General features: G+C 43.9%; 3 protein-coding genes and 1 long non-coding RNA gene across 4 annotated transcripts; 1 reads left to right on the forward strand and 3 right to left on the reverse strand.

Annotated features, from left to right (window-relative positions):
- Nucleotides 1-10,588: 10,588 nt before the first annotated feature.
- On the reverse strand, nt 10,589-88,643 carry LOC140588418 (uncharacterized). The gene is made up of 2 exons (XM_072710406.1): nt 88,312-88,643; nt 10,589-11,367 (listed from the first exon to the last, which is right to left on the reverse strand). Exons 1-2 carry the CDS (start codon nt 88,322-88,324, stop codon nt 10,592-10,594), a joined length of 789 nt encoding a protein of 262 aa, XP_072566507.1. The 5' UTR covers nt 88,325-88,643; the 3' UTR covers nt 10,589-10,591.
- LOC140588416 (uncharacterized) lies at nt 13,018-14,569 on the reverse strand. The gene is made up of 2 exons (XM_072710404.1): nt 14,407-14,569; nt 13,018-13,809 (listed from the first exon to the last, which is right to left on the reverse strand). Exons 1-2 carry the CDS (start codon nt 14,498-14,500, stop codon nt 13,034-13,036), a joined length of 870 nt encoding a protein of 289 aa, XP_072566505.1. The 5' UTR covers nt 14,501-14,569; the 3' UTR covers nt 13,018-13,033.
- Nucleotides 31,848-34,866, forward strand: LOC140588417 (uncharacterized). The gene is made up of 2 exons (XM_072710405.1): nt 31,848-32,186; nt 32,845-34,866. Exons 1-2 carry the CDS (start codon nt 32,179-32,181, stop codon nt 33,611-33,613), a joined length of 777 nt encoding a protein of 258 aa, XP_072566506.1. The 5' UTR covers nt 31,848-32,178; the 3' UTR covers nt 33,614-34,866.
- Nucleotides 42,985-49,656, reverse strand: LOC140588337 (uncharacterized). Its single transcript, XR_011989701.1, has 2 exons — nt 46,264-49,656; nt 42,985-44,092 (listed from the first exon to the last, which is right to left on the reverse strand). It is a non-coding gene; the product is annotated as an uncharacterized lncRNA (long non-coding RNA).
- Nucleotides 88,644-144,179: the final 55,536 nt, after the last annotated feature.

Below are 144,179 nucleotides of genomic sequence, written 5' to 3' on the forward strand. Positions count from 1 at the left end.
TGCGCAATTTCTCAAAATTACCACACAGTGGAGAATTAATGCCGGCAGGATCTTACTGTCTACAAAGCAAGTTCAATGCAAGTATAACCTTCACAAGTAAGACGAAGCATGGCGGCGGAAAAGAACAACATTTTTATTTTACAATTACTTCAAAATTAGGAACAAAAATACGACCAAAAAATCTTTAGTTTGACATGTGATCAAAATACAGAGTAAACTAATACATGATAGCATGCATGCAAAAGATCAACGGCAGAACAGGGACTTTTAACGTTGTCTGCATTAAAAAGGAATTAACCATCCCTCTCAATATAAAATTGGGATAATTTTTTTCTCTTCAGAGGCCTCCATAGAATAGTGCATCCATCCCCTCACTCATGTGTATAGAGACGTATCCTAAGGCTCTGTCAGCAACATTCAGATCAACAACAGCATCAACAATTTCACAGCTAGTTTTAAAACTTGCTTAAACGCACAGTGATTGCAGAAAATGATAAACAAATTAGGTAATATTAATTAAATTATTAAATTGTGCAGATTAATAGTCAGAAAAGGTTATTGAATTTTACATTATGATAAATGAGAACTATACTTGATTACTAATTATTGTTAACTAATTTACTGTATGAATTTTTCCCCCTCGTTGTTAAAAATCATTATATGTCAGGGTGCCAGTCAGTGAAAGCACACAGACACGTTGGCCAGCTGTCCTATTCAACTACTTTTTGGTCATTTATTAAGTAACTGACTAATATTTTCCTGCGGGATCTTCTAATTATGTTGAAATAAAAATGTAACTTACAGCGTAAAAACATGGAATCCAGTCAGAAGCGCATGGGCCTCTTGTGCGGTGGAGGAGAACTTGAGCCGCTGGTGTCGTCGGGCTCGGCCTTGCGCTTCCTCTGACTGGTGCCAGCGGGCCTCTGAGGAGGCCTCTCCTCCTGCCTCACGCCCCATGTTCGCAGAGAACTGCTCACATGCACGGAGACATGCACGGACATGAGCACGGTGTGGTCATCACCGTAGTCCGTAATGCCCCAGAGTCCCTCGGGGATGCTGAGCTCATCCAGCTTCCGCAGGTAGTTGCGGCCTTCGATCTCAAGCTGCTGCCACGTGCTGTTAGGGCCCACAGGGATCCAGAAGGTGGAGCTGGAGGGCTCAGCATGTTCTGGCTCAATCTGACTTCCAGGTTGAGTGTCAGAAGCCACAGATAAGGATGGAGATGAGGGCTCATCTTCACCCCAGGCCAAGGGGAGAGCCTCAGGAAGCCCATTAGCATCCTTAGTCGTGGATGCTTGAGCTGCAGGGAAAGCCTCCCTTCTAGAGCTGGGTGATGGCAGCTCCTGTCCGTAATGGTCATCCTCCACAGCTGGTGATTCTCCATCCCCATGCTGGACACCAGTCTCTGTACCATGATGTACCACTTGCAGCCGTGCAGTTGCTACGTGCAATAGCCTGGGATCCAACTCCTCCCCAGTGAGCCGCCAATAAAATGAAGGGACACTGAGGGCCAGAGACTGCAAGTTCTCCATGGTCAGTGGGCTCCTCTCGAAGTTCACGACCAGAATGGAGATGAACTTGTCCTCCACAAACTCATGAACTGGGACAAAATGGAACACAGAGAGATATATAAGAACATGACAATAACTGGATAAATACTCTACTACAAAATCAGTTTAAAATGAGTCCATGGGCTTCAGATTGTCAGATAAATGAAATAATGTGAATTACCGATAAAGCTAAGAAAGCTAAACCAGAAGACAACATCCATGCATACGCTTACTCTCACACATATCCAAATGAATAAATATTAAATGAAACACATTTAGTCCTGCACTTTTGTCACTAACAGTGATCTTGCTTTTCATTTTCTTATTATTTAAACAAGATGAGCAAGAATGGGAGACAGAAGGGGAGTATAACGAACGGCATTTCCTATCACATCGTTACATTTTCTCATTTTAAAACTCTGCTTCCAATGTATCCGTTTGCAGTTCAAAATACATTCGTTTCTTTAGATAAAAGTTGAATTTTTCAACAGGTCGGTTATTTTACCTCGAAAACCAAAGGTGTTACTTATCAGCTTTACCTCAAGACTAACAAGCATTAGGCCAATGCAGACTTGGCCGTTCATTTCGTCTGTCACATACCGGGAGCTACAACTTTATTATCATTTAATCACTATAATCATTAATACCTTCTGGATCCATGTTCTCCACGTTTAAGGAGTGATGGATTCGAAATCTCATCGAGTAACAGTCCTTTATCTCAACTATCTGCACCATTTTGCCAAGAGCGAGAGTTTGCGCATCCAGAAAGTTTAACCGTTTTGTTTTATTTCAAACTGCCTTCATTGAGCGGAAACCGTAAATATTTTAAACTCTGCGCTAAGACACATTCGCATGGCGTTAGTTTTACCGATTCTGATGGGATAAGAAACGTGCGCAATTTCTCAAAATTACCACACAGTGGAGAATTAATGCCGGCAGGATCTTACTGTCTACAAAGCAAGTTCAATGCAAGTATAACCTTCACAAGTAAGACGAAGCATGGCGGCGGAAAAGAACAACATTTTTATTTTACAATTACTTCAAAATTAGGAACAAAAATATGACCAAAAATTCTTTAGTTTGACATGTGATCAAAATACAGAGTAAACTAATACATGATAGCATGCATGCAAAAGATCAACGGCAGAACAGGGACTTTTAACGTTGTCTGCATTAAAAAGGAATTAACCATCCCTCTCAATATAAAATTGGGATAATTTTTTTCTCTTCAGAGGCCTCCATAGAATAGTGCATCCATCCCCTCACTCATGTGTATAGAGACGTATCCTAAGGCTCTGTCAGCAACATTCAGATCAACAACAGCATCAACAATTTCACAGCTAGTTTTAAAACTTGCTTAAACGCACAGTGATTGCAGAAAATGATAAACAAATTAGGTAATATTAATTAAATTATTAAATTGTGCAGATTAATAGTCAGAAAAGGTTATTGAATTTTACATTATGATAAATGAGAACTATACTTGATTACTAATTATTGTTAACTAATTTACTGTATGAATTTTTCCCCCTCGTTGTTAAAAATCATTATATGTCAGGGTGCCAGTCAGTGAAAGCACACAGACACGTTGGCCAGCTGTCCTATTCAACTACTTTTTGGTCATTTATTAAGTAACTGACTAATATTTTCCTGCGGGATCTTCTAATTATGTTGAAATAAAAATGTAACTTACAGCGTAAAAACATGGAATCCAGTCAGAAGCGCATGGGCCTCTTGTGCGGTGGAGGAGAACTTGAGCCGCTGGTGTCGTCGGGCTCGGCCTTGCGCTTCCTCTGACTGGTGCCAGCGGGCCTCTGAGGAGGCCTCTCCTCCTGCCTCACGCCCCATGTTCGCAGAGAACTGCTCACATGCACGGAGACATGCACGGACATGAGCACGGTGTGGTCATCACCGTAGTCCGTAATGCCCCAGAGTCCCTCGGGGATGCTGAGCTCATCCAGCTTCCGCAGGTAGTTGCGGCCTTCGATCTCAAGCTGCTGCCACGTGCTGTTAGGGCCCACAGGGATCCAGAAGGTGGAGCTGGAGGGCTCAGCATGTTCTGGCTCAATCTGACTTCCAGGTTGAGTGTCAGAAGCCACAGATAAGGATGGAGATGAGGGCTCATCTTCACCCCAGGCCAAGGGGAGAGCCTCAGGAAGCCCATTAGCATCCTCAGTCGTGGATGCTTGAGCTGCAGGGAAAGCCTCCCTTCTAGAGCTGGGTGATGGCAGCTCCTGTCCGTAATGGTCATCCTCCACAGCTGGTGATTCTCCATCCCCATGCTGGACACCAGTCTCTGTACCATGATGTACCACTTGCAGCCGTGCAGTTGCTACGTGCAATAGCCTGGGATCCAACTCCTCCCCAGTGAGCCGCCAATAAAATGAAGGGACACTGAGGGCCAGAGACTGCAAGTTCTCCATGGTCAGTGGGCTCCTCTCGAAGTTCACGACCAGAATGGAGATGAACTTGTCCTCCACAAACTCATGAACTGGGACAAAATGGAACACAGAGAGATATATAAGAACATGACAATAACTGGATAAATACTCTACTACAAAATCAGTTTAAAATGAGTCCATGGGCTTCAGATTGTCAGATAAATGAAATAATGTGAATTACCGATAAAGCTAAGAAAGCTAAACCAGAAGACAACATCCATGCATACGCTTACTCTCACACATATCCAAATGAATAAATATTAAATGAAACACATTTAGTCCTGCACTTTTGTCACTAACAGTGATCTTGCTTTTCATTTTCTTATTATTTAAACAAGATGAGCAAGAATGGGAGACAGAAGGGGAGTATAACGAACGGCATTTCCTATCACATCGTTACATTTTCTCATTTTAAAACTCTGCTTCCAATGTATCCGTTTGCAGTTCAAAATACATTCGTTTCTTTAGATAAAAGTTGAATTTTTCAACAGGTCGGTTATTTTACCTCGAAAACCAAAGGTGTTACTTATCAGCTTTACCTCAAGACTAACAAGCATTAGGCCAATGCAGACTTGGCCGTTCATTTCGTCTGTCACATACCGGGAGCTACAACTTTATTATCATTTAATCACTATAATCATTAATACCTTCTGGATCCATGTTCTCCACGTTTAAGGAGTGATGGATTCGAAATCTCATCGAGTAACAGTCCTTTATCTCAACTATCTGCACCATTTTGCCAAGAGCGAGAGTTTGCGCATCCAGAAAGTTTAACCGTTTTTGTTTTATTTCAAACTGCCTTCATTGACCGGAAACCGTAAATATTTTAAACTCTGCGCTAAGACACATTCGCATGGCGTTAGTTTTACCGATTCTGACGGGATAAGAAACGTGCGCAATTTCTCAAAATTACCACACAGTGGAGAATTAATGCCGGCAGGATCTTACTGTCTACAAAGCAAGTTCAATGCAAGTATAACCTTCACAAGTAAGACGAAGCATGGCGGCGGAAAAGAACAACATTTTTATTTTACAATTACTTAAAAATTAGGAACAAAAATATGACCAAAAATTCTTTAGTTTGACATGTGATCAAAATACAGAGTAAACTAATACATGATAGCATGCATGCAAAAGATCAACGGCAGAACAGGGACTTTTAACGTTGTCTGCATTAAAAAGGAATTAACCATCCCTCTCAATATAAAATTGGGATAATTTTTTTCTCTTCAGAGGCCTCCATAGAATAGTGCATCCATCCCCTCACTCATGTGTATAGAGACGTATCCTAAGGCTCTGTCAGCAACATTCAGATCAACAACAGCATCAACAATTTCACAGCTAGTTTTAAAACTTGCTTAAACGCACAGTGATTGCAGAAAATGATAAACAAATTAGGTAATATTAATTAAATTATTAAATTGTGCAGATTAATAGTCAGAAAAGGTTATTGAATTTTACATTATGATAAATGAGAACTATACTTGATTACTAATTATTGTTAACTAATTTACTGTATGAATTTTTCCCCTTCGTTGTTAAAAATCATTATATGTCAGGGTGCCAGTCAGTGGAAGCACACAGACACGTTGGCCAGCTGTCCTATTCAACTACTTTTTGGTCATTTATTAAGTAACTGACTAATATTTTCCTGTGGGATCTTCTAATTATGTTGAAATAAAAATGTAACTTACAGCGTAAAAACATGGAATCCAGTCAGAAGCGCATGGGCCTCTTGTGCGGTGGAGGAGAACTTGAGCCGCTGGTGTCGTCGGGCTCGGCCTTGCGCTTCCTCTGACTGGTGCCAGCGGGCCTCTGAGGAGGCCTCTGCTCCTGCCTCACGCCCCATGTTCGCAGAGAACTTCTCACATGCACGGAGACATGCACGGACATGAGCACGGTGTGGTCATCACCGTAGTCCGTAATGCCCCAGAGTCCCTCGGGGATGCTGAGCTCATCCAGCTTCCGCAGGTAGTTGCGGCCTTCGATCTCAAGCTGCTGCCATGTGCTGTTAGGGCCCACAGGGATCCAGAAGGTGGAGCTGGAGGGCTCAGCATGTTCTGGCTCAATCTGACTTCCAGGTTGAGTGTCAGAAGCCACAGATAAGGATGGAGATGAGGGCTCATCTTCACCCCAGGCCAAGGGGAGAGCCTCAGGAAGCCCATTAGCATCCTCAGTCGTGGATGCTGGAGCTGCAGGGGAAGCATCCCTTCTAGAGCTGGGTGATGGCAGCTCCTGTCCGTAATGGTCATCCTCCTCAGCTGGTGATTCTCCATCCCCATGCTGGACACCAGTCTCTGTACCATGATGTACCACTTGCAGCCGTGCAGTTGCTACGTGCAATAGGCTGGGATCCAACTCCTCCCCAGTGAGCCGCCAATAAAATGAAGGGACACTGAGGGCCAGAGACAGCAAGTTCTCCATGGTCAGTGGGCTCCTCTCGAAGTTCACGACCAGAATGGAGATGAACTTGTCCTCCACAAACTCATGAACTGGGACAAAATGGAACACAGAGAGATATATAAGAACATGACAATAACTGGATAAATACTCTACTACAAAATCAGTTTAAAATGAGTCCATGGGCTTCAGATTGTCAGATAAATGAAATAATGTGAATTACCGATAAAGCTAAGAAAGCTAAACCAGAAGACAACATCCATGCATACGCTTACTCTCACACATATCCAAATGAATAAATATTAAATGAAACACATTTAGTCCTGCACTTTTGTCACTAACAGTGATCTTGCTTTTCATTTTCTTATTATTTAAACAAGATGAGCAAGAATGGGAGACAGTAGGGGAGTATAACGAACGGCATTTCCTATCACATCGTTACATTTTCTCATTTTAAAACTCTGCTTCCAATGTATCCGTTTGCAGTTCAAAATACATTCGTTTCTGTAGATAAAAGTTGAATTTTTCAACAGGTCGGTTATTTTACCTCGAAAACCAAAGGTGTTACTTATCAGCTTTACCTCAAGACTAACAAGCATTAGGCCAATGCAGACTTGGCCGTTCATTTCGTCTGTCACATACCGGGAGCTACAACTTTATTATCATTTAATCACTATAATCATTAATACCTTCTGGATCCATGTTCTCCACGTTTAAGGAGTGATGGATTCGAAATCTCATCGAGTAACAGTCCTTTATCTCAACTATCTGCACCATTTTGCCAAGAGCGAGAGTTTGCGCATCCAGAAAGTTTAACCGTTTTTGTTTTATTTCAAACTGCCTTCATTGACCGGAAACCGTAAATATTTTAAGCTCTGCGCTAAGACACATTCGCATGGCGTTAGTTTTACCGATTCTGACGGGATAAGAAACGTGCGCAATTTCTCAAAATTACCACACAGTGGAGAATTAATGCCGGCAGGATCTTACTGTCTACAAAGCAAGTTCAATGCAAGTATAACCTTCACAAGTAAGACGAAGCATGGCGGCGGAAAAGAACAACATTTTTATTTTACAATTACTTCAAAATTAGGAACAAAAATACGACCAAAAAATCTTTAGTTTGACATGTGATCAAAATACAGAGTAAACTAATACATGATAGCATGCATGCAAAAGATCAACGGCAGAACAGGGACTTTTAACGTTGTCTGCATTAAAAAGGAATTAACCATCCCTCTCAATATAAAATTGGGATAATTTTTTTCTCTTCAGAGGCCTCCATAGAATAGTGCATCCATCCCCTCACTCATGTGTATAGAGACGTATCCTAAGGCTCTGTCAGCAACATTCAGATCAACAACAGCATCAACAATTTCACAGCTAGTTTTAAAACTTGCTTAAACGCACAGTGATTGCAGAAAATGATAAACAAATTAGGTAATATTAATTAAATTATTAAATTGTGCAGATTAATAGTCAGAAAAGGTTATTGAATTTTACATTATGATAAATGAGAACTATACTTGATTACTAATTATTGTTAACTAATTTACTGTATGAATTTTTCCCCCTCGTTGTTAAAAATCATTATATGTCAGGGTGCCAGTCAGTGAAAGCACACAGACACGTTGGCCAGCTGTCCTATTCAACTACTTTTTGGTCATTTATTAAGTAACTGACTAATATTTTCCTGCGGGATCTTCTAATTATGTTGAAATAAAAATGTAACTTACAGCGTAAAAACATGGAATCCAGTCAGAAGCGCATGGGCCTCTTGTGCGGTGGAGGAGAACTTGAGCCGCTGGTGTCGTCGGGCTCGGCCTTGCGCTTCCTCTGACTGGTGCCAGCGGGCCTCTGAGGAGGCCTCTCCTCCTGCCTCACGCCCCATGTTCGCAGAGAACTGCTCACATGCACGGAGACATGCACGGACATGAGCACGGTGTGGTCATCACCGTAGTCCGTAATGCCCCAGAGTCCCTCGGGGATGCTGAGCTCATCCAGCTTCCGCAGGTAGTTGCGGCCTTCGATCTCAAGCTGCTGCCACGTGCTGTTAGGGCCCACAGGGATCCAGAAGGTGGAGCTGGAGGGCTCAGCATGTTCTGGCTCAATCTGACTTCCAGGTTGAGTGTCAGAAGCCACAGATAAGGATGGAGATGAGGGCTCATCTTCACCCCAGGCCAAGGGGAGAGCCTCAGGAAGCCCATTAGCATCCTTAGTCGTGGATGCTTGAGCTGCAGGGAAAGCCTCCCTTCTAGAGCTGGGTGATGGCAGCTCCTGTCCGTAATGGTCATCCTCCACAGCTGGTGATTCTCCATCCCCATGCTGGACACCAGTCTCTGTACCATGATGTACCACTTGCAGCCGTGCAGTTGCTACGTGCAATAGCCTGGGATCCAACTCCTCCCCAGTGAGCCGCCAATAAAATGAAGGGACACTGAGGGCCAGAGACTGCAAGTTCTCCATGGTCAGTGGGCTCCTCTCGAAGTTCACGACCAGAATGGAGATGAACTTGTCCTCCACAAACTCATGAACTGGGACAAAATGGAACACAGAGAGATATATAAGAACATGACAATAACTGGATAAATACTCTACTACAAAATCAGTTTAAAATGAGTCCATGGGCTTCAGATTGTCAGATAAATGAAATAATGTGAATTACCGATAAAGCTAAGAAAGCTAAACCAGAAGACAACATCCATGCATACGCTTACTCTCACACATATCCAAATGAATAAATATTAAATGAAACACATTTAGTCCTGCACTTTTGTCACTAACAGTGATCTTGCTTTTCATTTTCTTATTATTTAAACAAGATGAGCAAGAATGGGAGACAGAAGGGGAGTATAACGAACGGCATTTCCTATCACATCGTTACATTTTCTCATTTTAAAACTCTGCTTCCAATGTATCCGTTTGCAGTTCAAAATACATTCGTTTCTTTAGATAAAAGTTGAATTTTTCAACAGGTCGGTTATTTTACCTCGAAAACCAAAGGTGTTACTTATCAGCTTTACCTCAAGACTAACAAGCATTAGGCCAATGCAGACTTGGCCGTTCATTTCGTCTGTCACATACCGGGAGCTACAACTTTATTATCATTTAATCACTATAATCATTAATACCTTCTGGATCCATGTTCTCCACGTTTAAGGAGTGATGGATTCGAAATCTCATCGAGTAACAGTCCTTTATCTCAACTATCTGCACCATTTTGCCAAGAGCGAGAGTTTGCGCATCCAGAAAGTTTAACCGTTTTTGTTTTATTTCAAACTGCCTTCATTGACCGGAAACCGTAAATATTTTAAACTCTGCGCTAAGACACATTCGCATGGCGTTAGTTTTACCGATTCTGACGGGATAAGAAACGTGCGCAATTTCTCAAAATTACCACACAGTGGAGAATTAATGCCGGCAGGATCTTACTGTCTACAAAGCAAGTTCAATGCAAGTATAACCTTCACAAGTAAGACGAAGCATGGCGGCGGAAAAGAACAACATTTTTATTTTACAATTACTTCAAAATTAGGAACAAAAATACGACCAAAAATTCTTTAGTTTGACATGTGATCAAAATACAGAGTAAACTAATACATGATAGCATGCATGCAAAAGATCAACGGCAGAACAGGGACTTTTAACGTTGTCTGCATTAAAAAGGAATTAACCATCCCTCTCAATATAAAATTGGGATAATTTTTTTCTCTTCAGAGGCCTCCATAGAATAGTGCATCCATCCCCTCACTCATGTGTATAGAGACGTATCCTAAGGCTCTGTCAGCAACATTCAGATCAACAACAGCATCAACAATTTCACAGCTAGTTTTAAAACTTGCTTAAACGCACAGTGATTGCAGAAAATGATAAACAAATTAGGTAATATTAATTAAATTATTAAATTGTGCAGATTAATAGTCAGAAAAGGTTATTGAATTTTACATTATGATAAATGAGAACTATACTTGATTACTAATTATTGTTAACTAATTTACTGTATGAATTTTTCCCCCTCGTTGTTAAAAATCATTATATGTCAGGGTGCCAGTCAGTGGAAGCACACAGACACGTTGGCCAGCTGTCCTATTCAACTACTTTTTGGTCATTTATTAAGTAACTGACTAATATTTTCCTGCGGGATCTTCTAATTATGTTGAAACAAAAATGTAACTTACAGCGTAAAAACATGGAATCCAGTCAGAAGCGCATGGGCCTCTTGTGCGGTGGAGGAGAACTTGAGCCGCTGGTGTCGTCGGGCTCGGCCTTGCGCTTCCTCTGACTGGTGCCAGCGGGCCTCTGAGGAGGCCTCTCCTCCTGCCTCACGCCCCATGTTCGCAGAGAACTGCTCACATGCACGGAGACATGCACGGACATGAGCACGGTGTGGTCATCACCGTAGTCCGTAATGCCCCAGAGTCCCTCGGGGATGCTGAGCTCATCCAGCTTCCGCAGGTAGTTGCGGCCTTCGATCTCAAGCTGCTGCCACGTGCTGTTAGGGCCCACAGGGATCCAGAAGGTGGAGCTGGAGGGCTCAGCATGTTCTGGCTCAATCTGACTTCCAGGTTGAGTGTCAGAAGCCACAGATAAGGATGGAGATGAGGGCTCATCTTCACCCCAGGCCAAGGGGAGAGCCTCAGGAAGCCCATTAGCATCCTCAGTCGTGGATGCTGGAGCTGCAGGGGAAGCATCCCTTCTAGAGCTGGGTGATGGCAGCTCCTGTCCGTAATGGTCATCCTCCTCAGCTGGTGATTCTCCATCCCCATGCTGGACACCAGTCTCTGTACCATGATGTACCACTTGCAGCCGTGCAGTTGCTACGTGCAATAGGCTGGGATCCAACTCCTCCCCAGTGAGCCGCCAATAAAATGAAGGGACACTGAGGGCCAGAGACAGCAAGTTCTCCATGGTCAGTGGGCTCCTCTCGAAGTTCACGACCAGAATGGAGATGAACTTGTCCTCCACAAACTCATGAACTGGGACAAAATGGAACACAGAGAGATATATAAGAACATGACAATAACTGGATAAATACTCTACTACAAAATCAGTTTAAAATGAGTCCATGGGCTTCAGATTGTCAGATAAATGAAATAATGTGAATTACCGATAAAGCTAAGAAAGCTAAACCAGAAGACAACATCCATGCATACGCTTACTCTCACACATATCCAAATGAATAAATATTAAATGAAACACATTTAGTCCTGCACTTTTGTCACTAACAGTGATCTTGCTTTTCATTTTCTTATTATTTAAACAAGATGAGCAAGAATGGGAGACAGAAGGGGAGTATAACGAATGGCATTTCCTATCACATCGTTACATTTTCTCATTTTAAAACTCTGCTTCCAATGTATCCGTTTGCAGTTCAAAATACATTCGTTTCTGTAGATAAAAGTTGAATTTTTCAACAGGTCGGTTATTTTACCTCGAAAACCAAAGGTGTTACTTATCAGCTTTACCTCAAGACTAACAAGCATTAGGCCAATGCAGACTTGGCCGTTCATTTCGTCTGTCACATACCGGGAGCTACAACTTTATTATCATTTAATCACTATAATCATTAATACCTTCTGGATCCATGTTCTCCACGTTTAAGGAGTGATGGATTCGAAATCTCATCGAGTAACAGTCCTTTATCTCAACTATCTGCACCATTTTGCCAAGAGCGAGAGTTTGCGCATCCAGAAAGTTTAACCGTTTTTGTTTTATTTCAAACTGCCTTCATTGACCGGAAACCGTAAATATTTTAAACTCTGCGCTAAGACACATTCGCATGGCGTTAGTTTTACCGATTCTGACGGGATAAGAAACGTGCGCAATTTCTCAAAATTACCACACAGTGGAGAATTAATGCCGGCAGGATCTTACTGTCTACAAAGCAAGTTCAATGCAAGTATAACCTTCACAAGTAAGACGAAGCATGGCGGCGGAAAAGAACAACATTTTTATTTTACAATTACTTCAAAATTAGGAACAAAAATACGACCAAAAATTCTTTAGTTTGACATGTGATCAAAATACAGAGTAAACTAATACATGATAGCATGCATGCAAAAGATCAACGGCAGAACAGGGACTTTTAACGTTGTCTGCATTAAAAAGGAATTAACCATCCCTCTCAATATAAAATTGGGATAATTTTTTTCTCTTCAGAGGCCTCCATAGAATAGTGCATCCATCCCCTCACTCATGTGTATAGAGACGTATCCTAAGGCTCTGTCAGCAACATTCAGATCAACAACAGCATCAACAATTTCACAGCTAGTTTTAAAACTTGCTTAAACGCACAGTGATTGCAGAAAATGATAAACAAATTAGGTAATATTAATTAAATTATTAAATTGTGCAGATTAATAGTCAGAAAAGGTTATTGAATTTTACATTATGATAAATGAGAACTATACTTGATTACTAATTATTGTTAACTAATTTACTGTATGAATTTTTCCCCCTCGTTGTTAAAAATCATTATATGTCAGGGTGCCAGTCAGTGAAAGCACACAGACACGTTGGCCAGCTGTCCTATTCAACTACTTTTTGGTCATTTATTAAGTAACTGACTAATATTTTCCTGCGGGATCTTCTAATTATGTTGAAATAAAAATGTAACTTACAGCGTAAAAACATGGAATCCAGTCAGAAGCGCATGGGCCTCTTGTGCGGTGGAGGAGAACTTGAGCCGCTGGTGTCGTCGGGCTCGGCCTTGCGCTTCCTCTGACTGGTGCCAGCGGGCCTCTGAGGAGGCCTCTGCTCCTGCCTCACGCCCCATGTTCGCAGAGAACTGCTCACATGCACGGAGACATGCACGGACATGAGCACGGTGTGGTCATCACCGTAGTCCGTAATGCCCCAGAGTCCCTCGGGGATGCTGAGCTCATCCAGCTTCCGCAGGTAGTTGCGGCCTTCGATCTCAAGCTGCTGCCATGTGCTGTTAGGGCCCACAGGGATCCAGAAGGTGGAGCTGGAGGGCTCAGCATGTTCTGGCTCAATCTGACTTCCAGGTTGAGTGTCAGAAGGCACAGATAAGGATGGAGATGAGGGCTCATCTTCACCCCAGGCCAAGGGGAGAGCCTCAGGAAGCCCATTAGCATCCTCAGTCGTGGATGCTGGAGCTGCAGGGGAAGCCTCCCTTATAGAGCTGGATGATGGCAGCTCCTGTCCGTAATGGTCATCCTCCTCAGCTGGTGATTCTCCATCCCCATGCTGGACACCAGTCTCTGTACCATGATGTACCACTTGCAGTCGTGCAGGTGCTACGTGCAATAGGCTGGGATCCAGCTCCTCCCCAGTGAGCCGCCAATAAAATGAAGGGACACTGAGGGCCAGAGACTGCAAGTTCTCCATGGTCAGTGGGCTCCTCTCGAAGTTCACGACCAGAATGGAGATGAACTTGTCCTCCAAAAACTCATGAACTGGGACAAAATGGAACACAGAGAGATATATAAGAACATGACAATAACTGGATAAATACTCTACTACAAAATCCGTTTAAAATGAGTCCATGGGCTTCAGATTGTCAGATAAATGAAATAATGTGAATTACTGATAAAGCTAAGAAAGCTAAACCAGAAGACAACATCCATGCATACGCTTACTCTCACACATATCCAAATGAATAAATATTAAATGAAACACATTTAGTCCTGCACTTTTGTCACTAACAGTGATCTTGCTTTTCATTTTCTTATTATTTAAACAAGATGAGCAAGAATGGGAGACAGAAGGGGAGTATAACGAACGGCATTTCCTATCACATCGTTACATTTTCTCATTTTAAAACTCCGCTTCCAATGTATCCGTTTGCAGTTCTAAATACATTCATTTCTGTAGATAAAAGTTGAATTATTCAACCGGTCGGTTATTTTACCTCGAAAACCAAATGTGTTACTTATCAGCTTTACCTCAAAACTAACAAGCATTAGGCCAATGCAGACTTGGCCGTTCATTTCGTTTGTCACATACCAGGAGCTACAACTTTATTATCATTTAATCATTATAATCATTAATACCTTCTGGATCCATGTTCTCCATGTTTAAGGAGTGATGGATTCGAATTCTCATCGAATAACCTTTATTATCCTTTATCTCAACTATCTGCACCATCTTGCCAAGAGCGAGAGTTTGCGCATCCAGAAAGTTTAAACGTTTTTGTTTTATTTCAAACTGCCTTCATTGACCGGAAACCGTAAATATTCTAAACTCTGCGCTAAGACACATTCGCATGGCGTTAGTTTTACCGATTCTGACGGGATAAGAAACGTGCGCAATTTCTCAAAATTACCACACAGTGGAGAATTAATGCCGGCACGATCTTACTGTCTACAAAGCAAGTTCAATGCAAGCATAACCTTCACAAGTAAGACGAAGCATGGCGGCGGAAAAGAACAACATTTTTATTTTACAATTACTTCAAAATTAGGAACAAAAATACGACCAAAAATTCTTTAGTTTGACGTGATCAAAATACAGAGTAAACTAATACATGATAGCATGCATGCAAAAGATCAACGGCAGAACAGGGACTTTTAACGCAGTCTGCATTAAAATGGAATTAACCATCCCTCTCAATATAAAATTGGGATCATTTTTTCTCTTCAGAGGCCTCCATAGAATAGTGCATCCATCCCCTCACTCATCTGTATGAAGACGTATCCTAAGGCTCCGTCAGCAACATTCAGATCAACAACAGCATCAACAATTTCACAGCTAGTTTTAAAACTTGCTTTAACGCACAGTGATTGCAGAAAATGATAAACAAATTAGGTAATATTAATTAAATTATTAAAATGTGCAGATTAATAGTCAGAAATGGTTTTTGAATTTTACATCATGATAAATGAGAACTATACGTGATTACTAATTATTGTTAACTAATTTACTGTATGAATTTTTCCCCCTCGTTGTCACGGTGCCAGTCAGTGGAAGCACACAGACACGTTGGCCAGCTGTCCTATTCATTCAGCACAAGCCCATCTAGTAGAGAATTCAGCACCACGGACAGTGACCTGTGTTACTATGACATCAGGTTCCTTCATTGGCTCTATATGTTTTTCTAGAAATAACTAAATGGCTCTGTTGCAGAAATTTCCAGCCATAGACTTGGTTCCTGTATGAAGAGGATATTTTATTTTTACTCAGACCTACAGAAAACCAGCTCTGCACGCGATCTCCCCTTTACTGCTGGAGCAGGGCACACGCAGATCAACAAGTGACAATGCAGCAAATACAGATGAACAATTTCTCACAGCTTCAGAAGGAGTCAGATTACTTTGTAATTCAGAGTTTGTCTAAGACTTCTGCTAGAACATTTTGTGCACTTGAGCCTACTTTCAAAATGTATGGCACCTGGGTCTACTAAAACAAGGTGATGCTGCCTGAACCACCAACCAAGGCTGGGGAGGAAAGGGAGGAATACTAGCCAAAGCAAGGAAGAAAAGCAGCCCACCCTATCTCATGGTCATGAATACAAGAGTTAGGGAGTGTTATGAAGAAGACACCACACTTAAGACCACACAGTGAATTACACCAGAGAGAGATATTGCATTCTAGCTGTGTTACGTAACATTCCTCAGCCTTCGGTTTTTTCCACACTATGAAGGACATAATTCAGGGTGACAAACAAAACAGCGGAACTGTAGGGCAGCCATTTATTTGTTTCAGTAGTTTTAAGAAAACTTGAACATAAAATGTTTGTTTTGCTTAGATATAAGTCCAGTTGTAGCAGACTTATATTGGCTTTAAGTGATGGATGTTGCTTGTGTTAATACTGCTTTGATTTTGAGGATGAAGTCTGAAGTGTAGGTGACATAGAAGCATGTAGTTTGATGTTTGGAGGTTGTAGTTTTTCATGGGACAATTTGAATATGGAGTACTGGTGTTGTACTTTTTAAGAGGACAGCTCACGAAAACTAATACAGAGTATTATAAGTACCTCTCTTTAAAGGAACTGAGCTCTCTTAGTGTATTTTACATCACATACACTCTTGGTTCGCTGGGCGGTCCATCCCACTGTAGTTGGAGAAAGCTGCCATCAGTCGTTCGGTGTAGCACTCGCAGGATTTACTAGGCTCCTGCTTAAACTGATGCATCATCATCCAGTCCATGTGCGGGGCGACCTGTATCAGAAGGGCTGCCACATAGCGAGGTCTGTTCTGCCTGGGATCCAGCAGGTCACTGACAATGTCCTTCAACTCCTTCATCTACAGTGTCAGATGACCAAAGTTATCTCCCTCTTGAGGATTTGTAAATAACAACATAGGGGCAAGAATTTTTTCTGCCTCGTCCTACTGCCTGAGTTTTTGACCGCGGCACGTCGTCACTGATAAGGAGGTGGAGTCGGGCGCTGAATGGTTATGATCCTCATCTGCAGGGGGGAGAGGGGAAGGGGCAGGGGAACCAGTTGCTACTCCTCCCTCGGCGGCATAAGGAGGAGACTGCTGTTTGGGCAGCAATGCTTGGGCAGGGGCCACACAGTTTATTCCTGGGTATCTAATTAGCAGACACCTTTTGGTTCCTTCAGGGGCTCCACAGACAAACTCATTGACAAAATAGAGTCGTCACAGACAAATGCTTTGTCACATGCTCAGCCGACATGGACTGTGTGCTGTTTACATATTTTTGGCAGAAACGGAAAGCTCATATGCATATCAGCATATTTTTGGCACAAGTGGAACTCCATCATTTTAAAGAGGGTAAACTCTTCAGGAAATTTACAATGTCAGAATAAACGGATTTTTTAACAGGAGTAACTAATGTGCCCTAATAAGGAAATACATACAATCAGAATAAAATACCTGTGGTTTTTAACAGTGGTAACAATCTGATACGGAAAAGTATCAGATCAACATATCTATAGCATGTAACGGAGCTTGCTCCCCTCCAGAACTCATTGTTCCAGTAGTTATCTGAAATTGTCGTTATTTGGAATATTAAAGACTATGAACAAAAATGGACAATGCAAGAAAATAAAACAATGAGTATGACAGAAAACTAGAGTATTGTTGCAACGGTTGGTACTAGCTGGGTTATGTACTAGCTCACATTAGAGAAACATCATAAATGCTACTAATACACAACTGGGGGGGGGGGTGTGGCTCAGTACATGGGCTAAGTCCTTGTGCCTGTAATCAGAAGGTCACCGGTCCAAACCCAACCTCAGCATGTCCTTTAGCAAGGCCCTTAACACCCAGCTTCCTGGGGGCCCACACAGGTGACTGTCTTTCACATAGAGCTTGATTTATAAAGAGCAAATTGAGGGAGGTGTAAAGAAGACAATTTCCCCACAGGGATCAATAAAAGTATCAATTATTATTATAACTGTAACTGCACGTAATAACCGGAAAGCATAATTGCTTACTTTCTGTCGAAAATTCTTGCAGCAATATGCTACATTTATGAGCTAGCGGACATGTAATTCTGTTCTACGCATGCGCTTTAACTGAGAGTGTGCTATTCTGATAGGTATGCTACAATGTCAAAACACCTGTACTAATGAAATGTAATACACAACAGCTTTCAAAAATGCGGTAGCATGGTACCTTTTCAATGGCGGTATAACATGCAGCTAGTCTGCAAAAACTCTTTGGTAAATGTCAATAAATAAAAATCGCTGCATTGCATAGTCAATTAATCTATGTGTGACATCGTGCTGAAAACGACTCCAGATAAGCCGTAAAATAAAGGCATTAATCATGAATTTCAGTCAGTTATGCCACAGCACTTCCCTTCGCTCGTTTTCTTCAACACAAAAAATCGCTCAGGCCAGGATCATTAAGTGCAATGTGGAGAGTGCAGACCAGCCGGGGATAATCGTGCTCGGTTACAGTATAAGGCACACGGGTAAATTGTGAATACGGCCTTAATCTAGCTACAGCTTCTTGAATTGTTGGGCGGTGTGTGTAACATAACGTTTTGACATACCGATATCACTTTATATTTCACGTGTATTTATCACTTCATTTCACGTGTCTCTTTAAGTCATTGTTTGATATTATCCAGAGCTGATCGTGTGATTAATCAAACTTTCAGTGTCATCATTTTTATGCTGTTGTATACTAATCTTTAAAATTCATCTTATAGAATTCTGTTCTTATTATTACATAACAACGCGAATTATTGGTATGTTATTATTTAATCACATTATGGCCGCTTTGCTTGGTTACGTATTAGGCATCATATGGCATGTGGGACGTACGCTGCCAGTTTGAAACACGCAGCCTCACTTCCATTTCTGGACCAAGATGGCGAGGTACGTTAAGTTTCTGCTCCCATATTATCGTATAAATGATCTTATTATTTAGTATCTGTCAAACTTGCATGTATATTAAAATATGTTTACTGTTTCGGGCTACTGCGTTAATTCTATCAAAATTTTATGTGCAAGTTAGCTATAGTTTCGTATTGATATTTAAGTTTTCTGCATGTGCTTTCCTGCGCTTTCATGTTACATTCAGATGCGGATGGTTCCGGTGTTCTGTCGAGTTGAGCTACAGTACTTTGTCGAGTTAGGCTACCTTAACCTCCTGAGACCCTACGTCCTCATACAAGGACATCATTTTTGTTTAAAACTATTAATTGTTCAAAAAAATGTTTGGTTTTTATGATTATGAGGTCCTACTAATCCTAAATGGCTAAAGGAAATAACACATGCACACCAAACAAAAGCCCGAGAGTCAGGAGGATAGTGCTAATAGATAGCCCTAACGCTAGCCCCAAAAAACCCCTAAAATCCTTACCCTAACCCCTAAAACAGGGGTGACCAATCTTATCCGCAAAGGGCCAGTGCGTATGCAGGTTTTTGGGATAACCTGTAGGTCAGCTGTTCAAACCCAGGTGTGAGGACTCTTCAGCCAATCAGTCCTGACCTGTATTCCATGTGTCAGGAGTGACTGACAGCTCCATTGCATTACCTGTATGTTGTTTTTCCTCATTCAGAATCAGACGAATGGCGAAAGCTGTCAGCTGGAGTGATGACCAGTACTGGGCAACATGGGACAAGTGGGGAGAGGTGATTGACCGGGGAGATGAGGAAGAGCTGTGCTCCCCAGCAGAATCACCCTCTGACCAGGCTGACAGTTTGAACGTGTGACACAACCGAAAGGCAATTGCCAAGGCAGTTAGCTGGACGGATGATGTGTATTGGGCAGCCTGGGACAAATGGGATGAAATCATCTGCTGGGGTGAAGCAAAAGAGTGCTCCCCAGCAACTCCACCCACCAACCAGCCTTGGGAGGATAAGGGGTTAGACGTGCATGGGTTAGAGGTCTTTGTGTTAAATGAAAGGACAGTCTCCATAAAGCCTGCAGACGACCACCAAGACAGGCTGAAAATAGAAGCCGTATTGGTCGACCTCTGCCAGTTTGAGCTTGATGATGTAAATCAAAGTAATGGTAAATTTGAAATTGTAGGAATAGAAATTGGAGAAGTCAAATTGGAGGAGACTGCAGAGAGGGGTTTTAATTCAGTATTTGAATTGGAAATGATGGATTTGGAGATAGAAGTTGTAGACAGTGAATTCCAGCTGAATGCTGTTAATTGGGACATTGCTGAAACTAAAGTGGACAAATTATTAGTGGAACACCTCAACATAAATGATCTCGAAGCAGGCAGTGTGAAGGTGTCCACATCAAATGGCAACGTGGTGAAGGTGCCCCTGTAGACAACGCATGGGAAACAGAAGAAAGGCAAAAAATGGCAAAATTAGACCCCACGAGAGCCGATTGCTGAAGCTGAACATCCTTCTCAGCCTCTTATTTGAATTTGTCAAATTGTTTTAAATCATTGTGGGATTAGCCCCATTGTACCCTTCACATACATACTTACAACATCTCTAAAACACTTTAAATTGTAAACATGTTTCTTCCCTACATCCATTTATGTCTTTCCTATTAGCAATGTAAGGGGAATCTTATTAATGCTAATAATAATGAATAATAATAATAATAATAATGTAACTCTGTTTTGCTTATGTTTGGAAGTCCTGGGTTAAGGACACCTAGCTTAGAACCAGAGTTTTTGTAGAGTTTTTGTGTGCGTGCGTGCCTGTGTGTGTGTGTGTGTGCCTCAGTGCGTGCATGCGTTCATGCCTGTGTGTGTGCCTGTGTGAGTGCCTGTGGCCGTACCTGCATGCCTGCCTGTGTGCGTGCATACCTGGCTGTCTGCGTGTGTGCCTGTGTTCGCGCCTGTGTCGCTTGTGTGCCTGCCTGTGTGCCTGCATGCCTGCTTGCGTGTGTACGTGCCTGAGTGCATGTGTACGTTCGTGCCCGTGTGTGTGCCTGCATGCGTTCTTGTGTGCATTCATACCCGTGTGTGCCTGTAAATGCCTGTGTGCTTGCCTGTCTGCTTGAAGCATGTCTGTGTGCATGCATGCATGCCTTTGTGCTTGGGTGTCGCTGTGCGCACATGTGTGCATGCCTGCCTGTGTGCGTGCCTGTGTGCGTGCGTGTGTGCCTGCATGTGTGTGTGCGTGACTGCCTGCATGCGTGCCTGTGTGTTCGTGCCTACGTGCAAGCGTGTGTGCCTTTGTGCATGTGTGCCTTTGTTCGTGCTTGCCTGTGTGCCTGCCTTCGTGCTTGTGTGTGTGCGTGTCTCTGTGCCTGTGTGCTTGCATGCGTGTGTGCGTGCCTGTGTGTGCGCGTGTCTGTGTGCTTGCATGCCTATGTGCATAACTGCCTGTGTGTGCGCGTTTGTGGTTTCACGTGTATGTGTGGGCATCCCTGTATGTGTGCGTGCTTATGTGCATTCGTGTCTGTGCGTGCCTGTGTGAATTCATGCCAGTGTGCATGCCTGCATGCGTGTGTGCCTTTGTGCTTGAGTGCTTTCGTGCCTGTGTATGTGCCTTCACGTGTGCGTGCCTGTGTGTGTGTGACTGCCTGCGTGCCTGCCTGCCTGTGTGCTTATGTGTGTGCGTGTCTCTGTGCCTGTGTGCTGGCATGCGTGCCTGCCTGTGTGCTTGCGTACCTGTGTGCTTGCGTGCATGTGTGCGGGAGTGCCTGTGTGCGTGCGTGCATACCTGTGTGCTTGCGTGGCTAGGTGCGTGGCGCGTGCTTGCCTGTGTGCATGCCTGAGTACGTGTGTGCGTTCGTGCCTGCTTATCTGCACGTGTGCGTGCACGTGTGCTTGCGTGCACGTGTGCTTGCGTGCACGTGTGTGTGCCTCTGTGCTTCCATGCCTGTGTGCATGCATGCCAGTGTGCGTGAATGCGTCCCTGTGTGCTTGCTTGCCTGTGTCCGTCCATGTCTGTGTGCGTTAATGTGTGCGTGCATGCGTTTCTGCCTGCCTGCGCGCATTCATGCCTGTGTACGTGTTTGCATGTGTCTGTGCCTTTGTCTCAGCGTACCTGCCTGTGTGTGTGCCTGCCTATGTTCGTGCGTGCCTGTGTGCATGTCTGCGTGCGTTCGTGCCTTTGTCTCTGCATACCTGCCTGTGTGTGTGCCTGCCTGTGTGCTTGCCTGTGTTCGCACGTGCCTGTGTGTGTGCCTGTCTGTTTGCCTGCCTGCCTGCCTTTGTGCACCATTCACACCTATGGTCAACTTGGTAATTCCAGTTAACCTCAGTTTGTTCCCAGGGGTGGGTGGCACGGTGATGGTGGTTGGCACTGTCACCTCACACCTCTGGGATCTGGGTTTGAGTTTCTGCCAGGGTTCCATGTGTGGAGTTTGCATGTTCTCGCCGTGTCATCGTGGGGTTTCTCCCCCTAGTCCAAAAACATGCTGAGGCTATCTCAAGTTACCAAATTGCCTGTAGGTGTGAGTGAATGGTGAATGTGCTCTGTGATGGGTTGGCGCCCCATCCAGGGTTGTTTCCTGCTTTGTGTCCTGCTCCGGAGCCCCTGCAACCCTGAACAGGAGAAGCGGTTTCAGAAAATGGATGTATGGATGGATGGATGGTCCCAGAGGCTAACCACTGCACCACTGTGCCATCCCCATGTATGGGATATGTAGAAGAAAACTGTAACAGGTTATCCAGTGTGTGACAGATGTCAAATCACATGAGCCAGTCTGTTCCCAAAGGTGAAATCGAGAGATTCTGAGCTTAAGAGCCAGTAAGGCACAGTTTAAGTCTCTGTAGTGTTGTAAAGTATTAATGTATAATTCTTGTCAAATATATGGCCATCAAGGGGTGGAAATGAGCCAGTTTGAAGGCACAGAGAAGTGGATCATCACCATTAGAAGGGAAGTGCTGCAGCTCACATTTTTGCTCCTTTTACAACCGGGGTTATGAATCCCTGCACTAGAACTACTATCCTGCGCAGATTTCCGTAAATTCCATAGAACTCCCTACAGCTCCTCCTAAGCCCGTGCAGGCCTTCAGCCCCATTGTCCTCCTGCTTTTGTTGTGCAAACACGGCAATTACCTGTGAACCCTGGCACATTTGCATTTGTGTACTCAGACTGCTAGCTGAAATTCAAGGCAGCCTGAACCTGTGTGTGACATGGGAACCTTCACTGAAGCTTGTCATATCTATTGTTGGGTGAGTGTGTGTGGGCCTGTGTGTGTGCGCTTGCCTGTGTTCTTGTGCATGCCTATGTACATGCGTGTGTCTGTACCTGTCTGTGTGCCTGCGTGTGTGCGTGCCTGCCTGCGTGCAATTGTGCGTGCGTGCGTGCCTGCCTGCGTGCAATTGTGCGTGCGTGCGTGCCTGTGTGTGTCTGCGCGCGTGCCTGTGTGTGTCTGCGTGTGTGCCTGTGTGTGTGTGCCTGTATGTATGCGTACCTATGGGCGTGCGTGCCAGTGCGTGTGTGTGGGCCTGTGTGTGTGCGCATGCCTGTGTTCTTCTGTGCATTCCTGTGTACATGCGTGTGTCTGTACTTGTGTGTGTCTGCGTGCGTGCCTGTGTGTGCGTCCATGCCTTCGTCCATGTGTGTGTGTGCCTGTATGCATGCCTGTGTGTGTGTGTGTGTGTGTGTGTGTGCAAGTGTAACTGTGCATGCCTGTGTGCTTGCGTGCGTGCCTGCCTGTGTGCGTACCTGTGGGCGTGCGTGTTTGTGGGCCTGTGTGTGTGCGCTTGCCTGTGTTCTTGTGCATGCCCATGTACATGCGTGTGTCTGTACCTGTCTGTGTGCCTGCGTGTGTGAACATAAGAACATAAGAACATAAGAAATTTACAAACGAGAGGAGGCCATTCGGCCCATCAAGCTCGTTTGGGGAGAACTTAGCTAATAGCTCAGAGTTGTTAAAATCTTATCTAGCTCTGATTTAAAGGAACCCATGGTTTTAGCTTCCACTACAATAGCAGGAAGACTATTCCATACTCTGACTACACGCTGTGTAAAGAAGTGCTTCCTCAAATTTGTTTTAAAATGTTCTCCCGCTAATTTCCACTTATGGCCACGAGTTCTAGTATTTAGACTAATATTGAAATAGTCATTTGGCTGAACGGCATCCAGACCCATTAGAATCTTATAGACCTGAATCATATCCCCCCTTAGTCTCCTTTGCTCAAGGCTGAACAGATTCAGTTCCGCTAACCTCTCCTCGTAAGACATTCCTCTAAGACCAGGAATCATTCTCGTAGCTCTTCGTTGCACCTTTTCTAAGGCAGCAATGTCCTTCTTGAGGTATGGTGACCAAACCTGCACACAGTATTCTAGGTGGGGTCTTACCAAGGAATTATATAAGTGTAACATCACCTCCCTTGACTTAAACTCCACACATCTAGAGATATAACCCAACATTCTGTTCGCCTTTTTTATTGCTTCCCCACATTGGCGAGAGTGGGACATGGAAGCATCAACATACATACCGAGATCTTTCTCGTAATCAGCTACCTTTATTTCAGTGGAACCCATAAAATATCTGTACTGTATATTTCTGCTCCCTGCATGGATTACCTTACATTTATCTGTGTTAAATTTCATTTGCCAAGTATCAGCCCATTCGCTAATTAAATCCAGATCCCGTTGGAGCCTCTCTGCTGCTAGATTAGTATCTGCTACCCCGCCCACCTTAGTGTCGCCTGCAAATTTAACCAGTTTACTGTATGTATTCGTGTCAATATCATTAATGTAAATTAGGAACAATAGTGGTCCTAAAATTGAACCCTGCGGTACCCCACTATAAACGGAGGCCCACTGTGACATAGTGCCTCTAATAACTACTCGCTGCTTCCTATCAGTTAGCCAGTTTTTGATCCAAGCTGCCACAGTTCCTAAAATTCCTGCAGCTTTAAGCTTTAGCAAGAGCCGTTTGTGGGGGACAACATCAAAGGCTTTCTGGAAATCTAAGTAAATCACATCATAGGCCTTTTTGTGATCAATTTCACTTGTAGCTTCCTCAAAGAACTCAAGCAGATTCGTTAAGCAGGATCTACCTCTCCTAAATCCATGTTGGCTATCCTTTATAATGTTATTTGCATCTAGGTAATCTACCATTTTCACTTGAATTATAGCTTCCATTATTTTTCCAGTAATGCTAGTTAAACTGATTGGCCTATAGTTTGCCGGATTACTTCTATCCCCTTTTTTGAATATGGGTGTTATATTAGCATGCTTCCAATCTGATGGTACCACACCCGCAGATAACGATTTCTGGAATATTAAAGTCAAAGGTTGGCTAATAATATCCCTCATCTCTTTCAAGACTAAAGGTAAGATGCCATCAGGCCCCTGTGATTTATTTATTTTGAGTTTAGCTAGGCTTAGTATCACATCAACCTCAGTTATACATATATTGGTCATAGACGATGCTGTATTCGTATTAATTGGTGGTAAGTTACTTGTGTTCTCTATTGTGAACACCCTTGAAAAATAATCATTAAACTCATTTACCATATCAATTTCGTTATCAATTATAAGGCCCTTACTATCCTGTAAATTAGTGATTTCAGCTTTTAGTGCTCTCTTGGAGTTAAAATATTGGAAGAAACCTTTACTGTCATGCTTAGCCTCCAATGCAATTTTTCTTTCTACATCCCTCTTTGATAGCCTAATGTCATTTTTTAACTCTGCCTGTAGACTTAGATACTCCTGCTTGATTTTGAAATCATTAGTTATTTTCCAGTTGTGGAACAGAGCCCTTTTCCTCCTGACTTTATTCTTAATTTCCTTAGTAAACCACCTTGGTTGTCGTTTCCTAGATTTAGTTTTGCTGGAAACAGGTATGAAGTCCTCTTGCACTTGCAACAATGTGCTTTTGAAAAATTCCCATGCCTCTTCTACTGTTTTGCTATTTAACTCTGTCCAGTTTACAGTTTCTAATTTCCGTCTCATACCATTAAAGTTAGCCTTCCTAACATTGTATACTTTTAATTTAGACTTTGCTCTTTGGACACTAAAATTAACCTCGAATTTAACCATGTTATGATCACTACCGTACAATGGGTCTAAAACCTCTAATTTTCCAATCCTATCCTGGTTATTACAAAAAACGAGATCAAGAAGGGCTTCTCCCCTGGTAGGAGTATTAACAAACTGAGTAAAAAAACAATCCTGTACTAATTCCACCATCTCAAGTTCATTTACAGAAGAGCCAGAGACTGTGTCCCACTGTATCCCAGGTAAATTAAAATCACCCATAACCACCACATCATTTTTATTACTCATAATCCTGATATCATCATATAATATTCTGCTTTCCTCTACAGCTACATTAGGTGCCCTATAACAAACCCCGACAATTAGGCCATTTGAATCTTTAGCATCAAGTTTGATCCATACAGCTTCTGAATTTTTATTTTTATCAGTGAGATCCCTTGCCTGCAAGTTTTCTTTTACGTATACTGCAACACCACCTCCCTTCTTGCCTATCCGGTCTCTACGGAACAACGTATAACCATCCATATTATATTCATCACCATCATTGTCACTCATCCATGTTTCAGTTATTCCTATAATGTCGTAATTGTCTGAAGAAATTAAAGCCTCTAAGTCATTAATTTTGTTTCTAATACTCCTAGCATTCAAATACAGACCACTAATGGTAGGCCTTTTACAGTGTCTACTTTTAATTTTTATTTGGGCTTTCCGTCTCTCACCACATAAATTCTTAACTGACCTCCCTGCCCCCCCAGTCCCTAGTTTAAACATTCCTCAACTATTCTGCACATACGCCTCCCCAATACACTGGTTCCCCTATGGTTCAGATGCAACCCGTCCGGCTTGAACAGGTCCCACCTGTTCCAGAAGGTCTTCCAGTGCCCCATAAACCTGAACCCCTCTTTCCTACACCACCATTTTAGCCAAGCAATTAAATCCCCTAATCTCAGCTAATTTTTCCTGACTTGCACGTGGCACGGGAAGTATTCCAGAGAATACCACCGTGGATGTTCTGCTTCTAAGCTTATCCGCGACTTCTATAAATTTATCTTGCCTGTAGGTGTGAGTGAATGGTGAATGTGCTCTGTGATTGCGTGCCTGCCTGCGTGCAATTGTGCGTGCGTGCGTGCCTGTATGTGTCTGCATGCGTGCCAGTATGTGTCTGCATGCGTGCCTGTGTATGCGTGCGTGCCTGTGTGTGTCTGCGTGCGTGCCTGTGTGTGTGTCCGTGCCTTTGTGCATGTGTGTGCATGCCTGTATGTATGCCTGTGTATGTGTGTGCAAGTGTAACTGTGCATGCCTGTGTGCTTGCGTGTGTGCGTCCCTGTCTGCGTGCAATTGTGCGTGCGTGCCTGTGTGTGTCTGTGTGTGTCTGCGTGCGTCCCTGACTGTGTATGTACCTGTATGCATGCCTGTGTGCGTGCATGCGTGCCTGTCGGTGTACCTGTCTGTGTGCCTGTGTGTGTCTTCTCCGGAGAGTCGCCACCTTGTCGTGGTGGGGAGGCTTGCGTGTGCCAAAGATCCCGAGAGCGATACCGTCTGGAGCCACGCTCCTGGTAGGGTCACCCTTGGCGGTAAGGTTGAGGGGGAGGTGCCAGACAAAGCGCGACTCAAGAAAGACCTCAACAGCGGAGCAGGCGGAGGATTGTGTCCAGGCATGCAGGTGGATCACAACAACGGCTGTGAAGGTGGAAGAAGGCTGCAGCAGAGATGGACCTTCAGCTGTCTTGGAGTCCATGCCGTTGATAATAGGTTTGTCTCTGTCAAGGACCGTGTGGTGGCTGTTTATGCCCCAGTCTCCCCACATTAAAAGAAGCCACGCACAGGCGTCCACCTGTTGGGATAAGGTTTGTGGTTCGAGAATTGGCCTCTTCAGCCATCTGAAGATCCACAATAAGGACCCCCCAGGTGGACCATCATACTCGATTGCGAGTGATCGCCGATGATGCCTGTGTGTCTCTGTGTGCATGCATGCCTGTATGCCTGCGTACGTGCGTGCCTGTGTGCATGAGTGCCTGCCTGTGTACATGCGTACCTGTGTGCACCATTCACACCTATGGTCAACTTGGTAACTCCAATTAACCTCAGTATGTTCCCAGAGGCGGGTGGCACGGTGCTGCAGTGCTTAGCACTGTCGCCTCATATCTCTGGGACCTTGATTTGAGTTTCTGCCAGGGTTCCATGTGTGGAGTTTGCATGTTCTCGCCGTGTCATCGTGGGGTTTCCCCCCACAGTCCCAAAACATGCTGTGGCGAACTCAGGTTAGAGGGATGGTGGAGAGGGCAAATCAAACGCTGAAACGGAAATTGGCCAAAATTTCAGAGACGACAGGCCTGCCCTGGGTCGATGCAGGAAGGCCGATGCGTGTTTTGTCTCCCTCACGATATGTTACACTGGAGACCGTGGATGGGGATTTTCGGACTTTTCTGACAGGTCTACGGTGAGCGATAGGTGCAGCCTGGGACCAGGTTCGTGCCAATTGGAGGAATGCGGACGGTAAGCCGTTACAAGCTGTGACACCGCTCGAACCAGGGAACTGGGTGTTAGTTCGTGACTTGAGAGGGAAGAGATGGACCACGCCGAGATGGAGGGGACCACATCAGGTCCTGATGGTGACCCCTCACGCAGTGAAAGTGGAAGGAATCGACGCCTGGGTCCATCGGGTCCACTGCAGACGCGTGTCCGACCCTGGTGGTTCCTTCAAGACTGGCCCCCGAGAGGGTCACAATTGTGTGGAATCTACGGGATTCCGTACACCAATCATGATATGGCAGTCCTAAATCAAACATGCTCCGGCTCTTTGTCCGTCATGGCTGCTCTGCTGACTGCGTGCCTATTCACGGAGCAGACGGTCTCTTAGTCGAACTGAGCAATGGTTTGGGGTTTATTCCATCCCTTGGTGTAGCGGACCTTCAGACAGAGGTGGCTGCCCTGCAGACTGCAGTTGAAAAAGTGACCAGTCAGACACTTGACACTGTGAAGGCCGTTAAAGGTGAATTATCCACAGCGAAGCAGGTAGCTCTGCAAAACCGTGAGGCATTGGATCTCCTATTAGCTGAGAAAGGTGGTGTTTGTGCTATAGTGGGGAAAGAATGTTGCACGTACATCCCTGATTCCTCTCAGGCTGTGCAGGATCTAGAGGACGCAGTGCACAAACAGCTGTCTGAGATACATGAAGAGCATGGCCTGTTTGAGTACAGCTGGGACAATTGGTTCTCCTCACTGGTTTATCCGGGGTGATTAAACCATTAGTTTTTAGTATATTGCTTTTGCTTGTAGTGTTGCTACTAATCATATTGCTAGTTCTGTCTTCCCAGGCAAAATCTCTTATGTTCCTGCGGGCTCCCTCTTTTCCATACGTGGATGATCCTCCCATTCCTGCCTGGCTCTACAGACCTCAGCCCCCGGTCGTCATCAATGTCAGCAGCAACACCAACACCGCTGGTGACTCGTGTTCCATCCAACCGCCACCGGCCCGCTTCTGCCCGTTGCGCTTTCGTCCAGAGGACTACTACATCGTGGACTCTGATTATTTGTGAACAGCGCGGATCTCACGTGTTCAAAAGGGGGGAGTGTAGAAGAAAAATTGGACATTGGTAGGCCCGGGAGGGGAGGCATATTGGGTCTGTTATGTCTTAGGCTTTAGGCAAGAAGAGATTGTTTTGAACACTGCTCTACGTTTGAGCTCCATTTGTTGGTGTTTTGTGACCAATTAGGACTTAGAAGTCCTTATAGGGAATTGGGAGTTATGCTTTATCAACTGGTTGCTCTGTGTGCTCGGGGTACTTGGTACCGAGTGCCAGAGTGTGACGGGAGCGTTTGTTGGAATTGCTGGAATAAAAGAGATTTTCTTTACTCACCAAACTGAGAGGTCCAGACTTTTATTCTAGGTAACTCTCTGTGTTATCACACTGTAAAAAAATCTGTAAAATAAGTCAAAAGTCTGGCAGCAGGGGTGCCAGACAAAACCTGTTAACGGTGAAAAATATTTTCAGAAAAGATGGTTAAAATCTGTTAAAATACAGTAACTTTAACTGATAGGAATACAAATTTATACCATACTTCAACAGGTTTTGTAAGTTTTCTAACACATTAAGTAAGTTTAATAACATTTTTCAAGGTTGAATGATTATCTGTGTAAAAATAAGTTGTTAAATCACTAAATATTTTTGCTAAAAAAAAAGAAAGGAAAACTGTCGATTTTAATTAAATACCCTGTAAAACATTTAATTTAATGTGTAATTTGAAGGTTTTTAAGCTATAACTAAACATAAGCTTTGTCTGGTTTTGGAAGGACCAGTTATCTATATGTACCACATAAACTATCTTGCCACCTGGTCTTTTTATTTTGCTTTTTCATTATTTCAGCACATTATAACGTTAACAAAAATACTGTATTCACTTTGCATGTATATGTCAATGCATTATAATCTTGGAGTTATATGAGGAGTACAAGGATGCAATAACTAAAAAAGGGAACACTGTAGCTGTACATAAAGCCAGGGAAAAGGCTTGGCAAAAGATTGCTGACAGACTAAATGCGTAAGTATGGGGTTCCATTTGTGCCACAAATATGTCGATATGCGTCATGCATGTTGTCCTGATGTGTCGTCTGACTGTTGTGAAGGACAAAAAAAAGCTTTTTCCTGACACACCTTCCAAATAATCTGTTAGCACAAAAGGGGCGTCTGATAGTTTTTTAGAGACGTGGTAACCTTAAGATTTTACTTGATCCTGTAATTCACCAACAGTCATCCTTGGGGATTTTTTTGCCTCTCTTACAATCCTCCTCACTGTAAGTGGGGAAAAACAATCTTGGGTCCTCTTCCAGGGGGCTTCCAGTTGTTGTCCACTTTTTTATTATTGCCCTAACAGTAGAAATGAGCATTTTAAGGCAAGTAGCTATTTTTTAATACCCAATTCCTGACTTATGAAGGTCAACACACTTCTCCCTCATTTGGTTTGTATGTTCTCTTACCTTTCCCATGTTGATGGATGACTAAGGGAATTTGGGCTCTGTGTCACCTCATGTTCGTATCCCTGTTAACTAGGAAGTCATGGATTACAGCTTGAAGGTTCCTCTTCACTCCAATCAACTCAAAGATGTGCAAATTAAAGGGGAAACATACTTCAGTTACATTGTGTTCACTATCATTTCCAGGGGTGCCAATAATCGTGGCACATGTGTTTTGTTAAAGATAATTATTTCTTGATGAAGGGATTTTTCCTTGGAATAAATTTATGTTAATGAAACGATGGATTTTTCTCATTTTTTCAGTGTGACATGAAGCTGCTTCACCAAAAGGTGGATTTTTTTCTAACCCTTTTCACAAATCTTTACAAGGGATGCCAATAATTGTGGAGGGCGCTGTAAACAGGTCCAACTAGGCTCATACTGACCAGTTAAATGTGGTCAGTCAGTCATAGGACAGTGTGTCTATCAGGCAGGTAATAGGAAGATAGGCTATTTTTGTACTTTAAATACGCTCCTAAATCACAATATCCATGTTGTTTTGAAAACAAAGTAATTTGAAAATCTGAAAAGGCATTAGATCAACATATCTAGTTATCTGAAATTGGCTTTATTCGGGATATTACAAATTATGAACAAAACCGGACAATGCAAACAAATAAAAAATATGCATGACAGAATTAAAGCTAGAATGTTTTTGCAGCGGTGGGTTTAGTTTATGTATTAGCTCACATTCAAGAAACAGCATAAATGCTACTTGTACATATACAGTTATAACTGTAACTGCATGCACGTAAAAACAGCAAGTATAATTGCTTACTTTCCGTGGAAACAGTCTGTTGAATTTATGGGCTAGCGGAGAACATCATGTAATTCTGTTCTAGGCATGCGCTCTAAATCAGAGTGTGTTATTCTGATCGGTATAATATAATCTCAGTACTAATTAAGAAATGTAATACGTACGGAACAGCTTTCAAAAACGCGGTACCACAGTACCTTTTCAATATCGGTATCCCATGCAGCGGGATTTTCATTTACAACTCAAAGATAAAGTATAGAAGTATCTTCTTATAATTGCAGCATGAATGAATTAAAATCACTGCGTTGCATACTTAATAAATCTATGTGTGTCGATCGTCGTGCCCAAAACGACTCCAAATAAGCCACAAAATAAGGGCATTAATCAGGAATTTCTTTCTGCTGTGCGACTGCGCAAACCTTCCTGTTTGGGGGGAGGGGGGGGGGACAATCGTGCTCAGTCACGGTAAAATGTAAACGGATAAATTGTGAATTAAACTAACTTCAGGTTCTTGAATTGTAGGAGGCTTGTGTGGCATAACCTTGTTCAGCATACCGATATCAATATGTATCGGTATCGCTGTACGATTCATCTTATAAAATTCTATTCTTCTTATTATTATATACAACTACTATAATTATTGTTATGTTATTATTTAATTATGTTATCGCTGCGTTGCTTGGTTACATTGGACGTCTCGGCACGTGGGACGCTGCAAGTTTGAAACACGCAGCTTCACTTCCGTTTCTGGACCAAGATGGCGAGGTACGAAAAATGTCTGCTCCCGTTTTATTATGTTAATTATCTTACACTTTAGTATCTGTCAAATTTGCATGTATATTAAAATGTTTCTAAGTTGATATTAAACTTTTCCGCGTGTGCTTCCCTGCGCTTGAGTAAATTTGCGCTTGATTGTGAGTAAAATCAGTATATTGCTATTAAATAAAGTGAATATTGTTCTGGGCTGCTGTGTTAATTACATTTAAATTTTATATGCAAGTCGGCTAGTTTCCTGTGCCGCAAAGTCTAGTTGATATGTCCCTTTTCCGCGTACGCCTTCCCGCGCTTTCATGTTATGTTCCGCTGCGGATGCGGATGGTTGCGGTCGGTGCTGCCTACAGCAGTGATATTCCACCAGACCAGGAGAGGGCGGATGTGTTGCAACAACCACAAATAAAGGCAGTGTAGCGAAACTGGTAAACTTTGTCTGGTGACTGAAATCGGTATATTGCTATTAAATAAAATTTAAATTGTCCCAGGCTTCTGTTTTTTTTTAAAATTCTATGTGAAAGATAGCTAGTTTCCTATGCAGTAATGCGGCTGTTGATTGCAAAGGTGTGGGTCTGTGCAGACCTGTATTCTATGTGTCTGGAGTGACTGACAGCTCCATTGCATTGCCTGTATGTTGTTTTTCCTCATTCAGAATCAGAAGAATGGCTAAAGCTGTCAGCTGGAGCGACGACCAGTACTGGGCGACTTGGGACGAGTGGGGAGAGGTGATTGACTGGGGAGAAGAGGAAGAGCTGTGCTCCCCAGCAGAATCACCCTCTGACCAGGCTGACGGTTCCATCGTGTCACACACCCGAAAGCCAATTGCCAAGGCAGTTAGCTGGACGGATGATGTGTATTGGGCAGCCTGGGACAAGTGGGAGGAGATCATCTGCTGGGGCGATGGAGAAGAGTGCTTCCCAGTAACTGCACCCACCAACCAGCCTGGGAGGGATAAGCGGTTAGATGCACATGGGTTGGAGGCCTTTGTGCTAAATAAAAGGACAATCTCCATAAAGCCTGCAGACGACCACCAAGACAGGCTGAAGGTAGGAGCTGTACTGGTAGACCTCTACCAGTTTGATCTTGAATATTTAGATCAAAGTAATGTTAATTTTGAAATAGTAGAAGTACAGATTGGAGCAGTGAAATTGGAGGAGACTGCAGAGAGGGGTTTTGATTCAGCAGTTGAATTGGAAATTATGGATGTAGAGATAGAAGTTGCAGATAGTGAATTCCAGCTGAATGCTGTTAATTGGGACATTGCTGAAACTAAAGTGGATAAATTAACAGTGGAACACCTCAACGTAAATGATCCAGAAGCAGGCAGTGTGAAGGTGTCCACATCAATTGGCAATGTGGTGAAGGTGCCCCTGCAAGCAGGGCATGGGAAACAGAAGAAAGGAAAGAACCGGCAAAATTAGAGCCCACTGCCAACAACGAGAGCCGGTGGCTGAAGCTGAACATCCTTCTCAGCCTCTTATTTGAATTTGCCCCATTGAACCATTCACCTTCATACTTACAGCATCTCTAAAATACTTTAAATTGTAAACATGTTTCTTCTCTACATCCATTTATTTCTTATCTATTATGCAATGTAAAGGGAATCTTACTAATAATAATGCTAACTAATAGTAATGTAACTGTTTTGCTTATGTTTGGAAGTCCTGGGTTAAGGATACCTAGCTTAGGTGTGCGTGCTTGCATGCTGGTGTGTGTGCGTACCTACCTGTATGTATGCCTGTGTGTGCGCGTGCAAGTGTAACTGTGCATGCCTGTGTGCTTGCGTGCGTGCCTGCCTGTGTGCGTACCTGTGGGCGTGCGTGCGTGTTTGTGGGCCTGTGTGTGTGCGCTTGCCTGTGTTCTTGTGCATGCCCATGTACATGCGTGTGTCTGTACCTGTCTGTGTGCCTGCGTGTGTGCGTGCCTGCCTGCGTGTAATTGTGCGTGCGTGCGTGCCTGTATGTGTCTGCATGCGTGCCTGTGTGTGTATGCGTGCGTGCCTGTGTGTGTCTGCGTGCGTGCCAGTATGTGTCTGCATGCGTGCCTGTGTATGCGTGCGTGCCTGTGTGTGTGTCCGTGCCTTTGTGCATGTGTGTGCATGCCTGTATGTATGCCTGTGTGTGTGTGTGCAAGTGTAACTGTGCATGCCTGTGTGCTTGCGTGTGTGCGTCCCTGCCTGCGTGCAATTGTGCGTGCGTGCCTGTGTGTGTCTGTGTGTGTCTGCGTGCGTCCCTGACTGTGTATGTACCTGTATGCATGCCTGTGTGCGTGCATGCGTGCCTGTCGGTGTACCTGTCTGTGTGCCTGTGTGTGTCTTCTCCGGAGAGTCGCCACCTTGTCGTGGTGGGGAGGCTTGCGTGTGCCAAAGATCCCGAGAGCGATACCGTCTGGAGCCACGCTCCTGGTAGGGTCACCCTTGGCGGTAAGGTTGAGGGGGAGGTGCCAGACAAAGCGCGACTCAAGAAAGACCTCAACAGCGGAGCAGGCGGAGGATTGTGTCCAGGCATGCAGGTGGATCACAACAACGGCTGTGAAGGTGGAAGAAGGCTGCAGCAGAGATGGACCTTCAGCTGTCTTGGAGTCCATGCCGTTGATAATAGGTTTGTCTCTGTCAAGGACCGTGTGGTGGCTGTTTATGCCCCAGTCTCCCCACATTAAAAGAAGCCACGCACAGGCGTCCACCTGTTGGGATAAGGTTTGTGGTTCGAGAATTGGCCTCTTCAGCCATCTGAAGCAAGGGCGTAGATTTGCTCTGGACATTGGTGGGGACCTATGACTCCACCCCCCCACCCCCCCCCATCCCCTGCCCCACCCACCAACCCCGCCACCCCAACTCCGTCCACGGAATGCATGTTTTTTTAATATGCTGCAAAATGCAAAATCACTTTACATTAATACTAGCAATGCTTCGATTGATATTAATCCACTCGAAATGCAATTCATTAAGTTAAATTAAGGAATAGTGTAATGTCAAAGGAATGTTTAATAACTGACAAAAAGCTAGTTTAATAAAGAAACATGAAAAATGAAACATCTCAAACATCTGTATATATAAAAGTAGATTACATGTAAACACGAACTACTGTTAGGTACCACACAACAGCTCAATGCCTATTGCTCCTATATGAAGGAGCCAAGAACAGAAATTAACTGCTGGCATATTTGTTTGACATCAATATTGTCCAGACTGTTCTGGTGGACATGGCATACAGCAGCATTGTTCAATCTCATTTGTGTCATTGTTGATCTGAGCCAGGTTTTTAGTCTCCTGAGAGTACTGAAACTCCTTTCAGCTTCAGCTGATGACACCGGGATAACTAAAAGCAGTCTGACAAGGGTTTCAATTTGATCAAATAGACCCCTCACCTCCACTGGCATTCCTCTCATGATAGTAGCCACTTCTGTACTAGATTTGAAATTGTATTTGGACTTGAACATGGCTAGCTGAACTTTTAGAGTCTCCCTGTTAAGTTCTGGATACTGATCAACAATATCATCCAGCTCTCCTGTGAGAAGAATGTCTTCCAGCCTATTCAAGACACCTAGATCTGGTTGGTTAAACCTCTCCTGAAACTGGACATCAACACAATCCAACAATTTGTAAAACTCTGCTCTGTAATACTCTTCAGGTGACTTGTGAGTGTGCTGGCTAGCCCCACCGGTATATCTTCTTGATGTTTGTCTTTGGTGAGGCATCTGAATAGGTTCAATGCCAAGAGAGTCCACCATTTTCACTGCATTCTTAAAAATCTCCTGAAATCTTTCTTCATTCCTTTTGAACTGGAGAGTTGATTTAACACACTCTATTGATTGTTGCATTCCTGCAATAGTTGCAATCCGTTTCTGCAGAGACTTGTTCAGACATTCTAGCTCCTCAATAAGTTCTAATGCCAAAAGAAGCCCCAGGACAGTTTTACCTTTTTCAAACCTCTCACGCAGTCCATTCGCCCTAGCACCTGTGCTAGATCCAGTTGCTGCCATCTCCTCTAAGCTTGTCAAGACACTTTCATAGTGAGACAGCACTGCTTTGATAGCAGTTCCCCTTACTGTCCACCTGGTTGGACAGAGAGGTCTGAGTGATGCTGATGGTACATCTGAATCTGCTGCCACAGCTGCAAACATAGCTTTGAATTTTCCAGACTGTTTGCTTAATGACCCTAGATCATGTACCCACTCTAAAGCATCTCGAATTAAAGGACTAGCTTGGCATGCAGCCTGTGTGATTAGGTTAAGGCAGTGAGTTCCACAGTGTACATATAAAGCCAATGGCTGATATTTCTTCAATACTACCTGAGCACCTGAATATGCTCCAGACATGTTGGCAGCACCATCATATGTCTGACCTCTTAAACATGTCATCGGAATATTCAACCTCAAAAGCACATCCACAGCCATCTTGGCAATCTCCACTCCTGTAGTTCCTGAGACCTCATATAAGCCAATAAAAACCTCATGTGGAACCAGGTCCTCATCCACATATCTTAAACATATAGACTCTTGCTCTGCACCTGAGATATCTTGAGTACCATCTATAATGATTGAGAACTGCAGGACAGATAGAGACTGGATAGTCTGTGCAATATTTCTGACAATGCTGTTTCCTAACATCTGCAAAATCTCATTTTGCACTTGTGGAGAGGTATAGTCATGACAATGGCATAGCCAGTCAGAAAGACAGGCATCATCCTTGGCTTTATATTTTAAATATTGAAATAGGTTACCATCGTCTTTGTCATGACCACGCAGTGCCAAACCCTGCCTAGTAAGATACTGTACTGCACCTACAATAATTTGTAAGCAGTGTCTGGCATTTTCCTGTTGTTTTGACCAGGCAGTTGAGAGTTGTGTATTTATTGGGACTGCTTCTTGACAACTAACTGTGACTGCATGATGATGTGATTTAGTATTTTGATGGCGTTCAAATCTTTCAAGAGCATTTTTCCAGTTAGTGAACCCCTTTGAGCAGAATGCAGGGTCTGCCTTTTTTGACATAGTACTTTTCTGTATGGTATATATTTTCACACAGTGAAAACAGAGAATTCCCTTAACTGTGGGGCTATAATGAAGCCATGGATATTCTTTGTACCACCTTTCCTGAAAATGGAGGACCCTATTGGACAATGTTTGAACAGGGATGGATTTGGCGTTAGGCTGGTTTGGCTTATTTGTAATATGCAGAATATCTCCACTACTACACTTCTTCATTGTTGTCACTTTCACTGCTGCTCTACCTGCTGCTCACTACAGGTGGACCAGTTTCCTTAGAAATACACCACATTATACAATTAGTCATACTGTAAGACTGACTATGATGATACATATAAGTGACTTTATGAGAACACACCACTCATTTTATTTAGATAAACTTTTTATCCCTACATTAAAACCATGATTATGTGCTTAAAGGGACAGTTCACGCAAAAAATGAAAATTCTGTCATCATTTATTCATCCTCCACTTGTCACAAGTCTTTTAAAGTTTTTTTTCTTCTGATGAACACTAAAGAAGATATTTTGAAGAATGCTGAAAACCTGTAACCATTGATTTACATAGTATTTGTTTTTCCTGCTACGGAAGTCAATGTTTAACGGTTTTCAGCTTTTTTTCACAATATCTTATTTTGTATTCAACAAAATAAAGAAAATCATAAAAGTTTGGAACCACTTAAGGAGTAAATAGTGAGTAAAGTTTTTTTGGGGGCTGGACAATGCCTTTAATAGGCCTCACCTTTGACCCTAACTCTTCCCCTCTGACTGCACTAGTACCTGACAGGATTGCCACCTGATGAAATAGCGTGACAAAAAAGTGAGACATGTCAGTTCAAAACTTTTGCCAAAAACACTAATGAATCATTTACATCCACAGCCTATCACTCCTCATAATGTTAAATATTAGTATAATCAACATGTATAATACACACACACATATTATATGTTATATATAATCAACATTCAGATTCACCTCCTGTGACCTTGCCTCTTCACCTGAACTACAACATGGCTGATCTGCTTCTGTCCCCTAATAAAAAAACATTGAGGGATTCCTTATGAGCATTGACAGAGAATGCCTCAGCCTATTATTGGTAACAATGTTAAATCTCAGGACAACTAGGTATAATAATATCAAGTCATCGTTCAACATCACGTGTGACCCCTTCTCTCCATCACTGTCTGATGCACAGCACAGTTGTTTAGGTTCTGTCACCTGACAAAACAGGATAAACACATGCCATTTAAACAGCAATCATTTTATTTCACTTTTTCTGAGTCTTAGTGTGCAAATCTCGAATCAAATCATTAATGTTTGCCAAGTCAGTGAATGCATTTTAAAAACTATTTGTGCGAAGTGGATTGTCTATTGGTGAACTGTCAATAAAATTCTAGCCATGGCAATATTAGTATGTAGCATATCAATTTCTTTCACAAGACTGATTTCCGACAAATAATCGTCATTAGATTAGGAGAACTGACAGGGATCATATTTATACTTTTACATTTAGCTGTTTAATCTGGGGGGTATTCCACGAAGCAGGATTAAGGGAAAGTCTGGCTTATTTCAATAAGTCTGTCTTATTTAAGTGAGAGTTCCGTTCCATCAACGTGTCTTAAATGAATCCCCGCTGAGTTGCCATGGTAACTTGCACCTCCGAACAAGTCTGCTCGGGACCAGGTTAACTGTCTCGCTTATTTAAGCGGTGTCTCAAAAAATCACAGACGTGTGGGAACAGATTCCCAAAAGATCGTTCCGTCGGACGAAATTCCGCGATCTTACTATTCATGTCATGTAATCTGTTGAATTATATGTCCTCATCTGACATTATATTTTACATTATCTGATTGAATTTTTTTGGTAATCTGTAAGGTGTACCAAAATGACATGATTTTGTTTGAGTTAGCGCGAGAATGAGCCTTGTATATACGTATATAAAAAAATGGAACCCTGTAGTCAGTGCTGTGAGTAAAAGCAAGACGAGAAAGCAGAGAAAAAAAACATCTTTTCTGAAGTAAAGCTCTGCGTGATACTTCCATAATATGGAGAACAGAGCTGGGATTGCTATTATAATCAATATAGTAAAGCCTATAAAATCACATCTTAGCATTCCAATTAATTCCAAAATAATTACAGTAAAATCCCGTTATAGTGGACTCGCTTATAACGGAATATTGTCTATAACGGACAAGGTCCGCTGGAACAGGTGTTACGCGCCTTTACGAACATGCAGAAAAAGCACTGGATATAGCGGACACGCATATAACGGAATTTCGCTTATAATGGACAAACAATTTGGTCCTCATGCGGGCCGCTTTTAGCTGTAGTTCGGTTCGGCTATAACGGACATGTAGTTCCGCCTACAAGGCGTGTGGCGTGCCTGTGATATTCAGAACAGATACGTACGTAGTCGGGATTATTAATAGTCACGTATCTGGTCAGGTAAAGTTGTATTAATTACTACATGTACAATATAATAATCTATACCACAAGTGTGTCTGCTGAGGTGTGGCATGAGTAAATGGTGTCCTGTAGTTGTGTTCTGGGCATACAGCAACTTATGGATGTAACGGACTGTTTTGCTAGGTCCCTTGAAGTCCTTTATAACGGTATTTTACTGTAAAATAAAAGCGTACACATATTACAATGGTGAAACATGAAATGCAATGACTGTAATTGGAAATAAAATCCGTTAAAATAATATGAACAGGAAGATATCTTTATATTTTTAGTCACTGTATACTTTTAAAGTTTACTACTAAAATAGCAAAGACAACATACAGTTATTTGTGCAGAACATTTCACACGGATGTGATTTAAAGTATTTTACGGAGATCAAATAATATTATACATACAGTAATAACAACAGGGGAAATCAACCCATAAGGTTCCCCGTTGGCTATGGGGATCGAACCAACAACTTCCACATTATAAGACGACAGCATAAAACCACTGTGCCACCATACCAAGCACTTGTTACATTTACGTAACTTATGCATTTAGTCTGTCTCCAATTCATTGCCAAGCCAACACTCTGGCTGTGTTTATGGCCACAGTATTGCCTTTTTTAACGATTACATCTTTGTATTTTTCATACAGCTCCATCAGCCGCATTTATTCTGCGGCGGAAAGAAACACCGCTCTCGTTTTACAGCGTTTCCGACTCATTTAGTCGATCTATCGTTCATCCATTCATTTGGGCTTCTTCAATATTGCGGGTGTGCGCACAAAGTGAGACTATGCAAGTCTGCCTTGAATAAGCCTCGATTAGTTACAGCTGAGCTACGTTCGTGGAACGACATGAGGCTTAATTTGGAGATGCCGCTAATTTGAGTCTCACTTTTTCGCTTAAGTCTGGCTTTATTTAGCTACTTTCATGGAATACCCCCCTGCTGTTAGTTTTAAGTCCGTATTCACAGACTATAGCCTGCCCTGCTATAATGAATGTGCGTCAAAGCGGCAAAAAAAAAAAAAAACCCACTAGCATTAACGTTAACTGTTGTCGTTACTTTGGTGGACTTTGATGGATTCACTAGCGAACTTGAAGTGACTTACACTTTTCTTTGAAAAAAAGCTCCTTATGTCCAGCTTCTTTTTTTTTGCTGCCGCCATCCTCACGTGTCACCCAACACACCTTCTTGCACGGGGAAAAAAATCCACTGCATTTGGCGCTGCTTGTATCTGAACGCAGCCACAGCCTCTCACATGATAGCAGGGAAATGCACAGCCAATCAAAATGTTCATATGTGTTTTGGGGGCGGGAGGACTCAAGGAGAGAACGTGATTTATCCCTTTCTGTGTGTCTAGGTTAATGTTGACAGCACGATTGTTTTTTTTTTTTTAAGTGGATTAAATTATTGGTGGGGACATTTCAATGGTCGGAGGATATTGGTGGGGACACATCCCCTCCGTCCACCCTAAATCTACGCCCCTGATCTGAAGATCCACAATAAGGACCCCCCAGGTGGACCATCATACTCGATTGCGAGTGATCGCCGATGATGCCTGTGTGTCTCTGTGTGCATGCATGCCTGTATGCCTGCGTACGTGCGTGCCTGTGTGCATGAGTGCCTGCCTGTGTACGTGCGTACCTGTGTGCACCATTCACACCTATGGTCAACTTGGTAACTCCAATTAACCTCAGTATGTTCCAGGGCTGTGGAGTCGGAGTCGAGGAGTCAGAGTCGGAGACAATTTTGGGTACCTGGAGTCGGAGTCGGCAAAAAGTTAACCGACTCCGACTCCTACTAAATTTAAATGGGAATTAAAAAAGTAAGTTGAAATGTCCCAATTTACAAACAGTCATAATGAACTACTTCTCTGCTGTAAGAATAAAGCCCAATGCATGCAGTGCATAATGTTACCACAAAACGAACATGTCAAGTAACCATGAAGCATGCTTTTCATTGACTGTATGCGTCACTATATGGGATGTAATGCACAGGTAAGGTGCGGCACCGCTTTCCATTGTGTCGTGTTCCACTGTTACAGGGAACGCGTCAAAACGCCTGAAAAATCATCCGGTGTGTTCTCAGCTCCGTCAGCTCCCCTTCGCTATGCGCTACCCTTGAAACCTTGTTTTCATTGTGTTTGTCTTTAATCTGGCATTATAGTAGAGTGTTGGCTTCCTAGCCAGTAGTTCTGTGGTGAAATGACATGTATGTTGCCTTCCTTTCCTTCAATGGATGTAGAAAATACATTAGCATAGTATATACATACAGAGGAGTCGGGGAGTCGGAGTCGGAAGATTTAGAAACTGAGGAGTCGGAGTCGGAGCATTTATCTACCGACTCCACAGCCCTGGTATGTTCCCAGAGGCGGGTAGCACGGTGCTGCAGTGCTTAGCACTGTCGCCTCACATCTCTGGGACCTGGGTTTGAGTTTCTGCCAGGGTTCCATGTGTGGAGTTTGCATGTTCTCGCCGTGTCATCGTGGGGTTTCTCCCCCTAGTCCAAAAACATACTGAGGCTAACTCAAGTTACCAAATTGCCTGTAGGTGTGAGTGAATGGTGAGTGTGCTCTGTGATGGGTTGGCGCCCCATCCAGGGTTTTTTCCTGCTTTGTGTCCTGCTCCGGAGCCCCTGCAGCCCTGAACAGGAGAAGCGGTTTCAGAAAATGGATGTATGGATGGATGGATGGTCCCAGAGGCTAACCACTGCACCACTGTGCCATCCCCATGTATGGGATATGTAGAAGAAAACTGTAACAGGTTATCCAGTGTGTGACAGATGTCAAATCACATGACCCAGTCTGTTCCCAAAGGTGAATCCAGAGATTCTGAGCTTAAGAGCCAGTAAGGCACAGTTTAAGTCTCCGTAGTGTTGTTAAGGAGAAGCAACTCTGAGTATTAATGTATAATTGTTGTCAAATATATGGCCATCAAGGGGTGGAAATGAGCCAGTTTGAAGGCACAGAGAAGTGGATCATCACCAAGTGCTGCAGCTCACATTTTTGCTCCTTTTACAACCAGGGTTATGAATCCCTGCACTAGAACTACTATCCTGCGCAAATTTGCATAAATCCCCTAGAACTCCCTACAGCTCCTCCTAAGTCTGCGCAGACCTTCAGCCCCATTGTCCTCCTGCTTTTGTTGTGCAAACATGCCAATTACCTGTGAACCCTGGCACATTTGCATTTGTGTACTCAGACTGCTAGCTGAAATTCAAGGCAGCCTGAACCTGTGTGTGTGACATGGGAACCTTCACTGAAGCTTGTCATATCTATTGTTGGGTGCGGGTGTTGTTGGAGCACGGCGTCTCCACCGGGTCCGTGGATGAGAAGAGATTCACAGCTGACACGGGGAGAAGTTGCAAATCACCGGTTTATTGTCTGACAGATTGCAATCCGGGAGCGGCCGTCTGACATACATTCAGCATGTACAGGAGGAGGCTCTGCCATATGTATCAGCTGTATCCCTTTTAAAGCCCTTTGGGCATCTCCCCCCCCTTTCTCGGTACCTTCTGTGTACGTGACAACCACATGTGTGGTTCCAGCCGGCTCGTACTGTTCTTGGCCTTCTGGAAGGCTAAAAGATAAGTAGGGGCCGCTGATGTTCTCTGTCGCCCCCCCTATCTGTTCCGATTAGGTAGCCTTGGCTTGCCGGCGCGCCAGTCAGTTCTTGTTTTGATTAGTTACAGCCTTATAGAATCATTCCCTTTATTTTATTCATTATTCCCTCAATTCCCCCTTTTGATCTCCGCAAGGAGATCACCCTGATTATGCTGATTAGTAATATTTTCCCTTATTTATGAAATTTTGCATTCCCCCTTTTGGTCTCCAAAGAGTTCCACACACAATCTGTCCATCCAGCCTAGGAAGGAGGGCAAAAACCCTGAGCTTCAGGGAAATTCCACTCCCAGCCCGCCACAGGCGCGGCCCCCCTTCGGGGTCCATGGCTGGCATGGCTCACAAACCACTAATCATTAACACTTTAAGCATTTTAAGCATCACACGTAACACACTTGTTTCCCCCAACATTCCCCTTTTTATCTTGATCTCCATCCTGGTCCTAGTGTTGTCTGGCGGTGGATGAGGTGCTTTTGTTCTTTCTGGTCGTTGGAGCAGGGGTGGACTACCCTGCTCTGGTTGCTCAGGTCAGAGGATTATTCTGCCCCTTCTGTTGAGACCTGAGTTGCGTCTAGTTCAGCCGAACTGACGTTCTGGATTCCTTCCCTCAGGGCCTCCTGGATCTCTGCTGTGGTTCTCCCTGGGTCCTCTGCAGCCGCGCACTGGCTCCAGTGAAACCACGTGTCGCGTTTGCCTTTCAGACGAACCGCATGTGACGTCCTCTCCGTAACCTGGAAGGGGCCCGTCCACCTGGGCTCTGACCACTTCCGTTTGATGACTTTCAGGAGGACCCACTCCGCCGTGTGTGGTTTGGCTGGCTGGTTCTCTGGTCTCGCCTCCTGGATCTGTTTAGAGAAATCTGCAACGAGACCTTGCAAACAATCATAATATGCCCAAGGATTTTGCTCCCCCTTCTCGTCGGGGGTCCAGGTTAACCCTTTCTGGGGTCCTGGGAACTGCCTGCCTGTCTGGAGCTCAAAGGGGGTGAACCCGGTCCCCCTGTTTATGGAACACCTCACTGACATCATTGCCAGTGATAAAGCGTCAACCCAATTCATTTTGGTCTGCGCGCAGATTTCTGCCAATTTTTGTTTTATTGTTTGGTTCATTCGCTCCACTTTTCCCTGGGACTGCGGATGATACACAGTTCCGAACGCATGTCTCAATCCCAATGCTTTCTCTAGGGTCAGTCGGTAATTCGAGTGAACTTCCTCCTCTACCGTGATCATCTGTTTGGACACCACGTATCCTGCGACCCTCTTTGCTTCCTCATCTGCGGCCTGATTTCCTTTCGCTACCATTGTTCCTGACCCTTCATGTCCCTTGCACTTGACCACTGCCACTTTTTTGGGAAGCATCAAGGCCTTTGCCAATTCCCTCATTTCTGCTTCGTGTTTTATTGGCTTGTTTCCCGAGGTCAAGAATCCTGCCCTCAGCCATTGGCTGAGTTCCACATGCACTGCGCCTACAGCATATGCTGAGTCTGAGTATATGGTAACTTCTTTCCCTTCTGCTAATTTCAGGGCCTCAATAACCGCTATCACCTCGGCTCTCTGGGCTGACTGGGCTCCCCCCAGTCTGTCTGCCTTCAAGGTTACATAATCCTGGCCTTGTCTGGCCACCACTGCATACCCTGCCTGCAAACCTCCTGTGTCTGTTCTTCTCTTGCCGTCTTGCTTTCCCCTCTTCCTGCTTGAAAATAACTTTGCATATTTGAGTTAGACACCCCATGTACAACTTCAACTCATAAACCTTGTTTTTTTTTTTTCATAGCACTCCCCCCTTGCGCAATGGTCAAGACCATGCGCATGCATTATTAAGGTGTCAACCACACGACAAAGGCACAACCAAAAATCCCTCACGGTTGTGAAACAGACCCTCAGAGTCCTTAGCATCCCCTTTGTTTCCACACAGAGGCCTCATAAGGGCCCCTCCCGTGGCTGCACTCACACCCCAAGAATGCAGCCTGTTCTTATCAGTATTGCAGCTTAGCTTTGTGCACCTCAAGCCCCCCTTTCGCTAAGACCTTCAGCAACGCCGGCTTCAGTGCCTGTGCATATAACACAGAGCAGATCACCCACATACTGTAGCACTGTGCTTCTTAAATTCAATCCATCCAAATCTGACCTAAGCATGTGTTCACATCAGTATCCTCGCGTGGATGAACTGCTGACCCCTATAGGTGATCGCAAACAAAAACTGTGACTGTTGTGTTAGGGACACCCTGAAAAATTCCATCTACAAATCCACAACTGTGAGCCACTCTGCACTGGGTGGCACATCTGTTAGCAGGGTGTGAGGACTGGGATCTCCCACTGATTGATCCTCCACTAACTATTTCACTGCACACAAATCATAAACTAACCTCCACATTTTGTCTCCTGCCAACATTCCTCTACACTTTATTTCCCTTCACACTGCACTCCTATCATGCTCCACAGCCACAAACCTCTTAAGTGTCCTACATACTCTGCACTCCACTGACTCTCACCAACTCACCTTTGGTAGCAGCCTGCATTCCATCACACTGAAATCTCTCCATCGCAACAAACAAGTATGTTTGTTCTATGTCCAATTCAGCCTATTGCTATATTGTTCCTGTATAAATGGGCCCCACTGTTCTAGAATTTCCCCAACTTTATCAGTAACATCTTCAATCCCGTATGAACTATGCTGTCCCCTAAATTTTGTCGCAGAAGGCTGTACTGTCCACTGAGCACCTCTACGCCCCCCTCTGTACATTTTATGTCTATCTGCAGCTGACACAAAGCATCTCTGCCTGACAAATTCACTGGGATATGCTCTAATATTAGTATGGGCATATTTACATGTTTGTAACCTATCTGAACTTCCACTAAACAAGATTTTGGAACATGCAGGTGTGTCCTGGCTGATCACAGCTCCAGCACACCAGCTGAACCACCCTGTTCCCCAGTCTCTCCAGAGTCTGGGATCATCAAATTTGTGGGTAAATGGGTGCCCTTTGAGGAAACCCCCATCCATTGTATCTACTCACTCTGTTCCAATTAGGGACCTGAGGCCAATTAGTATCATGGGGGGCCCCAGCGACAGGAGACTGTCGGTTGTCCACAGGCTGCCCCCGGGGCTTGGGTCTGGAGAGACCACTGGTGCCTGGACTTTTTTCTTTTTAGCGGTCAGCTCCTCCAGCTGCATCTGATTCCATTTCTTTGTCAGTTCCCTCTCACACTCTTTAGCAAAGTCCTTCTCCTCTCTCTGAATGCCGGATTCTGCAGGTCCTGCTCCTTCTCAGTGCGCCACCGCTTTTCTTGAGCTTGCAGATAGGCAGCTGGGCTCTCCCCCTCCTTGATGGGCTCCACCTTCATTTCAACCACACTCAGCCATGGAGGAAACATTAGTCGCAGCTGATGCCAGCAGTTAGCACGGTAACCGTCAGAGTGACATGCATCATTCACAGGAGTCCCTGTCGCCGCTGCCAGGCCATTGCTTCGCAGCAGTCTCTCCATTCCGTCTACCCCCAAAACGCAAGCCAGAACCGCCTTTATGTCCCCCATCGCCAGGAGCCGACCCATAGTTTCCTCCTCAAATGCTTTTATCCATTTTCTGGTCCCTTCTGCCAGAACTGGGAGTCTGAGAATCAGGCCCTCCAGATCCTGTCCTGCCCACGGCGCATACTGTGTCTGTGCTCCGTTCACCCTCAGCGGAAGCATCGGAGTGTCCCTGGTGGGGGGCTTCACAGCCCTCCTGCTTCTCACTATTCTATGATCTGCATTATCCTCCTCTACTCCTTCCTCACTCTCTGTTTCTTTCTCCTTCCCCTGAAACTGACTCCATCCTTTAGATGGAGGGTTAGGGGTGTCCAGCAGATGCACCAGCCCTTCTGTATTACTACCACTTGCTCCGTACCCCACCTTTATCTCACTCCCTTGTTTCTCAGGCCCACATGCCTGGCCTTCTGTTCTTCTCTCACTCCCTCGCAGTCCTTCCTGCACTGCCTGCCGCAGCAATGCACTCACTTCCCTGTATCCATCTAAACAACTTGCCGTTCCGTTCTGCTCCCTACTTCCTTCATCCTTCTGTGTCACCTCACCACTGAATTCTACCTTCCCCTCTATTACTGGAAACTGACCCTTGTATGAAGGAGGGGGGGCGTCCACTAACGGACACTGACTTTGATATGACAGTGGCCATATTTCTTCCTGCCTCATCTCTTCTTTCTCACCCCCCTTCTTCTCATTTAGTGCCTTTCTCATGGCTTTCTGCTCCCTTCTCCAGGCCTCTCCCTTTGCTTTAAATAACCTCAGTACCTCCAGTTCCTCACTCCTTTTCTTTTTACGTCTTTCTGTGTTCTTATTAGCCTTATGATACTTTATCAGAGTCTCCATCTCCTCACACACTGCCACATCCCATGTGCCCCCTTTAGGCCACTTAGTTACCAGGGCCTTTGTTCTATTCCCCCACTTTTTAGACATCTTTTCTATCCTCGCTTTAAGCAGGGGGTGCTCTCTCCCCAACTGCTGTACTGGTGTTTCTGCTGCCTTTACCGGGGCCTGCATTTTAATGCTTTTCTGCACTCTACTGTCACTTGAACTGTTTTCCTGTCTAAAAATGAACAGAGTTCCTCACAGTCAACCCTTGCTCTATTCTTTTTTTTTTTCGAATTCTCTCCCTGACTGTAGCTACTTCACCTTGATGTGTGGCTCTAAATTATTTGTTGTTATTTTTTATTATTATTTATTTTCTACTTATTTCCTCTCCTAACTAAAATCCCTAACACTGCACCCAATTATCTACGGGCACACATATACTAAAACCTCTTGTCTATAAACTGTTATTTTTCTCACAAAGATGTGCTTTAATACCCTTTATCTCTAAACTTAGTCTCTATAATCCATAAAATCTATTAATCACAATATTTTATTCAAATACATTATTTTAAGATTTATCAAAGTTCTAAACTTTACCAACCCGCACTTCCACTACTGTCAATGACGTTTTATGGAAATGCAAAAATGCTCTATCCTGACCCCTGCTAACTTGATCTCTTCTACTTTGTACTTATTTCTGCTTTATACATCTTTACTTGCAACTTATCTGTTGAACATATACGTGGGCTTCCCCCGATTTAGCCCAAAACTGCGTACGTAATTACTTTCCCCACTTCTGCATCAAATTAGCGCTCGCTCTCTGGCGTGCTGCTTCATCCCTCTGCCTAGCATGCTCTCTCTCCGTTTTCCACAGTAATTCTCCCAGTGAGCGTTTATCCTCTACTCGACATCCGGCGCTCCGAACCGCCCCACACATACGCTCCCCGGCATCAGCTACCTCCTTATCCTAGTCGAATGTCCTACTAACAAACACCACCAATACATAAATCAACAACTTCTAAAATAATAAGACTATATTCAAAGCAGCTTACTGTTGTGTCCCCCCTGAACAGGGCACGTCTAAGCTCACTCCCAGTCAAACAGGCCCGCTCCCAGCCGAAACCCCCCCGATCTCCAGCAATGTCAACTTGGAAGGAGGTGTTCTGTGAGAACTCCCCTTCGGTTCTGACAAACTGTAAGACCGCAAGCAGTGACAGCAGAGCCACGGGCAAGTTCAACCAACAGAGAGCAAGCGACACGCACCCAGGACAGGAAGAACCCACAACACTGCTCACACACAAACCAGTACAACTGCACCCAAGCTGGTGCTTTGATTCACCCCTTCTTTTTTTTTTTTTTTTTTTTTTTTCCTTAGTTAGAGAGGGGGACCTTATTCCCTCCTCCCAATCTAGAGTTCGGGGTCCTGAATTCCCTGGGTCTCCCACCCAGCTTTTCTACCGCTCGTAAAATTCTATTTCCCTGCGGGGGTTCCCGTACCCTCCGCTCCTTATAATTCTATTTCCCTGCGGGGGTTCCCGTACCCTCCGCTCCTTATAATTCTATTTCCCTGCGGGGGTTCCCGTACCCTCCGCTCCTTAAGGTTCTATTTCTCTGCGCACGATACCTAGACACAATGCATACACAACACATAGACAACACAATATACTGTATAAACACAGTGCGTGCAACCTCTCCCCCGTCTTTATTTACCGACGGGCCCCTGGACACTTCAAACTGCTGAATTTGACATATCCAATGTGCAGATTTTGATATAACAGGCTCTGCTCACCTCTTCTAGTCGGCGCCTCGCAGTTATCTGTGTCCAAGTAGGCCGCGTCACCACTTAGCCGAATCCTGCGAATCTCCTGGGGATCCCGGACGAGCCCCCAAATTGTTGGAGCACGGCGTCTCCACCGGGTCCGTGGATGAGAAGAGATTCACAGCTGACACGGGGAGAAGTTGCAAATCACCGGTTTATTGTCTGACAGATTGCAATCCGGGAGCGGCCGTCTGACATACATTCAGCATGTACAGGAGGAGGCTCTACCATATGTATCAGCTGTATCCCTTTTAACCCTCAATGGTTCCTTGGGGTGCGATCTGCACCCCCTGCCCATTTCTATGGCTACTACCATGTTGTTATTAAAATTACAGCAGTTATCCTCTAGGATATTGTAAGTGCACCAGTTTTACATACGGTCATGCAGAAAATGATAGAAAAAGTGTTGACGTCAATTATCGCTGGCATACTTTCTTCGGGGGTGCAAAATGCACCCCAAAAAAAACTTAATTTATGACAGATGTCTGTGGAAATTCTCAGCTTTCCAGGTCATGGTTATCCTAAAAAAGGGTTATGCAATAGCAACTGGACTTTGTTTTTCATAGAAGAAGTGTTGCACTCCATCCAGAGTGCTTTCTCAATTCTGACTGACTGGTTGGCATAGCAGGTTGATGAACCCTGTAGAATCCTCAAGTCGTTAGCACTAGATGGTCACCTGTGGGTTGTTGTTGTTCCCCCTGGCTTTCATGTGTTTCACTGATACCACCTGAGGCTGAGCGTGAACGACTGTGGAAGCGTCTGGGCAAAGTTGAAAGAACTGCATTGTAGGTAGGTGATAGACGTCTTAGGCCACCTCCTCTGTTCAATGACGGTCGTTCATTTGAAGCAGTTGTCCTCCCGGTCCACCTACAATGCAGTTCTTTCAACTTTGCCAAGACGCTTCCAAAGTCGTTCACGCTCGGCCTCAGGTGGTATCAGTGAAACACATGAAAGCCAGGAGGAACAACAAAAACCCACAGGTGACCATCTAGTGCTAACAACTTGAGGATTCCACAGGGTTCATCAACCTGCTATGCCAGTCAGTCAGAATTGAGAAAGCACTCTGGATGGAGTGCAAAACGTCTTCTATGAAAAACAAAGTCCAGTTGCTATTACATAACCCTTTTTAGGGTTGATTTATGACATTGATATGATCGACAAATTCAGTTAATTAGTGATAATTGCTACTATAATTTTTTATGTTATTATATTCTAGAACATTTTCGGATATTAAAAAAAGTCAGCCATTTTGTTTTGTTTACATTTCAACTGTTAGAAAAGATATAACACCATGGCTAGGTATTCCACAGCTGAAGCTCTTCGACACATTCTGCAAGAGGATACAGTCGGAATGTGCATTATATGACCAGTCCCCTCTGCTGCCCCCCCCCCCCACTGCCGCAACCCCTTTAACTGCACTATCTCACTGCGTAAGCTGTGCAAGCATCATTCAGTTAACTAATAAATGTATCTTAACTTTAGTTAATTGAATTTGAGCTTGGTACCATTGAATTATATATGCCAATGGATAGGGGTGCAACTTGAACCCCAAGGACCTGGAACGTAACTTTCTGACAAGGACCCATTGAGGGTTAAAGCCCTTTGGGCATCTCCCCCCCCTTTCTCGGTACCTTCCGTGTACGTGACAACCACATGTGTGGTTCCAGCCGGCTCGTACTGTTCTTGGCCTTCTGGAAGGCTAAAAGATAAGTAGGGGCCGCTGATGTTCTCTGTCGCCCCCCCTATCTGTTCCGATTAGGTAGCCTTGGCTTGCCGGCGCGCCAGTCAGTTCTTGTTTTGATTAGTTACAGCCTTATAGAATCATTCCCTTTATTTTATTCATTATTCCCTCAGTGTGTGGGCCTGTGTGTGTGCGCTTGCCTGTGTTCCTGTGCATGCCTATGTACATGCGTGTGTCTGTACCTGTCTGTGTGCCTGCGTGTGTGCGTGCCTGCCTGCGTGCAATTGTGCGTGCCTGTGTGTGTCTGCGCGCGTGCCTGTGTGTGTCTGCGTGCGTGCCTGTGTGTGTCTGCGTGCGTGCCTGTGTGGCGTGCCTGTATGTATGCGTGCCTGTGGGCGTGCGTGTGTGTGGGCCTGTGTGTGTGCGCGTGCCTGTGTTCTGTGCATGCCTGTGTACATGCGTGTGTCCGTACCTGTGTGTGTGCGTGCCTGCCTGTGTGCAATTGTGCGTGCCAGTATGTGTCTGCGTGCGTGCCTGTTTGTGTCTGTGTGTGTCTGCGTGCGTCCCTGACTGTGTATGTACCTGTATGCATGCCTGTGTGCGTGCATGCGCGCCTGTCGGTGTACCTGTCTGTGTGCCTGTGTGTGTCTTTTCCGGAGAGTCGCCACCTTGTCGTGGTGGGGAGGCTTGCGTGTGCCAAAGATCCCGAGAGCGATACCGTCTGGAGCTACGCTCCTGGTAGGGTCACCCTTGGCGGTAAGGTTGAGGGGGAGGTGCCAGACAAAGCGCGACTCAAGAAAGACCTCAACAGCGGAGCAGGCGGAGGATTGTGTCCAGGCATGCAGGTGGATCACAACAACGGCTGTGAAGGTGGAAGAAGGCTGCAGCAGAGATGGACCTTCAGCTGTTTTGGAGTCCATGCCGTTGATAATAGGTTTGTCTCTGTCAAGGACCGTGTGGTGGCTGTTTATGCCCCAGTCTCCCCACATTAAAAGAAGCCACGCACAGGCGTCCACCTGTTGGGATAAGGTTTGTGGTTCGAGAATTGGCCTCTTCAGCCATCTGAAGATCCACAATAAGGACCCTCCAGGTGGACCATCATACTCGATTGCGAGTGATCGCCGATGATGCCTGTGTGTCTCTGTGTGCATGCATGCCTGTATGCCTGCGTACGTGTGTGCATGAGTGCCTGCCTGTGTACGTGCGTACCTGTGTGCACCATTCACACCTATGGTCAACTTGGTAACTCCAATTAACCTCAGTATGTTCCCAGAGGCGGGTAGCACGGTGCTGCAGTGCTTAGCACTGTCGCCTCACATCTCTGGGACCTGGGTTTGAGTTTCTGCCAGGGTTCCATGTGTGCAGTTTGCATATTCTCCCCGTGTCATCATGGGTTTTCCCCCCACAGTCCCAAAACATGCTGTGGCGAACTCAGGTTAGAGGGATGGTGGAGAGGGCAAATCAAACGCTGAAACGGAAATTGGCCAAAATTTCAGAGACGACAGGCCTGCCCTTGGTCGATGCAGGAAGGCCGATGCGTGTTTTGTCTCCCTCACGATATGTTACACTGGAGACCGTGGATGGGGATTTTCTGACTTATCTGACAGGTCTGCGGTGAGCGATAGGTGCAGCCTGGGACCAGGTTCGTGCCAATTGGAGGAATGCGGACGGTAAGCCGTTACAAGCTGTGACACCGCTCGAACCAGGGAACTGGGTGTTAGTTCGTGACTTGAGAGGGAAGAGATGGACCACGCCGAGATGGAGGGGACCACACCAGGTCCTGATGGTGACCCCTCACGCAGTGAAAGTGGAGGGAATCGACGCCTGGGTCCATCGGGTCCACTGCAGACGCGTGTCCGACCCTGGTGGTTCCTTCAAGACTGGTCCCCGAGAGGGTCACAATTGTGTGGAATCTACGGGATTCCGTACACCAATCATGATATGGCAGTCCTAAATCAAACATGCTCCGGCTCTTTGTCCGTCATGGCTGCTCTGCTGACTGCGTGCCTATTCACGGAGCAGACGGTCTCTTAGTCGAACTGAGCAATGGTTTGGGGTTTATTCGATCCCTTGGTGTAGCAGACCTTCAGACAGAGGTGGCTGCCCTGCAGACTGCAGTTGAAAAAGTGACCAGTCAGACACTTGACACTGTGAAGGCCGTTAAAGGTGAATTATCCACAGCGAAGCAGGTAGCTCTGCAAAACCGTGAGGCATTGGATCTCCTATTAGCTGAGAAAGGTGGTGTTTGTGCTATAGTGGGGAAAGAATGTTGCACGTACATCCCTGATTCCTCTCAGGCTGTGCAGGATCTAGAGGACGCAGTGCACAAACAGCTGTCTGAGATACATGAAGAGCATGGCCTGTTTGAGTACAGCTGGGACAATTGGTTCTCCTCACTGGTTTATCCGGGGTGATTAAACCATTAGTTTTTAGTATATTGCTTTTGCTTGTAGTGTTGCTACTAATCATATTGCTAGTTCTGTCTTCCCAGGCAAAATCTCTTATGTTCCTGCGGGCTCCCTCTTTTCCATACGTGGATGATCCTCCCATTCCTGCCTGGCTCTACAGACCTCAGCCCCCGGTCGTCATCAATGTCACCAGCAACACCAACACCGCTGGTGACTCGTGTTCCATCCAACCATCACCGGCCCGCTTCTGCCCGTTGCGCTTTCGTCCAGAGGACTACTACACCGTGGACTCTGATTATTTGTGAACAGCGCGGATCTCGCGCGTTCAAAAGGGGGGAGTGTAGAAGAAAAATTGGACATTGGTAGGCCCAGGAGGGGAGGCATATTGGGTCTGTTATGTCTTAGGCTTTAGGCAAGAAGAGATTGTTTTGAACACTGCGCTACGTTTGAGCTCCATTTGTTTGTGTTTTGTGACCAATCAGGACTTAGAAGTCCTTATAGGGATTTGGGAGTTATGCTTTATTAACTGGTTGCTCTGTGTGCTCGGGGTACTTGGTACCGAGTGCCAGAGTGTGACGGGAGCGTTTGTTGGAATTGCTGGAATAAAAGACATTTTCTTTACTCACCAAACTGAGAGGTCCATTCTTTTATTCTAGGTAACTCTCTGTGTTATCACACTGTAAAAAAATCTGTAAAATAAGTCAAAAGTCTGGCAGCAGGGGTGCCAGACAAAACCTGTTAACGGTGAAAAATATTTTCAGATAAGATGGTTAAAATCTGTTAAAATACAGTAACTTTAACTGATAGGAATACAAATTTATGCCATACTTCAACAGGTTTTGTAAGTTTTCTATCACATTAAGTAAGTTTAATAACATTTTTCAAGGTTGAATGATTATTTGTAAAAATAAGTTGTTAAATCACTAAATGTTTTTGTGAAAAAATGGAAAACTGTCAATTTTAAATATCCTGTAAAACATTTAATTTAACCTGTAATTTGAAGGTTTTTAAGCTATAACTAAACAAGCCTTGTCTGGTTTTGGAAGGACCAGTTATCTATATGTACCACATAAAAAGACAAAAAGATCAGGTGGCAAGATAGTTTATTTTGCTTTTTCATTATTTCAGCACATTACCTATTGAAATGGAAAAAATACAGTAAGCAAATTAGTCTCCAACTTGGGACAAATAACCTTAATAACGTTAGGTAACAACTGCACAGCTTCCAAAAAATGTACAGAATTCAACTGGACCTTTTGGAACAAAGACTTAACTAGCCCTAACCCACACGAACATGGGGAGAGCATGCAAGATCCACAAAGAAAGCCTCAATGGGCATTCAACCCGGGGATCAAACCCAGGACCTTCTCACTGTGAGGCAGCATCAGAAACCACTGTGCCACCACACTGCCCGCATATGAACATAAGAACATAAGAAATTTACAAACGAGAGGAGGCCATTCGGCCCATCAAGCTCGTTTGGGGAGAACTTAACTAATAGCTCAGAGTTGTTAAAATCTTATCTAGCTCTGATTTAAAGGAACCCAGGGTTTTAGCTTCCACTACACTAGCAGGAAGACTATTCCATACTCTAACTACACGCTGTGTAAAGAAGTGCTTCCTCAAATTTGTTTTAAAATGTTCTCCCGCTAATTTCCACTTATGGCCACGAGTTCTAGTATTTGGACTAATATTGAAATAGTAATTTGGCTGAACAGCATCCAGACCCGTTAGAATCTTATAGACCTGAATCATATCCCCCCTTAGTCTCCTTTGCTCAAGGCTAAACAGATTCAGTTCCGCTAACCACTCCTCATAAGACATTCCTCTAAGACCAGGAATCATTCTCGTAGCTCTTCGTTGCACCTTTTCTAAAGCAGCAATGTCCTTCTTGAGGTATGGTGACCAAACCTGCACACTGTATTCTAGGTGGGGTCTTACCAAGGAATTATATAAGTGTAACATCACCTCCCTTGACTTAAACTCCACACACCTAGAGATATAACCCAACATTCTATTGGCCTTTTTTATTGCTTCCCCACACTGGCGAGAGGGACATGGAAGCATCAACATACATACCTAGATCTTTCTCGTAATCAGCTACCTTTATTTCAGTGGAACCCATAAAATATCTGTACTTTATATTTCTGCTCCCTGCATGGATTACCTTACATTTATCTGTGTTAAATTTCATCTGCCAAGTATCAGCCCATTCGCTAATTAAATCCAGATCCCTTTGAAGCCTCTCTGCTGCTAGATCAGTATCTGCTACACCGCCCACCTTGGTGTCGTCTGCAAATTGAACCAATTTACTGTATGTATTTGTGTCAATATCATTAATGTAAATTAGGAACAATAGTGGTCCTAAAGTTGAACCCTGCGGTACCCCACTATGAACGGAGGCCCACTGTGACATTGTGCCTCTAATAACTACTCGCTGCTTCCTGTCAGTTAGCCAGTTTTTGATCCAAACTGCCACAGTTCCTAAAATCCCTGCAGCTTTAAGCTTTAGCAAGAGCCGTTTGTGGGGGACAACATCAAAGGCCTTCTGGAAATCTAAGTAAATCACATCATAGGCCTTTTTGTGATCAATTTCACTTGTAGCTTCCTCAAAGAACTCAAGTAGATTCGTTAAGCAGGATCTACCTCTCCTAAATCCATGTTGGCTATCCTTTATAATGTTATTTGCATCTAGGTAATCTACCATTTTCACTTGAATTATAGCTTCCATTATTTTTCCAGTAATGCTAGTTAAACTGATTGGCCTATAGTTTGCTGGATTACTTCTATCCCCTTTTTTGAATATGGGCGTTATGTTGGCATGCTTCCAATCAGAAGGTACCACACCCGCAGATAACGATTTCTGGAATATTAAAGTTAAAGGTCGGCAAATAATATCCCTCATCTCTTTTAAAACTATAGGTAAGATGCCATCAGGGCCCTGTGATTTATTTATTTTGAGCTTAGCTAGGCTTTGCAAAGCACTGACGTGGAGAATTCCTCCCGCTGAGCAGTGTCCTTTGCAAGTGGAGGAAGTTCATGCCGAACTTTATTCACCGTGCCCAGTAGCGTTGTTTTGCGCTGAAGCAGTCTGTGTGACAGTGCCAGTGAGGTGAAGAAATTGTCCGTTGTGACATTTCTCTCATCATCCAAAAATGGCTCCATCAGATTCATGACCACGTTCTCTGCCAGCCTCTCCCACTTCTGACGACTGGGGTCCTTTCCGAAGGAAGGGGATGCATTGCAGACATATTCGGTCTCCAAATCTGCGGCCATCCAGAACTTGATCCCAAATTTGTCCGGCTTGGATACGATATACTGCTTGAATGGACAAGGAACCTTGGTAGGGAACAGCCGTTCATCTATGGTCATGTGTTCTCCTGGAGTGAAACTCTCAGCACAGTTCTTAGTGAAGCATGTCCAAATGTCAGAGATCGCAGCAAATTTGTCTTTATTAGTCCCACAAGTGGAAAATTGCATCGTCACGGCAGAAAAGTGGACAGTGCAAGACAAGAGTAGCAAAATTAAAAATAATAGAATAAAAACTGTACCAACAGTACAGTATAAAAAGTGCACTATACAAACAATCTGGAAACATAAATTTGGATGAGTATATTGAAAAATATTTATATATATATGTGTGTATATGTAAACAGATAAATATATGTATGTATAAATAGAGTGTATGTATATTATGTACAGAGTGGATATATAAATATATGTACAGAGTGGATATATAAATATATGTACAACACTGGATATATCTATATGGACAGGCACGCAATGGAGTGACAGGGATTGACAAGAACTAATATTGCACATAGAAACTACCATGGTGTATTGGATGTGTGTGTTTGTTAGTCTATGTGTGTGGGGTCAGCTGCAAGGACTTTGTTGCAGAGTCTGACAGCGAACAGCATTTGAGCATAAGTATCTGAGTGAAGGTATTTGTTAACCTGGAGAGGCGCTTCTATGGGGTCACCTGTCTGTGTGGGACCATGTTGTTCATACTGCAGACAGTGAGTACATTACGCCTGCCTGTCCATGTTACATCGCAGGATTGACCTGATCAAACTTAGGCATCTTGAGTGTGAACTGGATCATTAGCACCTAATAGCTGTGCTTATATTATAGGTGCTCCACATTTTATTTACATTTTAAAAATATTTCTCCTCTTTCCATATTTAGCTGTGAGGTCTTCGGCAATGCCACCCGTTTTGTGTCACACTGTTGGGTGTCAGCAGGAGCCAGCTGACTTTCTATTTACTTGTCTCACCTCGTCTCAGTGACCTCCCATCATCAGCAAGGAACGGGAGAGATATACTGTATGTTGTCAGCTGAGCTCTAGTCTCCTTCTTATGTTCCCCTTCTGTTCAGGTAATGACCAGCTCCTTTTTTGAAGCTTACTCCAGCCTGAGATTTGGTTAGTCTGTTGTTTGACTAAAGTGTTTTTAACTTCCACAGAACTCTGGGGGCTGGCCGGGGATGGTCAACTTCCTGTGCAGGGTCACAGGGGGTCTGGAGACTATCCTGAAAGCTATGGGCACAAAGCAGGGAATAACCCAGGACGTGGTGCCAACTAGGGCTGCACGATTTGGGGAAAATATCGAATCGCCATTTTTCTGACAGAAATTGCGATTACGATTTGATTTGCGATTAAATTTTTTTACTGTATGTCAAGCTTCAGTTCAATATTCAGTGTGTAGTCATTTTAAAACATATGACACAGGATGAGATACCATCAGTATTAACTGGTCTATATTCTAATGCAAGGATGAGAATTTAAAGATGTGATGTGTCAAGTTAAACAAAGTAATAATGAAAACAATTGCAGCATAAAGAAAAATAGCGATCTTGCAGGTAACGCCTCAGTGGATCTGTTTGGGCGGTAGGCGAACTGTAATGGGTCTATGGAATTTGGGATGGATGAACAGATTAAGTTCTTTACCAGCCTTTCAAACACCTTCATGGCCAGAGATGTTAGGGCTACCGGGCGGTAGTCATTCAGGCTGGAGGGCTTGTTGTGCTTCGGAACGGGAACTGTGGTGGACCGTTTAAAACACGTTGGCACAATAGACAGAGCTAGGGACTCATTGAAGATCTTAGTGAAAACACCAGTCAGCTGATCAGCGCAGCATCGCAGGACTGAAATCCCGTCTGGTCCCGCTGCTTTTCTGATGCTCACCTGCTTCAGAGCCCGGCGCACATCGCGCTCTGCCAGGCTAACCAGAGCCGCGCTGCTGTCCTCGCTCACCGAGATCAGACTGTTGTTGTCTCCGCGGTGAGAGCTGTTTATCTCAAACCGTGCGAAGAACGCGTTCAGCTCGTCGGCGAACACAGCGTAAGTGCTCAACACAACGGCGTGTTTATTCTTATAGTCCGTGATTGTATATATTCCTTGCCACAGTCGGCGGGAGTCATGAAGATGAAAATATGACTCCACCCGTTTCCGGTTTTAACAGCAGGCGCTGTTAGAACTACTTAAGACTTCCGAGTTGGCGTGTAATCAGCGTGGACGCTGGTAGCTATGACCATGCTGGGACTGATGTATCTCCAAGCTTAACTTCTGGCGTATCCTGCTAATACTGGGACAGGTATGTGTTGTTAATCCTGTACATGTCTTTGTCATGTCAGGATATTATGATTGGCCTGTTTGCATTTTTACCGTGTCCATGTTGTATTGTTTGTTTCAGAACATTACACTGCAGTCTGGGGTAACCTGTTGCATGTATTGTTTGCCCCGGCTGTTTTAAACTGTTTTGTATACTACCCAATTGGGAGTTAAGTGTTGCTTTATTCAGTGTGTGTCAGGGTCAGCCCCTGCTGTGGTCCTACCGAGTCCTGAACTGCAAGACTTTCAATGGTCACTTAAGGTACCTGAGTACTGTGAGGGTTGCAGGGTATTGGATTGAAGTGTATATTAGGATAAGTGGGTTTGCACAGTCACGTGTGGTATAGAAACCCTAGCTTCCCACCAGTGTGTCTACCCGCCCTTGGTTCAATAGGCCTCTGTCCCAATGTCTTGGTGATTTGTTTTCTTTTTTCATCTTCCCCTTTTTGTCTGTTTACTGTCCCTTCCCCAACATCAAGGTAGTGACCTATTTAATTGGTGACCAATCAAGAATATTTGTTGTTAAAGGTTGTACTTTTATATTTCTGTAAAACCTGCATCTGTACTTCTTATTAGAGCATTGTTCCCTTGCTCTGGCACACTCAGTAGGTAGTGAATCGCAAGGGGTGGCGTAGTCAGTGTACAGTAAGGGGCGCCACAACTAATAACACTCAAAATACCGTAATGTTCATCATAACAGAGTGGCTGTTCTGTCCTGAAACCGTAAAGCTGGAATTTTTTTAAACATAATATGCATTTTATAAAAAGAAGTTCTCAGATGACACCGCCATTAAGACTCAAAAAATTGGCCAAAAATGATGTAGAGAAGTGCAAACGTGATGAAAGTCGTACCCCTCTTTGCACAACCTCATAAAGGTTTTGTTTTTTTTAAATGATCATTCTGGTTTTTTTTTTTGCAACCAATTTTTTATTGGGTTTTACTACAATGCACAAAAAAGTGACACATCAAAAACTGTTCAACATACAAAACAAAAAAAACACCAGAACCAAACCCCCCCCACCGGAGCAAGACATTAAAGGAAACAAAAGAATATACATCTATATACATACACAGTAATATACATACAGCAATAATAAATAAAACACATACACCTATAAATGCAAATGCATGCACACCCCCAGACATCCACATAGATACACAACACACACACCAAATATATTGCCATATAGCATATCTACATAACCGTACCAGAACATAAGAACATAAGAAATTAACCAGACACAATAGGTGATGTGCTCTCCTCAATGTACTGTAGTACAAGTGAAGCATTACGCTCCCAATTTTTGATAGTAACGTCTGAGGCACCATTTATTCAAGCAGCAGACAGCTCCAACATGATCAGATTGTAAAGGGAAGCCCTCCAGACTATGAAAGTGCAACGACTCGGGTCTTTCCACCTTGAGACCAACAGAAGCTTTGCAGCGACAGAGGATAAAGAAATCGTCTGTTGCTGAGAAGGGGAAAAAGAAAGGAGAGAGAACTCTAAGAGTAACAGAGATTGAGGAGAACAAGGGACAGTCACATCCAGCAGATCAGAAAGAAAGGAGGAGACCGCATACCAAAGAGCGGCCACAGGTGGACATTCCCAGAACATACCAAGGGCTCTAAGTGGGCACAATTTACAAAGGGTATCAGGATCGAGAGCCATAGCGAAGCGCAATCGTGGAGTACAGTACATCCTGTGCACAAAACTAAACTGAACGTGCTGGTGATTGGGATTTCTAGAAGCCCGCTTAATATTTTTAAAAATGGTGCGCCAGCACAATGGAGAAGGAGAAGAGATATCACCCCATTTACGGGCAACAGGTGGAATAACCTGACCAGCATTACGCAAAAACATGTCCAGCGTGGAGACTGGTCTATTAGATTTGGACAGGGAAGCCACAAATTTGCAAAAGGGGTGAATAGGCAAAGGAGCAGAGAAGGAAATCCCACATGTTCTGAAGACAGATCGCAGTTGTAGAAAGAAAAAGAAGGAAGAAGGAGGGATAGGAAATTTAGAGCTGAGAGCCTGGAACGTGAGGAGGCCAGAGTCATCAAATAGATCACCCAAAACACGGATTCCGGACGAGATCCACCGGGAGTTTGTGATGGGCTGACCACCAATGTTAAGCGCTCTATTAAGAAATACTGGTGTATTTGAGTGCCAGACAGGGACAGAGCCAGTGCGCTTCTGGACCCGATGGAAAATCTGCACAGCATAAGACACAATTGAGCCTAGCACAGGTTTAGCTGCCTTAGCTTTCAGGGAGAGAAAAGGGAGATGTTGCAGCTGATGCGGACGCGCCAGATTCTCCTCTATTGGAAACCAGGAAGGCGGTGATGGGGGAGGCTGAAGCCAGTGCCAGACCGAACGGAGAACAAAGGACCAGTGGTACCATTCATATTCCGGTAGAGCGAGACCCCCATCATCTCTAGAAAGAGTAAGAAAGGAGTACCTTATGCGAGGCTTGCGGGCATTCCAGAGAAAGGACGTTACTGTCGACCGGACATCTTTCAAAAAGTGGGAAGGGGGCGGCAAAGGAAGCATAGCACTTAAGAAATTTAAGCGGGGCAAAAAAAAAATTTCCCAGAGGAAACTCCAATTAAGCCTGTCAAAGGCCTTCTCGGCATCCAATGAGAAAAGAGCAGTGGGAGAATAATCATTTTTAACAATATGCAGAAGACGACGCATATTGTCGGCTGCGTAGCGAGCTGAAATAAAACCAGTCTGATCGGGATGTACAATCTTAGCTATCATTAACTGAAGGCGGCGAGCCAACACCTTAGCCAATAGCTTAACATCAGAGTTCATTAAAGATAGGGGACGGTAGCTGGAACAATCAGCAGAGTCTTTGCCCTGTTTTAAAAGCAAAGAGATTATCACAGAATTTAAAGCGGGGTGGAGCTGAGAGGAGCGTATGGCGGAGGACAGCATACGAAACAGAGGGGAGGCTAACTGTGCCCAGAAGGTGAGCAGCACCTCAGCTTGAATACCATCCATCCCAGGAGCTTTATTCTTAGAAAATGACTTAAGGGCCTCAGTGAGCTCACAAAATGTAATGGGGGCTTCCAGTAGTAAGGCATCCTGCTGAGCAAGTATAGGGAGAGAAGCCAGGGAAAAAGGCGAGTCCAGGGCTGTCTGAGATGGAGGGCTGTCGGATAAGTAGAGATCCTTATAGAAATCAAGAAAACGGTCATTAATTTCAGAAGGGTTGGTGGTTACAGCTCCATCCTTGAATTTTACACTTGAAAAGTGTCACACTGGCGGAGCCTAAGCGCCAACAACTTACCAGGCTTAGCTCCACTAGCGTAATACCGTGTCCTAGTGCGATGTACAAGAAATTCAGCCTTACGCAAAAGTAAACCATTGCGTTTGGCCCGCACCCTGGCGATACGAGCCTCATGCGCTTGGTCCAAATGCACCAATGCACTCCAAATGTGTCTCCTGCAAAAAAGCAATGTCTATTTCTAAACAAAATGTCTGTGACACTAGAGCGCTTCTGAGGGGTCGAAAGCGTCCTCACGTTCCAGGTAGCCATAACTAAGTTAGCCATCAGCAGCTATAAAAGACATAGATCCACAGCACAATACTGGAGAGAGAGAGACAAAGAGGGAGACGTCAATAGAGTAGCACATCGTTAGAGAAGGAATTAGTGAAAACCCATAAACAAATAAGCTCCAGTAATACAAACCCCTAACACCCCATAAGACAGAACACCATCATCCAATGAGCCGAAGGGCGCGAACCCCAAGGCAAAACAACCACAAAACACCCCCCTCCCCCCCATCCCCCCAGAACAGCGCGGGGCCAAAAGCCAGCGCGTGACACGCAGGGGATAAGGCATGCGTGAATACTCAAGCCCGCCGGCCACCCCCGGCGTAAACTACAAAGCAAAATCAACTATAGAACAGACACAAAATCGTTAACAGAAAAGCACCCGATTTATATACTCCACACGCACAGTGTGACCGCAATATAATAACAGGCAAACAACAAAGCAGACCGAATAAGCATATTAAATTGGCCAGGACCCGGTGGAGGTGAAAGCGCCGATTGCCTGAAGAGCTTCTTCTGGGTCGGTAAAAAACCACTGGTTACCCGCAAAAGAAAGGCGAACTTTAGTCGGGTACAACAGAAAAGCAGGAACACCAGCTTCCCGAGCCTTCTTCAGAACGGGGGACATAGCCTTGCGAGCTCGGGCCGTCTGGGCGCTGTAATCGGCGAAAAAAAGGATTTTTCGTCCCTCGAAACGAACCGGCGATCTCCGAGCCTCCTGCAGTATAATCTGCCGTTCGGTGTAGCGTAGGAGATTCAGAACAATGGGGCGCGGGCGCAAACCATTGCCACTGCCGGCAGACACCCGATGAGCCCTCATCACTTCGGGACTGAAGTTGGTAAGACCCAGAAACCACTTCGCCCACTGAAGATCCAAAAACCGCAGTAAGTTGCCCTTCTCCACGTCTTCCGGAACCCCGACGATCCTGATATTATTTCTCCGCTCCCTATCCTCCTGCTCGGCAAGCTTATTACGAAGGAGACCAACTTCGAAATTGAACCCCAGTTCAATTTCGTGTTTCTGGACTTGGCCTTGAAACAACTCAAAAGATTTACCGAGCTTTTGCTGCTCCACCTTCAGATCGCCGACATCAGCCCTCAGATCTGTAAAATTCCTCTGGAAGGAGGACGGCAGGTTTGTATGGAGAGACTCGATCTGCTCCTTAACAAACTCTTTTAACCTGCAAACATCCGAACTCAGCGCGTCAGCGCTGCCCGCCATGTTGCCAGCGCTGACGCAACATGCCCGCACATGTTTTTGTGCTTTCTTCGCCGGACTTGCGGTCGAAGATTGAGGAGGTGTTCTGCGCCCAGAGTGATCCATAATAGCAGTAAAGTTATGCGGACGAGTTCAGCAAAGTAAACCAAAATAAAAGTGCCTGATAGACATTCAAAAAAACGGGAAACCGGCGGTAGGACTTGGGGAGCGAGACTAAAACGCCGCCATGCACCACTGAGCGTCACGTGGTCCCTCACCCCATGAAGGTTTTAAAAAAATGAGAGAAAAACAAAAAAATAAACATTAAAACACACCAAACAAAACAATAAACAGGACAGAGCTGCTGTAACTCGCTGCTGATGAGAGAAAAAAAACAAAAAACAAAAAAAAACAATAGTCGGTAGTGGCAGCCCTAACGTCAACAGTATAAACAGAGAGCACCAGTGATAAAAAAATATAAATAAAATTAAAGTAATGGAAACAACATAGACACAGCAACGGTACAGCATGAGGTAATAGTGGCAGTGTGAGGAAATGTTAGTGTCATGTCAGACAGTGTGTGAAGACGATGTCTTGGAAGCTGTGTGCCCGAGGAACTTGACCCTGTTGATCTGCTCCACACCATCCTCTGCGATGTAGCTAGGACTTTGGAGAGTCACCTGCTTGTCAAAGTCCAGGATCAGCTACTTGGTTTTGCTAACGTTGACGGTGAGGTTGTTATCTCGACAGCATCCTTCAGGATCTCTGACCTCCTCATCATCGTTGCAGATCAGACCAATGACGGTGGTGTCGTCAGCAGCTTCAAGATGGAGTTGGAGCGAAACTTGGTTACGCAGTCGTGGGTGAAGATGGAGTAGAGCAGGGGGCTCAGCACACTGCCCTGCGGGGTTGCCCGTGTTGGTGATGATGGAGGAAGAGTTCTTCCCACCAATGCACACTTGTTGGGAGTCTGCCGGTGAGAAAGTCCAGAATCCAGTTACAGTACATGGGGAAGAGCTGACCCCAAGTTCAGGAGCTTAGCCGTGAGCCAGCATGGAATGATTCTGTTGAAGGCTCAGCTGTAGTCCACAAGCAGCAGCCTGAAATAACAGCTTTTATTGTCCAGGTGAGCCAGCTTGGTGTAGAGTGCCTGGAAATATTCCTGCAAAACACACAGAATACATTAAGAGTACCCATTTTTCCACAGGCCAACAGAGCAACTAACCCCAGAGGTTGACCAGGATTACACTACAGCTTTGGAGGACTATGTTCAGCCAGATCTGATATGCATACAAGACACATACTGAGGGGGTGTACCTGCGTTAATGTGGCTCTGACTGCTGGACTGCAGCAACACCCTGGCTTCCTCCATCTCTGAACCCTCTCACCCTCGCTGGCAGCACCTCGGGGCCTACAAATCCCAGCATTCAAGAGGTGAAAACACAGACCCAGAGGGAAATTGGGAATAGCCTGTTAAATGAGGCAGAAGCAAAAACATCCTTTGACTGTGCTCTTTATTCGTGTCTGTATAAATCTCACCGAGTGGAACTTTACAGATTAAATACTGGCTGAGAATGTAAATGTAAACGCTGATAAGGAGTCAGGAACATAAAGTGCTCATGTAGTGCACACCTGGGTCCAGAGGGCACTTGTTCAGGTGGAAAACTGAACAGGCATCCTTCATGCTAAATCACAGCCGGTGCTGCTCAAGATGATGGACACTGTGGGGAAAGAGATTTGAATGAAAAGACACACAAGAGTAACAGTGCAGACTGTGAATGAGTCTTTGGTCACGTCTCCCCAGCTCATGCCTGTGCCAGGCTCCATACTGACCCTAAAACTGTCTTTACACACAGGAAACTCACAAACTCAACACAATATGATCCTTACCTTGCCTGGGGAGTTTCACCTGGTTACTGAGATGCCAGGCAGCACAGACAGTCTTACCAGCAACAGATCCGCTATTAAGGGGTGCGAAGCATCTGCTGCCAGCACATGGCTTTACGTCTGTCAGCTGCATTTGTGCTGCTCCTCCCTCCTATAAAGCAAACGGTATTGAGATTGTGCAGAGTGAGGGACTTAGGGAGTAATACAGAAGAATAAAAGCTGAATCCCGTATCCAGGCGAGATGCGTGGCTGAGAGGCTGATGAACGTTTCAAACTCTTACCTCCACCGTACTGACAGCTGTTGTGCTGCTGTGGCGTCATGGCATAAAAATTCTGTTTCTCCAGGCAAGAAAACAACCAAGACCAACCTTAATTATCTAAAGACTTTGAAGACTGATATAAATGGTAAATACGAGACGTGAGTACCACCCAACACTACCTGGTACTTACTGAATACTAAGTCATGCAGAAATGTAACCTAAAGTTAATTATGGGGACACGTGCCCGTCCGCTGCAGGTCTATTAAACTCTTTCATACTTAAAGAACGCTTACAGTTATTACTTTATAAGGACTAATAAAACTGCAGTAAATTTATGGAATATATACTGCAGCAACTACTTTTTGGTCATTTATTAAGTAACTGACTAATATTTTCCTGCGGGATCTTCTAATTATGTTGAAATAAAAATGTAACTTACAGCGTAAAAACATGGAATCCAGTCAGAAGCGCATGGGCCTCTTGTGCGGTGGAGGAGAACTTGAGCCGCTGGTGTCATCGGACTCGGCCTTGCGCTTCCTCTGACTGGTGCCAGCGGGCCTCTGAGGAGGCCTCTCCTCCTGCCTCACGCCCCATGTTCGCAGAGAACTGCTCACATGCACGGAGACATGCACGGACATGACCACGGTGTGGTCATCACCATTGTCCGTAATGCTCCAGAGTCCCTCGGGGATGCTGAGCTCATCCAGCTTCCGCAGGTAGTTGCGGCCTTCGATCTCAAGCTGCTGCCACGTGCTGTTAGGGCCCACAGGGATCCAGAAGGTGGAGCTGGAGGGCTCAGCATGTTCTGGCTCAATCTGACTTCCAGGTTGAGTGTCAGAAGCCACAGATAAGGATGGAGATGAGGGCTCATCTTCACCCCAGGCCAAGGGGAGAGCCTCAGGAAGCCCATTAGCATCCTCAGTCGTGGATGCTGGAGCTGCAGGGGAAGCCTCCCTTCTAGAGCTGGGTGATGGCAGCTCCTGTCCGTAATGGTCATCCTCCTCAGCTGGTGATTCTCCATCCCCATGCTGGACACCAGTCTCTGTACCATGATGTACCACTTGCAGCCGTGCAGTTGCTACGTGCAATAGGCTGGGATCCAACTCCTCCCCAGTGAGCCGCCAATAAAATGAAGGGACACTGAGGGCCAGAGACTGCAAGTTCTCCATGGTCAGTGGGCTCCTCTCGAAGTTCACGACCAGAATGGAGATGAACTTGTCCTCCACAAACTCATGAACTGGGACAAAATGGAACACAGAGAGATATATAAGAACATGACAATAACTGGATAAATACTCTACTACAAAATCAGTTTAAAATGAGTCCATGGGCTTCAGATTGTCAGATAAATGAAATAATGTGAATTACCGATAAAGCTAAGAAAGCTAAACCAGAAGACAACATCCATGCATACGCTTACTCTCACACATATCCAAATGAATAAATATTAAATGAAACACATTTAGTCCTGCACTTTTGTCACTAACAGTGATCTTGCTTTTCATTTTCTTATTATTTAAACAAGATGAGCAAGAATGGGAGACAGAAGGGGAGTATAACGAACGGCATTTCCTATCACATCGTTACATTTTCTCATTTTAAAACTCTGCTTCCAATGTATCCGTTTGCAGTTCAAAATACATTTGTTTCTGTAGATAAAAGTTGAATTATTCAACAGGTCGGTTATTTTACCTCGAAAACCAAAGGTGTTACTTACCAGCTTTACCTCAAAACTAACAAGCATTAGGCCAATGCAGACTTGGCCGTTCATTTCGTCTGTCACATACCGGGAGCTACAACTTTATTATCATTTAATCACTATAATCATTAATACCTTCTGGATCCATGTTCTCCACGTTTAAGGAGTGATGGATTTGAAATCTCATCGAGTAACAGTCCTTTATCTCAACTATCTGCACCGTTTTACCAAGAGCGAGAGTTTGCGCATCCAGAAAGTTTAACCGTTTTTGTTTTATTTCAAACTGCCTTCATTGACCGAAAACCGTAAATATTTTAAACTCTGCGCTAAGACACATTCGCATGGCGTTAGTTTTACCGATTCTGACGGGATAAGAAACGTGCGCAATTTCTCAAAATTACCACACAGTGGAGAATTAATGCTGGCAGGATCTTACTGTCTACAAAGCAAGTTCAATGCAAGCATAACCTTCACAAGTAGGACGAAGCATGGCAGCGGAAAAGAACAACAAAAGATCAACGGCAGAACAGGGACTTTTAACGTTGTCTGCATTAAAAAGGAATTAACCATCCCTCTCAATATAAAATTGGGATAATTTTTTTCTCTTCAGAGGCCTCCATAGAATAGTGCATCCATCCCCTCACTCATGTGTATAGAGACGTATCCTAAGGCTCTGTCAGCAACATTCAGATCAACAACAGCATCAACAATTTCACAGCTAGTTTTAAAACTTGCTTAAATGCACAGTGATTGCAGAAAATGATAAACAAATTAGGTAATATTAATTAAATTATTAAATTGTGCAGATTAATAGTCAGAAAAGGTTATTGAATTTTACATTATGATAAATGAGAACTATACGTGATTACTAATTATTGTTAACTAATTTACTGTATGAATTTCTCCCCCTCGTTGTTAAAAATCATTATATGTCAGGGTGCCAGTCAGTGGAAGCACACAGACACGTTGGCCAGCTGTCCTATTCAACTACTTTTTGGTCATTTATTAAGTAACTGACTAATATTTTCCTGCGGGATCTTCTAATTATGTTGAAATAAAAATGTAACTTACAGCGTAAAAACATGGAATCCAGTCAGAAGCGCATGGGCCTCTTGTGCGGTGGAGGAGAACTTGAGCCGCTGGTGTCGTCGGGCTCGGCCTTGCGCTTCCTCTGACTGGTGCCAGCGGGCCTCTGAGGAGGCCTCTCCTCCTGCCTCATGCCCCATGTTCGCAGAGAACTGCTCACATGCACGGGGACATGCACGGACATGACCACGGTGTGGTCATCACCGTAGTCCGTAATGCCCCAGAGTCCCTCGGGGATGCTGAGCTCATCCAGCTTCCGCAGGTAGTTGCGGCCTTCGATCTCAAGCTGCTGCCACGTGCTGTTAGGGCCCACAGGGATCCAGAAGGTGGAGCTGGAGGGCTCAGCATGTTCTGGCTCAATCTGACTTCCAGGTTGAGTGTCAGAAGCCACAGATAAGGATGGAGATGAGGGCTCATCTTCACCCCAGGCCAAGGGGAGAGCCTCAGGAAGCCCATTAGCATCCTCAGTCGTGGATGCTGGAGCTGCAGGGGAAGCCTCCCTTCTAGAGCTGGGTGATGGCAGCTCCTGTCCGTAATGGTCATCCTCCTCAGCTGGTGATTCTCCATCCCCATGCTGGACACCAGTCTCTGTACCATGATGTACCACTTGCAGCCGTGCAGTTGCTACGTGCAATAGGCTGGGATCCAACTCCTCCCCAGTGAGCCGCCAATAAAATGAAGGGACACTGAGGGCCAGAGACTGCAAGTTCTCCATGGTCAGTGGGCTCCTCTCGAAGTTCACGACCAGAATGGAGATGAACTTGTCCTCCACAAACTCATGAACTGGGACAAAATGGAACACAGAGAGATATATAAGAACATGACAATAACTGGATAAATACTCTACTACAAAATCAGTTTAAAATGAGTCCATGGGCTTCAGATTGTCAGATAAATGAAATAATGTGAATTACCGATAAAGCTAAGAAAGCTAAACCAGAAGACAACATCCATGCATACGCTTACTCTCACACATATCCAAATGAATAAATATTAAATGAAACACATTTAGTCCTGCACTTTTGTCACTAACAGTGATCTTGCTTTTCATTTTCTTATTATTTAAACAAGATGAGCAAGAATGGGAGACAGAAGGGGAGTATAACGAACGGCATTTCCTATCACATCGTTACATTTTCTCATTTTAAAACTCTGCTTCCAATGTATCCGTTTGCAGTTCAAAATACATTTGTTTCTGTAGATTAAAGTTGAATTATTCAACAGGTCGGTTATTTTACCTCGAAAACCAAAGGTGTTACTTATCAGCTTTACCTCAAAACTAACAAGCATTAGGCCAATGCAGACTTGGCCGTTCATTTCGTCTGTCACATACCGGGAGCTACAACTTTATTATCATTTAATCACTATAATCATTAATACCTTCTGGATCCATGTTCTCCACGTTTAAGGAGTGATGGATTCGAAATCTCATCGAGTAACAGTCCTTTATCTCAACTATCTGCACCATTTTGCCAAGAGCGAGAGTTTGCGCATCCAGAAAGTTTAACCGTTTTTGTTTTATTTCAAACTGCCTTCATTGACCGGAAACCGTAAATATTTTAAACTCTGCGCTAAGACACATTCGCATGGCGTTAGTTTTACCGATTCTGACGGGATAAGAAACGTGCGCAATTTCTCAAAATTACCACACAGTGGAGAATTAATGCCGGCAGGATCTTACTGTCTACAAAGCAAGTTCAATGCAAGTATAACCTTCACAAGTAAGACGAAGCATGGCAGCGGAAAAGAACAACATTTTTATTTTACAATTACTTCAAAATTAGGAACAAAAATACGACCAAAAATTCTTTAGTTTGACATGTGATCAAAATACAGAGTAAACTAATACATGATAGCATGCATGCAAAAGATCAACGGCAGAACAGGGACTTTTAACGTTGTCTGCATTAAAAAGGAATTAACCATCCCTCTCAATATAAAATTGGGATAATTTTTTTCTCTTCAGAGGCCTCCATAGAATAGTGCATCCATCCCCTCACTCATGTGTATAGAGACGTATCCTAAGGCTCTGTCAGCAACATTCAGATCAACAACAGCATCACCAATTTCACAGCTAGTTTTAAAACTTGCTTAAACGCACAGTGATTGCAGAAAATGATAAACAAATTAGGTAATATTAATTAAATTATTAAATTGTGCAGATTAATAGTCAGAAAAGGTTATTGAATTTTACATTATGATAAATGAGAACTATACGTGATTACTAATTATTGTTAACTAATTTACTGTATGAATTTATCCCCCTCGTTGTTAAAAATCATTATATGTCAGGGTGCCAGTCAGTGGAAGCACACAGACACGTTGGCCAGCTGTCCTATTCAACTACTTTTTGGTCATTTATTAAGTAACTGACTAATATTTTCCTGCGGGATCTTCTAATTATGTTGAAATAAAAATGTAACTTACAGCGTAAAAACATGGAATCCAGTCAGAAGCGCATGGGCCTCTTGTGCGGTGGAGGAGAACTTGAGCCACTGGTGTCGTCGGGCTCAGCCTTGCGCTTCCTCTGACTGGTGCCAGTGGGCCTCTGAGGAGGCCTCTGCTCCTGCTTCACGCCCCATGTTCGCAGAGAACTGCTCACATGCACGGAGACATGCACGGACATGACCACGGTGTGGTCATCACCGTAGTCCGTAATGCCCCAGAGTCCCTCGGGGATGCTGAGCTCATCCAGCTTCCGCAGGTAGTTGCGGCCTTCGATCTCAAGCTGCTGCCACGTGCTGTTAGGGCCCACAGGGATCCAGAAGGTGGAGCTGGAGGGCTCAGCATGTTCTGGCTCAATCTGACTTCCAGGTTGAGTGTCAGAAGCCACAGATAAGGATGGAGATGAGGGCTCATCTTCACCCCAGGCCAAGGGGAGAGCCTCAGGAAGCCCATTAGCATCCTCAGTCGTGGATGCTGGAGCTGCAGGGGAAGCCTCCCTTCTAGAGCTGGGTGATGGCAGCTCCTGTCCGTAATGATCATCCTCCTCAGCTGGTGATTCTCCATCCCCATGCTGGACACCAGTCTCTGTACCATGATGTACCACTTGCAGCCGTGCAGTTGCTACGTGCAATAGGCTGGGATCCAACTCCTCCCCAGTGAGCCGCCAATAAAATGAAGGGACACTGAGGGCCAGAGACTGCAAGTTCTCCATGGTCAGTGGGCTCCTCTCGAAGTTCACGACCAGAATGGAGATGAACTTGTACTCCACAAACTCATGAACTGGGACAAAATGGAACACAGAGAGATATATAAGAACATGACAATAACTGGATAAATACTCTACTACAAAATCAGTTTAAAATGAGTCCATGGGCTTCAGATTGTCAGATAAATGAAATAATGTGAATTACCGATAAAGCTAAGAAAGCTAAACCGGAAGACAACATCCATGCATACGCTTACTCTCACACATATCCAAATGAATAAATATTAAATGAAACACATTTAGTCCTGCACTTTTGTCACTAACAGTGATCTTGCTTTTCATTTTCTTATTATTTAAACAAGATGAGCAAGAATGGGAGACAGAAGGGGAGTATAACGAATGGCATTTCCTATCACATCGTTACATTTTCTCATTTTAAAACTCTGCTTCCAATGTATCCGTTTGCAGTTCAAAATACATTTGTTTCTGTAGATAAAAGTTGAATTTTTCAACAGGTCGGTTATTTTACCTCGAAAACCAAAGGTGTTACTTATCAGCTTTACCTCAAGACTAACAAGCATTAGGCCAATGCAGACTTGGCCGTTCATTTCGTCTGTCACATACCGGGAGCTACAACTTTATTATCATTTAATCACTATAATCATTAATACCTTCTGGATCCATGTTCTCCACGTTTAAGGAGTGATGGATTCGAAATCTCATCGAGTAACAGTCCTTTATCTCAACTATCTGCACCGTTTTGCCAAGAGCGAGAGTTTGCGCATCCAGAAAGTTTAACCGTTTTTGTTTTATTTCAAACTGCCTTCATTGACCGGAAACCGTAAATATTTTAAACTCTGCGCTAAGACACATTCGCATGGCGTTAGTTTTACCGATTCTGACGGGATAAGAAACGTGCGCAATTTCTCAAAATTACCACACAGTGGAGAATTAATGCCGGCAGGATCTTACTGTCTACAAAGCAAGTTCAATTCAAGTATAACCTTCACAAGTAAGACGAAGCATGGCGGCGGAAAAGAACAACATTTTTATTTTACAATTACTTCAAAATTAGGAACAAAAATACGACCAAAAATTCTTTAGTTTGACATGTGATCAAAATACAGAGTAAACTAATACATGATAGCATGCATGCAAAAGATCAACGGCAGAACAGGGACTTTTAACGTTGTCTGCATTAAAAAGGAATTAACCATCCCTCTCAATATAAAATTGGGATAATTTTTTTCTCTTCAGAGGCCTCCATAGAATAGTGCATCCATCCCCTCACTCATGTGTATAGAGACGTATCCTAAGGCTCTGTCAGCAACATTCAGATCAACAACAGCATCAACAATTTCACAGCTAGTTTTAAAACTTGCTTAAACGCACAGTGATTGCAGAAAATGATAAACAAATTAGGTAATATTAATTAAATTATTAAATTGTGCAGATTAATAGTCAGAAAAGGTTATTGAATTTTACATTATGATAAATGAGAACTATACGTGATTACTAATTATTGTTAACTAATTTACTGTATGAATTTATCCCCCTCGTTGTTAAAAATCATTATATGTCAGGGTGCCAGTCAGTGGAAGCACACAGACACGTTGGCCAGCTGTCCTATTCAACTACTTTTTGGTCATTTATTAAGTAACTGACTAATATTTTCCTGCGGGATCTTCTAATTATGTTGAAATAAAAATGTAACTTACAGCGTAAAAACATGGAATCCAGTCAGAAGCGCATGGGCCTCTTGTGCGGTGGAGGAGAACTTGAGCCGCTGGTGTCGTCGGGCTCGGCCTTGCGCTTCCTCTGACTGGTGCCAGCGGGCCTCTGAGGAGGCCTCTCCTCCTGCCTCATGCCCCATGTTCGCAGAGAACTGCTCACATGCACGGGGACATGCACGGACATGACCACGGTGTGGTCATCACCGTAGTCCGTAATGCCCCAGAGTCCCTCGGGGATGCTGAGCTCATCCAGCTTCCGCAGGTAGTTGCAGCCTTCGATCTCAAGCTGCTGCCACGTGCTGTTAGGGCCCACAGGGATCCAGAAGGTGGAGCTGGAGGGCTCAGCATGTTCTGGCTCAATCTGACTTCCAGGTTGAGTGTCAGAAGCCACAGATAAGGATGGAGACGAGGGCTCATCTTCACCCCAGGCCAAGGGGAGAGCCTCAGGAAGCCCATTAGCATCCTCAGTCGTGGATGCTGGAGCTGCAGGGGAAGCCTCCCTTCTAGAGCTGGGTGATGGCAGCTCCTGTCCGTAATGGTCATCCTCCTCAGCTGGTGATTCTCCATCCCCATGCTGGACACCAGTCTCTGTACCATGATGTACCACTTGCAGCCGTGCAGTTGCTACATGCAATAGGCTGGGATCCAACTCCTCCCCAGTGAGCCGCCAATAAAATGAAGGGACACTGAGGGCCAGAGACTGCAAGTTCTCCATGGTCAGTGGGCTCCTCTCGAAGTTCACGACCAGAATGGAGATGAACTTGTCCTCCACAAACTCATGAACTGGGACAAAATGGAACACAGAGAGATATATAAGAACATGACAATAACTGGATAAATACTCTACTACAAAATCAGTTTAAAATGAGTCCATGGGCTTCAGATTGTCAGATAAATGAAATAATGTGAATTACCGATAAAGCTAAGAAAGCTAAACCGGAAGACAACATCCATGCATACGCTTACTCTCACACATATGCAAATGAATAAATATTAAATGAAACACATTTAGTCCTGCACTTTTGTCACTAACAGTGATCTTGCTTTTCATTTTCTTATTATTTAAACAAGATGAGCAAGAATGGGAGACAGAAGGGGAGTATAACGAACGGCATTTCCTATCACATCGTTACATTTTCTCATTTTAAAACTCTGCTTCCAATGTATCCGTTTGCAGTTCAAAATACATTTGTTTCTGTAGATTAAAGTTGAATTATTCAACAGGTCGGTTATTTTACCTCGAAAACCAAAGGTGTTACTTATCAGCTTTACCTCAAAACTAACAAGCATTAGGCCAATGCAGACTTGGCCGTTCATTTCGTCTGTCACATACCGGGAGCTACAACTTTATTATCATTTAATCACTATAATCATTAATACCTTCTGGATCCATGTTCTCCACGTTTAAGGAGTGATGGATTCGAAATCTCATCGAGTAACAGTCCTTTATTTCAACTATCTGCGCCATTTTGCCAAGAGCGAGAGTTTGCGCATCCAGAAAGTTTAACCGTTTTTGTTTTATTTCAAACTGCCTTCATGGACCGGAAACCGTAAATATTTTAAACTCTGCGCTAAGACACATTCGCATGGCGTTAGTTTTACCGATTCTGACGGGATAAGAAACGTGCGCAATTTCTCAAAATTACCACACAGTGGAGAATTAATGCCGGCAGGATCTTACTGTCTACAAAGCAAGTTCAATGCAAGTATAACCTTCACAAGTAAGACGAAGCATGGCGGCGGAAAAGAACAACATTTTTATTTTACAATTACTTCAAAATTAGGAACAAAAATACGACCAAAAATTCTTTAGTTTGACATGTGATCAAAATACAGAGTAAACTAATACATGATAGCATGCATGCAAAAGATCAACGGCAGAACAGGGACTTTTAACGTTGTCTGCATTAAAAAGGAATTAACCATCCCTCTCAATATAAAATTGGGATAATTTTTTTCTCTTCAGAGGCCTCCATAGAATAGTGCATCCATCCCCTCACTCATGTGTATAGAGACGTATCCTAAGGCTCTGTCAGCAACATTCAGATCAACAACAGCATCAACAATTTCACAGCTAGTTTTAAAACTTGCTTAAACGCACAGTGATTGCAGAAAATGATAAACAAATTAGGTAATATTAATAAAATTATTAAATTGTGCAGATTAATAGACAGAAAAGGTTATTGAATTTTACATTATGATAAATGAGAACTATACTTGATTACTAATTATTGTTAACTAATTTACTGTATGAATTTTCCCCCTCGTTGTTAAAAATCATTATATGTCAGGGTGCCAGTCAGTGGAAGCACACAGACACGTTGGCCAGCTGTCCTATTCAACTACTTTTTGGTCATTTATTAAGTAACTGACTAATATTTTCCTGCGGGATCTTCTAATTATGTTGAAATAAAAATGTAACTTACAGCGTAAAAACATGGAATCCAGTCAGAAGCGCATGGGCCTCTTGTGCGGTGGAGGAGAACTTGAGCCGCTGGTGTCGTCGGGCTCGGCCTTGCGCTTCCTCTGACTGGTGCCAGCGGGCCTCTGAGGAGGCCTCTCCTCCTGCCTCATGCCCCATGTTCGCAGAGAACTGCTCACATGCACGGGGACATGCACGGACATGACCACGGTGTGGTCATCACCGTAGTCCGTAATGCCCCAGAGTCCCTCGGGGATGCTGAGCTCATCCAGCTTCCGCAGGTAGTTGCGGCCTTCGATCTCAAGCTGCTGCCACGTGCTGTTAGGGCCCACAGGGATCCAGAAGGTGGAGCTGGAGGGCTCAGCATGTTCTGGCTCAATCTGACTTCCAGGTTGAGTGTCAGAATCCACAGATAAGGATGGAGATGAGGGCTCATCTTCACCCCAGGCCAAGGGGAGAGCCTCAGGAAGCCCATTAGCATCCTCAGTCGTGGATGCTGGAGCTGCAGGGGAAGCCTCCCTTCTAGAGCTGGGTGATGGCAGCTCCTGTCCGTAATGGTCATCCTCCTCAGCTGGTGATTCTCCATCCCCATGCTGGACACCAGTCTCTGTACCATGATGTACCACTTGCAGCCGTGCAGTTGCTACGTGCAATAGGCTGGGATCCAACTCCTCCCCAGTGAGCCGCCAATAAAATGAAGGGACACTGAGGGCCAGAGACTGCAAGTTCTCCATGGTCAGTGGGCTCCTCTCGAAGTTCACGACCAGAATGGAGATGAACTTGTCCTCCACAAACTCATGAACTGGGACAAAATGGAACACAGAGAGATATATAAGAACATGACAATAACTGGATAAATACTCTACTACAAAATCAGTTTAAAATGAGTCCATGGGCTTCAGATTGTCAGATAAATGAAATAATGTGAATTACCGATAAAGCTAAGAAAGCTAAACCAGAAGACAACATCCATGCATACGCTTACTCTCACACATATCCAAATGAATAAATATTAAATGAAACACATTTAGTCCTGCACTTTTGTCACTAACAGTGATCTTGCTTTTCATTTTCTTATTATTTAAACAAGATGAGCAAGAATGGGAGACAGAAGGGGAGTATAACGAACGGCATTTCCTATCACATCGTTACATTTTCTCATTTTAAAACTCTGCTTCCAATGTATCCGTTTGCAGTTCAAAATACATTCTTTTCTGTAGATAAAAGTTGAATTTTTCAATAGGTCGGTTATTTTACCTCGAAAACCAAAGGTGTTACTTATCAGCTTTACCTCAAAACTAACAAGCATTAGGCCAATGCAGACTTGGCCGTTCATTCCGTCTGTCACATACCGGGAGCTACAACTTTATTATCATTTAATCACTATAATCATTAATACCTTCTGGATCCATGTTCTCCACGTTTAAGGAGTGATGGATTTGAAATCTCATCGAGTAACAGTCCTTTATCTCAACTATCTGCACCGTTTTGCCAAGAGCGAGAGTTTGCGCATCCAGAAAGTTTAACCGTTTTTGTTTTATTTCAAACTGCCTTCATTGACCGAAAACCGTAAATATTTTAAACTCTGCGCTAAGACACATTCGCATGGCGTTAGTTTTACCGATTCTGACGGGATAAGAAACGTGCGCAATTTCTCAAAATTACCACACAGTGGAGAATTAATGCTGGCAGGATCTTACTGTCTACAAAGCAAGTTCAATGCAAGCATAACCTTCACAAGTAGGACGAAGCATGGCAGCGGAAAAGAACAACATTTTTATTTTACAATTACTTCAAAATTAGGAACAAAAAAACGACCAAAAATTCTTTAGTTTGACATGTGATCAAAATACAGAGTAAACTAATACATGATAGCATGCATGCAAAAGATCAACGGCAGAACAGGGACTTTTAACGTTGTCTGCATTAAAAAGGAATTAACCATCCCTCTCAATATAAAATTGGGATAATTTTTTTCTCTTCAGAGGCCTCCATAGAATAGTGCATCCATCCCCTCACTCATGTGTATAGAGACGTATCCTAAGGCTCTGTCAGCAACATTCAGATCAACAACAGCATCAACAATTTCACAGCTAGTTTTAAAACTTGCTTAAACGCACAGTGATTGCAGAAAATGATAAACAAATTAGGTAATATTAATTAAATTATTAAATTGTGCAGATTAATAGTCAGAAAAGGTTATTGAATTTTACATTATGATAAATGAGAACTATACGTGATTACTAATTATTGTTAACTAATTTACTGTATGAATTTCTCCCCCTCGTTGTTAAAAATCATTATATGTCAGGGTGCCAGTCAGTGGAAGCACACAGACACGTTGGCCAGCTGTCCTATTCAACTACTTTTTGGTCATTTATTAAGTAACTGACTAATATTTTCCTGCGGGATCTTCTAATTATGTTGAAATAAAAATGTAACTTACAGCGTAAAAACATGGAATCCAGTCAGAAGCGCATGGGCCTCTTGTGCGGTGGAGGAGAACTTGAGCCGCTGGTGTCGTCGGGCTCGGCCTTGCGCTTCCTCTGACTGGTGCCAGCGGGCCTCTGAGGAGGCCTCTCCTCCTGCCTCATGCCCCATGTTCGCAGAGAACTGCTCACATGCACGGGGACATGCACGGACATGACCACGGTGTGGTCATCACCGTAGTCCGTAATGCCCCAGAGTCCCTCGGGGATGCTGAGCTCATCCAGCTTCCGCAGGTAGTTGCGGCCTTCGATCTCAAGCTGCTGCCACGTGCTGTTAGGGCCCACAGGGATCCAGAAGGTGGAGCTGGAGGGCTCAGCATGTTCTGGCTCAATCTGACTTCCAGGTTGAGTGTCAGAAGCCACAGATAAGGATGGAGATGAGGGCTCATCTTCACCCCAGGCCAAGGGGAGAGCCTCAGGAAGCCCATTAGCATCCTCAGTCGTGGATGCTGGAGCTGCAGGGGAAGCCTCCCTTCTAGAGCTGGGTGATGGCAGCTCCTGTCCGTAATGGTCATCCTCCTCAGCTGGTGATTCTCCATCCCCATGCTGGACACCAGTCTCTGTACCATGATGTACCACTTGCAGCCGTGCAGTTGCTACGTGCAATAGGCTGGGATCCAACTCCTCCCCAGTGAGCCGCCAATAAAATGAAGGGACACTGAGGGCCAGAGACTGCAAGTTCTCCATGGTCAGTGGGCTCCTCTCGAAGTTCACGACCAGAATGGAGATGAACTTGTCCTCCACAAACTCATGAACTGGGACAAAATGGAACACAGAGAGATATATAAGAACATGGATAAATACTGGATAAATACTCTACTACAAAATCAGTTTAAAATGAGTCCATGGGCTTCAGATTGTCAGATAAATGAAATAATGTGAATTACCGATAAAGCTAAGAAAGCTAAACCAGAAGACAACATCCATGCATACGCTTACTCTCACACATATCCAAATGAATAAATATTAAATGAAACACATTTAGTCCTGCACTTTTGTCACTAACAGTGATCTTGCTTTTCATTTTCTTATTATTTAAACAAGATGAGCAAGAATGGGAGACAGAAGGGGAGTATAACGAACGGCATTTCCTATCACATCGTTACATTTTCTCATTTTAAAACTCTGCTTCCAATGTATCCGTTTGCAGTTCAAAATACATTTGTTTCTGTAGATTAAAGTTGAATTATTCAACAGGTCGGTTATTTTACCTCGAAAACCAAAGGTGTTACTTATCAGCTTTACCTCAAAACTAACAAGCATTAGGCCAATGCAGACTTGGCCGTTCATTTCGTCTGTCACATACCGGGAGCTACAACTTTATTATCATTTAATCACTATAATCATTAATACCTTCTGGATCCATGTTCTCCACGTTTAAGGAGTGATGGATTCGAAATCTCATCGAGTAACAGTCCTTTATCTCAACTATCTGCACCATTTTGCCAAGAGCGAGAGTTTGCGCATCCAGAAAGTTTAACCGTTTTTGTTTTATTTCAAACTGCCTTCATTGACCGGAAACCGTAAATATTTTAAACTCTGCGCTAAGACACATTCGCATGGCGTTAGTTTTACCGATTCTGACGGGATAAGAAACGTGCGCAATTTCTCAAAATTACCACACAGTGGAGAATTAATGCCGGCAGGATCTTACTGTCTACAAAGCAAGTTCAATGCAAGTATAACCTTCACAAGTAAGACGAAGCATGGCAGCGGAAAAGAACAACATTTTTATTTTACAATTACTTCAAAATTAGGAACAAAAATACGACCAAAAATTCTTTAGTTTGACATGTGATCAAAATACAGAGTAAACTAATACATGATAGCATGCATGCAAAAGATCAACGGCAGAACAGGGACTTTTAACGTTGTCTGCATTAAAAAGGAATTAACCATCCCTCTCAATATAAAATTGGGATAATTTTTTTCTCTTCAGAGGCCTCCATAGAATAGTGCATCCATCCCCTCACTCATGTGTATAGAGACGTATCCTAAGGCTCTGTCAGCAACATTCAGATCAACAACAGCATCACCAATTTCACAGCTAGTTTTAAAACTTGCTTAAACGCACAGTGATTGCAGAAAATGATAAACAAATTAGGTAATATTAATTAAATTATTAAATTGTGCAGATTAATAGTCAGAAAAGGTTATTGAATTTTACATTATGATAAATGAGAACTATACTTGATTACTAATTATTGTTAACTAATTTACTGTATGAATTTCTCCCCCTCGTTGTTAAAAATCATTATATGTCAGGGTGCCAGTCAGTGGAAGCACACAGACACGTTGGCCAGCTGTCCTATTCAACTACTTTTTGGTCATTTATTAAGTAACTGACTAATATTTTCCTGCGGGATCTTCTAATTATGTTGAAATAAAAATGTAACTTACAGCGTAAAAACATGGAATCCAGTCAGAAGCGCATGGGCCTCTTGTGCGGTGGAGGAGAACTTGAGCCGCTGGTGTCGTCGGGCTCGGCCTTGCGCTTCCTCTGTCTGGTGCCAGCGGGCCTCTGAGGAGGCCTCTCCTCCTGCCTCACGCCCCATGTTCGCAGAGAACTACTCACATGCACCGAGACATGCACGGACATGAGCACGGTGTGGTCATCACCGTAGTCCGTAATGCCCCAGAGTCCCTCGGGGATGCTGAGCTCATCCAGCTTCCGCAGGTAGTTGCGGCCTTCGATCTCAAGCTGCTGCCACGTGCTGTTAGGGCCCACAGGGATCCAGAAGGTGGAGCTGGAGGGCTCAGCATGTTCTGGCTCAATCTGACTTCCAGGTTGAGTGTCAGAAGCCACAGATAAGGATGGAGATGAGGGCTCATCTTCACCCCAGGCCAAGGGGAGAGCCTCAGGAAGCCCATTAGCATCCTCAGTCGTGGATGCTGGAGCTGCAGGGGAAGCCTCCCTTCTAGAGCTGGGTGATGGCAGCTCCTGTCCGTAATGGTCATCCTCCTCAGCTGGTGATTCTCCATCCCCATGCTGGACACCAGTCTCTGTACCATGATGTACCACTTGCAGCCGTGCAGTTGCTACGTGCAATAGGCTGGGATCCAACTCCTCCCCAGTGAGCCGCCAATAAAATGAAGGGACACTGAGGGCCAGAGACTGCAAGTTCTCCATGGTCAGTGGGCTCCTCTCGAAGTTCACGACCAGAATGGAGATGAACTTGTCCTCCACAAACTCATGAACTGGGACAAAATGGAACACAGAGAGATATATAAGAACATGACAATAACTGGATAAATACTCTACTACAAAATCAGTTTAAAATGAGTCCATGGGCTTCAGATTGTCAGATAAATGAAATAATGTGAATTACCGATAAAGCTAAGAAAGCTAAACCAGAAGACAACATCCATGCATACGCTTACTCTCACACATATCCAAATGAATAAATATTAAATGAAACACATTTAGTCCTGCACTTTTGTCACTAACAGTGATCTTGCTTTTCATTTTCTTATTATTTAAACAAGATGAGCAAGAATGGGAGACAGAAGGGGAGTATAACGAACGGCATTTCCTATCACATCGTTACATTTTCTCATTTTAAAACTCTGCTTCCAATGTATCCGTTTGCAGTTCAAAATACATTCGTTTCTGTAGATTAAAGTTGAATTATTCAACAGGTCGGTTATTTTACCTCGAAAACCAAAGGTGTTACTTATCAGCTTTACCTCAAGACTAACAAGCATTAGGCCAATGCAGACTTGGCCGTTCATTTCGTCTGTCACATACCGGGAGCTACAACTTTATTATCATTTAATCACTATAATCATTAATACCTTCTGGATCCATGTTCTCCACGTTTAAGGAGTGATGGATTCGAAATCTCATCGAGTAACAGTCCTTTATCTCAACTATCTGCACCATTTTGCCAAGAGCGAGAGTTTGCGCATCCAGAAAGTTTAACCGTTTTTGTTTTATTTCAAACTGCCTTCATTGACCGGAAACCGTAAATATTTTAAACTCTGCGCTAAGACACATTCGCATGGCGTTAGTTTTACCGATTCTGACGGGATAAGAAACGTGCGCAATTTCTCAAAATTACCACACAGTGGAGAATTAATGCCGGCAGGATCTTACTGTCTACAAAGCAAGTTCAATGCAAGTATAACCTTCACAAGTAAGACGAAGCATGGCGGCGGAAAAGAACAACATTTTTATTTTACAATTACTTCAAAATTAGGAACAAAAATACGACCAAAAATTCTTTAGTTTGACATGTGATCAAAATACAGAGTAAACTAATACATGATAGCATGCATGCAAAAGATCAACGGCAGAACAGGGACTTTTAACGTTGTCTGCATTAAAAAGGAATTAACCATCCCTCTCAATATAAAATTGGGATAATTTTTTTCTCTTCAGAGGCCTCCATAGAATAGTGCATCCATCCCCTCACTCATGTGTATAGAGACGTATCCTAAGGCTCTGTCAGCAACATTCAGATCAACAACAGCATCAACAATTTCACAGCTAGTTTTAAAACTTGCTTAAACGCACAGTGATTGCAGAAAATGATAAACAAATTAGGTAATATTAATTAAATTATTAAATTGTGCAGATTAATAGACAGAAAAGGATATTGAATTTTACATTATGATAAATGAGAACTATACGTGATTACTAATTATTGTTAACTAATTTACTGTATGAATTTTTCCCCCTCGTTGTTAAAAATCATTATATGTCAGGGTGCCAGTCAGTGGAAGCACACAGACACGTTGGCCAGCTGTCCTATTCAACTACTTTTTGGTCATTTATTAAGTAACTGACTAATATTTTCCTGCGGGATCTTCTAATTATGTTGAAATAAAAATGTAACTTACAGCGTAAAAACATGGAATCCAGTCAGAAGCGCATGGGCCTCTTGTGCGGTGGAGGAGAACTTGAGCCGCTGGTGTCGTCGGACTCGGCCTTGCGCTTCCTCTGACTGGTGCCAGCGGGCCTCTGAGGAGGCCTCTCCTCCTGCCTCATGCCCCATGTTCGCAGAGAACTGCTCACATGCACGGACATGAGCACGGTGTGGTCATCACCGTAGTCCGTAATGCCCCAGAGTCCCTCGGGGATGCTGAGCTCATCCAGCTTCCGCAGGTAGTTGCGGCCTTCGATCTCAAGCTGCTGCCACGTGCTGTTAGGGCCCACAGGGATCCAGAAGGTGGAGCTGGAGGGCTCAGCATGTTCTGGCTCAATCTGACTTCCAGGTTGAGTGTCAGAAGCCACAGATAAGGATGGAGATGAGGGCTCATCTTCACCCCAGGCCAAGGGGAGAGCCTCAGGAAGCCCATTAGCATCCTCAGTCGTGGATGCTGGAGCTGCAGGGGAAGCCTCCCTTCTAGAGCTGGGTGATGGCAGCTCCTGTCCGTAATGGTCATCCTCCTCAGCTGGTGATTCTCCATCCCCATGCTGGACACCAGTCTCTGTACCATGATGTACCACTTGCAGCCGTGCAGTTGCTACGTGCAATAGGCTGGGATCCAACTCCTCCCCAGTGAGCCGCCAATAAAATGAAGGGACACTGAGGGCCAGAGACTGCAAGTTCTCCATGGTCAGTGGGCTCCTCTCGAAGTTCACAACCAGAATGGAGATGAACTTGTCCTCCACAAACTCATGAACTGGGACAAAATGGAACACAGAGAGATATATAAGAACATGACAATAACTGGATAAATACTCTACTACAAAATCAGTTTAAAATGAGTCCATGGGCTTCAGATTGTCAGATAAATGAAATAATGTGAATTACCGATAAAGCTAAGAAAGCTAAACCAGAAGACAACATCCATGCATACGCTTACTCTCACACATATCCAAATGAATAAATATTAAATGAAACACATTTAGTCCTGCACTTTTGTCACTAACAGTGATCTTGCTTTTCATTTTCTTATTATTTAAACAAGATGAGCAAGAATGGGAGACAGAAGGGGAGTATAACGAACGGCATTTCCTATCACATCGTTACATTTTCTCATTTGAAAACTCTGCTTCCAATGTATCCGTTTGCAGTTCAAAATACATTTGTTTCTGTAGATAAAAGTTGAATTATTCAACAGGTCGGTTATTTTACCTCGAAAACCAAAGGTGTTACTTATCAGCTTTACCTCAAAACTAACAAGCATTAGGCCAATGCAGACTTGGCCGTTCATTTCGTCCGTCACATACCGGGAGCTACAACTTTATTATCATTTAATCACTATAATCATTAATACCTTCTGGATCCATGTTCTCCACGTTTAAGGAGTGATGGATTCGAAATCTCATCGAGTAACAGTCCTTTATCTCAACTATCTGCACCGTTTTGCCAAGAGCGAGAGTTTGCGCATCCAGAAAGTTTAACCGTTTTTGTTTTATTTCAAACTGCCTTCATTGACCGGAAACCGTAAATATTTTAAACTCTGCGCTAAGACACATTCGCATGGCGTTAGTTTTACCGATTCTGACGGGATAAGAAACGTGCGCAATTTCTCAAAATTACCACACAGTGGAGAATTAATGCCGGCAGGATCTTACTGTCTACAAAGCAAGTTCAATGCAAGCATAACCTTCACAAGTAAGACGAAGCATGGCGGCGGAAAAGAACAACATTTTTATTTTACAATTACTTCAAAATTAGGAACAAAAATACGACCAAAAATTCTTTAGTTTGACATGTGATCAAAATACAGAGTAAACTAATACATGATAGCATGCATGCAAAAGATCAACGGCAGAACAGGGACTTTTAACGTTGTCTGCATTAAAAAGGAATTAACCATCCCTCTCAATATAAAATTGGGATAATTTTTTTCTCTTCAGAGGCCTCCATAGAATAGTGCATCCATCCCCTCACTCATGTGTATAGAGACGTATCCTAAGGCTCTGTCAGCAACATTCAGATCAACAACAGCATCAACAATTTCACAGCTAGTTTTAAAACTTGCTTAAACGCACAGTGATTGCAGAAAATGATAAACAAATTAGGTAATATTAATTAAATTATTAAATTGTGCAGATTAATAGTCAGAAAAGGTTTTTCAATTTTACATTATGATAAATGAGAACTATAGGTGATTACTAATTATTGTTAACTAATTTACTGTATGAATTTTTCCCCCTCGTTGTTAAAAATCATTATATGTCAGGGTGCCAGTCAGTGGAAGCACACAGACACGTTGGCCAGCTTTCCTATTCAACTACTTTTTGGTCATTTATTAAGTAACTGACTAATATTTTCCTGCGGGATCTTCTAATTATGTTGAAATAAAAATGTAACTTACAGCGTAAAAACATGGAATCCAGTCAGAAGCGCATGGGCCTCTTGTGCGGTGGAGGAGAACTTGAGCCGCTGGTGTCGTCGGGCTCGGCCTTGCGCTTCCTCTGACTGGTGCCAGCGGGCCTCTGAGGAGGCCTCTCCTCCTGCCTCATGCCCCATGTTCGCAGAGAACTGCTCACATGCACGGGGACATGCACGGACATGACCACGGTGTGGTCATCGCCGTAGTCCGTAATGCCCCAGAGTCCCTCGGGGATGCTGAGCTCATCCAGCTTCCGCAGGTAGTTGCGGCCTTCGATCTCAAGCTGCTGCCACGTGCTGTTAGGGCCCACAGGGATCCAGAAGGTGGAGCTGGAGGGCTCAGCATGTTCTGGCTCAATCTGATTTCCAGGTTGAGTGTCAGAAGCCACAGATAAGGATGGAGATGAGGGCTCATCTTCACCCCAGGCCAAGGGGAGAGCCTCAGGAAGCCCATTAGCATCCTCAGTCGTGGATGCTGGAGCTGCAGGGGAAGCCTCCCTTCTAGAGCTGGGTGATGGCAGCTCCTGTCCGTAATGGTCATCCTCCTCAGCTGGTGATTCTCCATCCCCATGCTGGACACCAGTCTCTGTACCATGATGTACCACTTGCAGCCGTGCAGTTGCTACGTGCAATAGGCTGGGATCCAACTCCTCCCCAGTGAGCCGCCAATAAAATGAAGGGACACTGAGGGCCAGAGACTGCAAGTTCTCCATGGTCAGTGGGCTCCTCTCGAAGTTCACAACCAGAATGGAGATGAACTTGTCCTCCACAAACTCATGAACTGGGACAAAATGGAACACAGAGAGATATATAAGAACATGACAATAACTGGATAAATACTCTACTACAAAATCAGTTTAAAATGAGTCCATGGGCTTCAGATTGTCAGATAAATGAAATAATGTGAATTACCGATAAAGCTAAGAAAGCTAAACCAGAAGACAACATCCATGCATACGCTTACTCTCACACATATCCAAATGAATAAATATTAAATGAAACGCAATTAGTCCTGCACTTTTGTCACTAACAGTGATCTTGCTTTTCATTTTCTTATTATTTAAACAAGATGAGCAAGAATGGGAGACAGAAGGGGAGTATAACGAACGGCATTTCCTATCACATCGTTACATTTTCTCATTTTAAAACTCTGCTTCCAATGTATCCGTTTGCAGTTCAAAATACATTTGTTTCTGTAGATTAAAGTTGAATTATTCAACAGGTCGGTTATTTTACCTCGAAAACCAAAGGTGTTACTTATCAGCTTTACCTCAAAACTAACAAGCATTAGGCCAATGCAGACTTGGCCGTTCATTTCGTCCGTCACATACCGGGAGCTACAACTTTATTATCATTTAATCACTATAATCATTAATACCTTCTGGATCCATGTTCTCCACGTTTAAGGAGTGATGGATTCGAAATCTCATCGAGTAACAGTCCTTTATCTCAACTATCTGCACCGTTTTGCCAAGAGCGAGAGTTTGCGCATCCAGAAAGTTTAACCGTTTTTGTTTTATTTCAAACTGCCTTCATTGACCGGAAACCGTAAATATTTTAAACTCTGCGCTAAGACACATTCGCATGGCGTTAGTTTTACCGATTCTGACGGGATAAGAAACGTGCGCAATTTCTCAAAATTACCACACAGTGGAGAATTAATGCCGGCAGGATCTTACTGTCTACAAAGCAAGTTCAATGCAAGCATAACCTTCACAAGTAAGACGAAGCATGGCGGCGGAAAAGAACAACATTTTTATTTTACAATTACTTCAAAATTAGGAACAAAAATACGACCAAAAATTCTTTAGTTTGACATGTGATCAAAATACAGAGTAAACTAATACATGATAGCATGCATGCAAAAGATCAACGGCAGAACAGGGACTTTTAACGTTGTCTGCATTAAAAAGGAATTAACCATCCCTCTCAATATAAAATTGGGATAATTTTTTTCTCTTCAGAGGCCTCCATAGAATAGTGCATCCATCCCCTCACTCATGTGTATAGAGACGTATCCTAAGGCTCTGTCAGCAACATTCAGATCAACAACAGCATCAACAATTTCACAGCTAGTTTTAAAACTTGCTTAAACGCACAGTGATTGCAGAAAATGATAAACAAATTAGGTAATATTAATTAAATTATTAAATTGTGCAGATTAATAGTCAGAAAAGGTTTTTCAATTTTACATTATGATAAATGAGAACTATAGGTGATTACTAATTATTGTTAACTAATTTACTGTATGAATTTTTCCCCCTCGTTGTTAAAAATCATTATATGTCAGGGTGCCAGTCAGTGGAAGCACACAGACACGTTGGCCAGCTTTCCTATTCAACTACTTTTTGGTCATTTATTAAGTAACTGACTAATATTTTCCTGCGGGATCTTCTAATTATGTTGAAATAAAAATGTAACTTACAGCGTAAAAACATGGAATCCAGTCAGAAGCACATGGGCCTCTTGTGCGGTGGAGGAGAACTTGAGCCGCTGGTGTCGTCGGGCTCGGCCTTGCGCTTCCTCTGACTGGTGCCAGCAGGCCTCTGAGGAGGCCTCTCCTCCTGCCTCATGCCCCATGTTCGCAGAGAACTGCTCACATGCACGGGGACATGCACGGACATGACCACGGTGTGGTCATCGCCGTAGTCCGTAATGCCCCAGAGTCCCTCGGGGATGCTGAGCTCATCCAGCTTCCGCAGGTAGTTGCGGCCTTCGATCTCAAGCTGCTGCCACGTGCTGTTAGGGCCCACAGGGATCCAGAAGGTGGAGCTGGAGGGCTCAGCATGTTCTGGCTCAATCTGACTTCCAGGTTGAGTGTCAGAAGCCACAGATAAGGATGGAGATGAGGGCTCATCTTCACCCCAGGCCAAGGGGAGAGCCTCAGGAAGCCCATTAGCATCCTCAGTCGTGGATGCTGGAGCTGCAGGGGAAGCCTCCCTTCTAGAGCTGGGTGATGGCAGCTGCTGTCCGTAATGGTCATCCTCCTCAGCTGGTGATTCTCCATCCCCATGCTGGACACCAGTCTCTGTACCATGATGTACCACTTGCAGCCGTGCAGTTGCTACGTGCAATAGGCTGGGATCCAACTCCTCCCCAGTGAGCCGCCAATAAAATGAAGGGACACTGAGGGCCAGAGACTGCAAGTTCTCCATGGTCAGTGGGCTCCTCTCGAAGTTCACAACCAGAATGGAGATGAACTTGTCCTCCACAAACTCATGAACTGGGACAAAATGGAACACAGAGAGATATATAAGAACATGACAATAACTGGATAAATACTCTACTACAAAATCAGTTTAAAATGAGTCCATGGGCTTCAGATTGTCAGATAAATGAAATAATGTGAATTACCGATAAAGCTAAGAAAGCTAAACCAGAAGACAACATCCATGCATACGCTTACTCTCACACATATGCAAATGAATAAATATTAAATGAAACGCATTTAGTCCTGCACTTTTGTCACTAACAGTGATCTTGCTTTTCATTTTCTTATTATTTAAACAAGATGAGCAAGAATGGGAGACAGAAGGGGAGTATAACGAACGGCATTTCCTATCACATCGTTACATTTTCTCATTTTAAAACTCTGCTTCCAATGTATCCGTTTGCAGTTCAAAATACATTTGTTTCTGTAGATTAAAGTTGAATTATTCAACAGGTCGGTTATTTTACCTCGAAAACCAAAGGTGTTACTTATCAGCTTTACCTCAAAACTAACAAGCATTAGGCCAATGCAGACTTGGCCGTTCATTTCGTCTGTCACATACCGGGAGCTACAACTTTATTATCATTTAATCACTATAATCATTAATACCTTCTGGATCCATGTTCTCCACGTTTAAGGAGTGATGGATTCGAAATCTCATCGAGTAACAGTCCTTTATCTCAACTATCTGCACCATTTTGCCAAGAGCGAGAGTTTGCGCATCCAGAAAGTTTAACCGTTTTTGTTTTATTTCAAACTGCCTTCATTGACCGGAAACCGTAAATATTTTAAACTCTGCGCTAAGACACATTCGCATGGCGTTAGTTTTACCGATTCTGACGGGATAAGAAACGTGCGCAATTTCTCAAAATTACCACACAGTGGAGAATTAATGCCGGCAGGATCTTACTGTCTACAAAGCAAGTTCAATGCAAGTATAACCTTCACAAGTAAGACGAAGCATGGCGGCGGAAAAGAACAACATTTTTATTTTACAATTACTTCAAAATTAGGAACAAAAATACGACCAAAAATTCTTTAGTTTGACATGTGATCAAAATACAGAGTAAACTAATACATGATAGCATGCATGCAAAAGATCAACGGCAGAACAGGGACTTTTAACGTTGTCTGCATTAAAAAGGAATTAACCATCCCTCTCAATATAAAATTGGGATAATTTTTTTCTCTTCAGAGGCCTCCATAGAATAGTGCATCCATCCCCTCACTCATGTGTATAGAGACGTATCCTAAGGCTCTGTCAGCAACATTCAGATCAACAACAGCATCAACAATTTCACAGCTAGTTTTAAAACTTGCTTAAACGCACAGTGATTGCAGAAAATGATAAACAAATTAGGTAATATTAATTAAATTATTAAATTGTGCAGATTAATAGTCAGAAAAGGTTATTGAATTTTACATTATGATAAATGAGAACTATACTTGATTACTAATTATTGTTAACTAATTTACTGTATGAATTTTCCCCCTCGTTGTTAAAAATCATTATATGTCAGGGTGCCAGTCAGTGGAAGCACACAGACACGTTGGCCAGCTGTCCTATTCAACTACTTTTTGGTCATTTATTAAGTAACTGACTAATATTTTCCTGCGGGATCTTCTAATTATGTTGAAATAAAAATGTAACTTACAGCGTAAAAACATGGAATCCAGTCAGAAGCGCATGGGCCTCTTGTGCGGTGGAGGAGAACTTGAGCCGCTGGTGTCGTCGGGCTCGGCCTTGCGCTTCCTCTGACTGGTGCCAGCGGACCTCTGAGGAGGCCTCTCCTCCTGCCTCATGCCCCATGTTCGCAGAGAACTGCTCACATGCACGGGGACATGCACGGACATGACCACGGTGTGGTCATCACCGTAGTCCGTAATGCCCCAGAGTCCCTCGGGGATGCTGAGCTCATCCAGCTTCCGCAGGTAGTTGCGGCCTTCGATCTCAAGCTGCTGCCACGTGCTGTTAGGGCCCACAGGGATCCAGAAGGTGGAGCTGGAGGGCTCAGCATGTTCTGGCTCAATCTGACTTCCAGGTTGAGTGTCAGAATCCACAGATAAGGATGGAGATGAGGGCTCATCTTCACCCCAGGCCAAGGGGAGAGCCTCAGGAAGCCCATTAGCATCCTCAGTCGTGGATGCTGGAGCTGCAGGGGAAGCCTCCCTTCTAGAGCTGGGTGATGGCAGCTCCTGTCCGTAATGGTCATCCTCCTCAGCTGGTGATTCTCCATCCCCATGCTGGACACCAGTCTCTGTACCATGATGTACCACTTGCAGCCGTGCAGTTGCTACGTGCAATAGGCTGGGATCCAACTCCTCCCCAGTGAGCCGCCAATAAAATGAAGGGACACTGAGGGCCAGAGACTGCAAGTTCTCCATGGTCAGTGGGCTCCTCTCGAAGTTCACAACCAGAATGGAGATGAACTTGTCCTCCACAAACTCATGAACTGGGACAAAATGGAACACAGAGAGATATATAAGAACATGACAATAACTGGATAAATACTCTACTACAAAATCAGTTTAAAATGAGTCCATGGGCTTCAGATTGTCAGATAAATGAAATAATGTGAATTACCGATAAAGCTAAGAAAGCTAAACCAGAAGACAACATCCATGCATACGCTTACTCTCACACATATCCAAATGAATAAATATTAAATGAAACGCAATTAGTCCTGCACTTTTGTCACTAACAGTGATCTTGCTTTTCATTTTCTTATTATTTAAACAAGATGAGCAAGAATGGGAGACAGAAGGGGAGTATAACGAACGGCATTTCCTATCACATCGTTACATTTTCTCATTTTAAAACTCTGCTTCCAATGTATCCGTTTGCAGTTCAAAATACATTTGTTTCTGTAGATTAAAGTTGAATTATTCAACAGGTCGGTTATTTTACCTCGAAAACCAAAGGTGTTACTTATCAGCTTTACCTCAAAACTAACAAGCATTAGGCCAATGCAGACTTGGCCGTTCATTTCGTCCGTCACATACCGGGAGCTACAACTTTATTATCATTTAATCACTATAATCATTAATACCTTCTGGATCCATGTTCTCCACGTTTAAGGAGTGATGGATTCGAAATCTCATCGAGTAACAGTCCTTTATCTCAACTATCTGCACCGTTTTGCCAAGAGCGAGAGTTTGCGCATCCAGAAAGTTTAACCGTTTTTGTTTTATTTCAAACTGCCTTCATTGACCGGAAACCGTAAATATTTTAAACTCTGCGCTAAGACACATTCGCATGGCGTTAGTTTTACCGATTCTGACGGGATAAGAAACGTGCGCAATTTCTCAAAATTACCACACAGTGGAGAATTAATGCCGGCAGGATCTTACTGTCTACAAAGCAAGTTCAATGCAAGCATAACCTTCACAAGTAAGACGAAGCATGGCGGCGGAAAAGAACAACATTTTTATTTTACAATTACTTCAAAATTAGGAACAAAAATACGACCAAAAATTCTTTAGTTTGACATGTGATCAAAATACAGAGTAAACTAATACATGATAGCATGCATGCAAAAGATCAACGGCAGAACAGGGACTTTTAACGTTGTCTGCATTAAAAAGGAATTAACCATCCCTCTCAATATAAAATTGGGATAATTTTTTTCTCTTCAGAGGCCTCCATAGAATAGTGCATCCATCCCCTCACTCATGTGTATAGAGACGTATCCTAAGGCTCTGTCAGCAACATTCAGATCAACAACAGCATCAACAATTTCACAGCTAGTTTTAAAACTTGCTTAAACGCACAGTGATTGCAGAAAATGATAAACAAATTAGGTAATATTAATTAAATTATTAAATTGTGCAGATTAATAGTCAGAAAAGGTTTTTCAATTTTACATTATGATAAATGAGAACTATAGGTGATTACTAATTATTGTTAACTAATTTACTGTATGAATTTTTCCCCCTCGTTGTTAAAAATCATTATATGTCAGGGTGCCAGTCAGTGGAAGCACACAGACACGTTGGCCAGCTTTCCTATTCAACTACTTTTTGGTCATTTATTAAGTAACTGACTAATATTTTCCTGCGGGATCTTCTAATTATGTTGAAATAAAAATGTAACTTACAGCGTAAAAACATGGAATCCAGTCAGAAGCGCATGGGCCTCTTGTGCGGTGGAGGAGAACTTGAGCCGCTGGTGTCGTCGGGCTCGGCCTTGCGCTTCCTCTGACTGGTGCCAGCGGGCCTCTGAGGAGGCCTCTCCTCCTGCCTCATGCCCCATGTTCGCAGAGAACTGCTCACATGCACGGGGACATGCACGGACATGACCACGGTGTGGTCATCGCCGTAGTCCGTAATGCCCCAGAGTCCCTCGGGGATGCTGAGCTCATCCAGCTTCCGCAGGTAGTTGCGGCCTTCGATCTCAAGCTGCTGCCACGTGCTGTTAGGGCCCACAGGGATCCAGAAGGTGGAGCTGGAGGGCTCAGCATGTTCTGGCTCAATCTGACTTCCAGGTTGAGTGTCAGAAGCCACAGATAAGGATGGAGATGAGGGCTCATCTTCACCCCAGGCCAAGGGGAGAGCCTCAGGAAGCCCATTAGCATCCTCAGTCGTGGATGCTGGAGCTGCAGGGGAAGCCTCCCTTCTAGAGCTGGGTGATGGCAGCTCCTGTCCGTAATGGTCATCCTCCTCAGCTGGTGATTCTCCATCCCCATGCTGGACACCAGTCTCTGTACCATGATGTACCACTTGCAGCCGTGCAGTTGCTACGTGCAATAGGCTGGGATCCAACTCCTCCCCAGTGAGCCGCCAATAAAATGAAGGGACACTGAGGGCCAGAGACTGCAAGTTCTCCATGGTCAGTGGGCTCCTCTCGAAGTTCACGACCAGAATGGAGATGAACTTGTCCTCCACAAACTCATGAACTGGGACAAAATGGAACACAGAGAGATATATAAGAACATGACAATAACTGGATAAATACTCTACTACAAAATCAGTTTAAAATGAGTCCATGGGCTTCAGATTGTCAGATAAATGAAATAATGTGAATTACCGATAAAGCTAAGAAAGCTAAACCAGAAGACAACATCCATGCATACGCTTACTCTCACACATATCCAAATGAATAAATATTAAATGAAACACATTTAGTCCTGCACTTTTGTCACTAACAGTGATCTTGCTTTTCATTTTCTTATTATTTAAACAAGATGAGCAAGAATGGGAGACAGAAGGGGAGTATAACGAATGGCATTTCCTATCACATCGTTACATTTTCTCATTTTAAAACTCTGCTTCCAATGTATCCGTTTGCAGTTCAAAATACATTTGTTTCTGTAGATAAAACTTGAATTATTCAACAGGTCGGTTATTTTACCTCGAAAACCAAAGGTGTTACTTATCAGCTTTACCTCAAAACTAACAAGCATTAGGCCAATGCAGACTTGGCCGTTCATTTCGTCCGTCACATACCGGGAGCTACAACTTTATTATCATTTAATCACTATAATCATTAATACCTTCTGGATCCATGTTCTCCACGTTTAAGGAGTGATGGATTCGAAATCTCATCGAGTAACAGTCCTTTATCTCAACTATCTGCACCATTTTGCCAAGAGCGAGAGTTTGCGCATCCAGAAAGTTTAACCGTTTTTGTTTTATTTCAAACTGCCTTCATTGACCGGAAACCGTAAATATTTTAAACTCTGCGCTAAGACACATTCGCATGGCGTTAGTTTTACCGATTCTGACGGGATAAGAAACGTGCGCAATTTCTCAAAATTACCACACAGTGGAGAATTAATGCCGGCAGGATCTTACTGTCTACAAAGCAAGTTCAATGCAAGCATAACCTTCACAAGTAAGACGAAGCATGGCGGCGGAAAAGAACAACATTTTTATTTTACAATTACTTCAAAATTAGGAACAAAAATACGACCAAAAATTCTTTAGTTTGACATGTGATCAAAATACAGAGTAAACTAATACATGATAGCATGCATGCAAAAGATCAACGGCAGAACAGGGACTTTTAACGTTGTCTGCATTAAAAAGGAATTAACCATCCCTCTCAATATAAAATTGGGATAATTTTTTTCTCTTCAGAGGCCTCCATAGAATAGTGCATCCATCCCCTCACTCATGTGTATAGAGACGTATCCTAAGGCTCTGTCAGCAACATTCAGATCAACAACAGCATCAACAATTTCACAGCTAGTTTTAAAACTTGCTTAAACGCACAGTGATTGCAGAAAATGATAAACAAATTAGGTAATATTAATTAAATTATTAAATTGTGCAGATTAATAGTCAGAAAAGGTTTTTCAATTTTACATTATGATAAATGAGAACTATAGGTGATTACTAATTATTGTTAACTAATTTACTGTATGAATTTTTCCCCCTCGTTGTTAAAAATCATTATATGTCAGGGTGCCAGTCAGTGGAAGCACACAGACACGTTGGCCAGCTTTCCTATTCAACTACTTTTTGGTCATTTATTAAGTAACTGACTAATATTTTCCTGCGGGATCTTCTAATTATGTTGAAATAAAAATGTAACTTACAGCGTAAAAACATGGAATCCAGTCAGAAGCGCATGGGCCTCTTGTGCGGTGGAGGAGAACTTGAGCCGCTGGTGTCGTCGGGCTCGGCCTTGCGCTTCCTCTGACTGGTGCCAGCGGGCCTCTGAGGAGGCCTCTCCTCCTGCCTCATGCCCCATGTTCGCAGAGAACTGCTCACATGCACGGGGACATGCACGGACATGACCACGGTGTGGTCATCGCCGTAGTCCGTAATGCCCCAGAGTCCCTCGGGGATGCTGAGCTCATCCAGCTTCCGCAGGTAGTTGCGGCCTTCGATCTCAAGCTGCTGCCACGTGCTGTTAGGGCCCACAGGGATCCAGAAGGTGGAGCTGGAGGGCTCAGCATGTTCTGGCTCAATCTGATTTCCAGGTTGAGTGTCAGAAGCCACAGATAAGGATGGAGATGAGGGCTCATCTTCACCCCAGGCCAAGGGGAGAGCCTCAGGAAGCCCATTAGCATCCTCAGTCGTGGATGCTGGAGCTGCAGGGGAAGCCTCCCTTCTAGAGCTGGGTGATGGCAGCTCCTGTCCGTAATGGTCATCCTCCTCAGCTGGTGATTCTCCATCCCCATGCTGGACACCAGTCTCTGTACCATGATGTACCACTTGCAGCCGTGCAGTTGCTACGTGCAATAGGCTGGGATCCAACTCCTCCCCAGTGAGCCGCCAATAAAATGAAGGGACACTGAGGGCCAGAGACTGCAAGTTCTCCATGGTCAGTGGGCTCCTCTCGAAGTTCACAACCAGAATGGAGATGAACTTGTCCTCCACAAACTCATGAACTGGGACAAAATGGAACACAGAGAGATATATAAGAACATGACAATAACTGGATAAATACTCTACTACAAAATCAGTTTAAAATGAGTCCATGGGCTTCAGATTGTCAGATAAATGAAATAATGTGAATTACCGATAAAGCTAAGAAAGCTAAACCAGAAGACAACATCCATGCATACGCTTACTCTCACACATATCCAAATGAATAAATATTAAATGAAACGCAATTAGTCCTGCACTTTTGTCACTAACAGTGATCTTGCTTTTCATTTTCTTATTATTTAAACAAGATGAGCAAGAATGGGAGACAGAAGGGGAGTATAACGAACGGCATTTCCTATCACATCGTTACATTTTCTCATTTTAAAACTCTGCTTCCAATGTATCCGTTTGCAGTTCAAAATACATTTGTTTCTGTAGATTAAAGTTGAATTATTCAACAGGTCGGTTATTTTACCTCGAAAACCAAAGGTGTTACTTATCAGCTTTACCTCAAAACTAACAAGCATTAGGCCAATGCAGACTTGGCCGTTCATTTCGTCCGTCACATACCGGGAGCTACAACTTTATTATCATTTAATCACTATAATCATTAATACCTTCTGGATCCATGTTCTCCACGTTTAAGGAGTGATGGATTCGAAATCTCATCGAGTAACAGTCCTTTATCTCAACTATCTGCACCGTTTTGCCAAGAGCGAGAGTTTGCGCATCCAGAAAGTTTAACCGTTTTTGTTTTATTTCAAACTGCCTTCATTGACCGGAAACCGTAAATATTTTAAACTCTGCGCTAAGACACATTCGCATGGCGTTAGTTTTACCGATTCTGACGGGATAAGAAACGTGCGCAATTTCTCAAAATTACCACACAGTGGAGAATTAATGCCGGCAGGATCTTACTGTCTACAAAGCAAGTTCAATGCAAGCATAACCTTCACAAGTAAGACGAAGCATGGCGGCGGAAAAGAACAACATTTTTATTTTACAATTACTTCAAAATTAGGAACAAAAATACGACCAAAAATTCTTTAGTTTGACATGTGATCAAAATACAGAGTAAACTAATACATGATAGCATGCATGCAAAAGATCAACGGCAGAACAGGGACTTTTAACGTTGTCTGCATTAAAAAGGAATTAACCATCCCTCTCAATATAAAATTGGGATAATTTTTTTCTCTTCAGAGGCCTCCATAGAATAGTGCATCCATCCCCTCACTCATGTGTATAGAGACGTATCCTAAGGCTCTGTCAGCAACATTCAGATCAACAACAGCATCAACAATTTCACAGCTAGTTTTAAAACTTGCTTAAACGCACAGTGATTGCAGAAAATGATAAACAAATTAGGTAATATTAATTAAATTATTAAATTGTGCAGATTAATAGTCAGAAAAGGTTTTTCAATTTTACATTATGATAAATGAGAACTATAGGTGATTACTAATTATTGTTAACTAATTTACTGTATGAATTTTTCCCCCTCGTTGTTAAAAATCATTATATGTCAGGGTGCCAGTCAGTGGAAGCACACAGACACGTTGGCCAGCTTTCCTATTCAACTACTTTTTGGTCATTTATTAAGTAACTGACTAATATTTTCCTGCGGGATCTTCTAATTATGTTGAAATAAAAATGTAACTTACAGCGTAAAAACATGGAATCCAGTCAGAAGCGCATGGGCCTCTTGTGCGGTGGAGGAGAACTTGAGCCGCTGGTGTCGTCGGGCTCGGCCTTGCGCTTCCTCTGACTGGTGCCAGCGGGCCTCTGAGGAGGCCTCTCCTCCTGCCTCATGCCCCATGTTCGCAGAGAACTGCTCACATGCACGGGGACATGCACGGACATGACCACGGTGTGGTCATCGCCGTAGTCCGTAATGCCCCAGAGTCCCTCGGGGATGCTGAGCTCATCCAGCTTCCGCAGGTAGTTGCGGCCTTCGATCTCAAGCTGCTGCCACGTGCTGTTAGGGCCCACAGGGATCCAGAAGGTGGAGCTGGAGGGCTCAGCATGTTCTGGCTCAATCTGACTTCCAGGTTGAGTGTCAGAAGCCACAGATAAGGATGGAGATGAGGGCTCATCTTCACCCCAGGCCAAGGGGAGAGCCTCAGGAAGCCCATTAGCATCCTCAGTCGTGGATGCTGGAGCTGCAGGGGAAGCCTCCCTTCTAGAGCTGGGTGATGGCAGCTCCTGTCCGTAATGGTCATCCTCCTCAGCTGGTGATTCTCCATCCCCATGCTGGACACCAGTCTCTGTACCATGATGTACCACTTGCAGCCGTGCAGTTGCTACGTGCAATAGGCTGGGATCCAACTCCTCCCCAGTGAGCCGCCAATAAAATGAAGGGACACTGAGGGCCAGAGACTGCAAGTTCTCCATGGTCAGTGGGCTCCTCTCGAAGTTCACGACCAGAATGGAGATGAACTTGTCCTCCACAAACTCATGAACTGGGACAAAATGGAACACAGAGAGATATATAAGAACATGACAATAACTGGATAAATACTCTACTACAAAATCAGTTTAAAATGAGTCCATGGGCTTCAGATTGTCAGATAAATGAAATAATGTGAATTACCGATAAAGCTAAGAAAGCTAAACCAGAAGACAACATCCATGCATACGCTTACTCTCACACATATCCAAATGAATAAATATTAAATGAAACACATTTAGTCCTGCACTTTTGTCACTAACAGTGATCTTGCTTTTCATTTTCTTATTATTTAAACAAGATGAGCAAGAATGGGAGACAGAAGGGGAGTATAACGAATGGCATTTCCTATCACATCGTTACATTTTCTCATTTTAAAACTCTGCTTCCAATGTATCCGTTTGCAGTTCAAAATACATTTGTTTCTGTAGATAAAACTTGAATTATTCAACAGGTCGGTTATTTTACCTCGAAAACCAAAGGTGTTACTTATCAGCTTTACCTCAAAACTAACAAGCATTAGGCCAATGCAGACTTGGCCGTTCATTTCGTCCGTCACATACCGGGAGCTACAACTTTATTATCATTTAATCACTATAATCATTAATACCTTCTGGATCCATGTTCTCCACGTTTAAGGAGTGATGGATTCGAAATCTCATCGAGTAACAGTCCTTTATCTCAACTATCTGCACCATTTTGCCAAGAGCGAGAGTTTGCGCATCCAGAAAGTTTAACCGTTTTTGTTTTATTTCAAACTGCCTTCATTGACCGGAAACCGTAAATATTTTAAACTCTGCGCTAAGACACATTCGCATGGCGTTAGTTTTACCGATTCTGACGGGATAAGAAACGTGCGCAATTTCTCAAAATTACCACACAGTGGAGAATTAATGCCGGCAGGATCTTACTGTCTACAAAGCAAGTTCAATGCAAGCATAACCTTCACAAGTAAGACGAAGCATGGCGGCAGAAAAGAACAACATTTTTATTTTACAATTACTTCAAAATTAGGAACAAAAATACGACCAAAAATTCTTTAGTTTGACGTGATCAAAATACAGAGTAAACTAATACATGATAGCATGCATGCAAAAGATCAACGGCAGAACAGGGACTTTTAACGTTGTCTGCATTAAAAAGGAATTAACCATCCCTCTCAATATAAAATTGGGATAATTTTTTTCACTTCAGAGGCCTCCATAGAATAGTGCATCCATCCCCTCACTCATGTGTATAGAGACGTATCCTAAGGCTCTGTCAGCAACATTCAGATCAACAACAGCATCAACAATTTCACAGCTAGTTTTAAAACTTGCTTAAACGCACAGTGATTGCAGAAAATGATAAACAAATTAGGTAATATTAATTAAATTATTAAATTGTGCAGATTAATAGTCAGAAAAGGTTATTGAATTTTACATTATGATAAATGAGAACTATACTTGATTACTAATTAATGTTAACTAATTTACTGTATGAATTTTTCCCCCTCGTTGTTAAAAATCATTATATGTCAGGGTGCCAGTCAGTGGAAGCACACAGACACGTTGGCCAGCTGTCCTATTCAACTACTTTTTGGTCATTTATTAAGTAACTGACTAATATTTTCCTGCGGGATCTTCTAATTATGTTGAAATAAAAATGTAACTTACAGCGTAAAAACATGGAATCCAGTCAGAAGCGCATGGGCGTCTTGTGCGGTGGAGGAGAACTTGAGCCGCTGGTGTCGTCGGGCTCGGCCTTGCGCTTCCTCTGACTGGTGCCAGCGGGCCTCTGAGGAGGCCTCTCCTCCTGCCTCACGCCCCATGTTCGCAGAGAACTGCTCACATGCACGGAGACATGCACGGACATGACCACGGTGTGGTCATCACCGTAGTCCGTAATGCCCCAGAGTCCCTCGGGGATGCTGAGCTCATCCAGCATCCGCAGGTAGTTGCGGCCTTCGATCTCAAGCTGCTGCCATGTGCTGTTAGGGCCCACAGGGATCCAGAAGGTGGAGCTGGAGGGCTCAGCATGTTCTGGCTCAATCTGACTTCCAGGTTGAGTGTCAGAAGCCACAGATAAGGATGGAGATGAGGGCTCATCTTCACCCCAGGCCAAGGGGAGAGCCTCAGGAAGCCCATTAGCATCCTCAGTCGTGGATGCTGGAGCTGCAGGGGAAGCCTCCCTTCTAGAGCTGGGTGATGGCAGCTCCTGTCCGTAATGGTCATCCTCCTCAGCTGGTGATTCTCCATCCCCATGCTGGACACCAGTCTCTGTACCATGATGTACCACTTGCAGCCGTGCAGTTGCTACGTGCAATAGGCTGGGATCCAACTCCTCCCCAGTGAGCCGCCAATAAAATGAAGGGACACTGAGGGCCAGAGACAGCAAGTTCTCCATGGTCAGTGGGCTCCTCTCGAAGTTCACGACCAGAATGGAGATGAACTTGTCCTCCACAAACTCATGAACTGGGACAAAATGGAACACAGAGAGATATATAAGAACATGACAATAACTGGATAAATACTCTACTACAAAATCAGTTTAAAATGAGTCCATGGGCTTCAGATTGTCAGATAAATGAAATAATGTGAATTACCGATAAAGCTAAGAAAGCTAAACCAGAAGACAAGATCCATGCATACGCTTACTCTCACACATATCCAAATGAATAAATATTAAATGAAACACATTTAGTCCTGCACTTTTGTCACTAACAGTGATCTTGCTTTTCATTTTCTTATTATTTAAACAAGATGAGCAAGAATGGGAGACAGAAGGGGAGTATAACGAATGGCATTTCCTATCACATCGTTACATTTTCTCATTTTAAAACTCTGCTTCCAATGTATCCGTTTGCAGTTCAAAATACATTCGTTTCTGTAGATAAAAGTTGAATTATTCAACAGGTCGGTTATTTTACCTCGAAAACCAAAGGTGTTACTTATCAGCTTTACCTCAAGACTAACAAGCATTAGGCCAATGCAGACTTGGCCGTTCATTTCGTCTGTCACATACCGGGAGCTACAACTTTATTATCATTTAATCACTATAATCATTAATACCTTCTGGATCCATGTTCTCCACGTTTAAGGAGTGATGGATTCGAAATCTCATCGAGTAACAGTCCTTTATCTCAACTATCTGCACCATTTTGCCAAGAGCGAGAGTTTGCGCATCCAGAAAGTTTAACCGTTTTTGTTTTATTTCAAACTGCCTTCATTGACCGGAAACCGTAAATATTTTAAACTCTGCGCTAAGACACATTCGCATGGCGTTAGTTTTACCGATTCTGACGGGATAAGAAACGTGCGCAATTTCTCAAAATTACCACACAGTGGAGAATTAATGCCGGCAGGATCTTACTGTCTACAAAGCAAGTTCAATGCAAGTATAACCTTCACAAGTAAGACGAAGCATGGCGGCGGAAAAGAACAACATTTTTATTTTACAATTACTTCAAAATTAGGAACAAAAATACGACCAAAAATTCTTTAGTTTGACATGTGATCAAAATACAGAGTAAACTAATACATGATAGCATGCATGCAAAAGATCAACGGCAGAACAGGGACTTTTAACGTTGTCTGCATTAAAAAGGAATTAACCATCCCTCTCAATATAAAATTGGGATAATTTTTTTCACTTCAGAGGCCTCCATAGAATAGTGCATCCATCCCCTCACTCATGTGTATAGAGACGTATCCTAAGGCTCTGTCAGCAACATTCAGATCAACAACAGCATCAACAATTTCACAGCTAGTTTTAAAACTTGCTTAAACGCACAGTGATTGCAGAAAATGATAAACAAATTAGGTAATATTAATTAAATTATTAAATTGTGCAGATTAATAGTCAGAAAAGGTTATTGAATTTTACATTATGATAAATGAGAACTATACTTGATTACTAATTAATGTTAACTAATTTACTGTATGAATTTTTCCCCCTCGTTGTTAAAAATCATTATATGTCAGGGTGCCAGTCAGTGGAAGCACACAGACACGTTGGCCAGCTGTCCTATTCAGCTACTTTTTGGTCATTTATTAAGTAACTGACTAATATTTTCCTGCGGGATCTTCTAATTATGTTGAAATAAAAATGTAACTTACAGCGTAAAAACATGGAATCCAGTCAGAAGCGCATGGGCGTCTTGTGCGGTGGAGGAGAACTTGAGCCGCTGGTGTCGTCGGGCTCGGCCTTGCGCTTCCTCTGACTGGTGCCAGCGGGCCTCTGAGGAGGCCTCTCCTCCTGCCTCACGCCCCATGTTCGCAGAGAACTGCTCACATGCACGGAGACATGCACGGACATGACCACGGTGTGGTCATCACCGTAGTCCGTAATGCCCCAGAGTCCCTCGGGGATGCTGAGCTCATCCAGCTTCCGCAGGTAGTTGCGGCCTTCGATCTCAAGCTGCTGCCACGTGCTGTTAGGGCCCACAGGGATCCAGAAGGTGGAGCTGGAGGGCTCAGCATGTTCTGGCTCAATCTGACTTCCAGGTTGAGTGTCAGAAGCCACAGATAAGGATGGAGATGAGGGCTCATCTTCACCCCAGGCCAAGGGGAGAGCCTCAGGAAGCCCATTAGCATCCTCAGTCGTGGATGCTGGAGCTGCAGGGGAAGCCTCCCTTCTAGAGCTGGGTGATGGCAGCTCCTGTCCGTAAAGGTCATCCTCCTCAGCTGGTGATTCTCCATCCCCATGCTGGACACCAGTCTCTGTACCATGATGTACCACTTGCAGCCGTGCAGTTGCTACGTGCAATAGGCTGGGATCCAACTCCTCCCCAGTGAGCCGGCAATAAAATGAAGGGACACTGAGGGCCAGAGACTGCAAGTTCTCCATGGTCAGTGGGCTCCTCTCGAAGTTCACGACCAGAATGGAGATGAACTTGTCCTCCACAAACTCATGAACTGGGACAAAATGGAACACAGAGAGATATATAAGAACATGACAATAACTGGATAAATACTCTACTACAAAATCAGTTTAAAATGAGTCCATGGGCTTCAGATTGTCAGATAAATGAAATAATGTGAATTACCGATAAAGCTACGAAAGCTAAACCAGAAGACAACATCCATGCATACGCTTACTCTCACACATATCCAAATGAATAAATATTAAATGAAACACATTTAGTCCTGCACTTTTGTCACTAACAGTGATCTTGCTTTTCATTTTCTTATTATTTAAACAAGATGAGCAAGAATGGGAGACAGAAGGGGAGTATAACGAACGGCATTTCCTATCACATCGTTACATTTTCTCATTTTAAAACTCTGCTTCCAATGTATCCGTTTGCAGTTCAAAATACATTTGTTTCTGTAGATAAAAGTTGAATTATTCAACAGGTCGGTTATTTTACCTCGAAAACCAAAGGTGTTACTTATCAGCTTTACCTCAAAACTAACAAGCATTAGGCCAATGCAGACTTGGCCGTTCATTTCGTCTGTCACATACCGGGAGCTACAACTTTATTATCATTTAATCACTACAATCATTAATACCTTCTGGATCCATGTTCTCCACGTTTAAGGAGTGATGGATTCGAAATCTCATCGAGTAACAGTCCTTTATCTCAACTATCTGCACCATTTTGCCAAGAGCGAGAGTTTGCGCATCCAGAAAGTTTAACCGTTTTTGTTTTATTTCAAACTGCCTTCATTGACCGGAAACCGTAAATATTTTAAACACTGCGCTAAGACACATTCGCATGGCGTTAGTTTTACCGATTCTGACGGGATAAGAAACGTGCGCAATTTCTCAAAATTACCACACAGTGGAGAATTAATGCTGGCAGGATCTTACTGTCTACAAAGCAAGTTCAATGCAAGCATAACCTTCACAAGTAAGACGAAGCATGGCGGCGGAAAAGAACAACATTTTTATTTTACAATTACTTCAAAATTAGGAACAAAAATACGACCAAAAATTCTTTAGTTTGACATGTGATCAAAATACAAAGTAAACTAATACATGATAGCATGCATGCAAAAGATCAACGGCAGAACAGGGACTTTTAACGTTGTCTGCATTAAAAAGGAATTAACCATCCCTCTCAATATAAAATTGGGATAATTTTTTTCTCTTCAGAGGCCTCCATAGAATAGTGCATCCATCCCCTCACTCATGTGTATAGAGACGTATCCTAAGGCTCTGTCAGCAACATTCAGATCAACAACAGCATCAACAATTTCACAGCTAGTTTTAAAACTTGCTTAAACGCACACTGATTGCAGAAAATGATAAACAAATTAGGTAATATTAATTAAATTATTAAATTGTGCAGATTAATAGTCAGAAAAGGTTATTGAATTTTACATTATGATAAATGAGAACTATACTTGATTACTAATTAATGTTAACTAATTTACTGTATGAATTTTTCCCCCTCGTTGTTAAAAATCATTATATGTCAGGGTGCCAGTCAGTGGAAGCACACAGACACGTTGGCCAGCTGTCCTATTCAACTACTTTTTGGTCATTTATTAAGTAACTGACTAATATTTTCCTGCGGGATCTTCTAATTATGTTGAAATAAAAATGTAACTTACAGCGTAAAAACATGGAATCCAGTCAGAAGCGCATGGGCCTCTTGTGCGGTGGAGGAGAACTTGAGCCGCTGGTGTCGTCGGGCTCGGCCTTGCGCTTCCTCTGACTGGTGCCAGCGGGCCTCTGAGGAGGCCTCTCCTCCTGCCTCACGCCCCATGTTCGCAGAGAACTGCTCACATGCACGGAGACATGCACGGACATGAGCACGGTGTGGTCATCACCGTAGTCCGTAATGCCCCAGAGTCCCTCGGGGATGCTGAGCTCATCCAGCTTCCGCAGGTAGTTGCGGCCTTCGATCTCAAGCTGCTGCCACGTGCTGTTAGGGCCCACAGGGATCCAGAAGGTGGAGCTGGAGGGCTCAGCATGTTCTGGCTCAATCTGACTTCCAGGTTGAGTGTCAGAAGCCACAGATAAGGATGGAGATGAGGGCTCATCTTCACCCCAGGCCAAGGGGAGAGCCTCAGGAAGACCATTAGCATCCTCAGTCGTGGATGCTGGAGCTGCAGGGGAAGCCTCCCTTCTAGAGCTGGGTGATGGCAGCTCCTGTCCGTAATGGTCATCCTCCTCAGCTGGTGATTCTCCATCCCCATGCTGGACACCAGTCTCTGTACCATGATGTACCACTTGCAGCCGTGCAGTTGCTACGTGCAATAGGCTGGGATCCAACTCCTCCCCAGTGAGCCGCCAATAAAATGAAGGGACACTGAGGGCCAGAGACTGCAAGTTCTCCATGGTCAGTGGGCTCCTCTCGAAGTTCACGACCAGAATGGAGATGAACTTGTCCTCCACAAACTCATGAACTGGGACAAAATGGAACACAGAGAGATATATAAGAACATGACAATAACTGGATAAATACTCTACTACAAAATCAGTTTAAAATGAGTCCATGGGCTTCAGATTGTCAGATAAATGAAATAATGTGAATTACCGATAAAGCTACGAAAGCTAAACCAGAAGACAACATCCATGCATACGCTTACTCTCACACATATCCAAATGAATAAATATTAAATGAAACACATTTAGTCCTGCACTTTTGTCACTAACAGTGATCTTGCTTTTCATTTTCTTATTATTTAAACAAGATGAGCAAGAATGGGAGACAGAAGGGGAGTATAACGAACGGCATTTCCTATCACATCGTTACATTTTCTCATTTTAAAACTCCGCTTCCAATGTATCCGTTTGCAGTTCTAAATACATTCATTTCTGTAGATAAAAGTTGAATTATTCAACCGGTCGGTTATTTTACCTCGAAAACCAAATGTGTTACTTATCAGCTTTACCTCAAAACTAACAAGCATTAGGCCAATGCAGACTTGGCCGTTCATTTCGTTTGTCACATACCAGGAGCTACAACTTTATTATCATTTAATCATTATAATCATTAATACCTTCTGGATCCATGTTCTCCATGTTTAAGGAGTGATGGATTCGAAATCTCATCGAATAACAGTCCTTTATCTCGACTATCTGCACCATCTTGCCAAGAGCGAGAGTTTGCGCATCCAGAAAGTTTAAACGTTTTTGTTTTATTTCAAACTGCCTTCATTGACCGGAAACCGTAAATATTCTAAACTCTGCGCTAAGACACATTCGCATGGCGTTAGTTTTACCGATTCTGACGGGATAAGAAACGTGCGCAATTTCTCAAAATTACCACACAGTGGAGAATTAATGCCGGCAGGATCTTACTGTCTACAAAGCAAGTTCAATGCAAGCATAACCTTCACAAGTAAGACGAAGCATGGCGGCGGAAAAGAACAACATTTTTATTTTACAATTACTTCAAAATTAGGAACAAAAATACGACCAAAAATTCTTTAGTTTGACATGTGATCAAAATACAGAGTAAACTAATACATGATAGCATGCATGCAAAAGATCAACGGCAGAACAGGGACTTTTAACGCAGTCTGCATTAAAATGGAATTAACCATCCCTCTCAATATAAAATTGGGATAATTTTTTCTCTTCAGAGGCCTCCATAGAATAGTGCATCCATCCCCTCACTCATCTGTATGAAGACGTATCCTAAGGCTCCGTCAGCAACATTCAGATCAACAACAGCATCAACAATTTCACAGCTAGTTTTAAAACTTGCTTTAACGCACAGTGATTGCAGAAAATGATAAACAAATTAGGTAATATTAATTAAATTATTAAAATGTGCAGATTAATAGTCAGAAATGGTTTTTGAATTTTACATCATGATAAATGAGAACTATACGTGATTACTAATTATTGTTAACTAATTTACTGTATGAATTTTTCCCCCTCGTTGTCAGGGTGCCAGTCAGTGGAAGAACACAGACACGTTGGCCAGCTGTCCTATTCATTCAGCACCAGCCCATCTAGTAGAGAATTCAGCACCACGGACAGTGACCTTTGTTACTATGACATCAGGTTCCTTCATTGACTCTATATGTTTTTCTAGAAATAACTAAATGGCTCTGTTGCAGAAATTTCCAGCCATAGACTTGGTTCCTGTATGAAGAGGATATTTTATTTTTACACAGACCTACAGAAAACCAGCTCTGCACGCGATCTCCCCTTTACTGCTGGAGCAGGGCACACGCAGATCAACAAGTGACAATGCAGCAAATACAGATGAACAATTTCTCACAGCTTCAGAAGGAGTCAGATTACTTTGTAATTCAGAGTTTGTCTAAGACTTCTGCTAGAACATTTTGTGCACTTGAGCCTACTTTCAAAATGTATGGCACCTGGGTCTACTAAAACAAGGTGATGCTGCCTGAACCACCAACCAAGGCTGGGGAGGAAAGGGAGGAATACTAGCCAAAGCAAGGAAGAAAAGCAGCCCACCCTATCTCATGGTCATGAATACAAGAGTTAGGGAGTGTTATGAAGAAGACACCACACTTAAGACCACACAGTGAATTACACCAGAGAGAGTTATTGCATTCTAGCTGTGTTACGTAACATTCCTCAGCCTTCGGTTTTTTCCACACTATGAAGGACATAATTCAGGGTGACAAACAAAACAGCGGAACTGTAGGGCAGCCATTTATTTGTTTCAGTAGTTTTAAGAAAACTTGAACATAAAATGTTTGTTTTGCTTAGATATAAGTCCAGTTGTAGCAGACTTATATTGGCTTTAAGTGATGGATGTTGCTTGTGTTAATACTGCTTTGATTTTGAGGATGAAGTCTGAAGTGTAGGTGACATAGAAGCATGTAGTTTGATGTTTGGAGGTTGTAGTTTTTCATGGGACAATTTGAATATGGAGTACTGGTGTTGTACTTTTTAAGAGGACAGCTCACGAAAAATAATACAGAGTATTATAAGTACCTCTCTTTAAAGGAACTGAGCTCTCTTAGTGTATTTTACATCACATACACTCTTGGTTCGCTGGGCGGTCCATCCCACTGTAGTTGGAGAAAGCTGCCATCAGTCGTTCGGTGTAGCACTCGCAGGATTTACTAGGCTCCTGCTTAAACTGATGCATCATCATCCAGTCCATGCGCGGGGCGACCTGTATCAGAAGGGCTGCCACATAGCGAGGTCTGTTCAGCCTGGGATCCAGCAGGTCACTGACAATGTCCTTCAACTCCTTCATCTACAGTGTCAGATGACCAAAGTTATCTCCCTCTTGAGGATTTGTAAATAACAACATAGGGGCAAGAATTTTTTCTGCCTCGTCCTACTGCCTGAGTTTTTGACCGCGGCACGTCGTCACTGATAAGGAGGTGGAGTCGGGCGCTGAATGGTTATGATCCTCATCTGCAGGGGGGAGAGGGGAAGGGGCAGGGGAACCAGTTGCTACTCCTCCCTCGGCGGCTTAAGGAGGAGACTGCTGTTTGGGCAGCAATGCTTGGGCAGGGGCCACACAGTTTATTCCTGGGTATCTAATTAGCAGACACCTTTTGGTTCCTTCAGGGGCTCCACAGACAAACTCATTGACAAAATAGAGTCGTCACAGACAAATGCTTTGTCACATGCTCAGCCGACATGGACTGTGTGCTGTTTACATATTTTTGGCAGAAACGGAAAGCTCATATGCATATCAGCATATTTTTGGCACAAGTGGAACTCCATCATTTTAAAGAGGGTAAACTCTTCAGGAAATTTACAATGTCAGAATAAACTGATTTTTTAACAGGAGTAACTAATGTGCCCTAATAAGGAAATACATACAATCAGAATAAAATACCTGTGGTTTTTAACAGTGGTAACAATCTGATACGGAAAGGTATCAGATCAACATATCTATAGCATGTAACGGAGCTTGCTCCCCTCCAGAACTCATTGTTCCAGTAGTTATCTGAAATTGTCGTTATTTGGAATATTAAAGACTATGAACAAAAATGGACAATGCAAGAAAATAAAACAATGAGTATGACAGAAAACTAGAGTATTGTTGCAACGGTTGGTACTAGCTGGGTTATGTACTAGCTCACATTAGAGAAACATCATAAATGCTACTAATACACAACTGGGGGGGGGGGGGGGGTGTGGCTCAGTACATGGGCTAAGTCCTTGTGCCTGTAATCAGAAGGTCACCGGTCCAAACCCAACCTCAGCACGTCCTTTAGCAAGGCCCTTAACACCCAGCTTCCTGGGGGCCCACACAGGTGACTGTCTTTCACATAGAGCTTGATTTATAAAGAGCAAATTGAGGGAGGTGTAAAGAAGACAATTTCCCCACAGGGATCAATAAAAGTATCAATTATTATTATAACTGTAACTACACGTAATAACCGGAAAGCATAATTGCTTACTTTCTGTCGAAAATTCTTGCAGCAATATGCTACATTTATGAGCTAGCGGACATGTAATTCTGTTCTATGCATGCGCTTTAACTGAGAGTGTGCTATTCTGATAGGTATGCTATAATGTCAAAACACCTGTACTAATGAAATGTAATACACAACAGCTTTCAAAAATGCGGTAGCATGGTACCTTTTCAATGGCGGTATAACATGCAGCTAGTCTGCAAAAACTCTTTGGTAAATGTCAATAAATAAAAATCGCTGCATTGCATAGTCAATTAATCTATGTGTGACATCGTGCTGAAAACGACTCCAGATAAGCCGTAAAATAAAGTCATTAATCATGAATTTCAGTCAGTTATGCCACAGCACTTCCCTTCGCTCGTTTTCTTCAACACAAAAAATCGCTCAGGCCAGGATCATTAAGTGCAATGTGGAGAGTGCAGACCAGCCGGGGATAATCGTGCTCGGTTACAGTATAAGGCACACGGGTAAATTGTGAATACGTCCCTAATCTAGCTACAGCTTCTTGAATTGTTGGGCGGTGTGTGTAACATAACGTTTTGACATACCGATATCACTTTATATTTCACGTGTATTTATCACTTCATTTCACGTGTCTCTTTAAGTCATTGTTTGATATTATCCAGAGCTGATCGTGTGATTAATCAAACTCTCAGTGTCATCATTTTTATGCTGTTGTATACTAATCTTTAAAATTCATCTTATAGAATTCTGTTCTTATTATTACATAACAACGCGAATTATTGGTATGTTATTATTTAATCACATTATGGCCGCTTTGCTTGGTTACGTATTAGGCATCATATGGCATGTGGGACGTACGCTGCCAGTTTGAAACACGCAGCCTCACTTCCATTTCTGGACCAAGATGGCGAGGTACGTTAATTAGTTTCTGCTCCCATATTATCGTATAAATGATCTTATTATTTAGTATCTGTCAAACTTGCATGTATATTAAAATATGTTTACTGTTTCGGGCTACTGCGTTAATTCTATCAAAATTTTATGTGCAAGTTAGCTATAGTTTCGTATTGATATTTAAGTTTTCTGCATGTGCTTTCCTGCGCTTTCATGTTACATTCAGATGCGGATGGTTCCGGTGTTCTGTCGAGTTGAGCTACAGTACTTTGTCGAGTTAGGCTACCTTAACCTCCTGAGACCCTACGTCCTCATATAAGGACATCATTTTTGTTTAAAACTATTAATTGTTCAAAAAAATGTTTGGTTTTTATGATTATGAGGTCCTACTAATCCTAAATGGCTAAAGGAAATAACACATGCACACCAAACAAAAGCCCGAGAGTCAGGAGGATAGTGCTAATAGATAGCCCTAACGCTAGCCCCAAAAAAACCCCTAAAATCCTTACCCTAACCCCTAAAACAGGGGTGACCAATCTTATCCGCAAAGGGCCGGTGTGTATGCAGGTTTTTGGGATAACCTGTAGGTCAGCTGTTCAAACCCAGGTGTGAGGACTCTTCAGCCAATCAGTCCTGACCTGTATTCCATGTGTCAGGAGTGACTGACAGCTCCATTGCATTACCTGTATGTTGTTTTTCCTCATTCAGAATCAGACGAATGGCGAAAGCTGTCAGCTGGAGTGATGACCAGTACTGGGCAACATGGGACAAGTGGGGAGAGGTGATTGACCGGGGAGATGAGGAAGAGCTGTGCTCCCCAGCAGAATCACCCTCTGACCAGGTTGACAGTTTGAACGTGTGACACAACCGAAAGGCAATTGCCAAGGCAGTTAGCTGGACGGATGATGTGTATTGGGCAGCCTGGGACAAATGGGATGAAATCATCTGCTGGGGTGAAGCAAAAGAGTGCTCCCCAGCAACTCCACCCACCAACCAGCCTGGGGAGGATAAGGGGTTAGACGTGCATGGGTTAGAGGTCTTTGTGTTAAATGAAAGGACAGTCTCCATAAAGCCTGCAGACGACCACCAAGACAGGCTGAAAATAGAAGCCGTATTGGTCGACCTCTGCCAGTTTGAGCTTGATGATGTAAATCAAAGTAATGGTAAATTTGAAATTGTAGGAATAGAAATTGGAGAAGTCAAATTGGAGGAGACTGCAGAGAGGGGTTTTAATTCAGTATTTGAATTGGAAATGATGGATTTGGAGATAGAAGTTGTAGACAGTGAATTCCAGCTGAATGCTGTTAATTGGGACATTGCTGAAACTAAAGTGGACAAATTATTAGTGGAACACCTCAACATAAATGATCTCGAAGCAGGCAGTGTGAAGGTGTCCACATCAAATGGCAATGTGGTGAAGGTGCCCCTGCAGACAACGCATGGGAAACAGAAGAAAGGCAAAAAATGGCAAAATTAGACCCCACGAGAGCCGATTGCTGAAGCTGAACATCCTTCTCAGCCTCTTATTTGAATTTGTCAAATTGTTTTAAATCATTGTGGGATTAGCCCCATTGTACCCTTCACATACATACTTACAACATCTCTAAAACACTTCAAATTGTAAACATGTTTCTTCCCTACATCCATTTATGTCTTTCCTATTAGCAATGTAAGGGGAATCTTATTAATGCTAATAATAATGAATAATAATAATGTAACTCTGTTTTGCTTATGTTTGGAAGTCCTGGGTTAAGTATGTGCCTGTATGTATGCGTACCTATGGGCGTGCGTGCCAGTGCGTGTGTGTGGGCCTGTGTGTGTGCACATGCCTGTGTTCTTCTGTGCATGCCTGTGTACATGCGTGTGTCTGTACTTGTGTGTGTCTGCGTGCGTGCCTGTGTGTGCGTCCATGCCTTCGTGCACGTGTGTGTGTGCCTGTATGCATGCCTGTGTGTGTGTGTGTGTGTGTGCAAGTGTAACTGTGCATGTCTGTGTGCTTGCGTGCGTGCATACCTGTCTGCGTGCGTGCCTGCCTGTATGCGTACCTGTGGGCATGCGTGCCTGTGTGTGTGTGTGCAAGTGTAACTGTGCATGCCTGTGTGCTTGTGTGCGTGCCTGCCTGTATGCGTACCTGTGAGCGTGCGTGGGCCTGTGTGTGTGTGCGTGCCTGCCTGCCTGCGTGCAATTGTGCATGCGTACCTGCCTGTATGTGTCTGCATGCGTGTAAGTATGTGTCTGCATGCGTGCCTGTGTGTATCTGCGTGCGTGCCTGTGTGTGTCTGCGTGCGTGCCTGTGTGTGCGTCTGTAAGTGCCTGTATGTATGCCTGTGTGTGTGTGTGGTTGCAAATGAAACTGTGCATGCCTGTGTGCTTGCGTGCGTGCGTCCCTGTCTGCTTGCGTGCGTCCCAGTGTGCGTGCATGTGTGCCTGTGCGTGTGTGTGGGCCTGTGTATGTGCGTGCCTGTGTACATGCGTGTGTCCGTACCTGTGTGCGTGCATGCCTGCCTGCATGCAATTGTGCGTGCGTGCGTGCCAGTATGTGTCTGCGTGCATGCCTGTGTGTGTCTGTGTGTGTCTGCGTGCGTCCCTGACTGTGTATGTACCTGTATGCATGCCTGTGTGCGTGCGCATGCGTGCCTGTCGGTGTACCTGTCTGTGTGCCTGTGTGTGTCTTCTCCGGAGAGTCGCCACCTTGTCGTGGTGGGGAGGCTTGCGTGTGCCAAAGATCCCGAGAGCGATACCGTCTGGAGCCATGCTCCTGGTAGGGTCACCCTTGGCGGTAAGGTTGAGGGGGAGGTGCCAGACAAAGCGCGACTCAAGAAAGACCTCAACAGCGGAGCAGGCGGAGGATTGTGTCCAGGCATGCAGGTGGATCACAACAACGGCTGTGAAGGTGGAAGAAGGCTGCAGCAGAGATGGACCTTCAGCTGTCTTGGAGTCCATGCCGTTGATAATAGGTTTGTCTCTGTCAAGGACCGTGTGGTGGCTGTTTATGCCCCAGTCTCCCCACATTAAAAGAAGCCACGCACAGGCGTCCACCTGTTGGGATAAGGTTTGTGGTTCGAGAATTGGCCTCTTCAGCCATCTGAAGATCCACAATAAGGACCCTCCAGGTGGACCATCATACTCGATTGCGAGTGATCGCCGATGATGCCTGTGTGTCTCTGTGTGCATGCATGCCTGCGTACGTGCGTGCCTGTGTGCATGAGTGCCTGCCTGTGTACGTGCGTACCTGTGTGCACCATTCACACCTATGGTCAACTTGGTAACTCCAATTAACCTCAGTATGTTCCCAGAGGCGGGTAGCACGGTGCTGCAGTGCTTAGCACTGTCGCCTCACATCTCTGGGACCTGGGTTTGAGTTTCTGCCAGGGTTCCATGTGTGCAGTTTGCATATTCTCCCCGTGTCATCATGGGGTTTCCCCCCACAGTCCCAAAACATGCTGTGGCGAACTCAGGTTAGAGGGATGGTGGAGAGGGCAAATCAAACGCTGAAACTGAAATTGGCCAATATTTCAGAGACGACAGGCCTGCCCTGGGTCGATGCAGGAAAGCCGATGCGTGTTTTGTCTCCCTCACGATATGTTACACTGGAGACCGTGGATGGGGATTTTCTGACTTATCTGACAGGTCTGCGGTGAGCGATAGGTGCAGCCTGGGACCAGGTTCGTGCCAATTGGAGGAATGCGGACGGTAAGCCGTTACAAGCTGTGACACCGCTCGAACCAGGGAACTGGGTGTTAGTTCGTGACTTGAGAGGGAAGAGATGGACCACGCCGAGATGGAGGGGACCACACCAGGTCCTGATGGTGACCCCTCACGCAGTGAAAGTGGAAGGAATCGACGCCTGGGTCCATCGGGTCCACTGCAGACGCGTGTCCGACCCTGGTGGTTCCTTCAAGACTGGCCCCCGAGAGGGTCACAATTGTGTGGAATCTACGGGATTCCGTACACCAATCATAATATGGCAGTCCTAAATCAAACATGCTCCGGCTCTTTGTCCGTCATGGCTGCTCTGCTGACTGCGTGCCTATTCACGGAGCAGACGGTCTCTTAGTCGAACTGAGCAATGGTTTGGGGTTTATTCCATCCCTTGGTGTAGCAGACCTTCAGACAGAGGTGGCTGCCCTGCAGACTGCAGTTGAAAAAGTGACCAGTCAGACACTTGACACTGTGAAGGCCGTTAAAGGTGAATTATCCACAGTGAAGCAGGTAGCTCTGCAAAACCCTGAGGCATTGGATCTCCTATTAGCTGAGAAAGGTGCTATAGTGGGGAAAGAATGTTGCACGTACATCCCTGATTCCTCTCAGGCTGTGCAGGATCTAGAGGACGCAGTGCACAAACAGCTGTCTGAGATACATGAAGAGCATGGCCTGTTTGAGTACAGCTGGGACAATTGGTTCTCCTCACTGATTCCGGGTTTATCCGGGGTGATTAAACCATTAGTTTTTAGTATATTGCTTTTGCTTGTAGTGTTGCTACTAATCATATTGCTAGTTCTGTCTTCCCAGGCAAAATCTCTTATGTTCCTGCGGGCTCCCTCTTTTCCATACGTGGATGATCCTCCCATTCCTGCCTGGCTCTACGGACCTCAGCCCCCGGTCGTCATCAATGTCAGCAGCAACACCAACACCGCTGGTGACTCGTGTTCCATCCAACCGCCACCGGCCCGCTTCTGCCCGTTGCGCTTTCGTCCAGAGGACTACTACATCGTGGACTGGCCCGGGAGGGGAGGCATATTTGGTCTGTTATGTCTTAGGCTTTAGGCAAGAAGAGATTGTTTTGAACACTGCTCTACGTTTGAGCTCCATTTGTTGGTGTTTTGTGACCAATCAGGACTTAGAAGTCCTTATAGGGAATTGGGAGTTATGCTTTATCAACTGGTTGCTCTGTGTGCTCGGGGTACTTGGTACCGAGCGCCAGAGTGTGACGGGAGCGTTTGTTGGAATTGCTGGAATAAAAGAGATTTTCTTTACTCACCAAACTGAGAGGTCCAGACTTTTATTCTAGGTAACTCTCTGTGTTATCACACTGTAAAAAAATCTGTAAAATAAGTCAAAAGTCTGGCAGCAGGGGTGCCAGACAAAACCTGTTAACGGTGAAAATTATTTTCAGAAAAGATGGTTAAAATCTGTTAAAATACAGTAACTTTAACTGATAGGAATACAAATTTATACCATACTTCAACAGGTTTTGTAAGTTTTCTAACACATTAAGTAAGTTTAATAACATTTTTCAAGGTTGAATGATTATCTGTGTAAAAATAAGTTCTTAAATCACTAAATATTTTTGCTAAATAAAAAGAAAGGAAAACTGTCAATTTTAATTAAATACCCTGTAAAACATTTAATTTAACTTGTAATTTGAAGGTTTTTAAGCTATAACTAAACATAAGCCTTGTCTGGTTTTGGAAGGACCAGTTATCTATATGTACCACATAAACTATCTTGCCACCTGGTCTTTTTATTTTGCTTTTTCATTATTTCAGCACATTATAGCGTTAACAAAAATACTGTATTCACTTTGCATGTATATGTCAATGCATTATAATCTTGGAGTTATATGAGGAGTACAAGGACGCAATAACTAAAAAAGGGAACACTGTAGCTGTACATAAAGCCAGGGAAAAGGCTTGGCAAAAGATTGCTGACAGACTAAATGCGTAAGTATGGGGTTCCATTTGTGCCAAAAATGTCGATATGCGTCATGCATGTTGTCCTGATGTGTCGTCTGACTGTTGTGAAGGACAAAAAAAGCTTTTTCCTGACACACCTTCCAAATAATCTGTTAGCACAAAGGGGGCGTCTGATAGTTTTTTAGAGACGTGGTAACCTTAAGATTTTACTTGATCCTGTAATTCACCAACAGTCATCCTTGGGGATTTTTTGCCTCTCTTACAATCCTCCTCACTGTAAGTGGGGAAAAACAATCTTGGGTCCTCTTCCAGGGGGCTTCCAGTTGTCCACTTTTTTATTATTGCCCTAACATTTTAAGGCAAGTAGCTATTTTTTAATACCCAGTACCTGACTTATGAAGGTCAACACACTTCTCCCTCATTTGGTTTGTATGTTCTCTTACCTTTCCCATGTTGATGGATGACTAAGGGAATTTGGGCTCTGTGTCACCTCATGTTCGTATCCCTGTTAACTAGGAAGTCATGGATTACAGCTTGAAGGTTCCTCTTCACTCAAATCAACTCAAAGATGTGCAAATTAAAGGGGAAACATACTTCAGTTACATTGTGTTCACTATCATTTCCAGGGGTGCCAATAATCGTGGCACATGTGTTTTGTTAAAGATAATTATTTCTTGATGAAGGGATTTTTCCTTGGAATAAATTTATGTTAATGAAACGATGGATTTTTCTCATTTTTTCAGTGTGACATGAAGCTGCTTCACCAAAAGGTGGATTTTTTTCTAACCCTTTTCACAAATCTTTACAAGGGATGCCAATAATTGTGGAGGGCGCTGTAAACAGGTCCAACTAGGCTCATACTGACCAGTTAAATGTGGTCAGTCAGTCATAGGACAGTGTGTCTATCAGGCAGATAGGCTATTTTTGCACTTTAAATACGCTCCTAAATCACAATATCCATGTTGTTGTGAAAACAAAGTAATTTGAAAATCTGAAAAGGCATTAGATCAACATATCTAGTTATCTGAAATTGGCTTTATTCGGGATATTACAAATTATGAACAAAACCGGACAATGCAAACAAATAAAAAATATGCATGACAGAATTAAAGCTAGAATGTTTTTGCAGCGGTGGGTTTAGTTTATGTATTAGCTCACATTCGAGAAACAGCATAAATGCTACTTGTACGTATACAGTTATAACTGTAACTGCATGCACGTAAAAACAGCAAAGTATAATTGCTTACTTTCCGTGGAAACAGTTTGTTGAATTTATGGGCTAGCGGAGAACATCATGTAATTCTGTTCTAGGCATGCGCTCTAAATCAGAGTGTGTTATTCTGATCGGTATAATATAATCTCAGAACATCGGTACTAATTAAGAAATGTAATACGTACGGAACAGCTTTCAAAAATGCGGTACCACAGAACCTTTTCAATACCGGTATCCCATGCAGCGGGATTTACATTTACAACTCAAAGATAATTAAGTATAGAAGTATCTTCTTATAAGTGCAGCATGAATGAATTAAAATCACTGCGTTGCATACTTAATAAATCTATGTGTGTCGATCGTCGTGCCCAAAACGACTCCAAATAAGCCACAAAATAAGGGCATTAATCAGGAATTTCTTTCTGCTGTGCGACTGCGCAAACCTTCCTGTTTGGGGGGGGCAATCGTGCTCAGTCACGGTAAAATGTAAACGGATAAATTGTGAATTAACTAACTTCAGGTTCTTGAATTGTAGGAGGCTTGTGTGGCATAACCTTATTCAGCATACCGATATCAATATTCAATTCAATTCAATTTTATTTATATAGCGCATTATCACAACATTACATTGTCTCAATGCGCTTTACATTTCTGCCTCGTAAGGACCCCCCATTGAGTAAGCCAAAGGCAACGGTGGCAAGGAAAAACTCCCAAAGAGGAAGAAACCTTGGGAGGAACCAGACCCAAAGGGGGAGCCCATCCTCCAGGGGCCGGCAGATGAGTCAAACAAACAAGACGATATGACTAAGCTAATACAGACAAGATGAAATGACTAAGCTAATACAGGGGTTGAAATATATGTCTCAATGCAGCGGCCGACCGGTGCAGGCACGTGGTGCTTGATGCACGATGGCAGGATTAATAGACACACAGCCGCAGGATGGATGGCGAGGCATCGTGTTGAGCCAAGGGCAGGCAGGTTGGAGGGTAGTTGCCGGAGGTGGAGGTAGTTGTCTTGCAGGCCGCAGAGGCATAAACTCTTCAACGACATTGTGCTCCATGGAGCACACCCCAGAAAGGGTGAGGGAGGAAGTAAGAATAATTGTGTATTAGCCAGAGTTGAGGAAATCAGAGGTAGTGCAAGCAAAATGATCGAGTGCAATATTCGTCTAGGCTCCGGCAGATCTGAGTATAGCAGCATGAGAAAGAGGGAGAGACAGGCGGGAACACAGGCATGGGGACTCCCTGAACATCAGCACTCTAGTGTAGAGCCAGAGTGACAGCACTGACGCCTCAGTGTATCCAAAGCCAATGACACCGATCCCCACCCAGCTCATCACCTCATACTGTTAGTCTGACTGGGAGTGAGGGACTAGCTGGAACCAGAACTAGGTTTCCTATACGCTAAGCTATACAAGTGCGTTTTTAATCTAGACTTGAAAAGCGAGAGTGTGCCTGAATCCCGCACATCCGCCGGGAGACCATTCCACAGCTGCGGAGCTCTGTAAGAGAATGCTCTGCAGCCTGCCGTAGCCCTGTCTACTTTAGGAACTAATAGATATCCTGCTCCTTGTGAACGAAGCAGGCGAGAAGGGTTGTAAGGGACCAGAAGATCATTGAGATATTGTGGTGCAAGGCCATTCAGAGTTTTGTAAGTCAATAGTAATAATTTGTAGTCAATCCTAAACTTGACCGGTAGCCAGTGCAGGGAAGACAGGATAGGGCTAATGTGGTCAAATTTTTTAGTTTTTGTTAGAACTATGGCAGCTGCATTTTGTACTAACTGAAGTTTATGTAGGGATCCAGATGGACAACCCGAAAGGAGGGCATTGCAGTAGTCCAATCTAGAAGTTATAAAGGCATGTATTAGTTTTTCTGCATCTTGAAAGGACAGCAACTTCCGAAGCTTGGCTATGTTCCGTAGATGATAAAATGCCATACTGGTAATGCTATTTATGTGAGCACTGAAGCAGAGGTCGGAGTCTACCAGGACACCAAGATTTCTGACCACTGTTTTAAATTGAGTAGGGAGGCCGCTAGGGTTGGGGTTTACAAACTTATTGCGGACCTCCTTAGGACCGATTAAAAGAACCTCAGTTTTTTCAGTATTTAACATGAGGAAATTCCTTGCCATCCAACAACGGATGTCTAGCAGACAGTCGGCTAAAGAAGAGAGCTGGGATGCGTCACTAGGTTTAACAGATATATACAATTGTGTATCATCAGCATAACAATGAAAATTAACACTGTAATTTCTAATTATGTTACCAAGCGGTAGCATATATAGATTGAACAGTAGGGGGCCCAGCACTGATCCCTGCGGGACACCATATCTTACTTTAGTGGCTATGGATGACTCATTGTTTACATGGACAAACTGGTAACGATCAGTTAAATACGAACGAAACCACAGTAGTGCTGTCCCTTTAATGCCAATCAATGTTTCCAACCGGTCCAAAAGAATATTATGGTCTACAGTTTTCGAATGCTGCAGTTAGATCCAGTAAGAATAATAGCGATATACAGCCACGGTCGGAAGCCATAAGCAAGTCGTTTATCACTTTGACTAAGGCCGTTTCTGTGCTATGATTGGGTCTGAAACCAGACTGATATAGCTCGTTAGCATTATTATCTTGAAGAAAGGAGGACAGCTGGTGAGCAACAACTTTCTCAAGAATTTTAGAAATGAAGGGAAGATTTGAGATGGGTCTATAGTTTCCTAAGTCACTAGGTTCAAGATTTGGTTTCTTTAGGATAGGTCTAATAACAGCCATTTTAAAAGATTTAGGAACATATCCAAGACTAAGAGATGAGTTTAACAAGTTTAACAATGTAGTGCTAATCAGTGGTGCAATTTCCTTAAGTAGATTGGTGGGTATTGGGTCAACAAGGCTAGTAGTGGGTTTGCAAGAGGAAATTAACTGAAGGAGTTCTGTCTGCACTACAGGAGTGAAACATTCCAAGATGTTATCATTAGTACTAATAACACTAGCACTAGCAGAGGATTGGTGGTTGTGTGCAACCGTGGGCGTGCTCGTGATGGTATGTCTAATCGTGGTTATTTTATTATTAAAAAACGCAATAAAGGCATCACTACCAAGAGCTTCTGGGACTTGTGAGTTTAACATTGAACGATTCTTTGTTAACTTAGATACAGTTTCAAATAGGAATTTAGGATTGGTTTTGTTATTTACTATTAGTTTAGAGAGATACATAGACCTAGCAGTCATTAGTGCATGTCTATACTTAGACAGGCTCTCTTTCCAGGCAAATCTAAAAACTTCTAATTTTGTTGACCGCCATTTGCGTTCTAGCTTTCGTGAAGCTTGTTTAAGTTCACGTGTACGGTTAGAGTACCAGGGGGCAGGTTTCTTATCTCTATGTTTTATTTTCTTGAGTGGTGCTACATGATCAAGAGTGGTACGAAACGATTCTACCATGTTGACAGTTACCTGTTCAAGTTCATTTACACATGACAATTCAGAGGTTAGGTTAAAGGACTGTGGGAGCTGTTCCAGAAAAGTTGCAGCGGATAATGAGGCTATGGAACGTCTAGTATCGTACCTCTGGTCTGGGGCCTTAGGGGAGTTATGTTGTATTTGAAATGTTAAAAGGTAATGATCTGAAAGTAGAGGATTCTGAGGGATAATTGATATGTGTTCTACCAGGACACCATGACTAAGAATCAGGTCTAGGGTGTGGTTACAGGCATGAGTTGGCCCAGTTACATTCTGATGTACACCGACAGAGTCAAGAATGGCAGTAAATGCTTTTGTTACTGGATCACTTTCATTTTCCATATGAATATTAAAATCACCTACAATCAAGGCCTTGTCGGTCGTAACCACCAAGCTTGTTAAGAATTCTGCAAATTCCTTAAGGAAATTGCTATAGGGGCCTGGCGGTCTATACACAATGGCAATGGTGATTGGAGGTGTAAAACTACACTTAGATGTGCTTGCAAGATTTAGAATAATAAATTCAAACGTACTAAAGCTATAACCAGTATTTTCACGCACTCCTAGGTCAGTCTTAAATATTGCAGCAACTCCGCCACCTTTGCGATCGGGTCGAGGAGTATGCTTATAGCTATACTCAGCTGGAGTGGATTCATTTAGTGCCAAGAACTCATTCGGTTTTAGCCAAGTCTCAGTAAGACATAGGGCACTAAGATTAGAATCAGTAATGATTTCATTTACGAGCAATGTCTTAGGAGCCAGCGATCTAATGTTCAGGAGTCCAAGTTTTAGGTTTGCATTACACCTACTATCCAGAGTTGAAATAGGTCTAATTTCTCTAAGGTTTGCAAGACACGAACTACAATGGAATGACCCCCCACGATTAAAACCGCGGGGAACAGACACAGTCTCAATAATATGAAGCCTGGGTGACAACTCTAAGCGACTAGCAGGAGGTCGGTTAAGCCGTTTTACCTGCCGCCTTGGCTTGGCTCTGGTTAGTCAGCAATCTGCCCTAAGACTGTGAGCTATGCTTTTTGACAGGAGATCGGCACCAGCCCACGTGGGGTGAATACCGTCCCTCTTCAAAAGCCAAGGCCTACCCCAGAATGTCCGCCAATGGTCTATATAACCCACACCATTTATCGGGCACCATTCCGACAGCCAGCGATGCAGCGACGATAATCTGCTGTACATTTCGTCGCCACGTCTAGCAGGGATAGGGCCAGAGCATGTTACTGACGCGGACATCTTCCTCGCAAGGCTGCACACCGCTATGAAATTTGCTTTAGTGATCTCCGATTGCCTCAATCGGACATCATTTGTGCCGACGTGGATAACAATATGCGAATACTTACGTTTACTCTTAGCCAGCACTTTTAAGTTTGATAAGATGTCGGTCGCTCTGGCACCAGGGAGACAATTAACTACGGCCGCTGGAGTCGCTACTCTCACGTTTCTTAGCATAGAATCGCCGATTACCAGAGCGCTTTCAACAGGCGGCTCAGTGGGTGTTTCACTGAGTGGGGAGAACCTGTTGGAAACGCGAATGGGTGAATGGTGCCGGTGTGAGTCCTGTTTGGACTTACGGCTATGCCGCCGGGTCGTCACCCACTCGCCTTGCTGCGAAGGCCCTGCTGCCGGAGCGGGTGGAGACTGGCTCACTATGGCGGACATATCCGGAGCCGCTAACACTGCGTCAATAAAACTCTCACTCTCCTGAATCTCCCGTAACGTCCGGATGCGTCCCTCTAAGTCTGCGATCTTCTCCGTCAGCCTGGCAACTAGCTTACACTTATCGCAGACAAACGTACCGCTAATGACGGGAGAAGAATAACTAAACATACTGCACTCGGAGCAAACGATAGGAGCCATAGTGATATACTTACGTTTAGCGGGGAAAAACTCCGGGGGCGGAGGCGATTAATCCGTCGTGGATTTGGAAGATTATCAGGAGACTTATTAAGATTGCCAAGATTTATCCGATTGCTTAATTCTAACTCTAAGTATTATTTGGGTTATAGTTATAGTTGTAGTTTAAAAGTTCGCGCGGTAGCAACCAGTCTCGCTCACGCAGGAAAAAAATAAATAAAAAATGTGTATGTATCGGTATCGCTGTACGATTCGTCTTATAAAATTCTATTCTTATTATTATTATATACAACTACTATAATTATTGTTATGTTATTATTTAATTATGTTATCGTTATGCAGTCATTAGTGCATGTCTATACCACGTTGCTTGGTTACATTGGACGTCTCGGCACGTGGGACGCTGCAAGTTTGAAACACGCAGCTTCACTTCCGTTTCTGGACCAAGATGGCGAGGTACGAAAAATATCTGCTCCCGTTTTATTATGTTAATTATCTTACACTTTAGTATCTGTCAAATTTGCATGTATATTAAAATGTTTCTAAGTTGATATTAAACTTTTCCGCGTGTACTTCCCTGCGCTTGAGTAAATTTGCGCTTGATTGTGAGTAAAATCAGTATATTGCTATTAAATAAAGTGAATATTGTTCTGGGCTGCTGTGTTAATTACATTTAAATTTTATATGCAAGTCGGCTAGTTTCCTGTGCCGCAAAGTCTAGTTGATATGTCCCTTTTCCGCGTACGCCTTCCCGCGCTTTCATGTTACGTTTCGCTGCGGATGCGGATGGTTGCGGTCGGTGCTGCCTACAGCAGTGATATTCCACCAGACCAGGAGAGGGCGGATGTGTTGCAACAACCACAAATAAAGGCAGTGTAGCGAAACTGGTAAACTTTGTCTGGTGACTGAAATCGGTATATTGCTATTAAATAAAATTTAAATTGTCCCAGGCTTCTGTTTTTTTTTAAATTCTATGTGAAAGATAGCTAGTTTCCTATGCAGTAATGCGGCTGTTGATTGCAAAGGTGTGGGTCTCTGCAGACCTGTATTCTATGTGTCTGGAGTGACTGACAGCTCCATTGCATTGCCTGTATGTTGTTTTTCCTCATTCAGAATCAGAAGAATGGCTAAAGCTGTCAGCTGGAGCGACGACCAGTACTGGGCGACTTGGGACGAGTGGGGAGAGGTGATTGACTGGGGAGAAGAGGAAGAGCTGTGCTCCCCAGCAGAATCACCCTCTGACCAGGTTGATGGTTCCATCTTGTCACACACCCGAAAGCCAATTGCCAAGGCAGTTAGCTGGACGGATGATGTGTATTGGACAGCCTGGGACAAGTGGGAGGAGATCATCTGCTGGGGCGATGGAGAAGAGTGCTTCCCAGTAACTGCACCCACCAACCAGCCTGGGAGGGATAAGCGGTTAGATGCACATGGGTTGGAGGCCTTTGTGCTAAATAAAAGGACAATCTCCATAAAGCCTGCAGACGACCACCAAGACAGGCTGAAGGTAGGAGCTGTACTGGTAGACCTCTACCAGTTTGATCTTGAATATTTAGATCAAAGTAATGTTAATTTTGAAATAGTAGAAGTACAGATTAGAGAAGTGAAATTGGAGGAGACTGCAGAGAGGGGTTTTGATTCAGCAGTTGAATTGGAAATTATGGATGTAGAGATAGAAGTTGCAGACAGTGAATTCCAGCTGAATGCTGTTAATTGGGACATTGCTGAAACTAAAGTGGATAAATTATCAGTGGAACACCTCAACGTAAATGATCCAGAAGCAGGCAGTGTGAAGGTGTCCACATCAATTGGCAATGTGGTGATGGTGCCCCTGCAAGCAGGGCATGGGAAACAGAAGAAAGGAAAGAACCGGCAAAATTAGAGCCCACTGCCAACCACGAGAGCCGGTGGCTGAAGCTGAACATCCTTCTCAGCCTCTTATTTGAATTTGCCCCATTGAACCATTCACCTTCATACTTACAGCATCTCTAAAATACTTTAAATTGTAAACATGTTTCTTCTCTACATCCATTTATTTCTTATCTATTATGCAATGTAAAGGGAATCTTACTAATAATAATGCTAACTAATGGTAATGTAACTGTTTTGCTTATGTTTGGAAGTCCTGGGTTAAGGATACCTAGCTTAGGTGTGCGTGCTTGCATGCTGGTGTGTGTGCATACCTACCTGTATGTATGCCTGTGTGTGCGCGTGCAAGTGTAACTGTGCATGCCTGTGTGCTTGCGTGCGTGCCTGCCTGTGTGCGTACCTGTGGGCGTGCGTGCGTGTGTGTGGGCCTGTGTGTGTGCGCTTGCCTGTTTTCTTGTGCATGCCCATGTACATGCGTGTGTCTGTACCTGTCTGTGTGCCTGCGTGTGTGCGTGCCTGCCTGCATGCAATTGTACGTGCGTGCGTGCCTGTATGTGTCTGCATGCGTGCCTGTGTGTGTATGCGTGCGTGCCTGTGTGTGTCTGCGTGCGTGCCTGTCTGTGTGTCCGTGCCTTTGTGCATGTGTGTGCATGCCTGTATGTATGCCTGTGTGTGTGTGTGTGCAAGTGTAACTGTGCATGCCTGTGTGCTTGCGTGCGTGCGTCCCTGTCTGCATGCGTGCCTGCCTGCGTGCAATTGTGCGTGCGTGCCTGTGTGTGTCTGTGTGTGTCTGCGTGCGTCCCTGACTGTGTATGTACCTGTATGCATGCCTGTGTGCGTGCATGCGTGCCTGTCGGTGTACCTGTCTGTGTGCCTGTGTGTGTCTTCTCCGGAGAGTCGCCACCTTGTCGTGGTGGGGAGGCTTGCGTGTGCCAAAGATCCCGAGAACGATACCGTCTGGAGCCACGCTCCTGGTAGGGTCACCCTTGGCGGTAAGGTTGAGGGGGAGGTGCCAGACAAAGCGCGACTCAAGAAAGACCTCAACAGCGGAGCAGGCGGAGGATTGTGTCCAGGCTTGCAGGTGGATCACAACAACGGCTGTGAAGGTGGAAGAAGGCTGCAGCAGAGATGGACCTTCAACTGTCTTGGAGTCCATGCCGTTGATAATAGGTTTGTCTCTGTCAAGGACCGTGTGGTGGCTGTTTATGCCCCAGTCTCCCCGTGTCGTCATGGGGTTTCCCCCCACAGTCCCAAAACATGCTGTGGCGAACTCAGGTTAGAGGGATGGTGGAGAGGGCAAATCAAACGCTGAAACGGAAATTGGCCAAAATTTCAGAGACGACAGGCCTGCCCTGGGTCGATGCAGGAAGGCCGATGCGTGTTTTGTCTCCCTCACGATATGTTACACTGGAGACCGTGGATGGGGATTTTCTGACTTATCTCACAGGTCTGCGGTGAGCGATAGGTGCAGCCTGGGACCAGGTTCGTGCCAATTGGAGGAATGCGGACGGTAACCCATTACAAGCTGTGACACCGCTCGAACCAGGGAACTGGGTGTTAGTTCGTGACTTGAGAGGGAAGAGATGGACCACGCTGAGATGGAGGGGACCACACCAGGTCCTGATGGTGACCCCTCACGCAGTGAAAGTGGAGGGAATCGACGCCTGGGTCCATCGGGTCCACTGCAGACGCGTGTCCGACCCTGGTGGTTCCTTCAAGACTGGCCCCCGAGAGGGTCACAATTGTGTGGAATCTACGGGATTCCGTACACCAATCATGATATGGCAGTCCTAAATCAAACATGCTCCGGCTCTTTGTCCGTCATGGCTACTCTGCTGACTGCGTGCCTATTCACGGAGCAGACGGTCTCTTAGTCGAACTGAGCAATGGTTTGGGGTTTATTCCATCCCTTGGTGTAGTAGACCTTCAGACAGAGGTGGCTGCCCTGCAGACTGCAGTTGAAAAAGTGACCAGTCAGACACTTGACACTGTAAAGGCCATTAAAGGTGAATTATCCACAGTGAAGCAGGTAGCTCTGCAAAACCGTGAGGCATTGGATCTCCTATTAGCTGAGAAAGGTGGTGTTTGTGCTATAGTGGGGAAAGAATGTTGCACGTACATCCCTGATTCCTCTCAGGCTGTGCAGGATCTAGAGGACGCAGTGCACAAACAGCTGTCTGAGATACATGAAGAGCATGGCCTGTTTGAGTACAGCTGGGACAATTGGTTCTCCTCACTAGTTTATCCGGGGTGATTAAACCATTAGTTTTTAGTATATTGCTTTTGCTTGTAGTGTTGCTACTAATCATATTGCTAGTTCTGTCTTCCCAGGCAAAATCTCTTATGTTCCTGCGGGCTCCCTCTTTTCCATACGTGGATGATCCTCCCATTCCTGCCTGGCTCTACGGACCTCAGCCCCCGGTCGTCATCAATGTCAGCAGCAACACCAACACCGCTGGTGACTCGTGTTCCATCCAACCGCCACCGGCCCGCTTCTGCCCGTTGCGCTTTCGTCCAGAGGACTACTACACCGTGGACTCTGATTATTTGTGAACAGCGCAGATCTCGCGTGTTCAAAAGGGGGGAGTGTAGAAGAAAAATTGGACATTGGTAGGCCCGGGAGGGGAGGCATATTTGGTCTGTTATGTCTTAGGCTTTAGGCAAGAAGAGATTGTTTTGAACACTGCGCTACGTTTGAGCTCCATTTGTTTGTGTTTTGTGACCAATCAGGACTTAGAAGTCCTTATAGGGAATTGGGAGTTATGCTTTATGGTGGCTCTGTGTGCTCGGGGTACTTGGTACCGAGCGCCAGAGTGTGACTGGAGCGTTTGTTGGAATTGCTGGAATAAAAGAGATTTTCTTTACTCACCAAACTGAGAGGTCCAGACTTTTATTCTAGGTAACTCTCTGTGTTATCACACTGTAAAAAAATCTGTAAAATAAGTCAAAAGTCTGGCAGCAGGGGTGCCAGACAAAACCTGTTAACGGTGAAAAATATTTTCAGATAAGATGGTTAAAATCTGTTAAAATACAGTAACTTTAACTGATAGGAATACAATACTTCAACAGGTTTTGTAAGTTTTCTATCACATTAAGTAAGTTTAATAACATTTTTCAAGGTTGAATGATTATCTGTAAAAATAAGTTGTTAAATCACTAAATATTTTTGTGAAAAAAAAGGAAAACTGAATTTATCCTGTAAAACATTTAATTTAACCTGTAATTTGAAGGTTTTTAAGCTATAACTAAACAAGCCTTGTCTGGTTTTAGAAGGACCAGTTATCTATATGTATCACATAAAAAGACAAAAAGATCAGGTGGCAAGATAGTTTATTTTGCTTTTTCATTATTTCAGCACATTACCTATTGAAATGGAAAAAATACAGTAAGCAAATTAGTCTCCAACTTGTGACAAATAACCTGAATAACCTTAGGTAACAACTGCACAGCTTCCAAAAAATGTACAGAATTCAACTGGACCTTTTGGAACAAAGACTTAACTAGCCCTAACCCACACGAACACGGGGAGAGCATGCAAGATCCACAAAGAAAGCCTCAACGGGCATTCAACCTGGGGATCAAACCCAGGACCTTCTCACTGTGAGGCGGCAGCAGAAACCGCTGTGCCACCACACTGCCCGCATATGAACATAAGAACATAAGAAATTTACAAACGAGAGGAGGCCATTCGGCCCATCAAGCTCGTTTGGGGAGAACTTAACTAATAGCTCAGAGTTGTTAAAATCTTATCTAGCTCTGATTTAAAGAAACCCAGGGTTTTAGCTTCCACTACACTAGCAGGAAGACTATTCCATACTCTAACTACACGCTGTGTAAAGAAGTGCTTCCTCAAATTTGTTTTAAAATGTTCTCCCGCTAATTTCCACTTATGGCCACGAGTTCTAGTATTTAGACTAATATTGAAATAGTAATTTGGCTGAACAGCATCCAGACCCGTTAGAATCTTATAGACCTGAATCATATCCCCCCTTAGTCTCCTTTGCTCAAGGCTAAACAGATTCAGTTCCGCTAACCTCTCCTCATAAGACATTCCTCTAAGACCAGGAATCATTCTCGTAGCTCTTCGTTGCACCTTTTCTAAAGCAGCAATGTCCTTCTTGAGGTATGGTGACCAAACCTGCACACAGTATTCTAGGTGGGGTCTTACCAAGGAATTATATAAGTGTAATATCACCTCCCTTGACATAAACTCCACACACCTAGAGATATAACCCAACATTCTATTGGCCTTTTTTATTGCTTCCCCACACTGGCGAGAGTGGGACATGGAAGCATCAACATACATACCTAGATCTTTCTCGTAATCAGCTACCTTTATTTCAGTGGAACCCATAAAATATCTGTACTTTATATTTCTGCTCCCTGCATGGATTACCTTACATTTATCTGTGTTAAATTTCATCTGCCAAGTATCAGCCCATTCGCTAATTAAATCCAGATCCCTTTGAAGCCTCTCTGCTGCTAGATCAGTATCTGCTACACCGCCCACCTTGGTGTCGTCTGCAAATTTAACCAATTTACTGTATGTATTTGTGTCAATATCATTAATGTAAATTAGGAACAATAGTGGTCCTAAAATTGAACCCTGCGGTACCCCACTATGAACGGAGGCCCACTGTGACATTGTGCCTCTAATAACTACTCGCTGCTTCCTGTCAGTTAGCCAGTTTTTGATCCAAACTGCCACAGTTCCTAAAATCCCTGCAGCTTTAAGCTTTAGCAAGAGCCGTTTGTGGGGGACAACATCAAAGGCCTTCTGGAAATCTAAGTAAATCACATCATAGGCCTTTTTGTGATCAATTTCACTTGTAGCTTCCTCAAAGAACTCAAGTAGATTCATTAAGCAGGATCTACCTCTCCTAAATCCATGTTGGCTATCCTTTATAATGTTATTTGCATCTAGGTAATCTACCATTTTCACTTGAATTATAGCTTCCATTATTTTTCCAGTAATGCTAGTTAAACTGATTGGCCTATAGTTTGCTGGATTACTTCTATCCCCTTTTTTGAATATGGGCGTTATGTTGGCATGCTTCCAATCAGAAGGTACCACACCCGCAGATAACGATTTCTGGAATATTAAAGTTAAAGGTCGGCAAATAATATCCCTCATCTCTTTTAAAACTATAGGTAAGATGCCATCAGGGCCCTGTGATTTATTTATTTTGAGCTTAGCTAGGCTTTGCAAAGCACTGACGTGGAGAATTCCTCCCGCTGTGCAGTGTCCTTTGCAAGTGGAGGAAGTTCATGCCGAACTTTATTCACCGTGCCCAGTAGCGTTGTTTTGCGCTGAAGCAGTCTGTGTGACAGTGCCAGTGAGGTGAAGAAATTGTCCGTTGTGACATTTCTCTCATCATCCAAAAATGGCTCCATCAGATTCATGACCACGTTCTCTGCCAGCCTCTCCCACTTCTGACGACTGGGGTCCTTTCCGAAGTAAGGGGATGCATTGCAGACATATTCGGTCTCCAAATCTGCGGCCATCCAGAACTTGATCCCAAATTTGTCCGGCTTGGATACGATATACTGCTTGAATGGACAAGGAACCTTGGTAGGGAACAGCCGTTCATCTATGGTCATGTGTTCTCCTGGAGTGAAACTCTCAGCACAGTTCTTAGTGAAGCATGTCCAAATGTCAGAGATCGCAGCAAATTTGTCTTTATTAGTCCCACAAGTGGAAAATTGCATCGTCACGGCAGAAAAGTGGACAGTGCAAGACAAGAGTAGCAAAATTAAAAATAATAGAATAAAAACTGTACCAACAGTACAGTATAAAAAGTGCACTATACAAACAATCTGGAAACATAAATTTGGATGAGCATATTGAAAAATATTTATATATATATGTGTGTATATGTAAACAGATAAATATATGTATGTATAAATAGAGTGTATGTATATTATGTACAGAGTGGATATATAAATATTTGTACAGAGTGGATATATAAATATATGTACAACACTGGATATATCTATATGGACAGGCACGCAATGGAGTGACAGGGATTGACAAGAACTAATATTGCACATAGAAACTACCATGGTGTATTGGATGTGTGTGTTTGTTAGTCTATGTGTGTGGGGTCAGCTGCAAGGACTTTGTTGCAGAGTCTGACAGCGAACAGCATTTGAGCATAAGTATCTGAGTGAAGGTATTTGTTAACCTGGAGAGGCGCTTCTATGGGGTCACCTGTCTGTGTGGGACCATGTTGTTCATACTGCAGACAGTGAGTACATTACGCCTGCCGGTCCATGTTACATCATTGTAGCAGGATTGACCTGATCAAACTTAGGCATCTTGGGTGTGAACTGGATCATTAGCACCTAATAGCTGTGCTTGTATTATAGGTGCTCCACATTTTATTTACATTTTAAAAATATTTCTCCTCTTTCCATATTTAGCTGTGAGGTCTTCGGCAATGCCACCCGTTTTGTGTCACACTGTTGGGTGTCAGCAGGAGCCAGCTGACTTTCTATTTACTTGTCTCACCTCGTCTCAGTGACCTCCCATCATCAGCAAGGAACGAGAGAGATATACTGTATGTTGTCAGCTGAGCTCTAGTCTCCTTCTTATGTTCCCCTTCTGTTCAGGTAATGACCAGCTCCTTTTTTGAAGCTTACTCCAGCCTGAGATTTGGTTAGTCTGTTGTTTGACTAAAGTGTTTTTAACTTCCACAGAACTCTGGGGGCTGGCCGGGGATGGTCAACTTCCTGTGCAGGGTCACAGGGGGTCTGGAGACTATCCTGAAAGCTATGGGCACAAAGCAGGGAATAACCCAGGACGTGGTGCCAACTAGGGCTGCACGATTTGGGGAAAATATCGAATCGCCATTTTTCTGACAGAAATTGCGATTACGATTTGATTTGCGATTTAATTTTTTTATGTCAAGCTTCAGTTCAATATTCAGTGTGTAGTCATTTTAAAACATATGACACAGGATGAGATACCATCAGTATTAACTGGTCTATATTCTAATGCAAGGATGAGAATTTAAAGATGTGATGTGTCAAGTTAAACAAAGTAATAATGAAAACAATTGCAGCATAAAGAAAAATAGCGATCTTGCAGGTAACGCCTCAGTGGATCTGTTTGGGCGGTAGGCGAACTGTAATGGGTCTATGGAATTTGGGATGGATGAACAGATTAAGTTCTTTACCAGCCTTTCAAACACCTTCATGGCCAGAGATGTTAGGGCTACCGGGCGGTAGTCATTCAGGCTGGAGGGCTTGTTGTGCTTCGGGACGGGAACTGTGGTGGACCGTTTAAAACACGTTGGCACAATAGACAGAGCTAGGGACTCATTGAAGATCTTAGTGAAAACACCAGTCAGCTGATCAGCGCAGCATCGCAGGACTCATCCTGAAATCCCGTCTGGTCCCGCTGCTTTTCTGATGCTCACCTGCTTCAGAGCCCGGCGCACATCGCGCTCTGCCAGGCTAACCAGAGCCGCGCTGCTGTCCTCGCTCACCGAGATCAGACTGTTGTTGTCTCCGCGGTGAGAGCTGTTTATCTCAAACCGTGCGAAGAACGCGTTCAGCTCGTCGGCGAACACAGCGTCAGTGCTCAACGCAACGGCGTGTTTATTCTTATAGTCCGTGATTGTATATATTCCTTGCCACAGTCGGCGGGAGTCATGAAGATGAAAATATGACTCCACCCGTTTCCGGTTTTAACAGCAGGCGCTGTTAGAACTACTTAAGACTTCCGAGTTGGCGTGTAATCAGCGTGGACGCTGGTAGCTATGACCATGCTGGGACTGATGAATCTCCAAGCTTAACTTCTGGCGTATCCTGCTAATACTGGGACAGGTATGTGTTGTTAATCCTGTACATGTCTTTGTCATGTCAGGATATTATGATTGGCCTGTTTGCATTTTTACCGTGTCCATGTTGTATTGTTTGTTTCAGAACATTACACTGCAGTCTGGGGTAACCTGTTGCATGTATTGTTTGCCCCGGCTGTTTTAAACTGTTTTGTATACTACCCAATTGGGAGTTAAGTGTTGCTTTATTCAGTGTGTGTCAGGGTCAGCCCCTGCTGTGGTCCTACCGAGTCCTGAACTGCAAGACTTTCAATGGTCACTTAAGGTACCTGAGTACTGTGAGGGTTGCAGGGTATTGGATTGAAGTGTATATTAGGATAAGTGGGTTTGCACAGTCACGTGTGGTATAGAAACCCTAGCTTCCCACCAGTGTGTCTACCCGCCCTTGGTTCAATAGGCCTCTGTCCCAATGTCTTGGTGATTTGTTTTCTTTTTTTCATCTTCCCCTTTTTGTGTGTTTACTGTCCCTTCCCCAACATCAAGGTAGTGACCTATTTAATTGGTGACCAATCAAGAATATTTGTTGTTAAAGGTTGTACTTTTATATTTCTGTAAAACCTGCATCTGTACTTCTTATTAGAGCATTGTTCCCTTGCTCTGGCACACTCAGTAGGTAGTGAATCGCAAGGGGTGGCGTAGTCAGTGTACAGTAAGGGGCGCCACAACTAATAACACTCAAAATACCGTAATGTTCATCATAACAGAGTGGCTGTTCTGTCCTGAAACCGTAAAGCTGGAATTTTTTTAAACATAATATGCATTTTATAAAAACAAGTTCTCAGATGACACCGCCATTAAGACTCAAAAAATTGGCCAAAAATGATGTAGAGAAGTGCAAACGTGATGAAAGTCGTACCCCTCTTTGCACAACCTCATAAAGGTTTTGTTTTTTTTAAATGATCATTCTGGTTTTTTTTTTGCAACCAATTTTTTATTGGGTTTTACTACAATGCACAAAAAAGTGACACATCAAAAACTGTTCAACATACAAAACAAAAAAAACACCAGAACCAAACCCCCCCCACCGGAGCAAGACATTAAAGGAAACAAAAGAATATACATCTATATACATATACAGTAATATACATACAGCAATAATAAATAAAACACATACACCTATAAATGCAAATGCATGCACACCCCCAGACATCCACATAGATACACAACACACACACCAAATATATTGCCATATAGCATATCTACATAACCGTACCAGAACATAAGAACATAAGAAATTAACCAGACACAATAGGTGATGTGCTCTCCTCAATGTACTGTAGTACAAGTGAAGCATTACGCTCCCAATTGTTGATAGTAACGTCTGAGGCACCATTTATTCAAGCAGCAGACAGCTCCAACATGATCAGATTGTAAAGGGAAGCCCTCCAGACTATGAAAGTGCAACGACTCGGGTCTTTCCACCTTGAGACCAACAGAAGCTTTGCAGCGACAGAGGATCAAGAAATCGTCTGTTGCTGAGAAGGGGAAAAAGAAAGGAGAGAGAACTCTAAGAGTAACAGAGATTGAGGAGAACAAGGGACAGTCACATCCAGCAGATCAGAAAGAAAGGAGGAGACCGCATACCAAAGAGCGGCCACAGGTGGACATTCCCAGAACATACCAAGGGCTCTAAGTGGGCACAATTTACAAAGGGTATCAGGATCGAGAGCCATAGCGAAGCGCAATCGTGGAGTACAGTACATCCTGTGCACAAAACTAAACTGAACGTGCTGGTGATTGGGATTTCTAGAAGCCCGCTTAATATTTTTAAAAATGGTGCGCCAGCACAATGGAGAAGGAGAAGAGATATCACCCCATTTACGGGCAACAGGTGGAATAACCTGACCAGCATTACGCAAAAACATGTCCAGCGTGGAGACTGGTCTATTAGATTTGGACAGGGAAGCCACAAATTTGCAAAAGGGGTGAATAGGCAAAGGAGCAGAGAAGGAAATCCCACATGTTCTGAAGACAGATCGCAGTTGTAGAAAGAAAAAGAAGGAAGAAGGAGGGATAGGAAATTTAGAGCTGAGAGCCTGGAACGTGAGGAGGCCAGAGTCATCAAATAGATCACCCAAAACACGGATTCCGGACGAGATCCACCGGGAGTTTGTGATGGGCTGACCACCAATGTTAAGCGCTCTATTAAGAAATACTGGTGTATTTGAGTGCCAGACAGGGACAGAGCCAGTGCGCTTCTCGACCCGATGGAAAATCTGCACAGCATAAGACACAATTGAGCCTAGCACAGGTTTAGCTGCCTTAGCTTTCAGGGAGAGAAAAGGGAGATGTTGCAGCTGATGCGGACGCGCCAGATTCTCCTCTATTGGAAACCAGGAAGGCGGTGATGGGGGAGGCTGAAGCCAGTGCCAGACCGAACGGAGAACAAAGGACCAGTGGTACCATTCATATTCCGGTAGAGCGAGACCCCCATCATCTCTAGAAAGAGTAAGAAAGGAGTACCTTATGCGAGGCTTGCGGGCATTCCAGAGAAAGGACTTTACTGTCGACCGGACATCTTTCAAAAAGTGGTAGAGGGGGCGGCAAAGGAAGCATAGCACTTAAGAAATTTAAGCGGGGCAAAAAAAAAATTTCCCAGAGGAAACTCCAATTAAGCCTGTCAAAGGCCTTCTCGGCATCCAATGAGAAAAGAGCAGTGGGAGAATAATCATTTTTAACAATATGCAGAAGACGACGCATATTGTCGGCTGCGTAGCGAGCTGAAATAAAACCAGTCTGATCGGGATGTACAATCTTAGCTATCATTAACTGAAGGCGGCGAGCCAACACCTTAGCCAATAGCTTAACATCAGAGTTCATTAAAGATAGGGGACGGTAGCTGGAACAATCAGCAGAATCTTTGCCCTGTTTTAAAAGCAAAGAGATTATCACAGAATTTAAAGCGGGGTGGAGCTGAGAGGAGCGTATGGCGGAGGACAGCATACGAAACAGAGGGGAGGCTAACTGTGCCCAGAAGGTGAGCAGCACCTCAGCTTGAATACCATCCATCCCAGGAGCTTTATTCTTAGAAAATGACTTAAGGGCCTCAGTGAGCTCACAAAATGTAATGGGGGCTTCCAGTAGTAAGGCATCCTGCTGAGCAAGTATAGGGAGAGAAGCCAGGGAAAAAGGCGAGTCCAGGGCTGTCTGAGATGGAGGGCTGTCGGATAAGTAGAGATCCTTATAGAAATCAAGAAAACGGTCATTAATTTCAGAAGGGTTGGTGGTTACAGCTCCATCCTTGAATTTTACACTTGAAAAGTGTCACACTGGCGGAGCCTAAGCGCCAACAACTTACCAGGCTTAGCTCCACTAGTGTAATACCGTGTCCTAGTGCGATGTACAAGAAATTCAGCCTTACGCAAAAGTAAACCATTGCGTTCGGCCCGCACCCTGGCGATACGAGCCTCATGCGCTTGGTCCAAATGCACCAATGCACTCCAAATGTGTCTCCTGCAAAAAAGCAATGTCCACCCTATTTCTAAACAAAATGTCTGTGACACTAGAGTGCTTCTGAGGGGTCGAAAGCGTCCTCACGTTCCAGGTAGCCATAACTAAGTTAGCCATCAGCAGCTATAAAAGACATAGATCCACAGCACAATACTGGAGAGAGAGAGACAAAGAGGGAGACGTCAATAGAGTAGCACATCGTTAGAGAAGGAATTAGTGAAAACAGACAACCCATAAACAAATAAGCTCCAGTAATACAAACCCCTAACACCCCATAAGACAGAACACCATCATCCAATGAGCCGAAGGGCGCGAACCCCAAGGCAAAATAACCACAAAACACCCCCCTCCCCCCCATAACAGCGCGGGGCCAAAAGCCAGCGCGTGACACGCAGGGGATAAGGCATGCGTGAATACTCAAGCCCGCCGGCCACCCCCGGCGTAAACTACAAAGCAAAATCAACTATAGAACAGACACAAAATCGTTAACAGAAAAGCACCCGATTTATATACTCCACACGCACAGTGTGACCGCAATATTATAACAGGCAAACAACAAAGCAGACCGAATAGGCATATTAAATTGGCCAGGACCCGGTGGAGGTGAAAGCGCCGATTGCCTGAAGAGCTTCTTCTGGGTCGGTAAAAAACCACTGGTTACCCGCAAAAGAAAGGCGAACTTTAGTCGGGTACAACAGAAAAGCAGGAACACCAGCTTCCCGAGCCTTCTTCAGAACGGGGGACATAGCCTTGCGAGCTCGGGCCGTCTGGGCGCTGTAATCGGCGAAAAAAAGGATTTTTCGTCCCTCGAAACGAACCGGCGATCTCCGAGCCTCCTGCAGTATAATCTGCCGTTCGGTGTAGCGTAGGAGATTCAGAACAATGGGGCGCGGGCGCAAACCATCGCCACTGCCGGCAGACAGCCGATGAGCCCTCATCACTTCGGGACTGAAGTTGGCAAGACCCGGAAACCACTTCGTCCACTGAAGATCCAAAAACCGCAGTAAGTTGCCCTTCTCCACGTCTTCCGGAACCCCGACGATCCTGATATTATTTCTCCGCTCCCTATCCTCTTGCTCGGCAAGCTTATTACGAAGGAGACCAACTTCGAAATTGAACCCCAGTTCAATTTCGTGTTTCTGGACTTGGCCTTGAAACAACTCAAAAGATTTACTCAAAAGATTTACTCAAAAGATTTACCGAGCTTTTGCTGCTCCACCTTCAGATCGCCGACATCAGCCCTCAGATCTGTAAAATTCCTCTGGAAGGAGGACGGCAGGTTTGTATGGAGAGACTCGATCTGCTCCTTAACAAACTCTTTTAACCTGCAAACCAGAACAGCCAAGCGCTGACGCAACATGCCCGCACATGGTTTTGTGCTTTCTTCGCCGGACTTGCGGTCGAAGATTGAGGAGGTGTTCTGCGCCCAGAGTGATCCATAATAGCAGTAAAGTTATGCGGATGAGTTCAGCAAAGTAAACCAAAATAAAAGTGCCTGATAGACATTCAAAAAAACGGGAAACCGGCGGTAGGACTTGGGGAGCGAGACTAAAACGCCGCCATGCACCACTGAGCGTCACGTGGTCCCTCACCCCATGAAGGTTTTAAAAAAATGAGAGAAAAACAAAAAGCAAAAAAATAAACATTAAAACACGCCAAACAAAACAATAAACAGGACAGAGCTGCTGTAACTCGCTGCTGATGAGAGAAAAAAAACAAAAAACAAAAAAAAACAATAGTCGGTAGTGGCAGCCCTAACGTCAACAGTATAAACAGAGAGCACCAGTGATAAAACAATATAAATAAAATTAAAGTAATGGAAACAACATAGACAGACACAGCAACGGTACAGCATGAGGTAATAGTGGCAGTGTGAGGAAATGTTAGTGTCATGTCAGACAGTGTGTGAAGACGATGTCTTGGAAGCTGTGTGCCCGAGGAACTTGACCCTGTTGATCTGCTCCACACCATCCTCTGCGATGTAGCTAGGACTTTGGAGAGTCACCTGCTTGTCAAAGTCCAGGATCAGCTACTTGGTTTTGCTAACGTTGACGGTGAGGTTGTTATCTCGACAGCATCCTTCAGGATCTCTGACCTCCTCATCATCGTTGCAGATCAGACCAATGACGGTGGTGTCGTCAGCAGCTTCAAGATGGAGTTGGAGCGAAACTTGGTTACGCAGTCGTGGGTGAAGATGGAGTAGAGCAGGGGGCTCAGCACACTGCCCTGCGGGGTTGCCCGTGTTGGTGATGATGGAGGAAGAGTTCTTCCCACCAATGCACACTTGTTGGGAGTCTGCCGGTGAGAAAGTCCAGAATCCAGTTACAGTACATGGTGAAGAGCTGACCCCAAGTTCAGGAGCTTAGCCGTGAGCCAGCATGGAATGATTCTGTTGAAGGCTCAGCTGTAGTCCACAAGCAGCAGCCTGATATAACAGATTTTATTGTCCAGGTGAGCCAGGTTGGTGTAGAGTGCCTGGAAATATTCCTGCAAAACACACAGAATACATTAAGAGTACCCATTTTTCCACAGGCCAACAGAGCAACTAACCCCAGAGGTTGACCAGGATTACACTACAGCTTTGGAGGACTATGTTCAGCCAGATCTGATATGCATACAAGACACATACTGAGGGGGTGTACCTGCGTTAATGTGGCTCTGACTGCTGGACTGCAGCAACACCCTGGCTTCCTCCATCTCTGAACCCTCTCACCCTCGCTGGCAGCACCTCGGGGCCTACAAATCCCAGCATTCAAGAGGTGAAAACACAGACCCAGAGGGAAATTGGGAATAGCCTGTTAAATGAGGCAGAAGCAAAAACATCCTTTGACTGTGCTCTTTATTCGTGTCTGTATAAATCTCACCGAGTGGAACTTTACAGATTAAATACTGGCTGAGAATGTAAATGTAAACGCTGATAAGGAGTCAGGAACATAAAGTGCTCATGTAGTGCACACCTGGGTCCAGAGGGCACTTGTTCAGGTGGAAAACTGAACAGGCATCCTTCATGCTAAATCACAGCCGGTGCTGCTCAAGATGAAATAAAAAAGGCCAATAGGATGTTGGGGTACATCTCCAGGTGTGTGGAGTTTAAGTCAAGGGAGGTAATGCTAAGATTATACAATTCCTTGGTGAGACCTCACCTAGAATATTGTGTACAGGTTTGGTCACCATATCTTAAAAAGGACATAGCGGCCTTAGAAAAGGTGCAGCGTAGGGCCACAAGAATGATTCCTGGTCTTAGAGGAATGTCATACGAGGAAAGGTTATTTGAGCTAAATCTGTTCAGCCTCAAGCAAAGGAGACTGAGGGGGGACATGATCCAGGTCTATAAGATTCTAACAGGTTTGGATGCTGTTCAACCGAATAGTTACTTCAGCATTAGTTCCAATACAAGAACTCGTGGCCATAGGTGGAAATTAGCGGGAGAACATTTCAAACTGGATTTAAGGAAGCACTTCTTTACACAGCGTGTAGTCAGAGTATGGAATAGTCTTCCTGATAACGTAGTGCAAGCTGAATCCTTGGGTTCCTTTAAATCAGAGCTAGATAAGATTTTAACAACTCTGAGCTATTAGTTAAGTTCTCCCCAAGCGAGCTCGATGGGCCGAATGGCCTCCTCTCGTTTGTATAGTTCTTATGTTCTTATGTTCTTATGTTCTTATGATGGACACTGTGGGGAAAGAGATTTGAATGAAAAGACACACAAGAGTAACAGTGCAGACTGTGAATGAGTCTTTGGTCACGTCTCCCCAGCTCATGCCTGTGCCAGGCTCCATACTGACCCTAAAACTGTCTTTACACACAGGAAACTCACAAACTCAACACAATATGATCCTTACCTTGCCTGGGGAGTTTCACCTGGTTACTGAGATGCCAGGCAGCACAGACAGTCTTACCAGCAACAGATCCGCTATTAAGGGGTGCGAAGCATCTGCTGCCAGCACATGGCTTTACGTCTGTCAGCTGCATTTGTGCTGCTCCTCCCTCCTATAAAGCAAACGGTATAGAGATTGTGCAGAGTGAGGGATTTAGGGAGTAATACAGAAGAATAAAAGCTGAATCCCGTATCCAGGCGAGATGCGTGGCTGAGAGGCTGATGAACGTTTCAAACTCTTACCTCCACCGTACTGACAGCTGTTGTGCTGCTGTGGCGTCATGGCATCAAAAGTCTGTTTCTCCAGGCAAGAAAACAACCAAGACCAACCTTAATTATCTAAAGACTTTGAAGACTGATATAAATGGTAAATACGAGACGTGAGTACCACCCAACACTACCTGGTACTTACTGAATACTAAGTCATGCAGAAATGTAACCTAAAGTTATAATTATGGGGACACGTGCCCGTCCGCTGCAGGTGTACTAAACTCTTTCATACTTAAAGAACGCTTACAGTTATTACTTTATAAGGACTCATAAAACTGCAGTAAATTTATGGAATATATACTGCAGCAACTACTTTTTGGTCATTTATTAAGTAACTGACTAATATTTTCCTGCGGGATCTTCTAATTATGTTGAAATAAAAATGTAACTTACAGCGTAAAAACATGGAATCCAGTCAGAAGCGCATGGGCCTCTTGTGCGGTGGAGGAGAACTTGAGCCGCTGGTGTCGTCGGGCTCGGCCTTGCGCTTCCTCTGACTGGTGCCAGCGGGCCTCTGAGGAGGCCTCTCCTCCTGCCTCACGCCCCATGTTCGCAGAGAACTGCTCACATGCACGGAGACATGCACGGACATGAGCACGGTGTGGTCATCACCGTAGTCCGTAATGCCCCAGAGTCCCTCGGGGATGCTGAGCTCATCCAGCTTCCGCAGGTAGTTGCGGCCTTCGATCTCAAGCTGCTGCCACGTGCTGTTAGGGCCCACAGGGATCCAGAAGGTGGAGCTGGAGGGCTCAGCATGTTCTGGCTCAATCTGACTTCCAGGTTGAGTGTCAGAAGCCACAGATAAGGATGGAGATGAGGGCTCATCTTCACCCCAGGCCAAGGGGAGAGCCTCAGGAAGACCATTAGCATCCTCAGTCGTGGATGCTGGAGCTGCAGGGAAAGCCTCCCTTCTAGAGCTGGGTGATGGCAGCTCCTGTCCGTAATGGTCATCCTCCTCAGCTGGTGATTCTCCATCCCCATGCTGGACACCAGTCTCTGTACCATGATGTACCACTTGCAGCCGTGCAGTTGCTACGTGCAATAGGCTGGGATCCAACTAATAAAATGAAGGGACACTGAGGGCCAGAGACAGCAAGTTCTCCATGGTCAGTGGGCTCCTCTCGAAGTTCACGACCAGAATGGAGATGAACTTGTCCTCCACAAACTCATGAACTGGGACAAAATGGAACACAGAGAGATACATAAGAACATGACAATAACTGGATAAATACTCTACTACAAAATCAGTTTAAAATGAGTCCATGGGCTTCAGATTGTCAGATAAATGAAATAATGTGAATTACCGATAAAGCTAAGAAAGCTAAACCAGAAGACAACATCCATGCATACGCTTACTCTCACACATATCCAAATGAATAAATATTAAATGAAACACATTTAGTCCTGCACTTTTGTCACTAACAGTGATCTTGCTTTTCATTTTCTTATTATTTAAACAAGATGAGCAAGAATGGGAGACAGAAGGGGAGTATAACGAATGGCATTTCCTATCACATCGTTACATTTTCTCATTTTAAAACTCTGCTTCCAATGTATCCGTTTGCAGTTCAAAATACATTCGTTTCTGTAGATAAAAGTTGAATTTTTCAACAGGTCGGTTATTTTACCTCGAAAACCAAAGGTGTTACTTATCAGCTTTACCTCAAGACTAACAAGCATTAGGCCAATGCAGACTTGGCCGTTCATTTCGTCTGTCACATACCGGGAGCTACAACTTTATTATCATTTAATCACTATAATCATTAATACCTTCTGGATCCATGTTCTCCACGTTTAAGGAGTGATGGATTCGAAATCTCATCGAGTAACAGTCCTTTATCTCAACTATCTGCACCATTTTGCCAAGAGCGAGAGTTTGCGCATCCAGAAAGTTTAACCGTTTTTGTTTTATTTCAAACTGCCTTCATTGACCGGAAACCGTAAATATTTTAAACTCTGCGCTAAGACACATTCGCATGGCGTTAGTTTTACTGATTCTGACGGGATAAGAAACGTGCGCAATTTCTCAAAATTACCACACAGTGGAGAATTAATGCCGGCAGGATCTTACTGTCTACAAAGCAAGTTCAATGCAAGTAACCTTCACAAGTAAGACGAAGCATGGCGGCGGAAAAGAACAACATTTTTATTTTACAATTACTTCAAAATTAGGAACAAAAATACGACCAAAAATTCTTTAGTTTGACGTGATCAAAATACAGAGTAAACTAATACATGATAGCATGCATGCAAAAGATCAACGGCAGAACAGGGACTTTTAACGTTGTCTGCATTAAAAAGGAATTAACCATCCCTCTCAATATAAAAATGGGATAATTTTTTTCTCTTCAGAGGCCTCCATAGAATAGTGCATCCATCCCCTCACTCATGTGTATAGAGACGTATCCTAAGGCTCTGTCAGCAACATTCAGATCAACAACAGCATCAACAATTTCACAGCTAGTTTTAAAACTTGCTTAAACGCACAGTGATTGCAGAAAATGATAAACAAATTAGGTAATATTAATTAAATTATTAAATTGTGCAGATTAATAGACAGAAAAGGTTATTGAATTTTACATTATGATAAATGAGAACTATACGTGATTACTAATTATTGTTAACTAATTTACTGTATGAATTTTTCCCCCTCGTTGTTAAAAATCATTATATGTCAGGGTGCCAGTCAGTGGAAGCACACAGACACGTTGGCCAGCTGTCCTATTCAACTACTTTTTGGTCATTTATTAAGTAACTGACTAATATTTTCCTGCGGGATCTTCTAATTATGTTGAAATAAAAATGTAACTTACAGCGTAAAAACATGGAATCCAGTCAGAAGCGCATGGGCCTCTTGTGCGGTGGAGGAGAACTTGAGCCGCTGGTGTCGTCGGGCTCGGCCTTGCGCTTCCTCTGACTGGTGCCAGCGGGCCTCTGAGGAGGCCTCTCCTCCTGCCTCACGCCCCATGTTCGCAGAGAACTGCTCACATGCACGGAGACATGCACGGACATGAGCACGGTGTGGTCATCACCGTAGTCCGTAATGCCCCAGAGTCCCTCGGGGATGCTGAGCTCATCCAGCATCCGCAGTTAGTTGCGGACTTCGATCTCAAGCTGCTGCCACGTGCTGTTAGGGCCCACAGGGATCCAGAAGGTGGAGCTGGAGGGCTCAGCATGTTCTGGCTCAATCTGACTTCCAGGTTGAGTGTCAGAAGCCACAGATAAGGATGGAGATGAGGGCTCATCTTCACCCCAGGCCAAGGGGAGAGCCTCAGGAAGTCCATTAGCATCCTCAGTCGTGGATGCTGGAGCTGCAGGGGAAGCCTCCCTTCTAGAGCTGGGTGATGGCAGCTCCTGTCCGTAATGGTCATCCTCCTCAGCTGGTGATTCTCCATCCCCATGCTGGACACCAGTCTCTGTACCATGATGTACCACTTGCAGCCGTGCAGTTGCTACGTGCAATAGGCTGGGATCCAACTAATAAAATGAAGGGACACTGAGGACCAGAGACTGCAAGTTCTCCATGGTCAGTGGGCTCCTCTCGAAGTTCACGACCAGAATGGAGATGAACTTGTCCTCCACAAACTCATGAACTGGGACAAAATGGAACACAGAGAGATATATAAGAACATGACAATAACTGGATAAATACTCTACTACAAAATCAGTTTA

Source organism: Paramormyrops kingsleyae, chromosome 3, assembly GCF_048594095.1.
Source record: "Paramormyrops kingsleyae isolate MSU_618 chromosome 3, PKINGS_0.4, whole genome shotgun sequence".
Lineage (NCBI taxonomy): Eukaryota > Metazoa > Chordata > Actinopteri > Osteoglossiformes > Mormyridae > Paramormyrops > Paramormyrops kingsleyae.

What these genes read in the sequence shown, in the direction of transcription:
- LOC140588416 (XM_072710404.1), bottom strand. Translation starts at nt 14,500, where the DNA reads ATGGTGCAGATAGTTGAGATAAAGGATAATAAAGGTTATTCGATGAGA. An exon ending in GGAGAACATGGATCCAGAAG is followed by an intron (nt 13,810 to 14,406) that starts GTATTAATGATT and finishes ATTTTGTCCCAG; the next exon opens with TTCATGAGTTTTTGGAGGAC.